Raw genomic sequence first — 115,033 nt, 5'->3', positions numbered from 1 at the left:
CAGCTGCCTGACAGCATTATGTTACAGAAAACAGTCCTTCAAGAAGTGACACATCCTATAACAACGAAAGTAGTGGACCCTCCAAATCCCTCTACCCTCTCCTTCGTATATCTTTCCTGTTCCCTACCCTGCCAATTTCCATTTTTCATCTGAATCTCAGACTGGTTTCTGCCTCTTTACATCATTTTTTTATATTTGCCAGAGTTGAAAGCAAAAATGTTTAATATTTGCAGTGATTATGTGAGTGTGTGGTTTGTATTACTTTTTCAGGAAGTGCAAGTAAGGGGGGAGAGGATATTCTGCAAAACTCCTGCGTCTGCCTCCCTATCTCCCTGATCAAATCCAGGATTTTTGCCTCTGCACTGACGGCTGTACACATGGAGGTCATTTTCAGGTGCAGTTTGGTCCCAATTTCTGGAGTAGAAAACACAACTGGGGATTCAGGGTGCCTTAACTTTGAACTACCAGGCTTTCCGATAAGAGAGGGGAATGTGAATCTAACTTTGAAGAATCTAACTTTGAAATATCCTTTTTCCATTTTTTTTTATCTTCTAAAAAAAGCCTTCTGACATCCTTTGAGTGTTGTATAACTTGGGAAAGCTCTTGCTTTCCTGGGGACTTGACCGAGAGCTTCTGGTAGCTGCTGGAAACCTGAAATTTAACTGTATGCCTACAGTACTTTAATGAGATTTGGAGGACAACTTAACACGAGCAAATTATGTTAATGTAGTTATATGTTGTTGCTTAATGACTATCTCACGCTAGTAGCTATGTTGCTGTATAGTCCAATGTGGATGATATAGTTACGCTGGTCGAAGGATATCTTTGGGGAGCGAATTAAAATGAAATTATGCATACTTGGACTCCTTTGCACAGGAGTAATTGCGTTCATGTGGTGCATTTTATTTACCAGCACTTAAAGTGGGTTTGCTATTCCCTGTTACAGAGAGGATATAATGAAAGGGATTTTTAAATTACTATTTTTTTATTTTTATTTTGCACAGGCCGGTGCTGCTCAACTCTTGCCCACGAACACTTGCTCACATGTGGCTGGCTGACTTCGTTGCAGGTAAGTAGGACTACACCACATCTTTTTCATGTAAACACTGATATAAATTTATATAGAATTGAAGCCCTTAAGTGCACCTATGACCACTGAAAGCCCTTGAGGATGCTGTGCGGAACGTGGTAAAAATTATAAGATGTCACGTGTTTTACTGTTCATAAATGTTTATTATCAATAGGCAGCTGGAAATGTTACATCTGAAAAGGTAGAAACACCTTGAATTTCAATAGGCTTACATTTTTGGGAAAAAAATTAAATGCTTTATTTTTTTCAGTTTACAGTTAAGCTAAAAATACACATAAAATAAATATTTTTATTTATTTATATACATTTCATTTTTACATGTTATGCGAGGGAATGACGTGGAATCTGCACTACAGACAGAAAAGATGCAAGTAGAAAAGTACATAAAACTAAGCGTTTGTTTTTGCTTTTTGCTCTTCCCCCTTTTCGTCCTCCCCTTCCTCTAGGGGTGGCTACTACTGCTCAATGGGCAAATGCTGAGGTCCCCACTCTGTCTTTACATAAGCAAAATTCTCCAAACATCTGAAAGCTCTGTTGCCTGTAAAAGGCCATTAAGTTTTTGACGAAAAATAAAAGAAAGAGGAAAAAAGCCTCACTTTTTTTTTATCCCATGAAATGGTGTTTTAGAACATGATCAGGTGTGAAGCTGTTTCTGTGATAGCTTTTTTATGAAGATTTACTTTGATATTAAAACTGGATTGCTAAAAAAAAGCCTGTTTGCAGTGTAAGCCCAATTCTCTAGGGCTTGCCATATAGAAAATAGAGTACTTAAGCATCTGCTACCATCCTTTTGCTTCTCAAAGATCCCTAGCCCTCTAGTTCCCAGACCCACCTTATAAACACATTCAGTAGTTTTTAAATAAAACTGTACAATACCCCAAAAAATAGCTACACCAAAAAGTGCCCCCCTTGCTCAAAAACAACTATTTATACTCAAAAGGCATTTCATTCTGTTGGCTAAAGGTATCACAGTGTTCTGTTAAGCTCGTGTGCCGAAAGGCCAGCTCCTGGATTGATCACCTCTCGGTCTAAGCACATCGTTTCTTCTGGTTTAGGAGTTACTGCTGATGGAAATGCTGTAAATGGGAGGGGAAGGAAATCCCCGAAAGAAACAAAAGAAACCATGCTGAAGGAGGACATGCTGGCCAGCAGGAATGGGCAGTGCTGTCTTCCATGGTTGGTGAGCCACCGACTGAGTAGGGTCTGTGTATGAAGAAAGAATTGCACGATCAACTTGGCTTTCAAAATTGCGGGTGGTTTGAGCTAGGTTGGGAGTTAGTGTTGACTTTTTTTTTTTGCACACCTTAAAAAAGCAGAGCAAGTAAAAGCGTTTCCCTGAAACATAACACACTATCAAACATTTGGAAGTTAAGGATCAAATGCTTTTGCCTTTTACATGTACTTTTTTTTTTTAGATAAAGCATATTCTTCTTTTTAAGCATCATTCTTGATCATCAACTTACTCTAGAGCAGTAGTTAGTTTGGGTGGAGGGAATTATGTAAAAATTGTATAAATGACTTGTTTGTACAAGTGTAATGGTCTGAAACAGGGAAAGTGGTAGTGTGAAAACTCAATTCAGTTGAATTTGAAAATACACTTAGGTGGCCAGCCCAGACTGCCCCACCGCACCCCCAAAAAATCCAGTGAGGGATTGATTTTATACTTGTTGGGCTTCAAATTACACATTCGCTGAAAACTGCAGATTATTTTGGTAACAGTTTATTTCAGATGCTACTCCAGCAAGTTGATTTGTTATTCACTGCAGTCTCACCGATTCCAATTAATTTTGTCTTTGTGTGAATGGAAGTTGCTGCTGCTGCTGGCTGCAGCCACCTGTGCTGCCAGGAGAGGAAGGGGCCCTTGGGGTGCACCCACCCCAAAGACAGCCCCAGAGAGCTTTTAGTAAGGTGATAGCTTTCCTTAATTCTAGGCAGCCTTCGTGATTTCGGTGGCTTTGCTTTTTTTCCTTCTCCATTCTGTTTTTTGTGGAGTTGTAACGGAGGTGGGAGGGCGATGCTGTTCCTTTGGAAAGGGGCCTCTGAGGCTGCATGCAGCTTTCTCGTGGACATCTCTGTGTTAGCACGCAGCAGACAGACTGGTTAAGGGAGAACTCAGCCGAAAACTAAACCAAAATTGAACCTCTTCCTGGTAAACTTAAGTGTGTGAGATTTTGGCCTTTGGGAAAGGAAAATGGAAACTTCAAAGCAAGGCCGAGAAGTCCCAATGGAAGTGGGACCTGCAGTTACTGGCACAGAGCAGCTGGTGCTCCTGTAGCTTTCTGACTCTGCAGGATAGCCCAGGAGTAAGTCAGGTCTCTGCTTACAGTACTTGTACTTCTCCAAATGTCTGCTGGAGATACCCTGCCACTGCTTCTGTTCCTGTAAGAGAGCTCAAAATGCAGGTCGTGCCCTCACCATGCAAGTCTTAGAGCTCCTCTAACTCAAAGGAAAGACTCTTATCTAAGCAAGCACTAAAGAAAAAGCAACCATACCCAAGGAGAAATGAGGGTGAAGCCCTCACAGAGGCACAAGAGCCTCCTGGCTGCCCAGGGAGGCTTCTTGGGTGCCCGGGTGAGTGTCTGGGAGCTGCCTTATCCCGTGCCACAGGGTGAAGTGGGCAGGCGCTGGTTGCACCCCAGCTATGGCCTCCCTCACCCTGCGTGTCACACACCTTCCTGTGACACCTCGTCACCTGCGTGACTTGCTGCCATTGCCAGCGACGGGATGAGATGCAAACACTAAAGAAAGAATGAAATTTTCCTATAGCCCAACTCTGGTATCCTTTTGTGTGTGTCAGTGCTGGGCTGGCTGTGGAACCTCCCCATGCTTAGAAGTTTGCTGGGTTAACCAATCTTAGCCTACTCAAAAGGTAAGGTTTTACATTTATATATGAACGTATTTATTTAAATAATACTTACAGTGACTGTTTCTGTTAAAAATTTACACGTGCCATTAGAAAAAGGATGAAACACAAATGCAGTAAGGTGAGATGAGACACAAATCACACAAGCGAGGATGTCAGAGTTTAGGCTTACAAAGTATGCTGCTCCTGCTCTCTGTCTACTGCAGAAGTCCCCAAAATTCCCCTCGTGGGAAATCATGCTAGTTTTCTATATGGAAAACTATCGTAACGTACATAGCTAAATCCTAACCTGAATTAGTCATAAGAAAACAAAAGTACATACCACTGCTACAAGTATTAACTACTGACTGTATATAGCGCCTTTAAATTGAAGATCTGAAAGTGCTTATAAATAATGAACTAACCCCCCGGCGAGGTAGGTAAGTATTATTGTCCCTATTTTACAGATGGGGAAACTGAGGCATTAGAGAGGCTAAGTGACTTGCCCAAGGTCACAGGTGAGGCAGTGGCAGAGCTGGGAACAGACCTCAGAAGTCCTCTTTTCTGATCCTGCGCTCTAACCACTGCGCATGCTGCTTCTGTAGGGACCACTATACAAATAGCTGAGTATTTACATATACACTAGTATGTGATTAATATACAATTACCCAAATAATCTGCAGAGAGATGTCGCTTGATTCCTTACTTCTGAAATAACTTCGATCTCTGACCTGAGTACAAACACCTAGCTCTGTGTGGTGCTCTGTACCTGGATGTTGGTCTTAACTTTCTACTGGTGATGGTTTTTAGGTGTGATGCTTCAAAAAAAACAGGTGAAAACGACACCAGGGATGGGAGGTGAGAAATAAAGCTACTTCAAGAGTGGGAAACCTAAAGATAGGACAAGTGATCAAACCTGGTATGATCCCAAATTCCTAGCATGTGTATAATGACTATCCTTGAAGCTTATCAAATGTATTTTCACAAAATATTTCAATTTCCTTCACATGAATCTTCTGCTTAAGAGTAGTAATAACAACAACAATAATTGACTAGTTGCTGTAAAGTCTATTGCTACCAAAGGGGGTGCATAGGTGCAGTCAAACAGACTTGGCTTTTTGGGGATCAGTCTGACAGTTTTGGATACTCCTGGACACATGCATAAATCACTTACTAACACAAATATTTGCGTTAAATCCAAAAGTCAGCTGAGGCTGGCTCATAGCTGGGAGCTAGGAAGCATCTGAATCATGAAACAAATCCTGCAGGAGCCCCAGCCAAGCAGCCCCATGATGTACCTCTCGCGTTCAACATAACATTATCAAGGAATTATTGCAGACTGCTTGATTCATTGTGCCATTACAATGTGGCAGTTCCTACCCCTGCCCTTTCTGGGCACGGCAGGGGAACGTGACTCACGCAGTTTGTACAGAAGGGATTTGCATTGCCCAGTGTAATTTTTACATTTTTGGGGGGCACTGCTGCAGAGTTAATTGCATTTCATTTTGAGATTTGTACCCGTTACCATAGGGCTGCAGTTGAATGGCACAATTTAGTCATAGCCAGTAGCAGCGTGCTTGCTCTCATGGAAAAATTAAAAGCCCTTCCACCATCCAAGGATATGAACCCTGCTTCTACGCCTGCTTTAAACCCTGCTGATGTAATCTGCATAACCATACTGGAGTTGTTTTCACTCCTATGTGCTAGAAGGTAACAAAGATGTGCTGCCCCGTGTCAAGCAGACTTCCTGAACTGCAATGTGCTTAGGTGAGGCATAAAATAATTCAAACCCTTCCCTTCATCCCCCTGTAGCAGCTCTTGCTAATGTTCGTGTTCCCAGAAATGTACAGAGGCTGGTTTATTAAACTGCAGGCTTTTATTGTGGGCTGCTTTGAGAATTGCCTTCAGTTGGTTCTAACTGCAGCTCTCACATATGGATGGATTTGCATCGTAAAAGAGAGGGTTGCTGGATTTCTTCTTGAAAGATCAGCAAATTGCTTCTGACCCTACGATTCTGCAAGACTCTCTGTGTAGTGCCAAAGTCAGTTTGCTCAGCCTTACTTACAGGAAGAGGAGATGCAATTTTCAAAGGCTGCTCTAACCCTGCAATTAGTATCAAAGCCTGAAATCTGTTGATACAAGAATGCTTTTCACTCTGTCTTAACTAGCATGTCTAGGGGCTTAAATATTTTGGGCTTTGTACTGCATGCTGGTAACAGGGCTGGCGTCGTTCATGAGCAAGGAGAACAGAAACACGTTTGAGTCTCTGCTCCTAGTTGCTCTTTTTCCTTGACACTGTGGCTGGCCGTAGCCTCCATCTCGAGCTCTGCGTTCAGAGCTTCTCATGAGCCAGGGGTGTTGGTGTAGATTTTCCAGCCTTCATAAATGCTTTTTTCAAATGCAGTTCCCAGTGTACTGCGCACAAGAGGTGATTTTTTGGCACCTGCCCCTGGGCTATGCTCCAGCTTGTGTGACCTGTCCTGGGAACAGAGCCTTTAGCCTGGCTGCACGGACTTGTAAGGAAGCTTTGGGGTAAGGTAGGGCCATCTCTGAGCTCAGGACTTGCTTCTTCCAAGAAAGCTGACTGCTAACAGCTCTGAAGCAGCATCAGGTGCCAGTCATCTGCATTTCTTAGCAACAACACTGAAGAAAGTTCAGGTGTCATGTTGTTAAAAAGCAGTGTCAACCATTTTGCCCTTATTGTCTTCTCCCCTGTCTCATGCTCCTTAGGACAAAAATGCAGGGACATGGGTAATATCTGGAGAGGGCCTAGCACAAATGTTGTAGGGGTGAAAAAAACATAAGATACAGAAGGGTAACATCTGCTGCACTGCTTTTTGGTGCACCTTAGAAAAGGAACTGCAGCAACTTTCCAGGGTGCCAGCTGCAGTCTGAGCTGCTACTGCTGAGCTTGCTTTTCAGAAATGCAGCTCACAGACCCAGGGAAGTGACTGCTGTACACCAGGAGGACGATTTTCTACCTAACAGCATGATATTGACCAGAGAGGCAGCGAAAAAGGAATGCAGCAGTGGAAATAAAACCAGGGATTTCAAAACCCAAATGCAGCTCAGGGGGGTCGGTATAAGGGGAAGGTTTAGGGCTGGGTTTTGGTGCACCCTGTTAGTGATAGGAGAACCACTCTGAGGTTTCTCTTTCAAGCAGCCACAGCTGGCTTTGTGTCCATTCATCTATGTAGAAGTTGGTAGCAAGGCCAGGTGCTAGCTTCCACTGCCAACTGAAGTGGGAGGTCATTCTGCTCCCTACGAGGGGAATTTCTTAATAGCAATTAAGTAAATAAGCAAATCATCACATGTTCTAGCTGGATGATCAAAGGTGTCTCTTATTCAGTAACAGTTTACAATATGGATATAATGACCTGAAAAAAACACACAGCTGAAAGAATCAGAGGTGGTATTGCTTAAAGAAAATGAAAAGCCAGTTATAACCTGAAACACTTTCTAAAAAGATTGCAAATATGATTCTCAGCCTCCTGCTAAGCCACTGCTCACCAGCTGGTTGTGATGCTGCGGGGTTTGAGCAGGATGCGGAACTGATGGCATTGGATAGCAGCGATGATAACCCAGCGGTGCTGGGATGATGATGAGTGCACTGGAGAAATCCTCTACTCCGCCACCAGCGTGTCTGAATTATGTGGGATTTAAAGACTAAGCCTGCATCCGAAGGAGTCCCGTAGTTTACAGTGACCTTATAAATAGTGAAACCTTCAGTTCAGTATTTGTGAGTGTAAAAAAGTAAATTAAAAAAGGTGCAGATGGCTATAAAATAGGTTAACATAAGTAGTTTTACATTTTTTTCTCCTGTGGACAGAAAGGAATTCATAATGCTGAATCAGGTGAGAGCAAACAATTACAAATAATTAGCTAAGTTTTCTAGCAGGTGTTAAGGTAGCCTTACTTATAGCCGAGTTGTTACATGATCCTCCTGCCCGTCTTTCCACTGGTTTATAAACAAGTCACAAGCCTCTCCCCATGAATCAAACACATCCTCTGATGAGTCTAAAAGTTTGGAGTTAGAGGAACAAATACTGGAAGCACAGTGAAGGGAGCTGGTACAAACCACAGGGCACTCCTTGCTCTGTCCTGTAAGTCTCGTGTTCCCACTGTAGTCCACCTCATTGAGGTTAATTTCACTTTTGGAACAATTCTCTTCTCTATCTTTATCAATCTGAGAATATTTAATGTCTTTCCACATATAGTGTGGCTGAATAATTCCATCTGAAATAGTGTACATGGGCTCTGAATTTGCTTCAGGGACGTGCCCGTTCATTTTGGAGAACAGCAGGCCCAGTCTCTTAAAGGACTCCTTCTTGGAGCTGGAAAGCCTCTGAACTCTATTTCCATTTCGGATGAAGGAGCGCTTACTGATCCCATTGCTTTTTGGCTTCTCTTCCACCATATCAATCCCAGACATGGTTTTAATTAGAGCAGATACATTGAAGTCCTTCTTTTTGTTGGCTACATTGAAAGACACACTCTTGGCTTTGGATTTTTCCCCAGCACTGTCCTCGTTTGTTTCATCCTTTTGGGACACCTCTGTGCTGCTGGTAGAGTAACTTCTCCTCTGGGGCTTCCTGTTTCCCAGGAGATCAAGGACTTCGTAGCGAAAACTTGAGATGTCCTGTTTTAATTCCTAGGGCAAGAGGGAAAATGAGTGCCACTCAGCAGCATTATCTGTGATGTGAAAGAATGATCATGTTTTCTTGGGAGAATTGTTAAGAGTTATGCAAATGGCTGACACCAAATCACACTTACAAGAATGCTATGTAAATCTTTATGATTTGGTGACATGAAAGAATGTATTGGTAAGCCTGAGAGTCGGAGAGCTTACAAGATCTTCGTCTTCAAGGGCTGTGGGACCAGCCTTTGTGACCACCCCTTATCCCCTCTTCTTCCTGCTTGGGGTTGGGGGAAGCCTAAATAAGACATTTATAGAAGTGAAACTGTTGGAATTTAGAAATGTTGCAGGAATCTTTCAGTTGATAGGCCCAAATTTAAGCATTCTCTGTATCCATTAACCTAGACTCGGCTTAGGATTAGGAATGCAATGCTGACTCAAAGCAGATACTTCATTCTTACCGTTTTTCAAAGCCATTGTCTACGTAAAATATTGTGCATTAAGACACGTTGAGACATGAGAAGACACCCGTATAAGGAATGTTCTTTGCTCAAAAGAAGACTGCATGTACATCACATACCTTCCCAGCTCCAGTAACAGTCATATTTCCACTGTTGGTCACAAAATATATTCCTAAATTAGCGGGAACTCTGCAAGTGGCTACTGGAATTAGTGTAACACGATTGTTAAAGAGTAGGAAGTTACCTTGAAATTTTCTTCAGTTAAACCTTCATTGGTTTTGGAAGTTCTGATCATTGCTGCAACGTATCTTTTCACAAGATTTCTGATCACTTCCTGAAATATGAAACAACAGAAGTGATTCAGCTGCTGGCTCAGACCAAATTCTGTTCTTGCTGTACTTTATTGAGTTCTTACTGATGGCTCTCCTGACTCTGCTCTCTTAAAAAAAAAAAAAAAAAAAAAATCACTGTTAGAAACAGAACTTTCTTTCAAATAGAACAAACCTTTGCAGAGGCTTATTTACGTTTCGTCTTGAAAGCTCAGCTATTAAGTGTAGTGAGCTGATTTGTTGTACTTGCTTTGCATATGTAAAAGTTGTCCAGAAAAAAAATCTAGATTATCTTAAATGTCTTCAAGCCATTTAAACCTCTTCATGCATTTTTTTAATCTCAGATGCTGAAAGTCCTTCAAGATTACCAGTCTCACCTGTGTATGCTGTATCTTGATGGGCTAAGCTTGTCACTTTAAGATTTTTTCTTTAAATATTGGAAAGTCCATGATGGTGTGTTATCAACAAATAACCTGAAGAACAAACAGCCAGGACTCTACAGGGCAATGCACGTTCATGTTAGCCCACATCTGCCAGCTGCCTGGGTGCCCTATAATGGGAGGTTAAAAACTCCTTACAGAGCTGCTGCAGCATCTGTGGACAGCGCTGGAAGTATAGAGTCACACCTTTGGTGACTGTTCCCCAGCATTACCTGGGCTGTTTGTTACAACTTAGATGAGATCCATTTTGCTCCGCATTTGTGTACCTCCTTGCTGGCTTTGCATAAGCAGGCTTGGACTGTTATCTGACACACAGAGGTTGACCTCTATATACAGAAAAGACTACCCCAAATCTTCCCTGCGTTTTCCCCCATAAATGGAGACAAGAAGTCTGAATAACCCAAAGCTTTAACCTGTGCTCCTCACCAAGGTTTTACTGGGAGGTGCTTTGAGATCCCACTCTCGGTACCTGTGAGCTGTGCTGTAAAGTCAGAAGGTACCAAATGTCTGTTATCAAAAGTGACTAAGTATGTTAAGTGTCAACTCCACGTACAAAGACTCTTCAGAAAACAGGAGATGTCCTACGTAAGACAAATTATTTATGGCTTTTGACAGTATTGTCTGACGTACCACCTAACATTCAGGAGATATTTTTTTGTCCTTCCAGCATGCTGGCATAATCACATTGAATTCAAATACTGAAGCTGGTGTTTTTAATACCGCTTCATCCTTTTGTAGGTTGAATTTAATGAACACTTGATGACAAGCAAGCTGAGAATGAACAGAAACAGCAAAATTCAACAAAGGAACAATTCCTCCTTCCTGAGCTGTCCAAAACTGAACGAAATCTCAACTGCTGTTTGAGTTAGGATTAGGGATGTCTTGCAGAAAAAAAGCAGTAGAGGAGCAATTTGAGAGTATGTAAAAATGCTGCAAAAACGGTTTTAATCAGAACAACATGACAGTCTGATCCCTCTGAAGTCAATGGTGATGTTGCCTTGACTTCAGCAACCGGAGAGATACCTGGCAAGTTTGCTGTTTTCAGAGCAGGTGAAAGGCTAGGAGTGATTTACTAAACCACCCCACCTCTATCGAGGAAATGTTTTAATCCATGACAAGCAAGATCCTCTTGGAGCTCCTACACTTGTATATGTATTCTATAAGAAAGCAAGAAGTGAGATAGTAGAAAATAAGCAGGAAGAAGAAACTGTAAGTAAAAACTTGATCTGCAGGAGCGTTTACCTGGTAATGTTGATTCTGAATGAGGTTGTCAGCATGCCTTTCCTGCAAAGAGAAAGGCAGAGGCATGTTACCCAACATGTAATCCTGTCTTTAGAGTAGTGATGGCTCTTGGCGAGTCCCAATCCAGCAGCAACCTTCTACTGCACCAGCACAGTAGCATCCCTTGTGAACATGCACAAGCACCCCCAAAAAAATAAGTTTAAAACCATGCAGCTCCTTACTGTGAATGTTTTGAGGTTTTCATGCCTCTTCTGTTCATTGTCAGAGTCATTGCCTGGGCACAGCTGATTGTGAATCCACTTGCAAAGGTACCAGAAAGACTTGGGACTTGGGATGATGTTAAAAGGAGGGGGCAGAGTGGCACCTTCATCAAAGTAACTCATCCAGAGCTTTGTCCGTGCAAACTTCCACTCTATGTCTGCATGGTCCTGTGAGAGGAGGAAAGAGAATATCAACAGCTTTAGGCAGGCTTTACTGAAGCAAATGTCAGCGACTAAGGAGGTGACGTGAGCAAGAAAGCATTTCTCTGGCTGCAGGCAAAGCAGTGTCAATTCTTCCATCTCCCTCACTGGGGGTGTACTTAAAAAATCAGTGTGAAATGTAGCTGAGTATAAAAATACCAACCTCTGAGAAATGTAATGATAGCAAAAAGAAATTTCACATGCTTCATCATTTAGAGATCGTGCACATTAGTTCACCCGTAAAAGAAGCAGGAAAACTTTTTTTTTTTCTTTTTGCTACTGCTTTTATATTATCACAGACCCTTGTTTTTCATGTCAAAATCCAATGAATTCTCACACTCGTCCCTGAAAAAAATCTCTCCTGGTCTTTGTTGATTTGTTTTATAGCATCTATTCATTCAGCTCTTGTTTATAAACAAGTGATAAATTTTACTGGGTGCTACATTTTAAATCTCGCCTCTGCATTATCATTACACAAAATGGAGACATTTTAATGTTATTTATTTATTTATTTATTTATATTATCGCTGCAACACCATGCTAGCTCTAGTATTCTTCATCCTAACAAAGTAAAGGTGGAAAGTTATTAGCATCACTTCACAGCTACGCAGACGTGCAGCATGTCCATAGCATCACCAAGAAATACTGAGTTTGTGCAAGACACTGATCTTACAGACTGCAAAATGGAGCTCCCCAAATTGAGGTATTTGCAGTCTAGTCTGTGGAGCCAACGTGCCATGCTGTCTGTTAACAAACTGCGTGCTCCCTTCAGCATCAGGGCAAAGAGATCAACCTACAGCCTGGATTCAGAGAGCTGATGCAGCTCTCTCTGCATATGAAGTCCATATGAATACGAAATCCATATTCAGAATGGATGTCATGCTGCTTTGTGCTGGTTTTGAAGTTTAAAAAATGCCCCTATTTCATGTTTTGCAGGAATTCTGACACTGGGCAGAAAAGGAAGAAAACTGAGTCCTTCAAGCAGCGCTGAACGTAGTCTGCAATAGCACCCCGAATTTAAGTGGAAGGATGTGTGCTCTTACCTTCGTGGAATTTAGTGATGATAGTTATGGTGTTTTAGCTGTTTAGTGTTTTTGTTTGCGGTATCTGACATGAGAGTTAACCAAAAACATGGTGATGATTTTAAGTTTCTGAGTAAATTTAAATGAGGCTGGAAGGAGCAGCCCTCCTGGACAAGGGGTGCTGGGCTGCAGGCAGCAGCCCTCAGACCCACGCAGTGAAGTGTAGGACAGGAAGTTTAATAAAATACGGCTGAACGTCATGCCCAAGAAATTATTACACTGGCATTCTGGCTACGCTCCAGTGCTCTGACATGGTTAAAATATGCTCACATTTTGACAGAGAAGTGCAGCTCAGCTCCATTTTAATGGCGTTTTCAAATTACGTGCAGCTCTCAGTTTAACACAACTGCCTCGGTGGCCCGGGAGCACATCCTGGTGGTCTGAATAGCCCCAAAATACCAGGGCCTGAGCTGCAGCTCCCCATGGACATGCTCACTACTAGCCCAAGGGGAAAGTCCAGCAGTGGCTGCATCTCTGAAGGCTGCAGACCTGCAGCTGCTGGATCAAGCAGCTGCAGGGGAATATCCACGTTAAGTGTGGCAGCGTGAGGGTGGTGCTGAGTTACTCAGCCCTGCTGCAAGGCTTTCTCAGAGTGTGCAGGAACTGCAGACACCTGGAAACACTGAGTTTAGGGTAAAACAGTAGCTGAGGGAGAGTGCAAGACTGTTATTTTGGATGGAAATGTGTATTTTTATTTTTTTTTGTCTTGGGGGAGGAGGTGATTTAGCAGTGGATGTTGTTTGTAGGGAAGGATAAGGCAAATCTCTAGCTCAGGGATTGCAAATTAGCTTGAGGGAAATGAAAGAAAAAGGATGATGAACTTCCTGTAGAGAGTACTTTTTGCTATTTTACTTTAAAATAAGGTATTTAATGGTACTATATGGGCTTGAATAGGGGCTGATTGCAGACGTAGGGCAGCACCATGAAACCTGGTGGTAGTTTCTCAGTGAGGAAGTTTTGTGGTTGGTCTGAACAAATCCCTGTTGATGTAAATACACCTGCAGGTGAGGCTGGTGGAGGCCAGCTTCAGCCTCACTGGTACTTCTTCTTGTGCAGTCTTAGTCCAGGAATGCGATATAACCTTCTTTAAAAGACAGACCCCCTGTACACTGCCCAAAGTATCTCCTTTTTTTTTTCCTCTCTCTTCTGCTGCTGTGAATTCCCCAGGGTTTACAAACTGAGCCTGTCTCAATTATTCACCTTGATGTTTTGAGAACCTGAGCAAATCTGATCAGAACTCCTGGCACCAGTTCTGTGTTGGAATCATGCAGCAAGGAGCGATTTTGATTTTACTGGGGATGTTTTTGTGTGCCAGGAAACCACCATTTTCTTGGTTAGAGCTCTCTTTAGTGCTGTAAGCAGTGAGATCTGCACACAAAACAGCTTTCTGAACTCGCTTGGGCTGAGTACAGGGAGTACCATGCTTCAGCAATCATTTCATACCCAATCATTCAAACCTGAAGCATTTGCTGGTACAGCCAGACGCTGCGTTGGCTGTGAGTGTGGCCTGGTAGCCTACCAGATGTGCTCCAGCTTTTTGGTGTATCTCCCCAGCAGGCCACAAAGCAGGACTCACGTTTCTGAGAGCTGCCCGAGCCTCAGCCTGCTTTGTGTCTAAGCTGTTGAAGACTGCATGGGAGTGAACGCTCACCATGAGCTCCTGAATACAGCAAAAACCCAACCCAAGCTGGCCGTTCCCTTGCTCGGCCTGGGCCTGGCCACCACAAGCGAAGCCGTGCAGTGATGGTCAAACCTGGAGCTCCTGCAGCAGCTGCTGAGATGGGTCACGGGAGATGCTGTCCTCACAGCTCCTCACCCAGTCCTCCAAGACCTGCGCTGTCTCATATAATGTTAGGTGCCAACTTTTTTGTACAGTTTATAGTAAGCTGAAAACCATATCCACTAGCTCTGCAAGCGTGACCTTGCTGCTTTAGGACTTTAAATCCAAGTTTGGATTTCGCTGTCCTCTCTTCAAGCTGCTGTTGCTCTTGCCCTTGTTCTTGTCACCACCTTCCTTCAAGCACTGCTCATCTTTTCAGCTATAAAACACTACTTCTGAGGGCCGAGCCCTCAAGCTCAAAGAACACGTGAACTCAAAGAAAGCACCACTCGGCTCTTCTGTGAGAACAAAAAACCTGGATCACTTACTGTCACAATGCGAATGTGTCATACTGGCCACCTAATCCTCTTGCAAATCTCTGCCATTTGAAGCGAGAATTAATCTCCCATAAAGATTTCCCTGTGGGACTGCTGGAGCCATCTTACTGTAGCAGTTGTGAGGATTTTCTAATTCAGTCAAAGTGATGTATTCACAGATGTGCCAGATTTTAAATAATTACCTGCTACACTAATTATCCAGGATAATTCAAGCATTAATCTCCATCTTTATCTTTGTGCAGAAAAATCTGTTGTTTACATTTTGTAAAATGCTTTTTATAAAGACTTCCATCACCATCTCCTTGCTGGGCCATATGGTTTAGATCACACTTTGCCAAAAAAACATCCAGCTTCTCAGCTGGTCCTGGCCCAGCCAGCACAGCCCCATCAATGGAAGACTTTCATCTCTCTGTATTAGGTGACTACCTCTGCATCTAGGTTCCTCTCAACCTGTTCGTGGATTTAGTATCTCAGCTCCCTGTCGGCTGAAAAGCTGGTGGAGGAAAAAGCTGTTACTTTTACCTTAGCCCCCAGGAGCTGGAGCACAAGCCTGGGGCACATCAGGGCACAGGAGACTAATCTTGTGCCTCTTGAATTGGCATCCCTGAAAGCACAGGGATGAGGCTGAGGGTCCTGAGCGTACGTTAGCTCAGGGCTGATGGGCTCCGAGGGCTTACGGCAGCTCCCTGCTGCTGCAGGCTGGTGCAGAGCCACGTTGCGAACCCTCAGCGAGAACAGCACAGAGCTGATGATGAAGCTCAGCAGCCAGGCACTCTGATACCTCCAAACTTACCCACAATAAGACAATCACAGGATAATCAGCTACTTCAGCTCCTTTATGCTACAAGGAGGTGCACGAGAGCTTCTCCCCTTGAACGAGAGGAAACAAGTGTGTCCCTAGGATACAAATCCTCCCTGCGCCCCTTTGTGCAGAATAATGTATAAAGATGTCTAGCATCTTTCAAGCTGGCACAAAAAGGGCTGCGTGTGCCTTTCTTGTATTTTATTATACAACAGTCAGTGGGCTAAGCTGGAAATCAGGCTGCTGCCTGTCAGATGCAGATATAGAGGGCTGTGACAATGCCCTGGGGAGCAGGCTGTCTGGCTGTGGCTGAGTGCCTCGGAAGGAGGCGCAGGCAGCTCCTGGTGTGCAGGGAGCACTGGCAGTAGCCAGCGTGATTTCTGCAAGGACTGCTCTTTGCTGCTGTCGCGGGAGGTGCCAGCAGCAGCCCCACAGGTTAAGAAGTGCCCAAGCTGTTGGACTTTCCTCCAGGGAGGAAGGAGGAGGCACATCATCCACCTTTAAGAGGTTCTCGTAGACATACCTTGTTTGCAGCACAAGTTGGGTAAGGGGGGGGGGCATTCCCTGAGAGGCACAGGAACGTCAGAGGTGCTTTTTTGTCATATAATTAGCTGAGCTGCTAAGTGCAGGAGAAAGTCATTAAACTATGTTTAGTATATTTCTATCTCGTGTGCCTCTTTATTGCTCTTTGCAGGCTAAACCCAGAGCAGGTAACAGCACAGGAAATATATCAGTAATGGCTTTCAAGCAGGCTAGCACAAAAAAATATGCCCTTGTGTGTCTTGAACAGAAAGCAGTGCAGAAAGAGAGCCAGGAGAACGTTAATCTTTGCAGAACCCAACACAGACAACTTTTCTGCAGTTTCAAGACTGTTAATTTTGTAATATGTGTTGTGCAAGCTGGTAATAACATCGGCAGAGCTTGGGGGCTTAATGGCAAGCTCAGAGAAGCAAGCAGCAAAAACCCAAACAGGCTATTTGAGGTAAATGGCGCTGAATATTTTTCAAATAAGAATATTTCATACAGAGAAAAAAAATCATCTGTGAGTGAAATCTGGGACCTACAAAGGCAATTAATGCCCAGGTAATTCAGCTGCAGCTGACAACAAATGACTTTGCTTTCAAAGCTGGGGATGCCATACTGAAGGATAAGAACTTAATGGGATCAATCTCAAAAATAATACAAGAAAAATTGCTAAAGGAGGACTATCTAGCATTAGAAAAAGCAATTAGAACAGGGAATGAGACAGCCAATGAAGAGATGAAACTACTCTCTAGTGCGAAATCACAGTGCACCAGGCAGAACAGCAGGGTCCTGAGCAGCCACAGGACATTTGCAATGGGGGAACGGGTCTGTGGCTGACACAGCCCAGCACCTAAGGCGTGAAAGACCTCTGGGGTGGGGAGCTGCGTGGCCAGGGAGTTGTTGAGCAAACCACAGCAAGCAGGAAAGCACAGGGTGCTCGGTGTGGGAGGGAGCTGGGTCTGCTGCGCACGTCCTGGCACCAGCACAGGAAAGGAAAAGCACGTTCATGAAACGTGTGCAGGTCTCGAAGAAATGCACATAAATACTGACTCTGGGGTACAAGAAAAATGAAGTCTTGGGCCAGGATACAGGTAAAGGCTTAGTTTCAGAAAAGACCAAGCCTTATCTGGTAAAATGCAGGAGGCAGCGAGGCCCTTGGGTGGGGAAATCAAACACAGCACACGGGAGGAAAAAATAAATAAATTCTGACATAGCAGACAAGCCATCAATGGGACTGCGAGCCTTTAAAACTTGCAAGCTAGATGAGGAGCCCAGTCATGGTACAGTCCATAGAACAAGATGCTAACAAGAGAAACTGGGGAAAGATTTAGTTTTGCAGTGCCCAAGCTCGAGACACCTTAGTGAGCACAGCACAAAGCCAACAGGCAGCACTCATCGGAAGCAGGTAGGGCAGCCATGCACTGAAGGGCAGCAAAATGCCATCTGTGTCCAAGCACACCAGTTGCTCTGGCCAGATCTTACAAAAAAGTGGCATCAAACCCAAAATAACGTCCCCCAGCCTCCTGGGTCCAGCTGTCAAGGTCAGATAGAAGCAGGACAGCACATGTTGCGGCTGCAGCGCATCGTGGCAGCTCCATCTCAGGAGGAAGCCTGGAAGCCCCAGGTTCACAGAAATGGTAGTCCTAATGTTTTAAATTGCTGTTAAGGAACATCAAATGTAAGCTATCTTCACATCTCCTGCTTTAGGGGCTATTAAATTTTCTGCCAAGGATTTAGCATATAAATCTTACCGCCCCGTAGTATTAGCTACTTGCTTTCCGCAGGCACATGTTACTTCCCAGCAAGGTAACTGTCACTCTGCGAAGTTTCATGGGTCCCAGTTACAGATGTTTATGGGAAGTCCTCTTGGGAACTTTCCCTTTGTGCTTGGGAATTGCCCCAGAAACGCTCTGGAGCTGTTAGAAAAGGCCCAGCAACGTTGCTGATGCGCTGACCACGACTTCCTCTGACGTCCCTCCATGCTGCAGTGTGGCTGGTTTGCCCAGCTCCAGGGAATCAGTTTGCTTGTACCTGGAAAATGCATGCCTTAGCAGCTCTGCTCTTTATATCGGCTGGGTGCAGAAGCTACTCGTAATTAACATTGTTATTACAGCTTGCAGTGCACACCATTCCACCACGTATGTAGGTTATATATATCAATTACCTTTAATCTCCCACCAGCACATTGGATGGAAACAGCGATGGCTAATGAGAAGGCCAGGGAATATTATATCTGAGGAAACGCAGAGAGCTGTGCGTTGTGCTGGTTTTAGTGTAGTTAAATTATTTGAATTGACTCCTTTTTGTTCTTCAGTCATATTCCAGCAAAGTTCAGTTTTTATTTTAACAGTCAAATAAATCAGAGCTGTATGAAGGTCGTGTAGACAAATAGTGCTCTAAAAAAAACTCAGCAAGAAGAAACAATGAGAGAGATATCACCAAGGCTTTGTTCTTCCTGCCATCCATTCTCTCTTCCTTATCTCCAGCTGATAAGAGCCTCTTTTCAAGCTGGCAGTCAGAGAGATAAGGCGGATATCTGTGCTGATAATGTTAACGACCTCCAGCCAGGTCACAATCAAGTAATTTGCACATGCCCATGGAGAAATGGGGGGGCTGAAAAAGGATGTCTAACCCCAAGTGTTTGAGCACTGGTGACTTTTAGTACTGTGGCAAATTAGAAAGCCTGATTTCTACTCGTGCTATTTCCAAAATATCACAGCTTATTTTTTCTGCATAGCAGAGCAACCTGGGATTAGAGTCTTCCAAGGATGAAGAAATGTCTTGAATTTTATTCCTAGACTGGTTAAGAGCCAGATATCAAGGAGAATCACATACTTCTCTGTAGCTGTCTTCATTAGTTTTTTTGTTTCTTTTCCTTTTTTTTTTTTTCTTTTTAAGAGAAAGTAGTCCCAAGAAGCAAAATCCCAGTTAGGGTCCACCTGTGAGTTTCAGATCTCAGGATCCAGCCTGCGCCATTAAGAGGGTGTGATTTCAACCGGGAAACGCGATGTCAGTTATTCCCAAAGGTATTTACAGCTCTAGCAGTTTATTTAACGTATTATTTAGATAAGGCCACTTGTAACTTTCAGATCTGAGCTCTGATTATGAATATTCACAAAGTACATTTTATGTTCTTTGCTACTGGCTTCTATGCTATACAAATGTGTACCAGGATATCTGGCCACATCCAGCTGGCCAGAAATGTAGCAACAACAGTAAATTCATCACTGGTCTGACCTTGGGAGCTGTTTTCATGTTCTGCAGGAATTGCCCTGAATCAGGCAGGCCTCGGGGATCAAGGCTCGGTATCTTGTTAGACTTTACAACCTCTTTATATAAATATATATATATATAGCCTTTATAATCCTTCCTTAAGTAACATGAAGAATAAAATAATAATTCCCAAACTTTTATAGTTAATCAGTGAAACCACGCACAGCTGTTCAGGTATTTTTTGCTTTTATCATTGGTTGTGAACTGCCCACCCTCAGCAGAGGAGTGGAGATGGACTGTGTCTGTTCTTGAGTCTGTAAAGGTCACAGCACCGGTGGGAGAAGCCGGTGTCTGACGCCTCCAGACAGCAGCCTGCTTGCACAGTCACTTAAATGCAGCGCATGAGCTGAGCTGCCAAAACTTGAAAAATTGCTCAAAAATGAAAAATTGTAGCTAAATATTCTGGTTGTTTAAACATATCCTTGAGGCAAAAGAAAGGAAACCATTATGAAGGTATGAGATCGCTCAAGTCCCATAACTGAATCTCGAGCCATGCACAGAGCACTGATTTAAGAGATCCCTATTTCTCCCCCAGATTCTGGAGCTGGGTGTGCAGCTGAGGAGCTGTGGGGAACTGTACCAGACGACACTGTGACTCCACAAGTACAGAACTGCAACTGAGGACCTGCAGCACAGCACCCAGGTTCTTAAAAATCTTTCTGTTTAATTGGATGGAGTTGTATGTATCCTGTTTCACCTATATAATTAGCGTGAACTTACTTGCTATATTGCAGTGTGCTGAAGAGGAAATCCATGAAGCACTAACATCACGCTTCGTTGGGTTAGAAACTGGCTGGCTAGCTGGGCCCAAAGAGTTGTGGTGAATGGAGTCAAATCCAGTTGGAGGCCGGTCACTAGCGGAGTCTCCCAGGGCTCAGTACTGGGGCCAGTCCTCTTTAGTATCTTTATCGATTATCTGGATGAGGGGATTGAGTGCACCCTCAGTAAGTTTGCAGATGACACCAAGTTAAGTGCGTGTGTCGATCTGCTCGAGGGTAGGAAGGCTCTGCAGGAGGATCTGGATAGGCTGGACCGATGGGCTGAGGCCAACTGTATGAAGTTGAACAAGGCCAAGTGCCGGGTCCCGCACCTGGGGCACAACAACCCCAAGCAGCGCTACAGGCTGGGAGATGAGCGGTTGGAAAGCTGCCTGGCAGAGAAGGACCAGGGAGTACTGGTTGATAGTCGGCTGAATATGAGCCAGCAGTGTGCTCAGGTGGCCAAGAAGGCCAACAGCATCCTGGCTTGTATAAGAAGCAGTGTGGCCAGCAGGTCTAGGGAGGTGATTGTCCCCCTGTACTCGGCTCTGGTGAGGCTGCACCTCGAGTACTGTGTTCAGTTTTGGGCCCCTCGCTACAAGAAGGACATGGAGGTGCTCGAGAGAGTCCAGAGAAGGGCAACGAAGCTGGTGAGGGGTCTGGAGAACAAGTCTTACGAGGAGCGGCTGAGGGAGCTGGGGTTGTTCAGCCTGGAGAAGAGGAGGCTCAGGGGCGACCTTATTGCACTCTACAGGTACCTCAAAGGAAGCTGTAGCAAGCTGGGGGTTGGTCTATTCTCCCACGTGCCTGGTGACAGGACGAGGGGGAATGGGCTGAAGTTGCGCCAGGGGAGGTTTAGGTTGGATATTAGGAAGAACTTCTTTACCGAAAGGGTTGTTGGGCATTGGAATGGGCTGCCCAGGGAAGTGGTTGAGTCACCATCCCTGGAGGTCTTTTAAAGACGTTTAGATGTAGCCCTTAGTGATATGGTTTAGTGGAGGACTTGTTAGTGTTAGGTCAGAGGATGGACTCAGTGATCTTGGAGGTCTCTTCCGACCTAGATGATTCTGTGATTCTGTGACTAGAATCTAAAAAGTCATATTTCAGGGGAGTCTTAATATAGCTGTTCCCATTGCTTACCATCAGGTGACAGTTCTCCACAGACAAATCCCTTTTCTTTTTTGACTGCTTTTTCCTCAAAAACATTTTCCTTTATCTTCCACTTCTTCCCTTTTCCTCCGCCGTCTTAACAGAAGTCCCCTTCGTGCAGAAGCACGAGATAATGCTAATTGAGCTTGTCAGGTCTAAATAAAAGATGGGCTAATGCAGGGAGCTGCAACCTGTGTGGGTCCATCTGGATACTTCGGCTTCTGTCATGTAGCAGGAGCAAACCTCGCTGCGGTGCTTCGATGTAATGGGCAGAGAGTTATTGACCTGTCATGTGGGGCACTGGCGTGGTAAGTACATCAGGGGAAACAAAACCCAGCCACGCCAGGGCCAGCAAATTCTCTATAATATCGTAAATCACCCTGGGGTCACCCCAAAACTTGAAGATCTTGGTCTTTACTTAAATGTCATGTTTACACTCCTCTGAATAACGCCCAGGTGATTTGGCCCTGGCGGCACACGGGGTCAGATAAATACCTTTTTTTAAAAAAAAAAAAAGATTAAAAACACCAGAAAGCTTTACCTTTTTGATCCTGCTGACAACACTTACATGAGCAAGGGCTTGCAAGGATCGGGCCCTAGGATGGCAAATTAGCTTTGTCTGCTCTAACAACAGAAGAAAGATGCAGAATATGAAGTCAGAGCATAGAGAGTGCTCCCATTTAGAGGCTCTGCAAACACCAGATGAATATTAACAACTTGATTCAAGTCCATGGGTTATATGTAATTAGGCCAAAGCCAGCAAAAAGACAAACAGTTCTACACCTTCAAATGAATACTTTAGCTTGCTAACAAAAAGCAATTAAGCTGCCTGCCAGTCTACAGCAAGGCTCCGGGGCTAATTCCACACACTGGCCTCTCGCTGTATGGCGGTATCGCAGCACATCATCACTGAGATCTATTTCCCTTCTTTTCAAACAGAATTCTACTGGGAGTCCTCTGCACCCCGTCATCAGTTCCAGAGAGAGCACCCAGCCTTGGGCATCAATCCCACCCCTCAAAAGCCATATGAGCTCCCAAGGAGGGAACTGGAGAGCGATGGAAATCTGCCTGTCCAGAGGTTGCAGAAGGCACTGAGGCAGTTCAATAGGATTTGTGATTTAATTAATTGTTACTGATGAGATGGGTGAATTTTGAGAGTGCGGTAACTGAGATTTGGATGACTACAATTACACCAGATTGAAGGAAGGGCTTGAGCATACTGCCTGCACCCAGGACATGGGGTCTGTACGTGAACAGTGACAGCAGCATGTGTGCAGCAGCCAGCTGGAGCACCTGAGGACCATAAAACCGGGGAACAAACGCCGATACTTCATTCAGCTGGCAAACCAAAGGAGAGTCATTTAACTCCCGTTCTAGAGCCTAGTTGCTTTGTTACTCCGTAAAAAGCTTCAAGATGAATTATTAATCCCAGCTCATATTGACAACAAGCACATAATTTCATTTCCTGCTGTATGACAGAGTTCAAAACCAAACACATCTCAATTTCTCTTAAGAAATTCGAATTAATGGTTCTTGAATGGCTCTTGTGAGACTAACACTTCCTGATGCTTTAGCAGAGCTTGGATATTAGTCTGGGCTTTGGAGCTGGCCTCACCTCTACAGGGGGACAATCCACCATCCCAAACCTTGCCATGTGCAGGGACTGTCCAGCTCTACATCTGAATTAAATTTTGTGATTTGTAAAATTCTTCCTTAGCAGAAACACCAAGTAGTAATTGTGCAGTTCACGTCAGCAGAGGAGGTACAATAGTTTTGGACAGCCCGAAGGATCACAGCTCACTGTGAGGAAGGGAATTTCTGCAGCTGTCATGAAGTAAACTGGCTACCAGTTACTGCTATGGTGGTGAAGGACTTCAGCTGGTATAGAGAACCAGAGGAATTTATTTTTCATTGTAGATCAAGAGACGTTCGGTACTCCCTCCTGGGGAAAATCCAAAGTCATGCTGGAAACAATGGCACAGGGAACTGGATTTTTTTTTATACTCTTCTGTGTTTTCATTTCTAAGCTCTCTACTCTGAAAAAAAATGAAGAAAATTCCATGTACAGCACCCCTACACTGAAAGTCGATTTCCTAAAAGTGATTGCTTATTTTTAGCTGTACATACCAACTGTTTCTGTTTACTATACAGCTTTTGTTTTGCTATACACCATATTTATCTTTTTCATTCTTCTTCTCCACAACATGTGCTAATTCACTCTGTTTCATTCTATCATTTAAACCTGCACTCCTCGCTTGGTGTCCAAAGTGCTCATTTCTCCAATATCAACACTGGTAGCTCTCAGTTTGGTCACACGCTACCTTCAGAGATGCACTGGAAAAAATTAAGCATGCAGAAGTAACACCTTCACTTTCCTGCATGGTAGCAGTAGTTAAGGGCAATTTTTCCCAGACTTGCTTTGGTGTGGTGCTATTCCTGAGGCATTAAGCATCTTTGTTCTTCTCTAAAACTTCTGGAAACTGCAAGGGCTTACAGCTCTCCCTAATGTCAGTGGGATGCCTGGTGCTGCAGTGCTGTTGTGTGTCACTTGTCGCTCTAACCCACCTGGAATCCAAATCACAGCCCTACGGTTTCCCTCCTGAAGGAGTCTTAGTTCCTGTTCTTCCATCGATCTTGCTTCCCCTTGCTCCTGCAGCTGCATAGTCAAAACTGTTTGTACGGTCCCAGTGAGTAATTCTTGTGTGGCTTTCCAGACTCTGGTGGATGTGTCCATGAGGAACATGCTTTCAGAAAATACATATCGATTGCTGGTTTCCTGCAAAATGCACTTGCATCACAGAACACCAAAAATGCACCTGCACCTTCAGGCCCTAGAAGACATGCGTGCGTGGGTGTCACAATACCCACTGTCACAGTGTTTTGAAAAAACAGCACATTTAAAAAAAAAGAAGACTGGCAGGAGGATTGTATAACTTCAGACACAGCCAAGTGGCAGCCCTATAAGAAACAGCCTATCACATAAAATGTGCTCATTACCCACTCTGTTACTTTATGCTACTTGTGAGTGATGGAGACACCTGGCTACTCTCAGATAAGTCCCATTGTCCTTCCTCTTGTCATCACGACACATTCCTCTTGCATTCATCGGGGATGGTATTTCTGTCACGTCTGGGAAGGTATTTAGATGAGAGACCCAGCAGTGCATAACATCCAATTGCATTCTGTGCTGCTTGTATAGAACATTCTGATCTTCCCAAATTGAAACAGCCCACAATGCGTGGACATTTCATTGTGCCTTTGGATTTTGTTTGCATTTTCAGTAAAACATAGTGTCTCCCATAATCCGCTACTGACAACGGTCTGGCATGAAAAAAAAAATCAGTATCAAAATGGCTTCAGGGTACCCCTATAAAATATGTGTATTGAAGTCTGAAATAGCTTAGCGACAAAAAATACCAACTAAACAAAAACCACACAACAAAATTATTTCAGAAAAATTCTTCTGTGAGTCAGGAATCCCTCAAAGCTCTGTGCATGTTTTACTCTTTGCTTGCCTTGCTCTGCCTTCCACAGATACGCAGTGGTTTCACCCATGTGTCTGTGGTACTTAACGAACTAGCGAGCCCAAATCCCATACCAGGGAGACATGACCAAGGGCAGGAACAGCTTTGCCTTCTCCTTCCTCTGACTTCACAGCAGAAATTCATGTGTATATGAGACAATAGAGAACAGCAAGCCTGAAGGCTTTGTGTTGGTGACAAAACGGCTATGAAGTGAGAGATGGAAGAAAGGAGGGGAGAAAGAATGCTTGCATTGCAGCAGTGCCACTGGCTCATTAGCAAGTTGAATTAATTGAGATGTTCTTACCACTCAGCTGCTGGGAAATCAACAAGCAATGGTATGCTGTTATTCCTGATGTTTAGCTCATTTTATTTCTCTGTAGTCCTGCACAGAGCAAAAGATTTTCTACTGCTGTATTTGGGAAGAAGACCCCACTCCAAGGGTGTCTTGCCCTTTCTCCTCCTCCCTCCCTGGTGGGATGCTGTCATTCAATGTGTACTCGATGTAATATAAACATCAGGAGGAGGAAATGCCCTGTTAGCAACCTGTCTACTGTGATTCAGAAGGGGGAGAGCTGATTACAGGAGGTTAAAAAAATGACCCACAGTTGTAAAGCTCAACATTTATTAATGAGCTATTTTCTTCAGGGAAGAAATTAATTGATGTTTGCCCTTAGAAGACACATGAAGAAAACCTGTCCCTGGGAGAATGTTATGAGCATGCAGAAATGTTAGCTTCAAAAAACAAAGCAGCACGCAGTGCCCCAGCCGAGGCTGGAAGTGACTGTCTCTTGTCTTCCCAAGAAATGTCACTGCTCTCTGTAGCAACTGCAATATGACAGCTTAAGTGACAAAGAAGTATCCCAGAGCATTTTCATTGTTGTTACTCTGAGCAGGGGCCTCACGCTGCACGCTGAGTTGCTTGTTATGCCTAGGCTATGCCTGGTGATTCCAGCCCTTTACCTCCAGGTCTCTCATAAGCCGTACTTTCTGATGAAGGAATTCACTATTCCCAAATGCTGTGTATACAAAAACTTCCAAAAAAACAGACTTCCATGCTCTGGACCTGTCACTTCAGTTAATTGTTATGATGGGTCTCTCTAAGACGTGGGATTGTTTCTAATGTGTCATTGCAGCACTCAAATTATTCTGAGAAAAGAAGGATGAGTGGTTTATATCCCAGTGAATAACAAATACTTCCATTCTTCAGCTAGTCTTAAGTTTGGGCTTTGTGTCAGTGACAAGCCTGTTTGATGACAATAAAGCAAGGGGAATGAGAGAAAATGTCTAAAGAGAACATCTTTGTTTTCTGCCCCTCATTCCAGTCTCCCTGGAATGTGAGGAGTAGCAGTGAACAAAGAGAAAGCACTTAAAGCATTGAAACAGACTGATAAAGGATGCCTTTGTGATAAGCTGCTTTCCTGCTCCTTTGGAAGGTCAATGGTCCAGTTTTTCTCATACTTTTTAACATGATAAAGATCAGATGTTCTAAAGTATCACCGATTTGGCTGGGTTTCTGCTCAGTTTGACTAGATAACTGAATTTAGGAGCCGCTTGAATCAGCAGGTAATCAACAGCAGTTGTGGAAACCATTCAAGCAGACAACTCAACAGTCTTCTCTGTGTGCTTCAGTCAGCGAAAGAGTTCACCCATAGGTTTCCCCAGGAAGTTGGGAATAGAAGCAGTAGCAAAGCTGGTGCAGATTCTTTTTCTCTGTTTTGAGAAAAAGATGGATGTCTCCTCCACCTTAGTCTAGAGTAAATCCAGCAGTCATACAATGCAAAGGAAAGTCTCTCCTCTGCCTGTACTTCTGAGTGACCAACTGAGGACACAAATGACTTTGTAACTCCTGTTTCTGTTCATAGTTGATGTCACTTTTTATCAGCTCTTCTTTAGAAAGTGCCCACTGGTTTACCTTAAGTGCTCCGCACACAGAATTGAGCTTTGTTCCGTACTGTTTCTGAGTAGTTTACCTAAAGACCCTTAAAATGCAGAGCCATGCTGCTTTAGTTTTCAATCTGTTGACAAATGTGATTATAAATGTACAGATTGGCTTTTAGGCACATGGAATGAGATTACAGTAGAGAGACCAGTTTTGAACATTTGTATGAAGATAAAGTTAAGTCTGAAACTGGCTCTACAGCCAACTGGCAGCCTGGAGCTGCCTCAGCTCAGATTCATCCTGTGCTGAGGCTACCCAGGAATCTCAGATTACAGGTTTAGGGAGTCAGCTGCCAGGAGACTAGTCGCAGTTCCAGATGGAAATGATCTAATTTCAGTGGGAAGAGTATGGAATAAGAAATTGCAGATTGGGTGCCCGATACACACAGTTTCAAATGAGAAAGCAGTAATAGGAGAGGAGGGGAAAAATATACAAATAAAAAAAAAAGCAAGTTAAAAACAAATGGGCTAAAATGCAGCGGAAAGGCTTCCTTTTATATGCCCTCTCTGCTACACAGCAAATCAGCTGCTAATGACAAAGTGATCAGTAAGGTTAGTCTACAGGAGAAGACAAGGGCAATTCAGAGGTAATAAGCTTTTTCCAGATATGAAACATTACAACAGAGCAAAACCTCCTCCACAAGCATGATTCAAGCTATTGAGTAGAAATCCCAACTATCTGCTGTCAAAGAGTGGGGGCAGCAGTCTCCAGTGTCCCAGAAGACACACACTTGCTACAAGGCAAACAGATGAGGCAGTGGGGAAAAACGAACACGAAAAGATAGAGAATAAGATAACTTACAGCAATGAGCTGGTAGGAGTTGTTCATCATGGCTATGAGCATGTTCAGCAGCACGACAAGAGAGATGACGTTGTAGGTTCCAAACATAGTGGCTCCAACGAATTCTGTGAACTCATGTCTGGCTTTCACATTGGTGACATAGAGATTCAGCAGACCGAACACAGACCAGAAGAGCGACTGGAGGGTCTCGAAAAGTCTGAAGGAAAAATAAACACAGATTTTTACTTGGCTCTGGGAGATGGAAATCAATGCCTTTAGGAGTTCTGGATGTGCTGAGGTTGGGTGTCACCCCATGTGAGAGCTCTGTTGGTGGCACTGGAAGCACTCCAGCACTGGGAGCACTCAGGTGGGAATGGATCAACATCGGGAGCGTGGGATGCCACGGAGCAGCTGCTCAGCACAGCCATTTACTCTCCCCGGGAGGCAGTCTGCACTCCAGCTACAGTGACCCGTTGGAAGAGTTGCATCACATCAACAACATCCACTACCTGGCTGAGAATCACATCCTTGTGAGATGCAACGAGCCTAACTGCTGTGAAAAAAAATGACAAATCCCTTTCCCAATGTTGACACATGCAAAAAGAACCCCAGTATATTCCCTCTAATTAAAACTGGCATGGAGTGACACTGCTGTTACACAGAGATATAACCTCTCCTGTTTAACCAGTGCCTGCATCATTAACATGTCTGCAAACTAAATGCTCACGGAGCCCATGCTCAAGTACAGCATGACCAAATTGCATGTCACAACAAAGCATCACGAGGGAGGAGATGCAAGAAGTCACAGCCTCTTGAACCTTCTGCACTGATGTAGGCTAACAGCTTGCAATTACTCGGACTGCAAGTGAGCCAGGCCAGCTTGCTAGCACCCTGCCTGACAGCACTGCACGTGGCTGAAAATGCTGCTCTTGTTTGTGCAGCAGCTCCCACCCACCGCAGAGCAGTGCCCTCAGTATCATGCTGCAACAATTGATCAGTAATGACTCAGATGAAAGGGAGTCATCGCATTAATTCAGCTTGAGAGGTTTTCTTCTTTTGAAGTCTTCCATCCAGAGATGAACTAGACCTGACCCCCCTGTGCTTTACAGCTGATGAGATCATCCCAGGTCTCAGTTTGCTTCAGCCAGAGACAAGTGACCTTTTGCAATCACGTCAAATACATAATCAGCAATCTAAATAATTGCTCTATTTGGGCTTCTTTGTTTTGGCTTTCCAAAATATGGCATTTATATCATCAAAAAATGACATTTATATGCCTGTTTAAGAGTTTCCATTTTGGCCTGGGGTCAGTAGATACTTTCAAATGCTCTTACTAGAAAAATCAATAAAAATAAATTCGGATACTTTACTTAACATACCAGGAATCTGTTCTCCTGGCTTCTCCAGGCATCTGTTCCACACATAGCCCCATGCTTTATATGGGGATTTAGTTTCTTTGTGCTTTGTGGACATCGTTTTTCACTGGCCAAAATTACAAAGACTCTAAAGCAAAAATCCTTTCTCCTAGAAGTCAGGCTGTTAGGGTTATTAAATAAGTGAGGTAATGGTAAAATAAGTATTAAGCAAAGAATGCTAAGCATTTTGCTATTAAAAATAGCGGAGTGCTTGCTATCTTTTAACTTATTTTAACTATTGATGGTGAAAGTACTGATTAGGGTGTAGGCTCAGGAGAAATGGAGGTCCTTGTCATGCTTACATGAAACTGAAATCAGTGTCAGAAATACTTAGTGCATTGCCTTGAACGCCCAGTTTTACAACCAGGAGTGTAACTGTGCCCAGATTAAGGCCAATATATTAACATGTGGGCATGTAGTCACAGTTGAGAAATACAGCAAATGGTTTCTGCAGCTTTGCACAGAAGTAAGACTTAAGACTTTCCTCCTTGTTTAATGACAGGCAAGAACTACAATCTTTTTTCACTGTTCAGGTGGGGCTCAGCCCAGCTGCCAGCCCAACTCTCCCGTGAGCTCTCTGCAGACAGCAAGGTGCAAGTGGTTTCTTCCTCCCCTTCCTCCTCTTCCTCTCTCTCTTCTCCCTTCTGCAGTTGCCAGAAGCACAGTGCTAAACATACTTTCAAACTGCCTGCCTAAGCAGGAGACACGCTGCTTTCTCAGGGATGCTTAAGCCACACCATAAAAACTTAAATTATTCATGTCTTCACCTCATTGCTGTCACGAAGGAATATTACTTTTCCGTGATCTGTGTTTGCGATGCAGAAAATTTCCTCACCAAAAAAATATGAAACCCTTCCTTTGGGAGTAATAGGAAATAATGCACCAGTAAATAGTCGTCACATTTTAAACAAGCTGCACAAACACGAACAGTGTCCTGCTTTTCCTTCCCTTACAAAATTAGATCTTATTGTGTGTCTGCCTAGAAATGCTGGTAGGAATCAAAGGGGACTGATTGAAAGCTTTTCACATTTATTCTTCCATTAGGGATGAACTACGAGCAAAGTTGAGGTAACACCAGCTCTGATTTGAATTCACTGTAGTCATGCTTGCTCTCCCCAGCCCAACGATGTAATTTTCTGTTTTGCAGGTTGCTCGTTCTTAGCCATTCACCCATGCTGTGCGTCTGCTCAAGGGCCAAATGTCAGCTTGTACTGGGGGTGTTAATAACGACTATTTAAACTTTTAAGAACATGTTAAATAAATTTCTTAAGAAAGGCTCAAACAAAAAAGTAACTGCAGAGCATTCTGTCCCCTGCCAGGAGACCTCAGTCCTAATGGATCCCCTCCCACTGCGATTTTGTTTTAAACAAACCTCTGTCATAAAGGCTGAGCCCCCTCAATTTCCTTCCTGTGCTACATTCTCCTTGGCAGGGGGGCTCAAACTGCATGTTAGGGTGGGAGAAATTGTGGTTTGTATTTAAGCTGATCCACACACTTTCTGTTAAGTGGTTCTGTATCATTTCTAGTTCTCAAGATGTTGTACGTTCTTACTTACTTGAGAATCTTTTTGTTGTTGTTGTTGGGGTTTTTTTTTCTTCCTGCTCATCTTTTTCTTTAGTCAAATCTTGTTTTTGCTTGCTCCACTAATCTGCCAACAGTGAAGTCTGTAAAACAACTGGTTTGCAGTGGAGACAGGTCCAAACCAGAATGTAGAACTGGAATACATCTGTTCAGTGTAGCTCCAGGGAAAGGCACACTCCAGTCCTGAGCTTTGTGGTTTTGACCCTTCCCGAGCTAGAAGTTGCCACTTAACAAACATTGTGCTTGCCAAACATTTCTCCCTCTGGCTGCTCCATCAATATGGATGTAGATCAAGGAATAGCATTTGTTATTTAATTCCTTCGCAAGGGCAGCACAACACATTTCTGGGGCATACCGAACAATTAAAACAGAAAAAAGACTGGAGTCTTTAATTCTGTTTTTCATTAGCACAGTGCAGGTCCATTCACTTCCTCCAGATATAGATGGGTTTAATGAGAAAATTAATCAAGCCTATGGTGTTCCTGCTCTGCAGTGGAAACGGCAGCACATATGGTCTACCAGGACTCTCTGGTTATGAGGCTCTTGTAAGGTTGGACTTTATCCCAGGAAAATCTCCCCCTTCTTGTAAGGAGGGCCAATGACAGAGACAATGTTGGAATCTTCCCTCTTCCAATGTGGCGTCAGCCATCATTTGCTTTTGATAACAGTGCAAAAATGACACGAATCCTTTTTTAACCTCCAGCCTTCAGCTGAAGAAGGGTGGAGAATTATTGGGCATTATGCTAAGTTGTATTTAATTTTGCCTGACGTGGTGGACAACAGTTTTGTTTTGCTTGCTTGCAGGGCGTAGGCCCTTTTCTAGACGGTGCTTTATTTATTTCTCTTCCCTTTGTGTTTTAAGTACTGTGCAACCAGCAAGAACAATCGGATGGGGGCTGATTATTATAATTATTTCCACTATTAGTAATTAAAACAAATAGATCAGAAAGACAATTCATGTTATTTTTCAGCATGTGCTTTGTCTTTCAGCCCTGCCAGCTGTCAGCACAGTGATTTCCATGCCAACCTCTCAGTAAAGTACCAGCATTTCCAGCAAAATGGATTTTGATGTGATTTTAGTCTCACCCCACTGCAAGAGAATCAGAGAAGCCTGTAACCTCCTGTGTATAAAAATGGCCTAGGTGAGACTGTTGTTGCTCTGTCATGTTATTTATTAATACGTTTTTTTTCATATGTTTATCCCTTGTTTTCTACATTTTGTTTAGCTTTCCCCCCTTTCCTCCAGAATAAGACAAAACAACTACTACAACAGGATACCTGCTTTCTCAGATATCCTGAAATTGTACGTAGCCATCATAAAATTTCAGTTGCAGGATCACGTAGAAAGACTTTTTGGTCCAGAACTAAAATGATCGTCTCTCACTTCCAGACCTAAAAGCCCTTCTGTGACAGCAAAGCTCAGCAGAATTCTCTGCCCCAGTTAACTCACACTTTTCCTGCACAGTTGAGCAGCTCACCTGATATTTGCAAATGAATAAATAAAGACACTTTCGGCACAATGATAGACAACACGCAAAGGCAGGTAAGAGAGGAGACAGTGTAAGTCACCCTTAAAATCATAAAGGAAAGAACATCTTACGTGGAGAAGGCATTGTTCTGTTTCTCACATCGGATCCCCTTGCAGTTGTTGGGTTCCTCCGAGGCACTGGTCTCATAATAAAAATAAAGCTGGTTCAGTCCATTGGCGAAAGCCAGAAGCACCAGACAGTAGATAAAAAGGAATTTAAGGATGTCTAGCAGCATGCGTCCCAGAGAAATCTGCAAGGGTCCCAGGTGTGAATTTGCTGTAAACAGGGATATGAGACGCAAGGAACTTAAAATATTGGATATTGCAAAGAGGGCTTCTGCGATGAGAGTCGGGTGCCACATTTCCCATTCCTCCCTTGGACGAGAACCGTTATACTGAAAGAAATAACAAGGGTATAAAAGTGAATTATGTTGTCATGATTTTGAGATAACTCGAACACTCACACCTGCTAATACTAATGCTTTACATGTAAATAAATACTAACCAGGTACTTGTGACACAAGAAGTGCTTTTCAACTCCCAAGTGTCAGTTCAGGAGTCACTGAATTCAGGAATCAGGACCGAAGCTGAGTTGATCAGGGCAGAGATTTAGGTTTAATGAAGCCTTCTTATGAACTTCCTACAGATTTAGACCCCCCAATACGAATAGCTTAGTGGGACCAGCTTTTTTCTAGGGGTTTCTGGTATGTGGACTGTACTTAGCCTAAATTTAGATAACAGGCCTTCTGAATTTCAAATTCACTGTGGGTAATGCAGGTCCTTGGGTTCACGTGTGATCTTCTTCTCTTTAAACGCTTAAAAGGGTTTGGACTGCCCCATAGCAGGTTCAGGTCATTTCCAATTATCTTTTTTTTCTTTTTCCCCCTAAATATTACTGCACCTTCAAAACACTGCTAATTCCAGGAAGAATGAGAATGAAAGAAGGGAATAAGGAAAGCAATGAATGATGGAACACCAGAAGTGGATGCTTTCCCTCCAATGTAATCTCAAAAAGGTGCCAACAGCCCAGAACCAAAATGCTGTCTTTGTATTAATTTCCTTATTAGTTAATTTGTCATGGCAATTTTCGGAAAGTACCTAAAGCAGAAGTCCTAATTACAGCCAAAATAATGGATACATTTGAGCACCTCAATTATAAAATTAACTTGGTTTGTAATGTAACTGTAAAAGCAGAAGCATTATCTGAGCCAGGTACAGCCAGATGCAAATAGGTAACATGAAAGAGCTGGTTATACAAATGTAACTTCTCTGGCTTAGCTACACTGCCACAGCAGAATGGAGTCAAAGACATTTTAACATCAAGGAATAATTTATCCTTTTAGCATTTGCTTCTGCTCATTTAACATGTATAAAAAGGCAAAAAATGCACTTAGAATTATATCGCTAATAGTATCGCTAAGTGTGTTTAGGACTCTTAATATCTTTTTTTGTATGTTTCAAAAGGAAATGGTATCAATATCACATTGGCAATGAGTTTGTAGGGACTTTACATATAAATCTGAAGGTCCAATAAATTAATCCACGTTTTTTTCAAGGACGCAGCTAAAACAAGTAGATGTTTCCAACTATTCCTCCGTATGAAGGAGCTGAGACACAATACAAAGGTATTTCAATGCGACCTCTGATTGCTTCTGACATTTCCGAACCGTTGCCTATTCCACGAACATCAGGCCTGACTTTGTTAACTTGATTTGAAGACGGGTCTTAAAATGTTTACAAACAAGCAGACGTTTAAAACTTTTTGCCGATAACCAACAGTAGGGGTGGGTGGTTGTGAACAGCAAGCCTCCCCACCTAGGGAGCAGATTTGCACATTTGTTCGCGATTCTCTTCTGCGTGCTGGCTGGACACAGCAGCCCTGGGGCTCTCTGCCAGGGTAGGGAGCACGTGAAGGAATGTGAAAAGCTCTTCTTCATCTCACATCTATTTTTAAAGCAACTTGTTAGGGTCATATTTTGGCCCTTTATAAAGTGATGGTATATCCTTGCTTGGAAAACCGTAGTCACTTTTGAACAGCTCAGCACCACAGGTAACAGAAAAATCGGAGATTTCAGCGGTATCTAATGAAGCTGAAAAGGCTGGAGTTGCTCAGGTTAGGCATCAGAAGATGAAAAAGAGCAGAAATGTATACAGAGTAGCACAAATAAGTTACAACAGACAGTCACATTTACCCTTCCTCATTACATAATTCAATGCAGCAAATGAAAACTGATTAAGAAAGTATTTTTGCCCTATAATTAGGCTGAAGATTTCATTGTTACTAGATAATATTGAGGCCAGGTCTTCGAACCAGTCAAATCGGGGGAAAAAAAGTCTCCAGGTAAAAACAAGGATGGAAAACATTAGTGTCAGTATGCAATTTATTTTTCTGATATTTGGCAGAAAGCTAAATGTCCATGTAATCTTTTGAAGTTCCAAGAAACATTAGACTATGGTATACTGGCATATATACCAGCCTTTTCCAGCCCTGGGCTGTTCTATAAATAACAAAAACCTTTCTAAGTCATGTTGCAAAAGATTTTGAAACCATTATGTTTTAAATCCTCATATTTCAGAGTGTACTGCAACCTTTAAGCAACATAGGTCAGAAGGGAACTTCAGGGGGCATGCTGTTTCAGAGCTACTGCTATATAAGATTTTCTGCACTTCTTGGAATGGTCTGACATTGGTCTGTGGCAGGACCAGACCTTAGATTAGCCAGGTTTAATCCAAATGGGTTTGATCTGTACTCAAATGAATATATTCCTGTAAGCATTCTTTTTTGTGCTGGCATATAGGTCTCTGTAGTTAGCCTGTGTGTTTCTGTAGTTCTTGCAAAGTATACAAACAAAGCTGTACTTCCTTTTTATGTGTAGTTTGGCTCTGAGCTTAAATCTCAGTGTGTGACCATATAAATCTGTGGATGCATGGCTCTTTTAGTAATTTGTGTGTGAGAGAAAGAGAAAGAGATTGTTAACATTTTAGGATTTGTTCACGAATGTTACAATTTCCAGTATTTTCTGTATTGCTCACAGTTTAAAGACCAACCTTTCAAGTCTCTAATTTCCTCACTGGTTCTGAATGTTAGGAGAAAAAAGACGTAATCTGTTTCTGCTTTGATGCTGTCACAGAGCTGCCTGTTCAGGGAATAGCAACCGTCTTGAAGCTTTTTCCTTTGAAAACCCAACTCCCCATTATGCAGCCTTCTGGATTTTAAAAAGGCTCCGTAGCAGGACTGCTTGCAGAAGGGTTTATGTAAGAGCATTCCCATTTTGGAGTCAGTGAGCTCTGTGAAATTTTGAACTCTTTTCCCCTCTGCCTGCATACAAGCTTCAGGGGGGGACTACACAGGGTTGCTTTTGGGGATGTGCTTATCCTGGTTTCTAGGAGTGGGCTACAAGAAGTAGTTCCCTTCTGCCTGGGCAAGACCTACACAGTAGCACAGCAGAACTACGAAGTGCATAAGGCTAAGGAGTAGACTACAGTTACTTGATTTACACCTGTGTAATTGCACTAACTGCAGTGAATTTATAGCTGATTCACATCAAGAAAAGAATCAGGCTCAGGAGATGGATGCCATCCAAGCACGCAGCTCCAACTGAAGTCAAAGACAGCCACTGCATAAGGAGCTTTGCAGGAGGCCCTTTGTGTGTTGTCTGTGTCTTTGAAAAACAGAGACAGAGAGAAAGCGCTTCAGGCCATCCTCTGGCTTCAAAACTTGTGCATATGCTAACTTGGAGCATCAGAAATTTATAGATGTGGAAGGTGCTTTTGAGGATGAACTCTGATGTGCACTCTCACCACAAATGTAACATGACAGTGAGGAATCTGTAGTTCTAAAGCTCCAGCGTGCCCCTTTGTCATCTCCTTGCCTACAGTTTAAACCTATATATTCAAGAAGAGAAGTTGACTCCTTTACATCAGATGGAAGCCCCCTACCAGCAGGTGTGCTTTTCTTGGTAGGCTTTTCACAGACTCCTGATAAGTAATCTACAGATCTGTTGGGGCTCACAGACTACAGATTATAAATCTTGACGGGAGATGTTTTCAGATAACCCTATTCTTGTTGTTCCTTACTGTTTTATTTAAAAATCATGCTTTCGTGAAGTTTAGCATTGTTGAAAGATGTCAACATGGAAAACAAAACATATCTTTGGCAACTGAGTAGCTACAAAATGCACAGAAGTCTGGAAACTTCTACCCAATGCCCACACAATCTGTGTCAGTATTAACCAAAGAGTAGAGATGGGAAGGAAGATCATTCTCCACACAAGTTAATAAGCTTTCCAGGTGAATTTTCAAAACTGGATTGCTTGAAAAGTAGCTATTCTCTTTGATCTGTAATTTTGTGTCTGATAGCTTCTATCCTATATACTGCAGTTCTCAGAAACAAGTTACAAATTCTCTTGCCCAGGTTACTGTACCTTGACATAGGCAACAATTTTAAGGGAGATAGTTGCAAGGTAGAGGGAGTTCATTGCAAAGTCCATCAGATTCCACCAGTCATGTACGTACTCATTGAATCCACCATCCCACATTTCCTTGATTTCTCCCCAGATAAAACCTGCAGAAAGAAAGTGAGTTCACTGTCATGAGAAGGTATTATTTGCCGTTAAACTACTGTGTGTATGTGATGTGAAAAGACAATTATAAATTAACAGTTTGGAAAAAATGCCTCATCCCTCCTGTCTTGTACAAGTAAAATCATGCTGATTACGAGGCATTTTACAACGCCATTAGGAATGCAGTCTAGAGAGATCCGAGAAAGACCTAGGCTTCCTATGCAGGGCTCCAGATACAAAGACAAGGAGGCTGCCTGAAACATATGTTAATTGTAACCAGTATGAGTGGATTGGCTCAGACGAAATTTGTTTTATATGAATAAACTATTTAAGTAACTGTATTTGTTATGTTTTCCCGTAGATTGTCTGCTCCCACAGTAATTCATTGCTCAGTTGGACAGTACTGATTTTTTTTCTTTCTCTGCAGAACATGCAACACTGGTACCAGCTTCTGCATACCAGTATATTTCCTCCCTGACCTGGAAATATCACACCAGAGAAGGAAGAAGTGAATTTGTTCTCTATGCTCAGTTACTGCATTTATGCATCTTGCTGCACTGAAAGCCCATTGGGAGTATTCGGGAAAAAAAAAAAGGTACGACTCAGCATGGAAAAGGGCACTGCAGCCTGACATCACATCTCTCAGCAATGACTCACCTAATGTCAAATATGGCTGTGGGTTTTGCGAGGTGAAAATTTGTTCTCAAGGATATGGCCAGAGCCCATCATCTCAACTCTGAAATGCCTTCTGGTAATAATTTGTGGCACTTGCTAACCTTCACTATTCCTCCCTGCTGCTAGAGGGGTAAGGGTGAGCTTCTGTAGTTCATTACCTGGCATAAAATTTTCATTTTAAGCAACTCGTATGTCCTTTACTTAAGACTTGTTTAAGTACTTTTGAGAGCCTAAGCCCAATTAAAAAGCAAATGGCAGCTAGGCTCCTACATCACTATTCTTCTGAGCATGTCCTCAGAGTCCCCTGGTATTTTGAACTAGCCAGTTTACAATATCCTTGCATTGAAGACCTGAAACATGTGTGAAAAGAAAAAAAATATATACCTCAAAGTATATTACTGCTACAGTTACCCAAATTGCTGCCCATACCCAACCACAGGATACCACAGTGGTCACTGAAATGCCACTTGCAGCTCAATTTTAGGACCTGAAAGTTCAACCTGAAGAGCAGATAATGTTGAAATGAACTGCTGCAAACATCCAGATATCAATCTTAGCTCTTCAGCTGCCAGCTAGCAGGTCAATGGTCAGGCAAGCATAATGTCAAGGCCAATAAGGTAATTTTCTAACAGCTGCCAAATCTTTGCATGCACACAAAAACACGAAATAAATCAATGGAGTGGAGCCTGTTGAAGAACTCATACGCTGTATTTATAGTGAGTTATCATTGCTGGTTACTATAGTTACAGCAATGCTGTGTGTGCCTGTTCTCTCTCTCCTTTTATAGTGGAAGATATTTCATAAATAATAACCTTTAATCTCCTGAAACTGCTCTAATTTCTCCCATTTAATCAACAATCCCCAAACATCCCTACGTATCTGAAACAAAGGAACTAAAAAATAAGAAGAGAGAACGGTGACAGGCTATTTTGAAAGTTCTTTTTTTATGGATTATCCTTTCATCTGCACATCAATTTTGCTGAAGTGCCCACCATTTCCTTCAATTTAAACTGTGAAGTGAAGGATAAAGTGCAGAGATCACCTAAGCTCAGAAAAGACATTTAACCTTCTCAGCTTAAGTTTCTACCAACACGTACACCTCAGTGCCATAATCCAGGCTAGGAAGGTAATGAGGCTTGAGTTACCATTTGGAAGTTGTGATGGAGCTACACAAAGAGCAAAATGCCCTGGGTTGGGATGGAAAGTGATTTGTAAGCATGTTTGCAACTCTAATTTTCTTTCTGCATTTTCCATCAGCAATTTTAGTTTTGGCACACAGAGCAGCTAGGCGTGCTTGGCACAGAACCAGCCTGATCCTGAGCCACCACAGAAAGGAGGAGCCGGGTACTGGTGTTACCCCAGGAGAGGAGCCAGCAGGCACGGGGACGCAGAGGTGGACCCATGAGGAGCAGTGAGGAGCCCCAGGGAGAGCTCTGGAGATTGAGGTTTGCTGAGAGAGGTGTCCCTTCTTCTTCAGTGGCTCTATCCACTTCCTCCCATCCCACCTCACCACCTCACCTGTACCTCCTGCCCTTGGGGGACCCGGACACCCCTGTTCTTCAGTTATGCTTGCCCAAGCCAGACCAGAATAACAGCCTCAGCTTTAACCTGCTCATCATACACAGCCCCTCCTTCTTCTGCTTATATTAGGGCAAATCAATATTGATTTGATCAGTGTTTATCAGCACATGGGCATAAGGCAGCATGAGATTTATCTTCCCTTTTCTGCTTTCCTGCAGGCTATTTGGGAGCCCAGGTACCTGCATGCTGAGTCCCGGTGCAGATCAGCGAGAAGGCAAAAGCAAAGGCAGGTCCTCAGCTCTGCCTCCTGCCACGTACCAGCAGAAGGAAGCCAGCATTCAAGTGACGCTATTTGTCACTAGCATGACCCAGAAGCTAATTCCTATACCCGCTTCTTGCACAGTGCATGTGGGAAGCAGGGAGGGAGCTCTGCCTGCTGAGGTTTACTCAGGGTCATCTCTAAAGGCATGTCAGATGGCACCACGAACAGCAGAAGAGCCCTAGGCCAACAGGATCTGTTGTTCCAGAAGGAGCCCAGCTGTTTCCTGCAGTGACTGAAGTTGGCTGCCAAATCTCTTTACACGCTGCTGGTGCTGAGCTCAGGAATGAGTCTCCACACAGTTGCCATGGGCGCGAGTCAGGCGACTGTGGCTCAGGATTTTTTTGGGGTTTCTCATTTACCTAGAACCCAGGGCAGGATCAGCCACTCCACAATGGTGGGAGGCGGGCCCTGCATGTGAAGGTCGGTCCTGACGATGTGCTGCGATGCCAGCAGGAGCATGAAGAGGAAGGTTAGGTACGAGCCAGTGTGGCAGATAAACTTGATAAATGGCTTTTTAATGAACAGTCCCAGCCTGCTCTTCGGTGCAATCAGGTATGCCACAGATAGCACAGGGAACAGCAGTCCGATGGTGACACAGGTCAAGAGTTTTACTGCCCAGTGTTTCCGCCTCCATCCTGGAAAACCGTCGTACCAAAGCGTTGCTAGTAGCTGCTGGCAGTTTGGCTGAGCAACAAACTGAGGAAGAGAAGAGAAAGATTATTACAGGCTGGTACTTCATGCGTGCTGCCCCTTGTGTTATGTGTCAGGGCCCACACAGACCCTCAGATACAACCTGGGGCTTGTATGGGGCGGGAGAACATATTTTAGGGACAGACAGACGAAAGGAGGGAGACTTCCCTCTGCTTTTCTTCACAGGATTTCAGATTTCTTCTGTGAGGTCTTTTCCATTTGAAACATCCTATCAGTCACCCACCACACGTAAAGCCTCGTGCAAAGGTGCTACAACTAAAATTCTTATTATCTTTTTCTCTTCCCCTGCTTTTTCAGCACATTTCAGCACATTTCAGGTTTCAACTGTGTCAAACAAATCACTGTCAGCATCTTAAGAAGTGACTACAAGACAAGGCAGGAGGGAAAAGATGTAAAGCTGTGTGTGTGTGTGTGTCAGAGAGAGGGAGAAAGGATGTCTCCAGAAGCGTGTGGGGTGCTGCACATGATTTGTGTAAGGACGCCCGCATATGTGCATGTGGGCTGGGCTGGGCATGAGACAGCATGCAGTAATGTAAAGTTCAGCCAGGTGACATCTGCTGGGGAGCAGGACAGCACGTTTGTAAACGTGCCTCGTTATTAAGAGAGCGCTTGTAGAAGGTAAGAGATTAAGCAGAGGCAAAAAGAAACCTTTGATCACACTGGCAAAAAAAAAAAGATGCTTGAAATTTGACTTTCACTCTGTGAGAACCAGCTTTATGATAGTGATTTATTGCATCTCAGGGACTCCATACCAAAAATGCTCAGGTTGCAACTACTTCTGACAATTTTAATACCTAACAGCCTTTGGAATTGGAAACTCAAGCCAAGATATTTCTGGCCTGTGCCAGAAGACTTCATGTTCTTGATTATACCTGGGCAGCCCCATGATTTTCAGAACTTTTCAGACCCAGAGCTAATTAGAGATGTCTGCAAGATCAAGACAACTGTGTTTGTGTATTTGATTTCTAACCCATCGTAAGGAAGTTGAGCGCTGGCAGAGGCTGCCCAGAGAGGCTGTGAGGCTGTGGAGTCTCCTCCTTGGAGATCTTCAGAAGGGTCTGGACGTGGTCCTGGGCACCCTGCTCGGGGTGGCCCTGCTGGAGCAGGGGCTGGACCAGATGGGCCCAGAGGTCCCTGCCAGTCTCCAGCAGCCTGTGAAGTTACCCCTCCTGATCTGCTGAACTCAGGTTTGTCACTGGGCTCTGCGAGTTCCAAAGTGAACCTCAACTAAGACGACACTGCTGTTCATTACACTTGGCTCATCTCTATGTAACAGGGAGCTCTGGGAGGGATGGCGTGCTAAAGTGCTATCTTCGTGTAGTGCTCTCTTCTTCCCCCGTCAGGGAAGCTAGATTTTATCAGGCAAAGCACTCTTTTCCCACTATAACTTAAAACAGCTCTTGGAAAAAAGATGCCATGGTGGCGGCAAAGGGACTGGCTTATGAATGCAAGGGTTTCCTTCTGCATGTTCAGCCCCAGCAGAAACTCCTGTGCAGACACTAGTCCACCCAGTGCAGATGCAGCCAGGGCTAAGAACACATCAGCCACCTCATGTGCATTTATGAGACACTTAAAAGGCTCTCCTCATCACATCTAAAACGTTTGTACCTAGAATTTGCCACCAGGAGATCACATCTGGTGTGAAAGAGACGATTTCTTAATGCAAGTTTCAGCACACACCTGTATCTTTTTAACACCCAAGCCCTGCCAGAACTGCCCAAAGTTATTTAGTGTACACAAGGACTTTTCACGTGCAATTCTCAGAGTGCTCTACACAAGCAGAGCACGACCCTGCCATGTTCAAAACAGCCAAACCAACGCGAAATAAAAGGGAGCAATGAGCTAGCAGTAGCAGACGAGCGAAGGCAGCGGGAGGAGGCGATGCTGGGGTCTCCTCAGTCCCTGATCCCACAGCACGAGGCAGCGGTGGCATCGCAAGCCCCCATTCTGATGGCAAGTGGTATTTGGAAACACCCTGCAGAGCTCCCACAGTGCCAGAAGACCAGGAACAACGTACAGCAAGAGGGAAAAAAATCAAATAACAATCTCCACTTCTTTCTCTCCAGCTCTTACATCTTACCTAGTTTCTTCTGAATATGGATTTTTGGTGTGAACGGTGTTGTAGAAAGCAAAGTAACATGTCACTGAAGTTAAGCAAGGTCATTTCTGCAGTTGTTTTTGAGTTTTGTGAATGTATTTTCTATTTTGTAACTGGTTGGCTATATCAGAATCAGACTGGTTTTGGACTGGGCAATTCAAAGACATGGACTGACCGAAATTAGTACTGAAACTAAAATCTCCAAGAGGCGCAGCAGGCAGTTATGAAGCTGGATGTTTACGTGTTATTACTGCAGTAAACACGACTGCTGCATCTGACATACGAGTGACACAGCAGTCCAGAGGGTATCAGAAAAGAAAATCAGAAGCACCTTTGATTTGGAACTAACTTCACAAGCACACACAGCAGGAACTGGACAACAGTTGATATGGCAATGATCTCCAGAAAAAGCAAAGACCTGTTGCCCATAACTACCAGAAAATGGTATTGTAAAATCCCAAATCTGGGGACAGAGATGAAAGAAACGATTCTCCAGAAACTGAAAAAACCACCAAGCATTGATTTTTGCTTGGTTCATTGGTTTTTAATCTGTTGTTTCAGAAGGGTCAACGTGTTATGTTTAAAAGCTAGAAGACAGGGAGGGTTATGCTGCTGGATTTTTTCATTTAAGATCACAAAGAGGAGCTGTGACCGGACATGTTCTGCAGTAATTTACATGGTAATAGACACTGCTATTTCTCAGAGATGAGGTACAACTTTTTTTTTGAGGGGGAAAATGTATAAACACATTTTCTTTTTATCACATACGATAGAAAGCTTTAAGGGGAGAACAAATCTGTTTTTCCCTTGAGTCAAAGTCAGAGTCATTTGAGAAATCAAATGACTATATGTTCCTCTGGTTGCTGTGCAACTTGCGAGCATCTCAGAAGTGCCTCCTCTCTGCCTAATAGCTCATTTATAAAATCTGCTTTCCATGCTGTCTCTGATGCTCGTTCTTCAAATGGAGAGAAATTCACACATCATGAAAGGCCAGCTTTAAAGATCAGCTTAGCAAAAAGGAACAGAAACGGAAAAAGCCATTAAATTTTCCAATCAAGTCTATCCCAACCTCACTAAAAATGGCCTGAGGGAAATTTTAAGCACACCACACACACAGGAAAACCTCCCTAATGTCAAACAAACCGTCAAATGCTGCTTTTCTTAAAAAGAAAATACCAATGCACATAACCAATGCAGGTTTCTGCTAACTCATCTTAGCCCAACTCATTAATCACAGATTTAAAATTAGTAGCTACTACAGCTTAGATCTTAGGTGGTGCAAAGACTATGGCTGGCTGAAATGCAGTTTTTCTGGTGTGCATAAACACTGGAAATCTGAATTATAATGAAAAAGTCAAAGAAGCTTTTGGTTTGCTGACTAGAGAACCAATTGTCAGTAATTTCACGTTAACTTGGGAGAATATGGCTAACAGCTACTTCCCTAGGTAGTGCTGTGAATGGCAGTCTCATCTTTGTTTCTAGGCGTTGTCACCAGAACTCGCTGACTAAACCATCAAATGCTCAACTCATTAAAGATCATCTAGGGCTAAATCAATACACATGAAATACCAAACCAGGAAAAAGCTCAGCTTTAGCCCTTTTGAGGTGTGAAGTAACCCGAAACTGTAACAGCGTTGTGGAACTTTTCATCCATAATTTGCAATTTCTTTACAAAGTTAAGGAAACGATCTTATTTCTACTTTGTGAATAGGCAAAACTGAGAGCTGGAAAAGCAAATTGACTTTTCCAACATCAGTTATGCAAAGGCCTTTCCTGAGCACAAGTTCCATTTCCATGTAGGTAGGGTCCCAAAGACATTTTTCATCTTTTTTTTCAAAGCCTTTCCATTTGCTGCAGTTAGAAATAGTGCGTGTGTATATCACAGCCTTTTATCATTTCACATGAACATACTGTATGCGACAGGATTTGGTACCAGTTAAAGTTTCTGCACCGTGAGAAGCCGAGAGCTCGATCATTTCAAAAACTGCATATTGTCCCAGTTTTGTAGGTGGCCCAGAATCAGTGGCAGATGTACTGTAGCGGGCGCCGTGTTTGGGAAGATGAGCATATGACTCGCAGCGTGCTTCTCCAGTACGGAATGGGCACCGTATCGATACTGCTGCATTGTAGGAGCCTCCCATCTCTGTTACAGGTGTCATCATCCCAGAGACATGATGGACAACGTTCTGACAGCTGTGTTAACGAAAAGAAAGGCTTCTAAAAGGTGGCATTTATATGCAATTCAGCTAATGCATGAAATAAACATTCTGTGCTACAATGCCTGTGGCATAACGTTGCCTGGGCTTGTGACTTCCTGTAGACGAAGCCACTGATGCATTTCTCTGGGAGGAAATCTGAAGAGCAAGCTCCTTCTGCATTATCTGTGAGCAGAACCTGTCCCTAGCTGATGGTGAGATTCACTTCATGACTAGTAAGATGCAACTCAGGGTACTTTCTTCTGAGGTCAGCACCATTGTGCCAGCAGAAGGCAAGACGCTTCATTTGGCCTCTGAAAACGGGGATAAGTGTCTTCACCTTTCCAAGAAGTGAGATCAGCAACTTCAGACATGGCTGGGAACCGCTTTGAGGGCAGAAACTACTGCTACACCAAGTCTTTTATGTTTTCTCTTTCTTCTTTCAGTCTTGCCAGGGTGTTTGTGTAACATTTGGCTTGCAGCTGGTTTGTGCTATTAGAGAATTTCATTCTCGATGCTCATCATACTCATTGTCACCTGATCCCCTATCAAGGGGAATGTTTTTAAGGGAAGACAGCAGCTGCTGGATGGAGTGTCTTTTTCTTAATATCTAATCTTTACTGATATTTTTATATCACCTAGATTCTATTTCTTGGGAATTAAATGCTTTCTGCATGCTGTGCCATTAATATAAATATCAAACACAAAAATTATATTCCACCCCTCCTCCCCTTATCTATGGGGAAATCCCTTATCTCTCACAGTCATAAGTAATTTAGGATCAGACACAGATGGGCTGAGATGTGAATGCCTCAGGGAGCAACTGAAATAGCTCCCTGATAGACATCACAGGGGCTGAGCACAGTATCTCTCTGCGTTTATTCTGATTATCGTGACGGCTGCCAACAGGCTCTTCTGTTTGGAGTTTGTTGGAGTTCTTTTCTGTACCTTTGCTGCAGACAGTGATAGTGAATGCTCTTCATAGACGAATAAGCACTAATTTATAACTACAGAGCCCTGTGTTAATAAGCCGGACTGCCTTCTTCTGTTAGTCAGCTACAGCAGCTCCCAGGGAGGTTACCACTGAGAGCCAAATGTGGCATGGGAGCCATGAAATTAAGTTTGCTTTCCCTGTCTGGCACTCATTTTGACAGCTTAGACCTCACCAACAGCTCCATATCCCACAGCAGCTATCTGAAACCTGGTAGCTGAATGCAGCACTTTCTGCAGTGTTACTGCATTTGGGGTTATTATTATTTTATATGCTATATATTACTTATGATAAGCACTATATTACATTAAATTACACTATATTATAATATTATATAACAACTATATTCCATAGCAATTATCCAAAACATAGCAGTTGAATAGCTGCAAGGTTACTGCGTTTGGGGGCATGATTATTTGTTGCTGCCCTTTACAATTAAAGCTATTCTGGCTTTATTTCGGATTTCCAGGCGAACTGAGCTCCGTTTTGCAGTCTGTGTGACAGTCAGGTAGCTGCAGTGTCTGATGCAGTAGCGTAAGTATGTATTTCAGCTAGTGCTGTAAGCAACGAAGGTTTCCTGTGAATCCAATCCTGCCATGAGAAGGATAGATACCATTGCCATTCTCCACTCACTGTGCATCCTGCCGGGTTACTCCCTGCACTCTCTCCCTGGCAGTCCCCAGGTTGAAGGGAGATGTCTCTGAGGACACCCAAGCCCCCAAGTGCTGGTGAGTGTGGTGTGGCCAGGCAGGGCTGGGAGCAGCAGCTCTGTGCCCCTCTCACCCCACGCACATCGATACAGCTCTGCAGGTGGGCTGTGGGAGCTCAGCCTTCCAAACTCGAACTTCCAGCATCAATTGATTAGAATTTCTTTCCTCCCGTGAAGACACAGAAGCTCCTTACTCTAACTTGGACTTCAGAAACATGAACTGGTGTACAAAACCCACACACTTTTAAAATAGCCTTTTTCCTGCACTCCCAAATCCTCCAGATGTGCCTGCTCAGAACCAAGGAGCACAAGGCACTTCCAGCGCGAGAGAAAAACCATTCTGCCTCCGTTTTGTAACCAAGGACAAGAAAGGAAATGAGATTGTTTTATCCGTTTGAATGCTCTTAACGGAAATTCCAGTGGGCAATACTCAAAGAACTACATCTCTAAATTAGCCCAGAAACAGAAGAAAGTAACTATCTGTGGCCTAATTTGATGTCTGCTGCAGAGAGCCAGTAAGCCCTATGAGATCAGATATTCTACATAAGAAATAGCAGCCTCCTCAAGTTTGCAGTGTTGCAAACAGTGAGATGAATAAGAAAATCCCTTTTGTAGCACATTTCTTTTTTAAGTTCAACCTTGTTAATGACTGCAAAGTTATTTACATTCTGCTGCTGAAGCATGAACTGCAGAGGGTAAACACCTAATGGCTGTTCATCCTGTTAATTAAGTACTTTCTGCAACAGGGAGTGAAGGGAAGAAATGAAACGAAGTTGGAGGAGAGGCTGGGTAACTCAGAGAAAAGAGACTACAGCTCAACATTCTTCATCAGGCATTTCCAAGAGATAATCTATTTTCTTTTTTTTTTTTCTTTTCTTTTTTTTCTTCAGGGAAGTACAGGATGAATATCCTACCGAAAACACAGCTGCTACTCACATGTATGTTACTCCTCACAGCAAAGCACTGATGCACATCCAAATGGCAGTCGTTCCTGCCATTAAGATCACTAGCTCAGCTGGAAGAGTCCTTCAGGAAAACCTGGTGCTACCCAAATTGCTCAGATCCTCTACTGGTGGATAAAACAAACTCCAGATCCTCCACAGATGAACATATGGCCTTAAATTACACATAATTTTGTCTAATCTGTTCTTAAAATATTTTAAGTGGTGATGACACATTAATCTCAACTATAGGTCTCCTATCCCTAACACATTTCTTGACGGTAGCAGACATGAACTCAGTTTAAGTTGTAGCAACTGGAAAGTCACTAGTGATGTGAATGCTGGCAAAAAGCAAGATCGAATAACTGCTAAAATCCTGCCACAGTTCCATCAAGAGTCACAGTTTTCATGAATTTACGCTGGATTGGTTTAAATATTTAAATAAAAGAGGTCCCGCATGTTCTAGGACAAAGGTAGAAGCTTGTAAATCTTGAGTGCCTACTCATGGAAGAAGCAATTAACAAAGTATTTAAGCTTGAAATTACCTCCACCTCTATTCAGAGCGTTTAAATGTGTGTTTAGCTATAGATTTGTATTTATGGCCCATGTCAGCGGGATGTAAACGTGGGCGTAAATCCTGCCCTGAATAAAGGCAAGCTGCCGAATGGTGCTCGTGGAGGCCACCCTGCTAGCCAACAGCTCACAGCCCAGCTCTGCTGGGTCAGAGCCTGAGCGAGAGGCCAGGTAAAAGAAAGGAGCCTTGCAGCAGGAGAAGCAAAAATTTAGAGCATGCATTTTAGCAGAGAGCAGAACAGAGTTGATAAATTCCTGCAGAACCGATTCCAGCAAATATTCCAGTTCTGTTACAAAGATTACCTAGGCACAGATTCAGTTCCCAAAGGTGCAGCACAAGGAGGTGCTGAGCCCAAGCGATGAGGGTCAGTTAATCCACACGGCACTAAGCGATTTCCAAGAGCCAAGCAGAGGCTATCAGACACATCGCACAGAAGCACCGAAAAACCACTCAGGCTAAAAATCACTTAGAGACAAACCTTGCAAACTTTCCTAAGTCCTCTTGCAGACAGCACTTCAAGAGTTACAGGTCTTGCAAGTGAGTACTGGGAGCTCTCTCAGGCTTCAGAGGAAGTGGAGCAGGTATTGACTTTTAAAAGGCTGGGTTTATTCTCCCGAGTGAATTTTTAACATTTACATTAAATAAGTGATAAGTAAAGCAAACATGAGAATTTTAAAAGTCATTCACAAGTATCTTTAAATACATACTTACTTTACCCTATTAGTGTTAATAAAAACTTCTAAAACATTTCTCATTTGTTTCCTTTCTACGCCTGAGAAATGTCTATTTTGAAACTATTTAATTTTGGTTCCCTTTTTCCTTCTACCTTACCTTCTCTTGAGTAAATTTTCTCCAATATCCAGAAAAGAACAGACCAGCATGCTGCAAACACTTCTCACATCCCTGGGAACCTCTGACGGCTACCTCTGAGTAATATCGCTGTTGTAGGGTGAGGAGGACATATTCCTCGCTGCAGGATGTTTGCTCAACTGGCCAGGGGTTGTAGAGAAAGAATAAGGACACAAAAGCTGTAGTCCCAGCTTTTAAATGCCATTCTGCACAAGATCTCAGCTGGGGGGGATGATGAATAACCCATCTATCCGTCTCACTTGTCTCGGAGAGAAGAAGTGCGACGTAACCATGTTTTCAATCATGAGGCATCTACATGGCTCGTCTGGATGATGATGGATCTGAAGTATGCGCGAGAGGAGGAAGGGGAGTGGAATCTCAGTTCCTTTGTCTATGGCATTTTGTAACACTCTTCACTAAGAGACAAAAATGAAGCTGAAATTCACAGAAATCAGATAATTAATAATGATAATTTCTATATCCAAAAGGGAGAGTACACAGCAATATTCTTCCCAGAGTTCATTATTTCGGGGTATCATTCAAAGCAAAGTATGAAATAATACGATATACTCTTCTAGACTGATGTAAAGTTGATTCTGAAAGATACTCTAGACCTTCAGACAAGATAAGACTGAACACTGCTCACACAACATCCAAGGTGTCACTTCTCCTTTCCAGTTTCTGTTGTCTGTGGAAAGCCAATCAATCATGTCCCGCTTTTGGCTTCCCTCCTCTCCTGCTAGCAACAAGACTGATGGGATAGATGAAGTTAAGGGAACTGACAAACTCACTAAATCACTCTTAAAACTGTTACAATCCCTTTAGCTTTCAACATATTTCCCGTCTTTGTGCAAGAGACCATTTAAGTCAGAAGCACCAGCACCAAAAATGACTTAAAGAATGATCCAGGCATTTACTGTCTGATACATGTTAGCCTAATTCAAGCAGAGTCCTTGTCCTTGACTGACATAACAGTCTTATGTTGTTTTTTCAAATCTGTGCATGGCAAGATTAGTCAGAGATGATTTTGCTGTCAAAAGAGAGTCTTCTGCAGTTCTGTTCTGCGACAGCTGCAATATGTGCCTAACCTTCATCAAGTTAGAACATTTTGGTGTTACGTGAATAATATACCAAATAATACCATTTCCTCAAATAAACATTCAAGTCCACTTTGTCAAACTGATGAACCATCAGTCCTCTGAATATTTCTTCTTCTTCTTTCCAGTCTGGGGAGACGTTACACTAAGATGCCACTTCTCTTAGTTTCTGTAACACAATGCAGCTGTTGGGGTTAGATTTCCACGCTCATTTCCAGAACTGAATGAATAAATCTGGCAATGGCACAACCCTTACAGGAGGGGTACGCACCACTCACCCCACTGCCCCGGCAGCAATCAGCAGGAAAAAAACCCTGTGTTAGGAGTGCAAATGCGGATAAGTGTCCCCACCTGTCACCCCAAAGTCCTGACACTGCTGGTAACAGCCCCATTGGTGCCACGTGCATGGAAGATTTTGCAATGCAGTCTGCCTGCTGGGACGGACTCTGAGACAGAACAGCTTCCTTTAGCACAGGCCGCTGTTCACACATCAGATGGCAACTTTGCTGCGTACGATACCAAACAAATGCCGATGGAAAATGAAAGGTGACAGTCGGGCACTGCGTTAGAAATCCCTCACCTTATGTCCAGGTTTGCAGTGCAGGATGGACCGGGAAGTGGTGTAACCACACCATCTCCACTACCTAATACCCTGGGGGATAAGGATGTGCCAGGTCACGAGAAAAGGAAAAAGCTCCCACAAGCAGCAGCTCTGCCTCCCCCCATCTAGTCCTAATAAAGATCTTTTCATGACACGGAATGATTTCCTTCTAGAAACCTGAAAGCACAACCCTGTTTATTAATCTGAGCTGTGCAAGTGCACTGAAGAGCTAGCTTTTTATTGTGCCTTTAAGGAGCACAATACAAATACTCAACCTTGTATCATTATACCTCCAGGCAGTGTGGCAAGAAAACAGACAAAACCAGGGGAGAACAACTTAGCCCTGGCTGCAAGCAAAGAAGGATCTGCGACTATCCATCAAAATACCTGAGTGGCTTTCAAAACAGGTAAACAAGGTGCAGTAGATGAGCTCTGATTTTCACAGACCTCGCACTTCATTTTTCATGCACTTCTGATATTTTTAAAAGCTCTTGTTATACACTAACTGAAGGGCCCTTAGAAATTCACCAAGTTTATGCACGCTCCCCGGGGAAGGATGCTGTGCTTCTAACCGCAGCCACGCAGTTGACGGAGTCAAGACACAGCTGAAAAATATGTGGCATGGCAGGAATGATTATTCATTCACTCCGGTACTGTATCTCAGGAGGTACTTGTCTATGTAAATGACTTGGAAAAATGAACTGGAACTTTTGAAGCTGCATCCTGAAGAGCAAACAGCAAAGAGCACCATTTCTGAATTAGAAAAGTAAACAATTCCATTTCTCTCCTTCCCTGTCATTGATTTAGAGTACAGTGAGTAAGAGAGACTAAGGTTACAGGTTCTGAAAGGGAATTTCATGCAGCCCTTTGATCTAACTCAGTGAAAGTGCTAAGCAAAACAGTCTTAGATAAAATACACCTTTTCTGAGCGCTTTGCATTTTGTGTGTTTCTTCCAGACATCTCAATTGAACCTGCACAGCCATCTGCAACTACCAGCACAGGAAAAATACAAAGTATTAAAAACCCACTACTGTGATGTTCTACTTCATTTTGAAGACGTGAATGACCTGTGATGGAGAGCAGGACAGCTGGAATGGGCTGACTGTATATTGGTACTATGGGTACTGCAGCTTAGCAGAATGTTGTATCTGCTTTGCAGAACTTCAAATTACTCTGCAAGGAGTCACCTGCTCTTTTAGACCTGATTAGCTGCTACAGTACGGTTGCTTTACATTATTTTAGCAATGTAAAAACATTAAAGGACGCAGAAATTATATCTGAATTCAGCCTATGTTCTTATTCTTTAATACAGTGACGGTACACTGTACATACAACCGTGTGTAAGTGCCTGTCGAGATCCTAAGAGATGACTTTTCCCCATCTTTTCTTAGAAATACAAACAAATTAACAAATGCAGAGCTAACTTGGTGCCAGAAACAGCACAGTGAAGATTGATCCCCAACAGCTGAGCTGTGCCTTTTTGTGTTAAGTCTTCAGCACCTTTCTTCTTCCAAATTAGTCATGAATAAAAGAATATGGAAAGCAGTAATACGAAGATAAATGCCATATACTACAGAGCATTTATAGGAAAGCCTACTTGTCTCTAAGCACATGAATTCCCACGATCCTACAAAGATTATTTCTTCTGAAAGTGGACCCAGAGAAGACTGATGTGTCAGTGCTGGATCTAGCTCATCATGTTTCACGGTGTACTACAGATGCCCTCATTTTTTTTTCCTAATATTTTGTGACTGCCATGCAAACAGCAATCACAAATATTAAATCTTTCCTATCTTCCAAAGAAACTATCAGGGCTCCTCTGTAATCTGACCCTGACGACACAACCATTCCACACTTGAGATGAGGTGGAGAGGGAGCCTGGGAACATTGCACAGCATGTACAATGCTGTACTAAGATCAAATATATGCAGTGTTGTACGTTAATATATATTGTGTATATGCAACGTATACAAAGTTACATGAAGGCACACTTTAATCTTTCCTGTATAACTGAATTTTTTTCCTTCTGTGTGAACAGTAATTTACCTTCTAGGATCTAGGGGCTTATTGAAAACAAACACGAAAAACAGGATTTTTTTTTCCCAATTTTTGGTCCTCTCCCAAAGGAAAAGGGTTTCCTTCCTTGTAAGCAACATCTTTGTCAGTTTATAAAACACTTAGCACATGTAACATTCGGGGGAATCCAAGTTTGTACCTTTTTTGTTGAAAAAAACTGGGAGAATTGTCTACCCTTGTGAAGATGAAACCCGTACCTGTGCCACGAGGCATACATGCACCTGCAGCCTGGATGATGAGTGATTCAGGTCTTCACAGCCTGCCCTGGGCCGTGCTTACAGGGCAGAGGGATTTACCTGGGGATACAGGCTGAGATGGACCCGTTGTGATGATGCCAGGATCTCTCAGAAGGTAAGGCCGAAGGAGCTGATGTGGTTCCACTCGCTCATCAGCCCTCCTTCAGGCTGCTCACTGCGAAGACTGAGGGGCTCATGCCAGATCTAAAGATGAAGTTGCATATACCCTGACAATGTTTACTGGATTCAGTCCAGGGAACAGGGAGTTGTGTTCATGGTGGGGCAGATTGCTAATTGTTTGCTAAAATTAACATACAAGACCAGATTTTTCTCCAGTAGTTAGGAGAAACTGCCAAAACATGCCGATAATTTAGCAGTGGAGTTTCAAAATGCGTCAGCAGGATAAGTGTCTGATCTCCAACAGGATTTAGGCACTTAACCAAATTATACTCTGTTTAAAATCTTATTGCCTGCTTACCTGCATATTTAGCAGCCTAACTAGCTTTGAAAACCTTTCTTCCAAGGGTTCAGAGCCCTTTCCTCCAGGGCTCTTTGGAGCACAAACTGTCCATTGCTGTCCAGGTTTTCCCATCAGGATTTTTTCCAGTCCTGTATGTTCACTGCCAGAAATCATCAACCTGCACTAGGAACTTGAATGCTGTTATTTTTCTGCATCTAGAGCAAAACCAGCACCTACTCTTCAGTAGCAGAGTGCAATGGAAAATAAAAAAAAAGCACAGTGGGTTCATATGAAATGCCTTGGAGAAAAAACACTGAAAAACATGTCTGGTAAAAGAGTACTCTGGATTTCCAGCCTCCTTGTGTTGGTACAAAGCAAGAGCAACTCTAAGATCTGTTCCCTACCAAAAACACACAGCAAAGAACCTCTGTCCAAAAGCAATGATCTTTTTACCAACTCCCTCTAAACAACTTCTTTAGAAAGAATCTAGAAGTTGAACATAACTGCCTGATTAAGCTGAAATAAAATCAATTCATATTTGGGGGGAATTTTTGAGGTCTACTTCACTCAAAAAGAAGCTGAAGGAAATTTTCTCTAGCAATTAGTCTAAAATCAACGTGAGATTACACATTCCTTACTCTGAATATAAAGAATTACCAACTGCAGTAATAATTTACAGCCCCAGAAAAAAGCTAACATCCACTCTGTATTTTCATCTTATGCTACTGGAGATCTGACTTGTAAGTTTGTCAAAGCTATGACATAAAATGTTTCAGCGGAACAAGATGATCTACTTTTAAAAAGTTTGCTGCTCCTCTCTGCAGAACTGTCTTTCATGAAACTGAACTTGCTTCTATTTTCCTTCTTGTCCCCCACAGTTTATTTTTTTCAGTCTGATACTTTTCAATCATGATTAAAAGGCATTTTTCAGTGTCTCCCACCAAATGCTCCTACTCATTTTTTTCAGAAGCTGGCAATGACATTTGTATCTTGCTTGGTGTTTTGTATTGGACTAATTATCATGATTAAAGAACTACTGCTACATGCAAACACCATGCCACCAGCTGCATCGTGTGTTTGTGAATAACCAGGTAGGACGATCTGGTTCAGTAGTGCTGGCTTCCCCAACTCATTCGTTCTGTCCCTACCCACCAGTATTCCACCTTGAAACAGCGCTGACATTAGCTGGCAACACGGAGCTTGTGCTAATTCACTATCATTTCTGTGCTGGAACTGTCATTAATATGCCACAAAACATGGAACTTGCCCATATGTTCGGACTTCAGGAAAAGATGCCCTCCCTCCCCCCAAAAAAAGATCTGAAAGCTGTCAAGCAAGCAAGTAAAGATTAAAAATTTGTTATTTGAAAATAAAAGAGCTTCGGGACTGTTCGGCACTGCATTTCAAATGTAGGAAACCTCTTCAGACTTAGGGTCTCCTAATATGAACACAAGACAAGGGGAAGTCACAGATTGGTGCTCGGGTGTCACGCGTGAGCCTGAGCAGTGACAAGACACCAAGCTCTGCAGTGATCGCCAGGCAGCAGCGCTGGGGGTGCCCTGGCTGCAGAAGGGTGCGTGCAGGGGCAATGTCTGCAGCTATCAGGACTGCAGAAAAAGGAAGCAGAGTTTCTGGACCTTTTCAGATTCAAGGAACATCTGAACTGTTAAACTGTATTACACTTCTCTAGATTAATTCTTCACTACTTGTTCATGCCCCTAACGAATCTATGGTGTTACACAGCACTGTCAGCTAGAGTTAAGAAACAAAATTGACACGGAGGCCAGTGAGCCTTGCTGATTCTTCACTGGAGCAGCACAGCAAGAACACTAAGTTGACCACGTGCTAAATCCCAGAAAGCTTGAGGCTTCAGCTCCAGCTTGTTGCAGCAAGAGGTTGGTGTTCAGGAGGCAAAAGAGAGCAAAGGGAAGAAAGGCAAATCTGCATCTTTCCCTTCTTGACTGTTTTAGCTCAGGTGACAAGAGCAGCCTTTATGGGAGGTGGAATGTTATCTTATCAGGCTGTCCACATCTGGGTCAATGCATAAAACAAAGTAAGGAAGACAGTGAAAAGAATAATGTGGTGAGCTTTTCCACCATTCCTGTCACCCTCTGGATATAGAAAAATGTAATATACATTGAAATTAAGTCCCTCAACCAAGCAAAGTAAATTCCTCTTTCAGATAACCTGAGAACATCACTGGCCAACAGCAATATATCATCTACGAAACTCTGTCCAGGTTTGGAAAGAGAAGGCAAATCCAGAGCCAACTAATGAAATTGTTGTCAGCATTCTCCTTGGGTTCATGGCCTTTATTGAATCAACTTATAAATCTCTGGATCTGCAGGGCTTTTGAAAGGCTCTGTGCCCTTCACCTGAATTATGTCTTTCCTTTCTGGTAATGCGGGCAGAAGTTTGAAGTTCTGGGAATTGCTTCTGAGTCCCTAAAACATGGATAAATGAAGAAGTAAGAATCAACCGGAGGTGCTTCAGTTGAGAAGTATTTGCATGACCGGGATCCACTTCCTAGCATCACACAAGCATTTTCACTTAAGAAAATTGCTGGTAATGTGAAAACCTGGGATGCTGAGCATGCCCTTGTTCTCTTCTGCTCTCTTGTGCTGCTGTAGTTTCTGTGGCTCTTACGAGTTAGTGCCGAATGGGTGCCAGGGAGCGTCTTGTGGCTGGAGGAAAGTAGGATGATATTGTATTATTTCCTGCAGTCAAGAACTCCATGAGCCAGACAATACCCTCTAGCCTTTGTTTCACGTATAAAGGCAGTTAGTGGGAAAAGCTTTCAGAGCTAACAAACCTGGAAATCTCCGAAGGCTGTTCTTTGTAAGGGGCTGGGTTACAATGAAATGGGATTCGAATATCTTTGAAACAGAAAATGTCGGTGCCATAGAACCCACAACCCGCCACAGCAGTCCTGGTCCTGTTGCCCTTGATTGTCAGCAGCCTCACGCCGTCACTGCGGCATGCTGAACCTCCTGGGCCATGACAAACCCATGTGCACATGGTTCTTCACTCAATCCAACTCAGCTCTCCCAAACAAACCCATGGAAACTAGAGAAATGTGTCATTTTATCCACCACCCACACCCTTCACACACTTTTGTATTTGGGTGATTCTTACCTCTTTCTGGTGATACTTTATTGCTACCTTTAGCTTTGCCAAATCATGACATTTTTGGGGGTCCAACTCTTCGCTCTGATCATCTCTGTGATTGAGAATGATCTCCAGTTCTCGGGAACTCCGTGCTTGGTCCAAAAGGTCCTTAGCAAAACGCTTGCACTGCTGGGAAAGCTCTTCATATTCGGCCTTGAACTCATTTTCCACTTTGCTGAGCTCCTTCAGCTCCCAGCCCAGTCGGAAAGCCGTCAGGATCGGGTCCTCGCTCGATAAGGCAATCAGCGAAGGGCTGGCTAAGGCTTTGTAGATGTTCAGCCTTGACCTGGAATGCCTCAGGCTGTCCACCTCCGAACTGGAGACACACTCCACGCAGTTGCATCTGATCTGGTGTGGGCGTGGAATCGTTACCCGTCTTTGGACAAGCAGTTTGATGATTTCATAGTTGTTGGTGTGAGCCGCCAGCATTATTGGGGTGATATCTGGAGTGAATTCTGAAAACTGGGTGTCCATCATCAAGGTTGGAACCTATAGAAAGGGATAAAGCACAGTCATGTTTCATGTGGGACAGCAGAAAGCAGATGCTTCTCCTTCAGACTTTCAAAGTGACCTCATAATAAAACAAAGTAATAACACCCTATGTCCCTTAAATCCTATTGTGTCCATGTATATGTACATGTTTCTGTTCTGGCAAAACCATTTTCATGACTCTGCCTCCAGAGCAGGATCGGTTTGGTGGAAAATCAGTTAAGATCCCATTTGAATGCTCTATACATGAACTTGTTCTGAAATGGCTACTGGTTCACATACCGAAAAGTGGACTTTTGTAAGAAAAAGGAAGACAAAAGGCATAGGTAATTACACAGAAAGAAAGAAAAAAAGTGTACACTGAATAGATTTCCATAACTATAATTATTTCCATTACATATGTGCATTAGCAGGCCAAGGACCTACTCGTAGAAGGCCCTGTACAAGCCGAACCGAACACAGTTGAACAAAGCTCTTCCCCACCTTTTCCCTACTGTTTTTATTTGAAATTACTTTTCAGTGGAAGGATACATTACATAACTGCCCTCAGAATAGATTTGTTTTTATTTTAATGGATTTGAAAAAATTTAAATGTAAAATTAATGAGCCATAGTCCACTACAAATAAGACACTCCAGGGTGTGCATTATTCAGCTACTGTTGCACTTCTCAAAAGATGAGCTTAATGCACACCCTGTTGTGTCTTATTACTATATGCAGAGTGCAAAATTAGACCGAAATGCTCTTACATCCCAAGCACGCAGTGTGCTTCCATTTGCAGCGCAGGCAGCTCTCTTTGTTGTGCGTTAATCATTACTCAGGCATACTGTACGGAGTGTGCCCACCGCTCCTGCCCTGGCAGCTGGCATCCTGCTGCTCGGGGAGCGATTGCTGGTTTTGGTGAACAGTAGGCCTGCTTCCCCTCGCAAATGTCAAAGGCGTTTCAGAGAAACGACTGTCAAAGAGTTCTAATGACAGGAAACATTACTCAGTCTGCAAAGAAGCAAAAGTAAAGCGACAACAAACTAGTACGAGGCAACCAGCTAGAAATCCCTCAGTAGGCTAGATGCAAGACTGGTGGTGAGACAGTGAAGCTCGAAGCACCGAACCCATTTCCCTAGGAGCTAAGTGCCCCTGTAGCACCAAGGGGATGAAGACTCCTGGGCTGATAAACCCCTTTGCAAACCAGCTGTGAAATCTGTGAAATGAGGAGTGAAATCGCCAGCAGCCCACTGCCACACAGGTGTACAGAGCCTCTGCTAGCAGGGTTGGTCCCTGCAGGGTCAGGAGGGAGCCCGTAAATACACCTGCTGGGGGAAAGCAGAGACTGGCAGAGAGGATTTGCTGAGGGTCATGCAGGGCTTGGTGTCTCTGTGCAAGGTTGGACAAAGGTATTTTAAGATCTGTGGTAACAAACAGCTGAGAGCAGCTCTCTTTGTAAGGTCTTTGACTTTCTTTTCCTTTGCTTAGCTGGGTTAGGTAGTTTGTTAAATGTCAAGAGAAAGGTGCAGATTCCTCTCTTCTTTCTCTCTTAGAAGCGCTTTTTTTTAAGCCCTGGTGCTTGTATAACTCCATTTATCTTTCCTCCCCACCTTTTTCAGTCGGTTGCTGGCTGCTGGATTCAGAGCCCCTGCCTCCAAGGAAGAACGTTTTCCCCCCTATCCCTCACTGTCAAGTTTAACGTTGTTTTCCTACATGGAAGTTACTGTACCCACAGCTGTAGAAAGGAATTTCAGCTTTACACAGAAGTTTCCTTGCTGCTCACAACAGGGAACAGGCCTGTGCAGACAAGGTTATGTTACAGGTGGGGATGGAGCTGGTCTTGTCTGCTGCTGTCCTGCTCCTGACGCTTTCTATGTCTGGACCTAGGCCTCACAAAATAATTGTCTCAAGGCCTGGGATTAGACTGGGGGTATGTCAAGTGATTTCTCACCCCTTATTCTGGTTCCTATCACAAGCCCTCCCCCCAGGAGCTCTGCTTTGTTAGGAGATGAGGCAGCCGCTCTGTGGAAGATGTGTTTTCCTGGGCAGCTTGCAGCGCTTTAATTAAAAGGACACGAAGGGCAATGGCAGTGCAGAGAAACAAGGGCTCTCTGGGGTCTGGAAGCAGATCGCTCTAATGCCTCGAATCACAGGAACTGAAGCTTATTGCTGATTACAGCTGAGCAGCAAAACAAATCAGCAGAACGCAAATAGGAGCAGTGCAAAGGATGGCTGCTGTGCCTCTTCCTCGTGCCCAGCTGATCCAAAGAGTAGGCACTGGCTCAAAATTACGTGGCTTGCAGTGGTTATTTTTGTTCCTGTCTTGCGCGGTGCTTTGATAAGTTGCATCTTACTGAACAAGCTGTCTTGTTTTAAAGATGGGGCTATGCAAAGCCTTTGCTCTTAAGGCTACGTGCTGCCTGTTACCACTGGAGGGGCAGCAGATACTACAACCATGCCTTGTGTTGCTGATGTTCCTACCGCAATAGCTCTGACAGGTTGAGTTCATGTTTAGATCAGCTTTTTCTCTGTCTTGGGTTAACTTGCAGTGATAGAAGCAGAAGAGGAATAAATTATTTTACCCCAAGGTCCCTGCTAAGCTCTCCCAAGGTTATTCTCATTAAGTGACCTGAATAACAAATTCCTTTCCATTAACCTCATCACCTGACACAAGCTGTTAAGCTGAGTCCTTCAGAACCTTATTGCCAGCACTTGCACAGGAGTGTGTGCCTTGTTTGCATTTTATCTTGGTAATGTTCGCTTAAGATATTGATGCTACCACTAACAGCGAGTGATCGAATGCTTGGTACCATCTTTCTTGAATTAAGCCTCATAAATGGAGGCCGCTCACCACTGTACCACCGCTTCTCTGAATGATGCTGCAGTGAGTGAAAAATCACCTTTATTTAAAATGGAGGGTGTGTGTGAAACCAGCTTAGCTCCTTGGAGAAGAAAATGGAGGAATAGCTGACATAAAAGCACCATTTGGTATAGCTAAGCTCTCCTCTGAGCAGGAAAACAGAAGTTTTCTAGTAAACAGCATGCTGCTGGAAAGAATCTGTGGATAGGAAGAACAGGAATCTCTGCTCATGTTAGTAACTAGTGTGGTGTAAAAGGAGCAGAAATATAAAGTGAAGGGAAAAAAAAAAAAACTAGCACTGAAGACCTGATGGCTGTGTTATAGGTCTTCTGGGGGTGTGGGTTTGGAGTTGATCTACTCTGAGTGTCCCCAGAGCATGTAGTCTGGGTTGGTGGTGGACAGCAATCCAGCCTGAGTCTCCAAGACTGCTGGGTGATGTGAACCAAAGCATGGTAAACGGAGAGAATGAGGAGTAGAAGAGAAGTAAATACCCAGGTTTAAACACTGAAAGGCTTCCAAGCAAGCTACAATGTTTATACGGCATCTGCCATCCATCTCTGCAAATAAATGAAGACAACTAGATGAAAAGGCTGTTCTGCAGGAGAGAAATTGCTGGTCAGGTTCAAAATCTTATCTTTGAAGGAGCCTGGCTCTGTCTGCTATTTGGGGATGGTTTTCCGTTTTGCTTAATACTTTGTGCCCCTCTGTATTGACAGTCCTCCTGATAATGGTCTGGTAAGGCTACCAGACAGTCACCCGTCACGTTCAGGGCTCCTTGGCGTTCCTAGTGCTCACAGCTGCCACCTCCCCAGAGAAAACCTTGGTGCTCCAAGGTTTGAAGTGAACAGAGTGTATTCAGAAAGCAAAGCCTAAGCATGAAACCCCTTCCTCCCAGCTTGTTTTGTTCCTCTAACAGTAAGCTTCTCGGGCCAGAGGCTGTTTAAATACACATCTTGTTCTGAGATACATTGAAAATGTTCATTAGGAACACCATCAGCTTTGCTTGAAAATAGCTAATAACACTTTCACTTGTTCCAGATGGAATCGCCACATTTTCAGGCCATCTCCATTCCCTAAACTAGCACTTCACCTGGACTAGCATAATAAACTGCATGTATAACCATGACAAACTGTAAATATACTGTCATTATTTTCAGCTAGTATAACCTTTTGATTGAGCTATATATTGAAGATTTTCTAATTGCCAAACAATGTTCTATTAAAAACAGACTCAGGCAATTTCATGGAAGACTTTAAATAAAATGCTAGCAGAAAATGGAAGCTTGGTTAATTTACTGAGCAAGGATTTCCTATTTCTAGGTTGTTTTTCTACATGCAGCTCTATGGGGGAAGTGCGTGTGCCATCCAAAAGCATTGTAACAGGCACGGCCAATTTTTATCATAAAAAAAGATTTTGTACCCTGTCAATTCAGCGTGAGGCTCCGTGGTCAGCAGGAGCTTTAGCAGGGGCTGATTTTGTTTAGGATCACAGTCTTGTGGTGCTTGGAGATGCAGCTCCGCAAAGAGAGGAGAGACAGAGTCAGGGTAGCCAGACTGTGGATCAGCTGTGTTACTAGCAACAGGGTCTTGAAAAAAATGCATGGTGTGGCCGGTGTGGCCATCTGAATCCTGCTCCTTGCCTAAACCCATCAACAACTGATTTCACTGGTAGGACCCCACAGGCATTTCTTTCATTGTACGGGACTCTGGGGAAAATGTTACATGCTCCTACAAATGTAAGCTTTCATTTTAGGTGATGCAGCGGTGCTGATTTCAATAACTGAATGTCTTAATCAGGCATGCCTTGGGAGACATCTTGTATTTCTGAGAGTGACGACAGCATCTATATTAAAAAGGAGGTTATTTTTTAACTAAAGAGCAATTCATTGAATGAAATGTCATTTAGTTAATGAAGAATAATGAACGTCACCAACTGATAACAAAGTAATGTACTTTAAGGGCTTTTGTATTGGTTGTGAACAAGTTCTTAATGCCGGCATAAAGCGTGCTCGGTTGTAGACATAATTTTGGACAAGCTCTGTTGTTACTGGACTCTTCTGGTAATTTCAAAAAAAAGTACATCCACTTGAAGAAAAGGCTCCTCCTGGAGCAGGTTCTAAAGCCTGCTCAGTGACTGGTATGTCTGGAAAGCCAAGTCAAGTCTCTGCCCCTCAGACTGACAGAGCAAAATCGAGAATTTACATAGGTACCTTTTGGGCACCTTGTAGCAAGCCAAACACTGATCCAAGGTTACTCGATGATGCATATTAACATTGAAATATGTATCATTGAATAAAAAATCACTAGATATAATGCATGATTATTGAAATAATGCAAAAAATAAATTAATTTGATTCTTATGTAACTGAACTTTCTTCTCTGCAACCAGTAAACAAAGTACATTAATCCAGACATATTTGCTCTGGATACTTCAAGTTGTAATTTGGCTTCTCATCCACGTGCTAGAAAATGGAGGTAGACGCAAGGGTTTGGTTATCAGAGCTAAACCCCAGTGTTTGGCTGTGGCAGAGCTGCACCCGAGCTCGCTGTGTTCAGCCACGTGTTTGGGAAATGCAGCGCAGAGACTGTCAAAAGATGTCCCCGCTTATGGCTGATGCTACGTAATTTCTCTTTTTATTTGCGGATTAAAAAAGAGGAAGGCAGAGAGAAGCCTTCAGAAGGAAAGGATTTTGCAAATATGCATTTAAATGGCCTATGGCAACTCATCCCAGACAGAGCACTCTCTCCTCTGAGCCACTCTCCCCTCCTGATGGGGTGGAGGAAATGAGATAAGGTGGCTGATGACTAAATGAAGAGTGCACAGTGTGGACTTTATTCTCCAGACCACAGGGATGCTGCTGAAGAGTTGGACAGTTTGTGCTTGAACCTCTTGTATTTAAGTGCAGTCTTGAGGTCTGCTTGGCCCCGAATTCCTGTGTCTTGCTCCAGCTAAGAACCGAATCCAGTCTTGGCTCGTGTCTAAAGTGCTTGATCTTGCTTAGAGGAGGACAACCAGTGTTGTGCCACGAGCAATTGCACCCTCTTCTGGCTGTCACTTCCTCATCAGTGTAAGAATGGCTGAGAAGTTGACTGTAGTCCCAATTTACATATTATGTCACATTATCTCTGAGACGACCAACTATCAAATGAGTCTTGGTTTTCTACTATGCTCAGGTAGCCTGGGGCTAGCTGAATAAAGACACTTGCCCACTTAAAACAAAAAGAGACAGAAGTTCTGGAGTATCACAAATCCAGACCTTAATGAAGCTGCTAGAGAAAATATGGCATAACAGAAATCAGAACCTGGCTCACAGACTGCTATGGCTCTATTAAAACCTTCTCAAAATGCAGAAGTTCCCAGCTCCTTGCCAGATCTTTTTCCTGAGATCCTCTGATACGAACTCAGATGTGAGTTTAATATTGCTGATGTGGGTAAATTGAGTTCTCTCCCGAAGTTCAGACAGCCAGACTAGATAGTATGCCTGAAGCTGTTTTTTCTCCATTTGAAAACATAAAACTGTTTATGCATTTTTCACTTTTCTTTGTTACCGTTTAAAGGGTTACTCTGTGACAAGAGCTGCTGTTTGGGGTTAAAAAAAAGAAAAGACAACCCTGATGATTTTTAATTTTGATTTTACATTTGGAAGTTTGTTTTGCTAAAGAGTTACTTAATCCAGTCCTGCTAATTTCTTGACTACATTAAAGGCCTTGCAATGTCCCTGCCCCTTACATTATTTTATTTTATTTTATGGGTAAGTTCTTGCCTGACCTCAAACATGCTGAAATAAAGACAGTCCACGGTGAGCAGGAAATTTGCAGCCTGTGCCTTCAAAGTCATCTTTGCTTTATTATGGCTATTTTTCAAATATTTTCCAGGGTTTACTTTGGGAGGGAAGAGTTGTCCAGCTTTTTAATTTTATCTCATCTCTGTATTTTCTATTCTGACTTAGTGGTAACAAGGACAAGATGTACTAAAAAAGTCCAATAATCATATTGTCTATAACCTTCCATGTCATCATCTTTGTACACAAATGTCCCTATTTCCAATAATTTATTACTGTGTGCAGAGAGAGATGTTTCACTGGGTTTAGGTGAGGTAATATGTTGCTAACAGGGCTTGGAAAGGGAAAGCTTTTTGTCTGGGGAAGGGGGCTATGTTCCTTTTTGATCGTATACCTTAAAAAATAAAAAAAATATCAGCTTTCATCACAAGACAACATCACAAAGCGCAGTGAGTGAGCGCACCTGGTGCCAGCCCAGTGCTGTCTGACATTGCACAAAACACATCTCGATGCTCACAAAGCAGGTGGCTGTGTTTCTTCCCGTTTTGACTATTAGGTTCTGCTTTTTGGCATTGTTTTTCTGCTCACTAAGACTGTATGGATTCTGAAAAGACCCCGGAGTTTGTGCTAGCGAAGAAATGGCAACCCAGAGAGGTGGCATGGTCTCGCACAAGAATTAACTCCGTGGTTGTATCTTTCTCTATTACCACTGGGGCACTGAGTTCCTTTATTTCTAACCCTAAGCAGTTGAAAACACCCAGCGAATATACCCCTCGCTGCAGAGACTGGGTCTAACTCATCATCGATCTGCCTGAAGAGTATTTAAGTGGAGCACGTGAGTCCTCCCTCTTCCACAAACTAAGCACCAGCAAAGCAGGGCTGATCAGGGAGAATGCTCTTGTGCTCAGCTGATGCTTTTTTGGTTTTCCCCACTCCTGGAGCCACCAGAAGGCTCTGCCCATCGCACTCTGATCACTGCCCCATCACGGGAATGAACAAGCTATAAAGGTGCTGTTCTAATCTGCAAATGCACACAGCTATATTCAACAGCCTGATCGGAGCTAGGGGGCTCCTCCTAAATCCCAGAGCTCCATTTCAGGGCAGCCTGTAATGTAAGCTCAATTTCCCCCTACAAACAAGCTTCCCTTTGACCATGTGTCACAACTATTTCAGCAGGCAGACTTGCCAGCATCTTCCCATTTAGACAGCCATGTCAAGTGCCCTTTCTGGGTGTCAGAAGTCACAAACCAGAGGCAAAAATCCTGTTACCTGATGTTGTGGGGCTGATCTAAGGGAGCAGCTAATGCTGTAATCGGGGCTCATGAGTGAACTAGGCCCATTCATGGATGCTGGGTAGGTGAGCAAATATGTTTTATCAAATTTAACACCTTAATGGGCAGATCTATAGAGAGACCAAAAGCTTACTTGTGTAGGAACACGAACAGGACTTTTTTCCTACAACTAGTTTGCTACAGGCTGTCCATGCAGCTGAGACCCTTATCACTGCTGGCCCCAAACGCGCCCTGTTGGGTGTGCAGAATGCTTCCTGCTGCTCACAGGAGCTCAGACCTCCAGTAGCCACTCCATCATGCTGCATTTCAGCTTTCCTGAGCCGTGCTGTTAGCAGCTGACGCAGGCAAGCGCTCAGATCACTCCCACATATGAATGAAGAAAATTCCCTGGGAAGCATCTCCTCTAACAGCATGTCCCTGTCTTTCCTACCTGTCCACATGCTAGCTCACAAGCGTGACATGTTTGTGCATGCTGCGATGTGGTTCTTACCCTGACCCACCAGCCCTCCTAGGAAGTAACAACAGCCTTGCTGTTGGCCCTGGAGAAGGAGCCAGTGACGTATTTGCCACCGTCAGGGGCTGGAAGCCGGCACTGCAGCCTGCGAGCCTCAGCCCCGCTGCTGCTCATTAGCTCCGTGATAAGTTGCCGAGTTCCTGGTTTTGCCTCGCACCTTCTCGTGGATTTAAGATCACCTGGGGAGGAAGGCGGTGGGGAGGGAGGAAAGTCTCCCAGTTAGATGTAATCATTAACTGAAGTGATCTTTGATTTTGCTGTTTAATTAGATGGCATTCATTCTGAAGGCAGCCGCCAATGTCAAAGGCACGTTAACTATAGCTGTGAATTATTACTGCATCAATAAAAATAATGAAAAGCCTAGATGCTGGCAGAGCCATTAGGCTTTGGAGCAGTAACAGCTAGTTTGCTGTTTTCAGACACAATCTTTCTTCCTTATTGTGCCTTTCAAATATTTTCATACTGAGAACCCGTGGCTGTTTTTTCTCTACTGCTTCAGCTCTGGCTCCGAGTGCACCCAGCCAGGTCCAGCCTCCCCTTTTCATTTTGGACCTCTTGTATCAACATGGAAACAGCTGGTTTGAGTCACACCAAAGGGCACGGTATCTGTACTGAGTCATACCAACCAGCCTGCTAGCCCCTCTGCTGCTGAGTTCTTGCAGTGGAGCACTGTAAGACCAGGTCAGACCTACAGACTTCTGTGACACGGGTGCCCAGGTTTCAGCAACCCAACGTCTCAGGCCTCTGTGATTAGCTGAACTGCTTTTTAAACTGATGTAAGAACACAAATACTGCTTGCAAACTATGGCTAGCGCTGCAGAAGGGCACTCTGGGCTTTGATCCCGTTGCAGTCCTTCATGCCTCTGTAATATCTCATAGCTGTTAGCATCCACCTAGTCCATGATGTCCCAGAAGCAGTGTGAGCACCCAAAATATGTTACCGCTGCAGAAGGAAGGCATCTTTATCTGTATCTGTATCTGAACGCTCTCCCTGCATCCATCCTCAGCTCATGGGTTGGGGGTTGGTGCTACAAGGCTCAGCAATTTTAGCTGGGAAGTCCACAAGTCTCTCCTTTGCCTTTAACCTTACTAAATATCAAGGAAACAAACCTTTTACTGAAGGAGATGGGGTAACATTTCTCGCAGCTACAAAACCCAGGTCCTGTGGTCCAACCCCAGGCACCTCTGCAAGTGACACAGATCCATAGTAACTGCTCAGCCAGGACATGAGGAATACCAGCAATTTCTAGAACTCTTGATTGTCTGTAGAATCCAACTTTTATGCCATGAGATACCTGAGAACCGACCTGCTCCTGTCAGTGACTGCATCGGTCTGACAATGCTAGCAATGAGTCTGTCCATCCAGAAAGTATCAAGGGCTGTTGGAAATAAGAACGCAGCTTTGCACTGGACTGTGCATAGAGGAAGAAGAACCCTAAGTGAGTAGGAAAAATCAGTTAAATCACGCTGTATCAAGAAAGTTACTGGATTTGGGCAAGGATAAAATGGTTTAATGCACCATATAATTTCTGGTTCACAAACAATTGTTTCTTGGCTGCTGATCTATGATATTTACACTGATGACAACGGATTTTTCACTCATCAGTTCATTTAAAAGAGGATTTTTGAGGTCAAATGTTAAGTTTGCAAATACTATCAAGTGTAGCAACCTTCCACCAGCAGGTATCTGAGGATTAGCAGCTAAGACTTAAAAGCTTGCCTTTTTTTCTCCATAGTTTCCTCTCCGCAACCACATTCTTCCAGGGCTTTATTTTTTGTTCAGATTCTTCCTTTGGAAGACATATGGATAGGTATCTGTTGAGATCTCATTGACTCATAAGGCCTTTAGACCGTCGAAACAAATTGAATCACGGTCATAAATACTGAGATCCCTTTTCTTTTTATTCTCATTATTGAGGAATTGCATTTGTAGTCCCATCTGTGAACCAGATTAATTCGGAGCCATCTGCCATGAACAAATTGCTAATTTTGGCAGATACCAGAGAGATGCTAGTATCATCCTTATGTAAACATTTGATGTCAGCTCTGATTGTTGTGAAGAAAACAGCTACCCGTAAAGGTGCTCACGGCTATACCATGAACGTGTAGTAATTCAGCTGGCTGCTTGCAGCTTCTTAAAGAATGCAAGTGGCTCGGCAGCCAGCACAGCCTGCGCCTGTTGCACTGCCAACATCCACCGTAACAAGGCAAAAAACAATGCGAGATGTGTGCAAGCTGCGAGCTGTGATGCATGCTTAACAGAGAGCTGGAGCTGCCTGGCAGAACTCACACGAGAGGCTATTAAAAAATACCTCGATGTTCCTAAGACCTCATCTGAAGTCACAGGGAAGATTTGTACTGATTTCGGCAGGATTCAAAATTTATGGAAATACAACCACTACTAACGATAAATTGAAAATGATTTGGATATGTGGGAAAATGTGGATTTTCAGACTTGTATTTCCTCTTGTTTGTCAGTGCAGGTTAGCTGCAGACTCCAGCCTGGCTGAAAACGTAACCCACTGTATCGATGTCTGTATGGCAAAAACGTTTCTAAAATGACTTCTGGGGGAAAACAAATACAGCAACAACAAAAAAACAACCAAACAAACACACACCCGAAACCACCTAAATCTCAAGATCAAACAGGTGTGGAGGCAGAAGACTTTACTGGGAAGGAGAAATTGTTCAATAGGATTCAAAAGCATTCTCTTGCTCCTATGGTAGTGCTGAACTCAAACTTGAAAGTCGCTTCGAGTTCCTGTTAACTCCAATGACACACATCAGCATGTCTGCATGGTCTTCCCAAGGTAGCAGAAGAAAGATGCTTGCACTCTGATGGCTCTCTCACTGAACCCCAAATCTCCAGAGGTGCCAGCATCTTTCACAACAGCAATAACTTGCTTACGTTAGCCGCAGAGCTACCGTAGTAGCAATAGTTCTGGCTGTAGCTGGTGAAGTCTCCCCAACTTTATTGAGAGACTCTCAGCACAGTCCGAAGTTGTCAGGACCAGGCAGAACGGGTTCAAGGAGAAATGTTAAGTTCTTAAAATAGCCCACGAACCTCGCTTGGAGGTAAACCTAAAAAGAAATAGGTCTATTTGAACGCATCACCGTTCAGCACACTCATTTATCGTGCGCTTTGTAGTGGCCTTTAGAGAGGGTTGGTTTGTGCTCCTGGCTCCCGTACGCTCCGCATGCACACAGAGTCACCTCTTCCCCCCCGAGACACCCCATCCACATGGCCACAGTGCGGGAGATTTGTGTTGTTACAGTTACTGGCTATGACTTACCCCTGCCACTGGCACGGTATTCTCAGTAAATGGCACTTAAACAGGAGCCTAGCAAAGGTTTGCAGAATAATGACTGCCCGTGGTCACTTAATAACAGGACACGAGCAGCTCTGCCGCCTGCTCTTTTCAGCCATTTCCACCTGGCCCTTCCATCCTGAATGAGACCCTGGATCTCTTACATGAGGCACACAACAAACGTCACTCCTTATATTTGATTTTTATTTTGTTTTCTGCTCCCTGGAAAGGTCAGCACACGGGGAAGAGCTCTGCTCTCAAGGAACGGGTAGGCAGTGCCCAGGACACATCACCCTTCACAGGCTCTGTGGCTGGGGAGCAAAACCGCTTTGCAGGGCATGTCTGAATGGGAACGTGGTGTCTTCCACCCCTTGCCCTTCCTCATTTGGGTGCCTCTGTTGCTATCTAGATACAGTCGCTGTAACCCCACAAAAGGCTGGCATCATGCAGCCTGTGATGTTTTTGGTTGGGGCAGCGGTACAGGGATAAGGGGGTACGAATGAGCAAAATCCATGCCTGTAAAACGGCTTGTGGTGAGTGTGATGCTGCTGAGCGATGCTTTTGAGATGCAGAGAACAATTACCAGAACTGACACAAACAGGAACAGCTCTTCATGCCTGGCAAGGCTTTGATACAGCATCCAGCAACCTCCTCTTGGGGGCAGAGGGCCAGAAATGGGAACTAGCAGGATTTCACAGACCCCAGACTCTGTTGGGTGAAGGTGGTGCGCGAAGCATTTAAGACAGCAATCACAAGATGCTTTTCCTCCACTTCTGCCTCGAGTGCAGCAAAGACAAACAGACAGCCCCGAAGTGGAAACAGGCTGCTACGCCTGAGTCAAGGAGCTGCCTTCCCACACATCTGTTCGGGGAAACTGGACCTTGTGTACAATTCAGGAACAGATTAAGCTAAACCTGACATACAAAAGCGATGTAAGCTTACAAATTTCTCGTCAAGACAGAAACCATTCCATGAGGTGTGAGCTTGGGTAACTACACAACCAAAACAGCAGATTTTCGGTAGGTTTTTTGAACATATATTTAATTAATTAGGACAAAGCAAGTGCTTTTTGTGAATTAATTAAGTATTGGATTCCCAAAGGACCTTCTGAGAAAGGGTCCAGTGAAGATAATTACTGAACGTACGTCAATACCACTCTCGAATCAGACTCAGGAACTCGTGTTCAAAAAGCCCTCCTATATTAGCTTTGTGATTTGACAAGCTAACCTGTGTGTCTCGACTTTGCTTAACTAAGCAGGTCTTTCCATTTACCGTAATATCACTGTACATGAAATAAATGTTAATTACCGTCACCGCATGAGCAATCAGTGAAACCACAGAAGGGGAAGGCCAGTCCTGCAGCCCTCTACTGGCAAACACTTCCTGCAGTTCACAGAAGAGCCTGAACCACAAACCAGGGGAGTTATCCCCGATTTCTGCATAGGATCTTGCATCAAGCCAGCACTAGATTAGAACATACCAATGAAATCTGGTCTTGTAACAACCTTGTAAATAAAGCTGAAACTGGCACTTTTCTCCCCCACACATTCCCCTTCAAGTTGTAAACTTTGCAGCAGATACAAGCCTAGCTACAGAATGATGGCTGCACACCAGCAGAGAGAAAGAAAAATGAAACAGGCCTAGTATGAAATGTATCACTGCCTAGAGATGTTGGAGTTGAGTTTCAGCTGTAATAAATCCTTCTTATTTCATGGACCTCTGTCCAGTTAAGCCATCAGGGCTTTGAATTTGAGTGGCCAAGTTTCGGTAATCAAGAGATCTTACGGAAGTACACATCAACCCCATCACTTGCTTTTCAAGATATTTTAGAAGAAATATGTCATTAATCTGCAATAATTATTAGCAGTTCCTCGCGCTACTTAAGAAAACTTTTAGTAATGTGATCTATCCTTTCCTTCTATTCTACTTTCAGTTATGTTGGGCATAGGATGGTCCAACTTTCTTGGAAAAAAATGGCTCATTCTCTACTTATGGCTCTTATTTTGCTACTTACGTTTTGACACATTAAAACTACGAATAACATCCCAACTTTCCGGTCTGATAGCAGAGATTTTCCATCTCTCTAGCACTTAAACCACACGTTAGAACCGCATTGCTGTGGTATGCAGAGTGTTGCTGTTTCTGAGCACTAAGCTGAGCATTCTTGATCGTTGACCCGGAGTGTTTCCTTATTGTTTGCTTTGACTACATAAAATTACTATTTAAAAACTATGTACTAAGGCCCTACCTATCGAAAAAGCTTTCTTTTCTGGTTGACTGATATTAACCTTTTTCTTCTTTCACACACAAAGGGCTGTCCAAGCAGATTTCAAAAGAAAACCTGAGAAATAAGGATCATCAGGTTTGCAAGTTCCTTTCTAAGCACTGATCTTGTGAAAATTGGCAGTGGTCAGTAATGCATACAAACTGTCCCAGTTACCAGCACTAACGCTTGTAGATGAAAAAAAAAAAAAGCTAGGGACAGTGTGATATGTGACACTTGAAATGACAGGATTCAGATTTGGTGGTTTTCCACGAAGATCCTTATGTAACTGATAGCTTTGCAGCTAAGGATCCTTCCTGCAGGTCATAGCTGTTCATCGCTCAGATATATAGCACCTCAGTTCGTGCTGTAATGTTGTGTACTGCCTCAGCGTTTCTGAACTAGGGCTCTCCAGAGATGGAGACCAAGATGCCTCTACAATGGCTAAGTACTGAAAGCTAGCAGACTGCTTCCTTGCTTACAGTAATTTATAAGCTTGGGTGTTTTCAAGATTTACTTATGAAAAGCAATTCCACTTATTAATATCAGTGCAACAGCATGGCAATAGTTCATATTTATATATTATAATATAACTTCAGACAGCCCCAAATTCCTTTACAAAGCGTGTGTCTGTAAATCAACCTATAAATCAGTATGTCCACAAACCCTGTAAGACTGAAAAGAACACCAAGTGAAATTGAGAATGCTGAGTTAAGTCAGGCTGAGCGTGTCTGCTCAGACTGGAAAGTTATCATCCAAGCAGAGCTGCCCGCGTCCACTGTGGGCATTTAGAGCAACGGCTCTGCATTAAAGACTCTGGTTTATGACTCTTGAACAGCCCCTTCTCTGTGGAGCACCACTTTCCTAACACAGGATTTTATTAAGGTAACAGCTGAACGGGAACACTTGACTAACCTGCTTTTCTCCACTTGGCTTCCTGTAATTCAGCAGCAGCTCCACAGCTCCCACCACCTCTTTCCGTATCGCGTACAGCAGAGCGTCTCCCACGTACACGCTGTGGCTCAGAAGTAACTCCATGATCTCCAGATTTTCGTTCTCTATGGCTATTAAAAGGGCACTGCGACCGAGAGGATCCATACAGTTAATGTTGATGTTGTAGTAGATCTCCGCCTCTTGTAAGGCATGTTTCACACTGGCATAGTCCCCCTTCTCCACGGCGCTGAGGTAGGCCTTCTCTTCCACCGAGAGCTCTGCCTCTGCTCGCACGATCTGCAGTGGGATCCGATCTCTGTACGGTGAATAGTTTACCTTTTTGTAGTATAGCTGGGCCATTGTTCATAGTGACCAGGCAACCTGTCGGGGAAAAATAAGCAGATGTAAGTGATAAAATGGACAACCAACCCCTATCTGTTCCTCCTGGGGACAAATTTCCAAAGATCCACTGCAGTAAAAGCTTCCGATTCCTTTTCTAAATCTTTCATTCTCTGTACAACCTCAACACTCCCTGACCAACCCCACATTAAACGACTACCTAAAAAAATTAAGGTTCCACTACTGCTCAAAAGATGTATACATGACAGGCATTTGGTATACTTTTAAATCCAATTTAAACACTGGTTTCTTTTGTCTGGAAAGAAGCGTGATCGGGTTGTTTCTGGATAATCTATCATGTACAATGAGGTGGATTTCTCACCTTTCTTTTTTTCCCCTGCTTAATGTCTTTTTTCTTCCCTCCTTTTTCATCACTGAGCCAGGTCCTCAGCACCTGAACTGCCAGTGATCGGAGGATTTACACCCTCCTATTTACAGTTAAAAATCTCTTGATTCCTCTCCATTTCCATCTCTTAAAATAGGTTTTTATTTTTCTCTAATGTTTACTCTTTGACTAGGTCACAGTTTTATTTTTAAAGCTTCCAAGTTTTTAACATAATTTCTCACTCTCCTTGTTTATAAATAGGACCCAGACAGGCTGATGAAGAAAGCCACCACCCCTGCTCTCCAGAGGCAGTGATGTTGTTTATGATCTAGGAAAATGAGAAGTAAAGCCTGCCCTGGAACAAGTGTAGCAAACTGAAGGAATTACTGCTCCTTCACACGGCTCAAAGAGCCTAGCAGGTGACTGAACTCAGGAAATACGGGCTGGAAAGGTTTTCACGCCAAAGGAAAAAGGGAGCTATGGTTATCTACCTCTGCTTGGCATCAATAAACCACACCAAATCAGGACCAGGGGATGCCAGCAGCAATAACTAATTGGATGGCTTTTTCCATCTCCTTGCCCAAAACTCAATGGCTTATGCAGAAAATTAGCCGGAGTTTTGTTCCATTTCAGTCCGCTACCCAGGGGAATGAGGAGTTTTGATAAAGAGGTAATGAGAGGCAGGATCTCATGGTTCAGGTGCTGAACCAGGAATGAGATGCTCCGGGTTCTGCTTCCAGCACCCCCCTGCACCGTGCCATAAGGCAGCCGTGCTCAGCACAGCCCATCTGCATTTTGCCTTCAGCTCTAGCGTAGCGGGCCCAGTGCGGCGGGAGTGGGTGGATCTGAGCTCCAGCCCAGCTGACACTGCAAAATAGTGGGTGGGTGTAGCACACAGCAAAGTTACATCTGCGAATTTCCTGGGGTGCCAGAGATCTGTAACAACGGGTTTGGCATACCAAAAATGTGCGCTCTCGGTGTCCTGGTTTCCTGCAAGCAGGAGAAAAGTTTTTGTTTGTTGAGTTTCAAGAATTACAGCTCCATGCTGTAATCTGAAGGCACACACAAAGGCGTCAGAGGCAAAAGGACCTACGATCTGCATACAAACAATCGTAAATGTATTGGACAACTTTTCCTATTTTTTGACTTCCAAACCAGCAGCTTACGGGGGTCTTTGTTTAATGCATCGACTGGGGGATTTGTGTTCTGCGAGAATGTGATTTAATCAGGGAAATCAGTGTTCTAGGAGGATTCCCAGCACAGAAAGCCACTTCCCTGCTTGGTCACAGCAATCTTTGGGAAAGTGAGGATGAGCCCCAAGAAGGGAAATCTCTTGTGACAACCTGGCTCCCAGGGAACAGGGACAGGTGGGACAGCAGCCACGGCGTGGAGGTCTCCAGCAGGGATCTGTTGGTTCCCAAGGAACCCGAGGGATTCTGACGCCAAGTGCAGCTGCTGCAGTGGAGCTGGGTATTTTTCACTGCTCTTGAGTTTAATTGAATGTTTTGTAGATGGTGAGTAACATTTGCAGTGAGTTATAACAAATGTCACCTTCTGAAACATCGTGCCAGAATTGGATCCCTTTCCTTTCCAACCGCTTTGTAGAAAGGGGAAAAAAAAAAACCTTCAGATATCTTAACTTCTCAGTGAGATCCCATCTCCCAGTATAACCTCAGTCCAACAGAGCATTTCTTTAATACTTCAGGCACATAAGAAGCTGCAATAAAGCCAAACAGGAAAGGCTCTGATGAATGATTTGCCCTGAATTCTTCTCATGCAATCATCTGTATAGCCCAACTAACACAGGCTGTCGACCAGGTTTGGAAATGATATCACACGAGTGTCAAAACTCATATATTTCTGCCTGGATTATATGGACAACTTCAGCAAAATGTTTAGCTGCTGAGCAGCCACACGGGTGAGATCCAGCAAAATTACAGGCTCACCTTCCAAACTTGATGGCTTTCTCTTCCAAAACCAGAGAAAAGAGCATCAGCCAAACACGTGCACATGCTCTGACATGGAACAAACGACTCCAAGGATTGCTGCTCTCTAGCAGCCACTTCCCCATACCATGGGCCTCCTGGAAGCAGCATCACTTGGGGGAAAAACAGCCAACACTAGTACATTCTGCACTGCGTGTTTGTTCCAGAGTGGTACTGTCACCTACTTAACGGTTGAGAAATGACAGAAATGTTGATGAAGTCCAGGTAAGAAAAGGGGGTTGCAATTCTGAGGTGCCTAGAGAAAAGAAACGATGACATACTGGTAAGGTAGCAAAAATAGAAACGTAGTCACATTAAAATTTTGGAATCCACGCAAGAAAGCCTGAAAGCACACATATTCCATGACTTCTCTTTACAGAGAGGCATTTTCTGCTACCTGAGTTAATATTTGGGGCAAGGAAAGGTGTTTTTTTTTTCTAGTTTACGCCTGACTACAGATGCAGCAGACAATATCCAAAGACTGGCTATTGCAGTGGTGCTATGTGCAGCACAAACAGGAGCAGAAAACCAAGAACACCACAAAGCAAGCTATACAAGATAAGCAGATGTCTTATCACTCAGTTTAGACTATCATCTCTCTGCAGTTGGGTCTCTCTTCACCCTGAACTATTAGTCCAAATCTTGAAGCCGTTTCAGTCTGACACCACTTGTATGTTGCCTGGCAGAGAAATGAGAGCTTTAGCCACTTGAAAAGCTGCCATACCTGGCAAAACACCTCGTCTGGTTTGGAGAAGGAAGGTTTCCAGCCGTTTTTGTCTAATAACACAAAATGGGTTTCCTGTCCCTGCAAAAATTGCTCTGCATTGTCAAAGACTCAGGTCAGACGCAGCTATACCCTGTATCAACGGGGACATGTTTCTCTCTTGGAAGAGAGAAATGGCATCAGGGCTGCAGCACTGGAGCTTGAGGGATTGCCTGCCACCTGCTTTTGGACCGCACCCTCAGAATGGTCACGTTATGATCACAAGGGAACTGTTTTACCGCAGTCAAGGGCTGAAAACAGTGGCTTTTGCTGAAAACTAAAAGCAGCTTCACATGTCACCATCTATACAAAACCTTTGGTCAACACTGCGCTGTCCTCCACGTCCCCGCATGCCTCCTGCCCCAGATCACAACTCAACACCAACCGATCAATTTAATTCATCAAATGGATGTGTCCTGCCCAGGTGAACCAGAGATCACATTGGCACCAAGGGGGAAGGCACTGAAAGGAACAAAAATTGCTTTTCCTCTCTGATATTTCTTGTAGGAGAGCACATCATGAAAATTGCATACGGTTTGGAGTGATGCGTGGCAGCACAGGGAAGAGCAGCCTGAGCACTGTGTGAGAAGCAGGGGGAAAGAAAATCTGGGGTGCAGCACCGAACAGTAGCCATTAGTTAGAGAGACGTGCTTAATGAGGACAGACAGGCAAAGGTCTCTCAGCAGCACTGCCTTTTGCCACTGAAAATTTCATGAGGTTTCGGTATGATTTTTTTTTTTTTTTTTTAGGACCTGTCAGGAGCCCTCCTTTCTTCCCCACTTGACACAAAACACACCCACATGCCTCCCGGTCTCGCAGCGATGGGGATGACCTGTATGAAACGGGAGGAGAAGAACTGAAATGGTGGGAGCCAATGCCCCACGAGTTAATGGCAGTGTAGCCATAAAATAGGTCCTTCCTGGCTTTTATTTGCTTTTATCATTTGACTTTTCACGATGCTGATTAAAGAAGTGGAAAAGTGCCACCGCTCCTGATTGCTGAGCCCCCAGCAGCGATTTGTCGGGGCGCTGAATTTAGATGCAGGAGCTCATCGCTCCCAGCTGATACGAGCAAATCAAACAGTGGATCGTGAACGCGGGATCGATAGAAGAGAGCTACCTTTCCCACTTGATGGGGCTCAGTGTGAGCAGCCAGCTCACATCACACATTACAGCAGACAACAAAACACCCCATCTGCCAAGTTGCAAATAGAGCGGTTGGTTGTTCCCTCCCACTGGAGATTCGCTCTGACACATGTTGGCAAACCTGTGTGTGTGGCTTTAAATGTCACTACAGCTTCTGTCTCAGATTTGCAGAAGGGTTTTTGTGCGCTGGAAAGCCTGCCTCTATGTTCTAGCTGCATGAGCCCAATTAAAGAGCTGATCTCTTGCAACACATCTCACCTCGCTGCTTCTCTCCATCCTTCTCTCCGAGGCTATATCTTCTTTTTACTATTTCTAGGAGAGTATTTTCCTCATTTTGTATTTCTCATCTGGACCTTCAGCTCTGGAAATCATGGACCATAGCTGCTAAAATGGCCTGACTCTTCCATCATGCTCAGGGGACTGTGCACTCAGTAATATTGATCTTTTTTAAAAAAGGTTATAAACCTAAGTTATGAAATAGTCCAGAAGGGCCACTTAGGTAAATAATATTACATTTAGTTAATGGACCAATTGAATTTGTGATCGAATCCTTCTTTTAAGTGCTCTAGATCTTATTTACTAACAATGCCTGACTGAACTTATACCTCCCACAGTCTGAGGAAATAAAACTTACTTTATAGCATTCTGCAATTCCTTTTCTTCTGCAAAGATACCCTCTTCTCCCAGAAAATTAGCTTTTTCCATGGAGTTCAGTGGGGACCAGATTGCAGGTCTAAATCTCGCTGCCTCTCATGGCATCTCTGTATCACATCACCACCCCTCCGGTCAGAAGCAAGGAATTTTTCCTGATGCTGCTAAATGCAAAAAGAGCCACTGCTGAACACATAATGCACAACTTCAGAAGATTTTGAAAATTATAAAAATGCAATGACCTTCTGGTGAATACAGTAGCGTAAGTTTCCCTCAGCAAAAGCTCTATGATCTCAGAAAGTTTATATTCAGCTCATAAGTTACATAAGATATATCATTCTCCTGGAATAAGTGCTTTCCAAATCTTGCAGCATTGCAGTACAACATGAAAATGAGAAACTGACAGCTAATAAAATTCAAGATGAGTAATCTAGTTTCACTGCCCAAGCTGAGTGAAAGGGAGAGCACTAATAGAGTAAGTGATAAAAATGCAAGACTGCAGTTGTTCATGATTCACATTGGTGGCTATGTCCTTAGAAGATGAGTAGAAAAATCCTTCGTAGAACATTTTTCGCTCATCATCACTTAAGGCGTAGTTAAGAATAAATTCAGTCACTGAGGTACTGCATGTAACCTTCTAATCTGAGAAGCATTTGTAGAAGACGACAACCTCAAACTTCAGATTATAGACTTACAGAAGCCAAAAGAAAATTCTTTGCCAGTAACTCAAAATGTCGTAATTTGACTCAAGTCCCAGCTGCGATTCTGATCTTCCTGGGGAGGGCGACAATTATTGAAGATATATATGTTTGATTTGGAAAGGCCAACCTCTTGGTATAATTCTCTTCTGCTGCATAATCAATCAATGAGTCACGACCAACCGCATATGGGTATGTGTAGATATATGTATATATATATATATATATATGTATGCATAAAAATATCAGCACAAAACATACCGTGCACGTAGTACGCTTGGAGATACCGTTGGACTCATGAAAGCACCTGCTCTTCTTTAAGCAGTCAGTGGTCTTAACTAAAACTTAAGAATCAAACTCAGTTCTCAATCTTCTGGCAATAGGGTGCTAAATCAGGTCAATCCAGGACTTCTACAAGGCTACCTCCTGCTGGAGGATGGGAATCTTGGCACGGCTGAATTCTCTACCGGATGAAAAGCTCTCCCTGCCGTACACAGCCTTCCTGAGAGCCAGCACAACCCTTCAAGACAAACTAGCCCAGAAAGTAAGGAGCACTGCTAAATCTTCCATGTGCAAAGCACTTGGTTTGACTTTGCCTTCTCAAGCAGAGGAGCACAGCTCTATATATGTATTTCAAAGGAAAATAACAAATCAAGACACTCTACCACACGCGCTTAAACCGTAAGTCCTAAACCCTGTAACAGGGTGGAGAAGGAAGATTTAATTTTTGAGAGAAGGAAGAGTGCCATTACTATACACGTCTGCAGAAGTACATATGGAAAATGTGTAGGAAAAGACTTGCATTTGTTCTGTCTAACTGCTGTGGCTGGAAACAAAACCGACAGGTTTGCCAGCGTGATAGCTCTTTTTCACATCTGAATTCACCTGACCACAGAGAAGAAGTTCATGACAAACCCGCACATTTGGAAAGCCGAAGATTCTAATTCTCCTTGCCTTTCCCTTCAAGGCAATTGCACATATTGCTGTTCTTGCTGGGCTCCTCTGCTGAACCTACTGCTTCAGTACTTCATAATGCTGGGGACAAGAAAATAAAGCTTTTTTCTGGGGTGCTGCAGCAGGCCACGACTGACTCACTGCTAGCGATGATCACATGCAGCAACCCAGAAGAGCTGCTCTTCTCCCTCTGGCCCCAAAGGTTCTCCGTTCTCCACGCTGCCCGCTGAGCTGGATGTTCTCTTCAGCACAACCCTGTTTCAAAGCAGCATCACTCAGAGACTTAAGTTTTGTACCTCGGTGACTTAAAAAAAGCTTGTATTTTCTCAACGGGAAGCTTCTTAAATGTGTATTTCAGTGTATTTTAACTGCATTTTAAACTACATGGAGTAACAGCGATTCAGAACATACACACTCCCTACATTTTGTGGGCAGGCTGCTTAATTCATCCAAATGAGTAACGCCCTGAGTTTTAACAGTGCCTGGGAAAAACACTTCTCTCTGCTTTGCCATGGAGGAAAATGCTTTGCACTTGCCTGGCTGAGCTCAGCGTATTTCTGTTCCTACTCCTCTGTTTGCGCAGGACTCTCAAGGCCTCTCACCTGAGCAGGAGATACTGGTGTCATTTAAGGGTGAAAGTCACCAGAGAAATGCTATTGGGAAGCCCCCAGTTTGTGTTACAGCCTCCAGTAGCTACATTAGTGCCCGCATTCATGCCTGTTTCAGTCTAGTTGCACCCAGTTGTTGCAGCATTTCACATTAGCCTGGACAAGCCCTAGGTATGTTGGCTTGACCAGGATCCATCACAGCATGGGAGCAAGCCACTTTCAGTGGTCTCAGGACAATAATAAACAGGACATCTACTCCTTGCCCAGTTGGTCAGCACATAGCCTAAGTAGCTATGTAGAACAAGGAGCAGCAGTCATCCCCAGGCTCAGGACAAGCAGCATCCTACCCACCTCCAGCTCCGCCAACACGATCTTTGCAGGGTCTTGGTAGCCCAGACTTGGTTACATCTGTCCTGAAAGCAAGACACAGCTTCCAGCACAGTGTAATGGAAAGGATGATGGAACAACCCTTGTGTGAAGCCCAGCTGCAAAGCTCCTATCTGTGAGGCAGAGGAAGTGGGAGAGTGCTGACCCATCCCTGCAGTATTTCAGTGTTTCCTAAACAAAAATCAGTCTGGGCTACTAAAATGACATTCTGGGGATGGAATGGCTGCTGTACGTGCTTTCAGCTACGATTGCAATGAAGTACTTACAATTTGTAGTTCTCCCACTTCTTTCCACACAGCCACGACACAGGTGCGAATACATACACGTGTACTGTGAGGCACTACAAAACAAATGTCCTGGAATATATTCATAGTGTGTATCTTTGCAAATGCAGACAAAATGCAAAGCTTAATTTTGCCTGACGTCACTGCTCTCTCCCCTACTCTTTTGAGATCGGCCATCTTCCACCATCTAAAAACAGAAAAGAGATGTCAAGTGAACTGAGAAATACTGTCAAGCAAGCCGCCCTGTTGTCTTATCTGCTAATGCAGCACTAATGTGGCATGGCATCATTATCATCTCCATGCTCTGTGTCCACCGTTTCTGCGCCTGCTGCTTGTAATCTCTAGCTGCTGCAGCTATTGAGGAAGAGATTTTCCCCCCCCCATTCACACTCTTGCTCAATGAGCACTGTAATCATTTCTTCAATCAACAAGATAATCTCTAAGCATCGTCTCTAGGAGAGCTGATGGCAGCATGGACTGTTAGACCTGCCTCAGCCTAGCTGAAAGTGCAAGTAAACCACCCACTCGCTGAAGGAAAATACAAGATTATGGCACAGTTGTCGGGACAAGGAAAGGGCAGTTGCAGCAAGCTATAAACAACTAACAGTGACAGCTGGGTAGGCTCTGTTTCTCGTCTCAATAATAGGTGGATTTATTAGCAGTTATCAGCTACCATTTCTGAAGAAGCCCTGCTGGAAGCGTTTGCATTGGCACCGATGTAAAAATTCAGCCAGCACCCAGTGCGTACAGCAGCCGTCCCCTGCAGCCCCCTCTGCTGACAGTCTCCTGCCTTACTGGGCAGTGGTACCTGGCTCTGGTTCTGGTTTAGTTTTGTTCCTAATTTTGTTGTTCAATGCAGACCGGAGCTTCTCGGAAGGAAGAGGCTTCCACAGAAGGATCATGCGCTCCTTTCTCACATCAGTGTTGCCCAGTTCCAAGGAAAGGAAAATGGAGAAATGTTGTTCTCAAGAGAATCAAGCATGAGAATTTAAAAGACGCAAATAAATGCTGCACAGATGTAAACCAGCATGGAAGAGGAGTAACACTGCTATACTACTTGTAAGTAAAGAAATGCATAGGACATGGAGATTTGCTTCTATTAATGCCCTAATAAAGTTCCTGAATAACATCTCCAGCATAAAACTTGCCTATTCAACCGCCAGACCATTCTCATAAAGTCAGAGATTTGGGTCAGAGATTTGCAGGAGTAACCACATTATTTCTTAATCTTTGCATACTTACACTGTGCCCTTCGGCTACCAATAATAACAACACCCAGTTCTTACATGGCTTTTCAGGCACAGATCTGAAAGTACTTTCTGACGGATAGAAAGAACTCATCCTTTCATTATATGGATGAGAAATCTGCAGAAAAATGAAATCAAGGGACTTGCATCATCCATGAAAACAAGATACAATTGGCCAGAACTGCCCAGAAATACACAAACACACGCGTACACGTGTAGCTTTAGATGTGCAACAGATCCTTCAGCATCTACCGAGACACAGCACAATGTCAGAGCAATCTGGAGTCTGAATGCCTCCAGGAGAGCTGAGTCACCGATCCCCTTTAGAGGGATGTGAAATGCTCTCCCCGTGCCCTGTTGTTGCCCTCTGCCCACACCTGCTCCTCACCTTACAGGCAGAGGCTCTGCTTAACAGGAATAGTGCAGTCTCCCTTCCTTGGGCACCAGCCTGAGGTGCAGATGACTCCTGACCCATGATCTTGCTGTTGGAAGGCTTCTCGCAGCCTTTTCCAGTCTCTGTCCAGTCACTCAGAAGCCCGATGGCAGGGACTTCTCAATCCCGTGGCTCATGCCCTCCTGGGGACAGTTCTGTCCCCCTGAAAGGCTGCACAAGAGGCGATGATAGAAACTGGAAACGTCTCACCTTGCTGGAGAAATACCCTATTTTAAATATTCCACAGGGCGGCTGTGTCACATGCTGCAAAATCTGTAGGGCATTAGCTTGGAAATCAGCCTCTGGTCTTCCTAAGGGGAACTTCTCATACGGGCGAAGGATGTCTTTTGCTTCCTCCCCAGGTTCTCGTCTGCAGTGTAACTTAAGGCTGCTGCTGCTTCTTTTGTATTTTCTTTCTTTGAGATACTATTCTAAAATTTTCTCCCATTTCTTTTGGATTTCATTTTGCAGTTTGTTTCCCTTTTCAGTTAAGTGTTCATCCAAGATATCTCGGCTTTCAAAAGACATCTGAGGTGAGGCTCGTCAGTTTTTCTTCAGAAGAGATTTATTTTGTATGCTCTCAGTTTTAGGCTCAGCTACAGTATAACTGCAGGGGGTTCATGTTTAAATTGAGCTGTATTCCTCTGGCTGCAGGAGTGGGGCTATGCAAAGGAAATGCACAAATCCATAAATAAGGCTTGGCACGATTTCACTGCTCTACTTAATGCCGACATTTGCAAGCTCAGTTTTCCCAAACCTCTTGCTTCCAAATCCCTGCACCTGCTAATTTGTTAATTCTGTTTTCAGTGAGTTTAGGCTTGTGTATTCTTAATTATGCAAATGAAGAATAAAGTATTTAAAATATTAATGTTTTGCAAACTTAAAAAAGAAAACAGTGAACAAATACCTTGCCCCTGGGTCTGTCTTCACTGTTGGATTTACAGACTGGTCCAGGGTGTTACTTTTTTTTCTCCCAGGCTCTCGAGAGGATGTCCTGTCCTCTTTCTTCTTCCCCCTCCCTCCTGCATCCCATCTGACATGGCTTCACTTCCCCCTTTTCTGTCTGATCTCTGCTGAGAGGAAGATCTTGGAGGTTAATGAAAATCATCCCTGAAGTGGTAATTACCACAACTGCCTCTACCAGTTTTCTTTTCCTCTCTCGATATTGATCTCCTCTCCCCTCCAAGGCTCTGTAAAGGCTCCTTGCTTCCACTCTCTTCCAGCTAGTGCTTGTAACTGGCGTCCGGAACCTGCTGGGAGTTACCGGGGTACCACAGTCCTCTGTCCCCTTCCCATCCTTTGGGCACCTACCTCTCAGATCACTCTGCCAGGTCATACTGGCAAAGAGAGTTCTACTTCTGGAGAATAAACACTGCATGGGCCCTACGAGGCAGTAGCTGCGGTCTCTCCTCCCCATGCACCTACGATTTCGATGCACTGCTCCTCTACTTTCTCTGAACACTGCTTTGCAGAACCGTTTTATGTTTTCCTGGCTTCCACATAAAATGTAGGTCAGAGTCATGGTAGACATACATCAAAATTGTGATTTACTGTACATGAAAGGAACAGCGAGCACTGAACCTGCAAAGAAGAAAGGTGACTAACTGCTTAATTCACCCAAGCGACATCTGGTTGCAGAATACCTTTGTGGCTTCTTGGTTTATCTTCCTATATGTGCATTCCTGATGCACCTTTTACTGTGCTTTTCATGTGCCTGCCTTTCCTGGATGTCTACACAGAGCTGCTAAATCACAGACATACAACACGTAGGCTATCGTTCTCACCATCTCCCTGACAAGATAGTATTGTTTCTTACAGTACAGATGGCTTTCAAGATACTGATCTCTGCCAATGGAGCAGCAATGCACTTTCTGTAAACTGACTCTGAAAGGAAGTGTTTTGGCATTAAGATGGAGATTGAGGATAAACCAGAGCATGCAGTCAGGGCCAAGCAGGCCTCGAGAAGGCCACGTAAACAGTATCACTCCTACCAGCGTATCAAGGAGTTATTTCACCCTAAGAGAGCAGGTTTCCCCAGGGTTGTGTGATCTTCCTGACTGTTCGCAGTCTACACGACTAGACTACGCTAGATTACAGTCATGCCATGCTTGTCACTTCCTTGGGAGTCTAGCCACATTTTCTGGGGTTTATTTTCAGCCCTGAGCTTTGGGAGTTCACTAATTACAAGAGAATGTCGTCTTTAAAAAAAAAAAAAAAAAAAAGTTTCTAGCTTCTAGGGTGTGAAGTAAAGAGTGTGAGTCACTGAGTGAACTTCATTGATGCAGAAACCAGACAGAAAGTGTCCCAAATTCCAGGTTTAAAAATCTCATTACCATTAGATCTGAGGTGTGGGGCAGAGAGGGGAGACCTGGGGCTTTGGAGCCCACAGGCTGCTTGATTTGGGCAAGCCAGACCTCCTCTGCAGGCCATGGCACCACCTTTTCTGTAAGCCCTTTCCTAGCTGGAAGCAAACAGCACGGCCTGTGCAGCAAGGGACGTCTTTGTGCTCTGCTGTGGCACCAGGCAGGCCAGGGCAGCGGTGGCGTTCTGCACGCTGGCTCACACCCCCACACTTTAGGGATTGCCTGCTCTGCTATTTATAAACCTAACAGGGTGTTATCAGTCAACAGAGCGCAGAAGCAATTACTGGGTGCTCTCCACGAAAACGGCTTTGTAAGTCCATCAAATCGTGCCGGCTAGATCCCATATACCCTTGTTCACATGTAGCCTGAGAGGATCCCTTTGACTGGAGCAGATAAAACAACCCCAATTTAACACCACTTCTGGCAGAGGAGATAGGCATTTCCATACATGCCCACTTAGAGCCAAGGCCTGCTGAAGCTTCTCTACCTCAAGACACCTCTCTTAGTGCCACTTGGAGCTGAAAATCAGCTGGAAAAGTGTGTTACACCCTAGACAACTTTATTTAAGCACAGCCATAACTTCAGCTACAGACAGAAATGCAAACAGTACCTATATTAGCAGCCAGCACTGTTTTCAAATTTTTTTCCCTTTTTCTTTACAGCCCTCAGCGTAAGGGCCCTCATCCTGCAAATCCTCGCTTACTCGCAGTTCTGGCTGGGGCTCCCTGCAAAACAGAAATTATCATCACCCCCATTTTCTAAGCAAAGAAAGGCCAGGAGATGCTACCGACTTTCAACAGCAAGCCTGGGGCCAGCGAAGAACCTCAGTTCAGGCTCACCTTAACCACTGACTGACAGCTGAAATGCATGAGGAAGACTGCAGAGCAGAGGAAGGCTCCAGGGTAGCACAGCTGTTTTCCCTGCTGATGTTTTCACTAGAACAACGCACTGGAGCAGCAGATATACGGTGACGATGCTCTGCTAGTCCCTTCTGACAGGCATTGTTCTCTCGAGTCCTCACTTTCTTTTGGCTTCCACTTGCTTTTTTCCTTTCTTGATTTCTTATCTGAAAGCTTCCATCTATGATGCTTGTGAAGGCACCCAGAAAATGCGGGTGTCTCATGCTTAGACAGCTACATGAGTTAGCAGAGCGCCTGGGAGAGGAACAAAGGGCTCAGAGAGGCCCCACTGAATTCAGCGAGGAGTTAATTCTGGGGCACAGCCATCAAGGTATCAACGCTGATTGTAATTTCTCTCCTTATACAAGAGACAGGACGGAAAGGCCCAGCTTTTCATTATTTGCCCTTTCTATTTCTGTGCTAGGGTGGTGTTTGAAGACACCCTCACGTATTTTGCCCCACCGAGATGAGGCTGCAAGACCGAGCCTTGGGCATACGTGAACCATACAGAAAAGGCACCAGGCCCAAGGTGCTCACTGAAACAGAGAAAACCCACACCCAGAGAATGCAAATAACACTGCAAACTGCTGGAGATGCACACGCTGCAGCTGTCAGGTGTCACTCAGATGCCATTTCATGTAACGTGTTAGTTTTATGAACAGAGACTGGTGAGGCACTTCCACCTTCTGCTTGCTCAGCCTGACCCCAGTTCAGGACACCGAACTACCTCCTGCTGTGAAACCAGCGTTCAAAATGTAATCCTCACCTCGGAGAGCTATTTCCAGAGGAGCCGCTCTTCTGACACTCACTGGAGAGTGAGCATCAGGCTGAGATCCCCACTGCCTCGCTACCTGCGCCCTGGCGTTCTGCAAACCTTCAAAGCTGTCAGGAGGGCTGGGGACGACCTCTGGGATCTGCAGCATCAGCACAACCACGCCAGCCGAGTTTCTCACTGATCATCAGGTCTAAGGCAAAACAAGCAGAATTAACGTGTGGGAAATGAGATTAGTCCCTGGCTCTGCTCCGACTTTTACTTCTCCTGTCAGTTATGCGAAGGGTCTGGCAGTTTCCACCACAACCAGGTCTGTCACAAAGCCTACTCCATCGAGTGCGGCAACAAAAGGGACAGGTAAAATCCTTGAGGTGACAGCTTCTCAGGGCTGAAACAAAATCAGGATTCTAGCAGGGAGTTTTAGCTGCAGAATTTGATCTATCAGACAGCCACATCCCGGTGACATGGGAAGCTGGGGATTTTTCCACTGCCTTGCTGGCACCTTTGGGCAAATAATTTTTCAGATCTGCGCTTCTGCCTGCTTCTCTCATTTGGTTTTAGAGCAAACGGCGTCACTGGGGGCTACAAACAAGGACACTACGAGGCCCTGGTCTCGCTTGCTGTAACAAGAATGCATTCTGTTTCTAAAATTCATTTTTTCCCCTTCCTCCCACCTTCAGTAACTTTCTCACTGCACTGCTCTCATTTTCAAGATACTGTCAGCACTGTTCTTTCCAGACACACAAAGCAGATAAAGCGTCTGATTAAAAAACAGATCCAAAAGGCTAAACCCAGCTTGTCTAACAAACAACCGGCAAAGATATTAAATGAAGACCTGGGGATTTTTTCACTTGCATTTTCAATGGGCGTGGGCATAATGACCACATACAGGTCTCTAATTTCAAGCTTTATGGTTAGTAACAATCCTATTTTGCACTTTTTTTTTTGTTCATCTACTGGCTGTTAGCATTCTTGAACACCATCCGTTAAATTTTATCACCCACAATCAAATTTTTGTAACAGTAGAGCAAAAATGACCGAAAAAAGGAGTATCTATGCAAGACATGATAGGTTACATGCATCATTCTGGGAAAATTCAGACTTTCCTCAAATTCTGAATTGTTCCTAGATGGACTGCCTGATTGGTATTTTGCTTGATGACAATGACAAAAATCTCAATCTTAATCTACTCTTTAGAATGACTGTGCATCCCTCTTGGCTTCCTTACACACAGAACTTAATACAGCTTCACCAAAAGTATTCAGGTCCACAATTCTCTCGATACCTTTTTCATTATTCAGGTCCACTTTTGTAACTATAATAAAGGGACAATTTTGTGTTTAGGAGCTAGTTTCAGCCAGCGCAAGCATGCAAAAATAAATAAAGTATGAAATTTTTACGCCGATAAACCAATGCCAAATTCCTTGCAACATACCAAGGTTACACGTTTCCTAAGCCCTGTGTCCTGAGATGCCACGATAGGCCAGAATCGTTTTGTTTAACGTTACGGTATGTCTAGCCTGGGCATCCTTCCTCAGCTTCTTCAGTCCCTGTTCCTGAGATTTTTATCCCTTGCCCACCAAATACGTTTGCAAAGCACAGCTCTCGGGTGGGAAGCCAGACTGAGCGCTGATTTTCCTATGCCCTCCAGCACTCCGAGGAGCTCTTGCGTTCTCTTTTTTAGCTGGATTTTGCTGTCAGTGAGGAGTTCTTTCCAATTTTGTCTAAAGTGCTTGAGGCCAGTTACTCGCTATTTGCTTTCTTGTTTGTGTACCTTTGGCCCAGCAGGTCTGGCTCCTTCCTTCCAGGCTTATTTTCCGAGCTCAGAATGAATTCTGCTGAGAACACCGTAGCGTAGACCTTACCACCAGCAAGCAAGCACCTCTGAGAACCGCGGCCAGTGTCTCCAGACAGAACAGATGCCTGCAGAAACCGAGCCAAATGGCCTTTCAAGCACAGAAAACGGTCCCTGTACAGCTCCGAGGGCAAGAACGCTTCTTGGTGAGCTTTTCTCCTCACGAGGGGGATGTTTCAGCTGGAGGGAGAACTGGTGCATCTCTTATACATCTGCTTGATCCCGTCCACCCAGGGATTCTCCTGTCTCCCGAAAGACGTGCTCAGATTCTTCTGGGGTTAACGCACTCCACGTCGGCTCAGTAAGTGTCCCCTCCTATGAAAACAAGCCGTTCTGGGGTTCTTAGAAATGAGCTGCCTGCATACACAGACTGTTTCTTCCCTTCTGGTTGCCCCTGTATTTCCACAGGAAGGACAAAGGAAGGGGTTGTGAGCCCTGGGCTCTACTCGACCATCACGGTGACTGCAGCTCCTCCCTCTGCCCTGTTTGTGCTCCAAAAATAAAATAATTCAAAGCACCGCTCGTTGCTGTCCCCAGCACAAAGCCGCGCTTTGCTCCCTTTGCCCCCACGATCCCTACTCGCCTCCCTGCCCGTACACTCCTGTACCTTTCCCCAAGGCCAGGCCTTGAGACTCCGTTTTTTTTGTTTGTTTGTTTTTTAATGGAGCCTGCAATTTGGAGGGATTCCAAGTTGCAGATGATTTTCTACCCCTTCTTCTTCCTTCTAGTCCGCTGGATTTTCTTTCATCCCCGAGGTGTCACAGAACAGTCCACTCTCACTCAGTCACAAATGACTTATTTTCCTGGGCAAAATCAAATGTTTTACTAAAGGCATATCTGGGCCTTGACGTCGTGTTTTTTTTGTTGTTGTTTTCTGTGAGGATTATTGCCCAGCTTCCCTTTACCTGTGCTTTGAGTTGCTAGTGCAACACCCTCTGAAGCCACCAAACCTGCCCCAAGTGTCCTGCTAACACTCACCCCAGCCCCAATCCCTGCTGATTTTACCCAGATACCTTGCACTGCCATCAGGAGGAGCGACAGCAGCGAGTGGTCTGGGTGGAAGAAGCTGGATTCCTCCGGAAATTCCCCTGCATCTCAGGCAGGCTAAGCTGCTGAGTCTCCTCATAGATCCTTAGCAGGATGGCCCAGGCTACCCAGTGCCTATCGCTGGCTGTACCGCTTCCAAAAACGCTGCTTGGCTGACATTTCAGGTTGAAAAAGTCAATTGCTATCCATATGTTTCTCCACTTGCGCTCTGGACTTCAACTTTCTCTAAAAGAAAAGGCAGGGCGATGACAGCCCTAGGGATGCTGCCTCCCTGTTGGGGATGCTACAGTTCAAGCTGCCCCAAAACAAGCTCCAACGCTGCACCAGGTAACGCCACACGCAGGCAGTGAGTTGAAAACTGGCACGAAACGTTCAGCATACTGCAAATACGCCCTCCTTAAAGCCTGAAAAAGGTGAAAGCACTCCAACAAACAAACACCATCTCCCCCTAGGGAAAAAGCCAAGATCACACACTCCGGTTTATGTAGTATTTGACACAAGCTATGCTCCCAAACCCACTGCACCAGCAGCAAGCCAGGCAGCCTCCTAAATCCATTACTGACAAGGAAGCTGTTTGTTTGTCATCTCGAGGCTGAACAGCAATGACATTTCTGTTGCAGTGCAGTAAAAGGTTAGCACTTGCATAAGCTGACAAATGCGAAGTCAAGGTGACTCTACTTTATGTATTACATTAGCATAGGACTGCAAATCCTTAGGGTGCACGGGGAAGTCTAAGTAAGCAATATAAGCAACTGCAACACTGCGACCGAAAACGTCCCAGCGAAAATACTCCCCTTGGGAAAAATCACACATAAAATGCGGGACAAAACCTCATGGCCTGCCAGCAGCCTGCTAGCATCAGTGCAAAGACAACAAACCAGTGTTAAGGTACAGCAGATGAATATAGATTATTAATACCATAGAAATGGTATCTCCTCCGTTATTACTTTTCATTAAGTTGAACAAAAAGACCCAAGTTCTGGAAGCAGCGTCGCATTGTAGCTGCTGCGTGACTGGCTGAATAAATGTGGTTTAACGGAATGCCTTTTTGATATTGGGCTATAACAAAGTACTGCAAGAAAGTGAGAAGCTGATAGCTGGCTTTGAGATTTCAAGTAACCTTCTCCTAATTAACAGTCTGTGTATACATATATATATCATCCTAGAGCAGCGAAACACTTAGAGCTCTCCCGTCTTTTAACTTCCCTTTCTTTTCCCCTTTCTGGTGTTAGTTATTCATTTACTATGCTCTTTCTTCACATTACTTCAGCCAACGCAGGGCTAAATTGTTTCAAATGCCTCTTACGCACTCTGGATCTCATTCTGCTTATGCAGATTCACTTGCCTTGCTGATTTCAGTGACATAATTCCTAATCGCACAAGTAAAACCGAGAAGAAAAGCCACTGTTCTGGACTCCTTCCTGCTCCGTTACACTGGGCCGATGCCATTGACTAGACTCACCAAATTAAAGCTCTCCTCTAACTCAGCAGGGAAGGTGCTGCAAAGCTTTGGTAGCACATCAAAGTATCTCCACACTTTGCTTCTTGTTTCATGTACCACCGGCGTCGTCTGTCACATGCTGTTATATAACTTCTTCAGCTCCCAGCCCCAAAGCCTGCTACGTTTTGAGTCAGTCTATTGTCACTCTCACTTCTGGGCTCAGCAACCCCCGAAAAAAAAGCAAGAGAAGAGAACAAGCGCCAGCTGAGGAGTACGTCTCTACGCATATGTCACCGGCACCCTGCTGGGCTTGGATGTGTGCAGCTTTAGGACCACAAAAGGCACAAGTCTGCAGCACAGTCTCCTGGCACGTTACATACGTGTGTCCAGAAATAGGGTGTGTTGGTGACAGGAAGCGTTGGAGGGTGCTCTGCCAACACTGACCCTACCCAGGAGGGTGAAGAAGGCTGTTCAGGCCATGCTGTATATCCCTGGGCTGTAATAAATACAAACAGGATTCTGTAAGCAACCTAATGGCATCAAGTTCTAGCATCTCCTACAGGCTAAGTCTATGCTGTTCTGTCTCATAAGGTTTGAGCAGCTGCCCAGACATGAAAGGCACTGCAAGCAGTGCTACAAATACACACTGGGCTGGTGTAACATGAACAGATGACGGGGTTCCCACCAGAACAGTCCCTTTCTTTGTAGAACTCACCACTTCCCACAGACTCATGCAAAGTGCAGTCTTTCTCCAGACATTTGTGAGAACGGAGATGGTCAAATTAAAAATCTTTTGGTTTTCAAACCCCTCCCGGTGCCTCCAGCATCCCCGGTGCACAGAGGCAGCCCGTGCAGGCAGGAAGCACTCTGCAGCCTGCGGAGGCTGTTTCCAGGGTTCATTTTTCAGGCACAAGAGGTTCTGCTTAGGCCCCACCTGATGCTCTTGCTAATGATAATTGATCCATATGGATTCAGCAGGAGTGTTGGATGAAGAACAGTAGATGAGGCCTCTGGATCCAAACCAAGATAAAAAATGAATGAATTTAAATGAGAAAAGAGTAGGTCTACTTATGTGTTGGTTGATTTGGAAACAAACCAGTACTTTCGAATATCATCAGTTTCCCATGATATTTATAAAAGATCTTTCCTATAAAAGGCTTTACTTCCACTGAAGAGAAGACCTGCTGATATTATTTTCGCTTTCCATACTTACAGATTAGAATTCAGAGCCATTTACCCCTGCTTTGGGCTGACCTTAGCAGCAATAAGACTATAATAAGACTAATCTATGTAACGGAGAAAAAAGCCTGGCCCCCAGCTTGATCCATTCCACACCAGTCAGCAAGACAAAGGTGGAGAGCTTCTTCTCCAAACTCTCTTGCTCGAATTCTCCATCTAAGAGGGCTTTGTAACCACCTCGTTAACATCCTACTGCGTGTTCCTACCTTCCCAGCTGCCAGTCCCGTTTCAGCTCTGGACACACGTTGAATATTGAGTTTAAGCTGTTCATACCACCACGATGCAGGCACAAACAACTGCATGGCTGCCGAGGGTCTTTGTGGGAAGCGGGCTGAGCTTTGTGCTTCCCCTCTGAAGTTGGCATTCTTTACGACTTGAGTCCCCGCTCAGCACTCAAAGGCGTGCTGTATATGTTGGGGCTATAAAAGATGATTAAAACGGGAATCCATCCATTACAAAATCTATGCAGCGTGTTGGTTTTTCCCTCGTGTAACCACACTAGTGGTAGCAAACTGTGCTTTTGCTTCTGAATTAATAAACCGAGCTCAGTGACAGCTTTGTGTGGCGCAGCATCAAGAAACCAAAAAGATGCAGCTTCTGGATCTTGCATGACCATGGGTGCTGCTGAGCTTCAGTTTCTGTGGCTGTGGCGACACTGCTGCTGATCTCCCCTAACCCTGTGCCAAGAGCCTCAACCCATAAAGCAGATTTAGATTTAAACAGCAACTGTGATACGGGCACAGTGTTAACTCAATTTAACACGCTTTAGGTTTTAAAGGAACGAACACAAACTAAAAGCCTAATTTCATTTCCATTGAACTCTGCATTCCCTTCATAACTCTTCAACATTTAAGCACAGGAGCATGCTACAGCCCAGCCCGCATGGCTCTGTACCAGCACACCGTACGCCTCGGCGTGTACCCACTCACACCCGGCTTCCACCCAAAAAGGGAGGAACGCCACGCTCCCTTTGCAGCACTACTGCCGGGTGTTTGAGCCCCACGATGTGGCTGTTGTGATCTGCAGCTGGATCAAGAACAGCCACATCCTGGGGCTGCCCAAATTTTTCCTCCAGGCACCCACAGAAAGCAAGAGACCAGTCTGCAAGCCACTGCTGCTAAAAATGTGCGTGGGGGCCAGGAACACAGGACCCATTTGTGGAGACGGGATCAGATTCTGAACTATCCATAAAAGACAACCACAAAATCCATCTAATAATGTACTTGCCGTGAACCACCTGATGGCAGCGGAGATCTGAGAGGTGTCTGTGGTCTTATCCTGGTTCAAATGTAGGAACCATCAGGCTCAGGATCCTCTGACAGCACCACAGCCCTGCAGCTTTGAGGGCTAAAGGACTTCAGCCGAGCAGAATAACCAGACGAAGGACTCTAAAGGAGCACTGCCACGAAAGGGGCAATGTCGCAGGACTGCAGGAATCACACGGCTGTGACAATGTCTGGAGGAACAACTCGGATCCCTCCGCGCCGGCCTGTCGCAGTGCAAAGCCAAGCTTTTACCCAGCCACCTGCAGCTCCATATCCCCTGAGGGCAGAGCCAGGGACCAGCCTGGACCCTCGTGCTGTGTCACCCCCTGTCTGGGAGGGACAGAAGATACTCTGAAGAGGTCACCTTCTCCGGCTGCCGGCCACGCTGGTGAAGGCAGATGTCCCTGCTCCGTGTACGCGCCTCCGGTCATGGAGGGGAAGCTCTGAATTCAAAAGCAAGGACAAAAAGAAATGCTCTGATCCCGAAAAAGCAAAGAGAACAGCCCCAAACTGGCCCACCCTGCACAGGTCAGTGTCACAGGGGAAGGAGCTTTGTTTCCAGGTGATTTTTGTAAGAGGAAAAGATGAATCCGAGCGTGGACGGGAAGGTCACAGCAGCCCTACTGCTGCTTTACATCCCAAATACTTCACACTGAACTCTGGCGCCATCAGCTATCTTAAAAAAGAACGAAAACAAGCCGTTCAGAGGACATCTGAAATAAAACATTGTCTGAGCGGGGACCAAACAGAGTTAATAGCTCTGACAAATCCCCCCTTTCTGTCATATACGACCTAGCAGACTTCAGGCCAGGCCCACCCTTGTCTCAGTGGCCTGAATCCCAGCCTCTCCTTTTCTTTCCCCAGCTCTCTGATGAGGGATTTAAATACCAGGGTCTTGGCTTCTCTACACGTTCAGTTCTATGCAGATAATTACATACTTTCCAGGCTTGATGTCTGTTACGTTTGCAGGCTGAACAGGAGTGAGATTTTTGGAATCTGTAAGGTTTTAGAAGGAAGAAACCCCCCATTTTGTTCCATTCGCAAGCACATGCAAACCTCTGGCAGCATCAGAAGATAACCCAAAAAGATCTGCCAGTACACCTACTACCTGACCCACTCCACGGAGCTCTGGTCAGTGCAGATGAACTATTTTTGGCTGGAGATCGGGCACAAAGCCTTGCAAGGAGAGCTGGAAGACTTTCTAAAACACATCTTCCTCTCCCACCTTGTAGCACCCTACCTACATGACTTTCAGCCAAGCCACTCTTCGGCTTCTCTCTCTTCCAAAACTATCTGAGACGCCCAGGGGTTCATGTGGCTTCTGTGGACAGCAACGGGTTTATTTTTAGGAGGGGTGCCCACCCTCCCTCCTTCCATTTTGTGCCAATAGCTGCTGTGATGGCTTGTTGACTGCTGATATTCATACCCATGTCTCTGACAGGCAAGGCGCCCACTCACCAGCTGCTCAGCCTGTTTGATTAGGTTACCGACAGGGTGCAGGGAAAACTGCAGGAGATGCTGTGGAAGCGAAGCCATTTTGGGCATGCAAAACCACAACACCTCGCTCCTGCCATCGAGCCTTCGGGTGACCTTAGTAGCACGCACACTGGCATCGGTCCCTGCCCACGGTGGAGAAATAAGGAGAGCTGGAGAGTCATCACCTCAAACTTGCCTTCAGGATCGATCCCACAGACGAAACCCACAGACGAGTGTCAGAACATTTGCCCTAACACTATAAACACACAGCTCCAGGCTGGAATTCCACTCTGCCTTTCAACAAAGATGTGCACTTGAAGGCAAACACTTGTTTCAGACCTCGAGGCGGAGCAGCCTGAAGCCCTTTTCCCAGCCATCCAGCAATCCTCTGCTCCGGGCCCGTGCTGTGCCCCGGTATCTCCAGCACAGAGCAGGGACTCGGTGTCTGTCAGGACAGTGACGTGGCCGCGTTGTGTCCATCTCCCGTTGTGCATCTGGCTGAGAGCAGGAGCTGGCAGTGGGCTGGGGCCTCACGGGAGCTGCTCTCCCCACCGAGGAACCCGCTGGGGAATGGGGCAGCCCTGTTCTCTCTTGCAGAGCAGCTGGGCATGGCGAGCTCCCAGTTTGGCCCTCGGGACTATCCCAAAAGGGAGGTGAGTCTTTGCCTTCTTGCTGAAGAAAAAGGGTATTGCAGGAGAAGCAGACTTGGGAAGATTTTTAGGATTCTCCAGAGTCTCTATATACTTTTCACAAACGAGGATTCCCTGATGGTCTCACACAGGAAAGAAAGATCTGGGTAAAGGATTTTCACCATAGCCCTAAATACACTGCAGGGACTTAGCACCTTGTGCTCACAGATTCTCTGTGCTCTCCTGCCCTCTTCCTCCTCCCCAGATCAGGCCCTACTTTCCTCACCAATGTACTCGTTCCTCTCCTGTTAAAAAACCCCTCTGATGCAGCAGATGCTTCTCGTTGAAGCAGCCTGTGCCATGGGGACCTGCCTCACAGCCCCATTTGTGCAGTGCCCACATCCCTGCAGCTGACCTGATCTTCTAGGGGAACGGCGTGAAGGGTCCGCGAGGAGGAGCTGATGTCCTGGGAATCTTTATTCCTCTCGTTCCCAATACGAATAATGATTTTAGGGCATTAGGGAAATTTTACAAACCTGGAGGTCTCCCCACCTGGAAACTTTCAAGTACTCCAGTACACATTACAGATACTTCCATTAACTGCAGCTCCAGGCTAAGGAAGAGATCAGCACCTCCATTTCACAGCACAGAACAAGCCAGACTGAGCAGGACACAAAGACTGAATGAGAAAATAGAATTATTTCATACTCTCGTCCCAAACAGAGCCCTGAGCCCCAAGCGGCTTTGTACTCTGCCAGTACGGCTTCACAATGAAATTCTAGCAGCTTCCTACGTTAATCCATTAATACCTGTGAGAGCAAGCTGAAATCTCCACTCTGGCCATCCTTCTGGTACCAAAATGCCCAATAAACACTATTTCATCAGCTCTGCTTCCTCCCTGTTTTATTGAGAAGAAAGTGCATTGCTGTGTTTTAGCGAGCTACGTGTGTCAGTGCCAGGAGAACAGGGGCACACATCAGCCCCGTGGTCCTTTCATCCTTGGATGCTCTCTCTGGTGGTGGAAAGCAGTTTGTGCCCGCTGCGTCCTCCGTAGCTCTTCCCTCCGTGCCTCCGACGAGTCGCAGTGCAGGCAGCCAGAGGTTACCCCCAGCCTGCCGTGCCTCCTCCGTCCACCCCCTGCTCCTTGTGAACTTGTCTCATCTTTTTCAACCTGCTTACGCTTTCGCCCTCCGCAGCATCCTGTGGTAATGCACGCTACAATTTAATTAGTGGGCATGATGGGAAACATAACCCATCCTGTTCGGGTGCTGAAGTCAGTGTTTCCCAAACAGTGGGTCAGCTTTCTTGCTACGGGTGCAAACGGGCTGCAGGACACATGAAAGGGGCCAGGAAATGGCTTCAGTTCTGGCTGGAACACGTTCACTGCGCATGAAGAGAGGGAGAGACTGAGTGGAGGGAGAAGGGAATCAGGACAAAATAGCTTCCTGGCTTGAATCCAGAGACTGCGCCGAGAATAAATAATAACACACGTCCAACTATCTAACAGAAACACCCATAATTCCTACCAGCAAAAATTTGATCTGGGAGCCTTGTCACTCGGTCCTGCTGCCTAAAGTCAAGTTTCCCATTGTGGCCGCTGTGACCAGTGCCATGTAAAACCAGATGTACTCTAAAGAAAAAAAGAAGATGGAGAAAGGAGGACTGAGGTCTGCTACGCAGACACAGAAATACACCTTGTCCCTCCAGCTCCTCCCCTTCACAGCCATCATCTTTCAGAAAACACTGCAAGAGATGCCATTCCTCCAGCTACGCTTCACCCTGAAGACTCCTCACTGCTCTCTGAGGCAGGCCTGTACCTCGGGAAGAGCACAGGTTTTACCTGGAACAACCGCACACGGCAACACAGCATCCTCTCTGTGAGATGATGGCAGAAGTGCCCAAAGCAGGAGGCAGAGCTCTGGAGCACTGATCCTCAAGCAGAAGGGGACCAGCCCCGGTTCTCCTCATTTCACCCCTGGATGCCAGCACATTTCGCGCTTCCCCACGAGCATTAACCTGACTTACCCTGAAAACACACTGAAGCGTAACAGCTCAGGCAGCTGAGAGGGATAAAAATCCTACCCCAGCTTTCCAGTGCCTACAGTCTTCTCCCCCAGCGGCAGCTCCCTCTGCCCACAACTCCTACCTGCGGTACCACTCTCCCCTGGGCATTCAGAGGAGGACCTGGCTGGCAAGATGCTCTGTCGAACTGATTTGTGCCTGCGGGTCATCTCCCTCGGCAGGGAAGACAAACGAGAATAGCCTTTGCCGTGCTCCGATTTTGTTCTGGGGACTCACCTAGTTACAAAGAAACCTAAAGTTGATTTAAAGCTGGTACTTCTTAATCTGAACCACAAGCTGCGTCTGGATCCTTCTGTGGTTACCCACAACATTATTACCCAGCCTTTGGGGTTCAGAAACTTCCAGGAACCACTCGTTTGCTTGTGTTTTTCCCAAACTGGATGTTGTGGAGTCTGCCAATCTGTGTGTGGTGGCATCCTCCCCCTCTGAGAGGCAGTGTTTGTGGCTCCCTGCTCTCGTGAAGGCCATGTAAGTGTGCCCATTGCTCAGCTTTGTGCCAGACTTATCAGCCCAACCAAACAGCTGGTAACCTCTGCGTGGCTCTAACAGTTGCACTCACTTCCTACAGGTTCCTCTCATTACCGAAGGTCAAAAAAAATAAATAAAAAGACTGCTGCACATCCAGTCCTGAATTTTTGACAGCTGAATCCTGCTGAACTTGGTGGTCCTTGCTGAGCGCGTCTCGATAAATGTCTCATCCTTGAGGCTGGCTTTTCTCTGCTCTTCCATGTTTCCCTTTCTCTCTCTCTCTAGCCAGAAATGATTTACATGTTTGTTTACTCCGAGCTACATTCATCTGAGTCATTCAGGAACCCTCTCCCCACAATCGTATTACAGCAAATTTTGAATTGGAGGCTCTATAAGAGAACATTACACTGCTCCAAATACGAGAACAGGGAGCTAAATCCTGGGTCATGTTCTGCCACCAGGCTTCAGGAAGAACTCACCTTTGTGACAAACACTTAAAAAGTCAACAGATTACAATCCCCTGTGTTCTACGTTACTTTATAAAAAAGGAGAAACTCCAGGCGAAGATATTACTCTATATTTACACCAGTGGAACAATTAGTAGAATTTGGCTCATTTCGTATAAATTATACTACTGTACTTGTAGGAATAATCTTTTCTGTTTCAAACTAATTTTAGCCACCCTTAAGTGGTGATTATCAAGCTCTTCCATCTGTTGTAGGAAAAAATTATTTGCACATAGCTTTTGCGATTTTTTTTCCTCTGAGGTATGTTTTCAAGAACGACATCCCTCAAAAAAACAGACTAATCATATTATTAGGAAGACTCATAACTCAGCTGACAGTGCCTTGTCTATTAAAACCACAACATGAAAAGACCTCAGAATCGACATTCTAAGAATTTTTTAAGGTTGCCTGAAAATAAATCTTTGCAAAAAGCAAACTAGTCAAAGAATTTTGCATTACCTCAAACGCAATTCTGATTAGAAGCTACTCAGGGACCCTACAAAAATGGAAGGTGATTAAGAAAAATAAGAATGCCTTTTAAAAAACATGTTACAAAAACAATGAGATTTCAGCATGCTCAAGCGAAAGCAATGCACCTCAAATGATACGGAATTCTCTCAAAATCCCAGTAACAAGAAATTCTGTTAATGTTCTATATGCTTGCAAGACAAATTAAAACTGATCAGAGATCAGCTTTAAACTCAAGTCCTTTTCCATCTAGTTTCTTTTCACAGCTTAAAAAAAAAAAAGCCAGTACCTGGCCTTTTTTTCTTTCGTTTTGTTTTGTTTAAATGCTAGAAATGTGCCCTGTAGTAGACCCTGAGACACAGTTCTTGCCTCGGAAGACTTGCCCTTAGCTGACAGTGTAGAGATCATTGCAATCTCTCAGGATAAAAGTACAGCCAAATGCAAGAGCAATGCCCCACCACGGAGACCAGAGGCTCACGCTGGGCCAGCTGATGTCGTGGTCAGGGTGAGCTCTTTCATGTCTTGCAGCTTCAGCAGTCTAAAACTGAAGCATTTCTTCAGCTGATAATGACCACCAAGTTACATGCAGAGAAACCGGGGGGGCAAATATTCACGGCCCAAACAAAGAGTGACGCCTCTGGTGACACCCAAGGGTGATATCTTTAATTTTTTTTCTTGAGAAAGGATACTAGATTTCTTTACAGGGGATTAATACTTCAGTCTGCTTTGGAGCTGTCTGAAAATGTATTTGGCCACATAGGTTCAATAAACTGCCTAAGGATCCTGCTCTAACTTCTGAAAAGCGTTTTTGAAATAGTAATGCTGTAGTAATTTGCATTTACACAGTACCTCCTGGCTGAAAAGTGTTTCCATGGGCTTCCGAGCAGCTTCGCAGCCCTGAGAAGCAGCAACAGAGGACAGGCCGTTATTTTACGGAGAAAGCAAGCAACACCAAGAAGCTTCGGAGACTTGCCCAGGATCAGCCAGGATGCCCACAGAACAAGAAAACAACACTCCTCGGGTTTACAGGCACAGGCAGGCACTGTCACCACCTGACCACCCTCCTTCCCCAAACCTTCCCTTCATCTCTCTGCACCGGGCGCCGCGTTGCATAAGCCTGCTTGCAAGGAGGTGCACCTCACACCAAACTTAGGGTTCGCCTCTGCCCAGCCAGCTGCCGGGCAAAGCATTTTTACTGTACCACAGGAAAGTTGCGAGGAGGAGATCTGCTGGAAGTTGCCGGCTAGGAAACGCGAGGCTTCATACGTGCCCGTTCAACCATGTTACTTAAAGGACGTGGAGTTTAATGGCAGCCTGGCGTATTACCATATTCATAACCATGACTAACAAACCCGTTGTCAGAGCCACCAAAAATATCACACCAGCAGAATGTTTTTATACCAAAGAGACCACTGAAGTCACAGCTCCGTAGTAAACAAATGAACTTAGGAGGAGTCTGAAAATCAGCACTGTTTTTTTCTTTAAGGATAGGGAATTTAATATCAACTATACCAGACACCTGACGGGCTGCAGACTGAGGGGATAGCAAACGAGGTACATATTTTATGGCAGCACGGCAGCAGGTGACAAGACACCTCACGACCCCCGAGGTTTCAGGCCGGCAGGTCAGCCCGATGTCTCGCAATTAAGATGGAGGACACCCCAATTAATGAATTAATTTAATTAATCAATAAACTCGCAGGGTCCCTGCTGTGCCGGCTGCTGCAGGGTGGCCAAAACCCCAGGGGGGGGACCCGGACAGGTGGCTCCGTGGCCGCAAGTTCGGGCGGAGCAGCCCCCGGAGGGGGCACCCAGCCACCCACCCTCACCTCCTCCTACCGCACCCCGGGGTGCCGCTCACCTCCGCGCCGCTCCGTCAGGCTCTACATGCCGGGACGCCCTTGGGCCGCCCCGAGCCGCTCGTTCGTAATCCGCTCGGCGCCGAGAGCCGCGGGGGCGGCAGCCCCCATGGCCGCCCCCCTGCCCAGCCGGGCTCGCTACGCCGCTGGCCGCGGCGCGGAGCCGCGGGGCCGCCGGCAGGCAGGGCACGGAGGGCGCGGCATCGCCCCGGCGGCGGGGAGGAGGGAGGCGCCGGGCAGGGCTCCGACCCTCCTCCCCGAAATGAAAGCCCCGGGTGCCCGCGGTGCTCCCCGCCGCCCCTCGGCGGGCCGGAGCGGGAGCAGGAGCGAGCGCGGGCACACGCAGCGCCCCTCGCACTCGCCGGCGGGCACACACCGCCCCTCGCACGCCGAGACACCCGCCCCTCACACACGCACACGCGGGCACACCCGTCCGCCGCCATCCCCTCGCGGCCGGCTCCTCAGGCGCCCCTCGCAGGGAGATGGTGGAGGCTGGAGCCCCGACCCGGCCCAGCAACCGTCCTTGTCCCTCCGGAATCAGGCCCGATCACCCCTGGCACAGATAAACGTGGTCGTCCGGCCCGGCCTCATCCAGCCAAAGCACAGAGTGGCTTGGGTTGGAAGGGACCTCAAGGATCACCTAGTTCCACGCCCGTGCCATGAGGGGAGGGGGGGTTGCCAAATGTTCTGTCACACTGCGGTGCACCATCATATTATAGAATTATTAAGGCTGGAAAAGCCCTCCAAGATCATCTGGTCCAACCGTGTCCCTACCACCAATGTCACACACTAAACCATGTCCCTAAGCACCACGTCCAACCTTTCCTTGAATGCCCCCGGGAACAGTGACGCCACCACTTCCCTGGGCAACCCATTCCAATGCTTGGCTGCTCTTTCTGAGGAGAAATGTCTCCTCATTTCCCACCTAAACCTCCCCTGGTGCAACTTGAGGCCATTCCCTCTAGTCCAATCACTGTGAAAAGAGGCCAACCCCCAGCTTCCCAACAGCTTCCTTTCAGGTAGTTGTAGAGAGCAATAAGGTCTCCATCGAGCCTCCTCTTCTCCAACCTCGGTTCCCTCAGCCGCTCCTCACAGGACTTGTGTTCCAGGCCCCTCACCAGCATGACACCCAGTTATCACCATCTCTCAGCTTGAACTTCCCAGCCATCCCAGGGCTGGGGGTACATACCTCCTCCTTGTTTCCCAGATATTGTGACATACAAGTGTCTAATTCTACCAGACAATGGGGAAAATCTTACTGCTCACTGACTGACAGACTGAGTCCAGTGAAATCCCGTTTTCACCATTTCCATGTCCAGAAACGCTTTCCTCATGTCATCCTGGCGGTATGCATATGGGAGCATGTTGATGTTATTCCACTGATCTCTGACACAAATCCACCACAGTTCTGTCACAGGCACAAGATCCTGGCTTTTGCTTGTTTTTCCTCTGTAATCACAGTCATGGTTATGAGGAGCCTTTTTTACCTCATGCTTGAAACCAAGGCTTGACGCTCAAGAGGAGTTTTTAATTGGCCTTATAGGCCTGTCAAGCCCACATCCTGTGCCTTTCAGCGATCACAGTTATTGCCATACTCCTCTAAACTTTGCCATGGCATTATTAAAAGATAAATAATGCACACTAACACTCTGACTCAATGCTTTTTCACAGGAAAGCACTTTGCCAGCAGCAGCCTGTGCAGAGGGACCACTTTGTCTGTCAGAGGCACCCACCTGTGAGTTGAGGTGCAGCAACAGCACTGAGGACGCAGCCACGCCACCAGGCAGCACCAGGCTCCTGAGCCTGCCAGCAGCCATGCCAAGGGCATGCAGGCTATGTTACCGAGGGCATCGGCCTCATACTGCTTCCCCTGCAAAGCAGTATTAGCGTCGATTCAATATTTTATCACAGAAAATGTTTAGGAACCATTCTTGTCCTTTGAGGTACCGAGTAGCGCTGAGTAAATGATTCAGAGCAAATCATTTATTCAAAACTTCAGCCTACATTTTCTGTCAGTCCAAGAACACAAAATGATTTTCTTCCTGCTCGGATTCAGTCAGCCCGTGCTTAAGAGTTTGGTTTTAAATCCCAGGCCTCGGACGTGCAATGCGTTGCTGAACGGGTTTCGCTGTACCGTATATGTGTGTATGTGCTAACTGAGTGGGTGCACGGGCTTTGTAAATAACATCGGTGTGTCTCTTCTAACGGGATGAACTGAATTCACTGCCAGGGAATGGCCCTGAGCCCAAGGAGAGAGGCCCTCTGGCCGCCAAGATTAGGTTCCAAGATTATGGACAGAGGATAGCTTAGTGTGAAAGGAAAAAATATAGTTGTAATTATGAAGCAAAAGCCTCAGGCCACTGTATAGTGGCAGTAAGGGCTCTTCTAGCCATACCTTCTGATTTGTTTAATTAATTCCCCTTTGTATATGATCCTTAGGATTTTTTTGGCCTGCATCTCACAGCAGCCCCTGGCCCTGGGTCCTGCCCAGTCAGGGCCCACTACAAGGCAAGCAGTGCCTGGAGGGAGGAAGGGTTAATCTGTGCATGGTAGAAAGGGTGTGATGCTGCCTGGGAGACGATAGGAGAACCTGATGGAGCTCTGCATGCTCCAGACACTGGCAACTGAGGTCACTGGCAAGGAGGACAAGGCTGCAGCTGGTGCCCTGCTGGGCGGAGGGCAGCTTCACTTGAAACAGTAGTGCAATACAGCCCCCAAAATCCCAGTGTCCCAGATGTTGGGGAGGTTTGTTGGCTTTTTCATGCCTTTCGGGTAGTCTGTTCATCAAGAGAGCTTTCTCCAGCAACATTTGGACTGTGTATCATAAATAAATGTGGGTGACTAAAAAGCAGTGTAATTTTTGAAAAGTGATACTAACCCAAAATTAATTAAAAAGCTGTAACTATATTCTGCTTGGGAAGTCATTCCTCTGGAGGCACCTGAACCAAGTTAAAGCACACAGAGCCAGGTGTCAACGTATGCCCAACTCCAGCATTCTCCTCTGGCAGCGTGCAGTGGTACTGGTGTCAGTTAGAGTCAGGCCTGGTCACTCATTTACAACCAATTTTCTGTCTCACAAAAGCTGTCTGGTGCCAGTAATCTCGAGGCCAAAAACAAGGAAAGTGGGTGAGCTTGTTTGTTTATTTCCCATTTTTCTCCTATAAATTGAAATGGGACAAGTGGCCGAGCACTCAAAACAAAGAGGGAAGCAGTTATTCTTAAAAATAGAGTCTCTAGAAATTGCCTTTTATCTTGCTGGAAAAAAAAAAAAGCATATTCCTTCATCATGCAGAAAGGGAGATTTTGCATATTTTAATTAGATCAGTTGAAAGGTTGGGAAAAGAGAGAACCTGCTTAGCTGTCAAGCTTCTTAGTGAAGAAAAGTTCTCAAAGTTCAGGAACCTGGAGAGAGCTTTAAATCTCCACAGCTAAAAATAATTTGCCCCTTAAGAAAATGCCGTGGATTTTTTTTCCCTTTTTTTTTTTTTTAATATCACTGCCTTAGATGACTTCAGGTCATCAGAACATGGAAATCAAACTAGGATACTGGAAACCTTTTTCTTTTTAACTTTCTGCACTTCAAAATCTTTTTGCTGTTAACTGGGCACTGAGTAATCCCTGCGGGGCTGCCATTTTACTTGTGTTCACAAGAAGTGATGAAATACAGATTGGCATGATGCTGAGGGCTATAGCTGGTGATACAGATGTGAGCAGGAGATTTCTCTGCCTCCACTCCAGCACTTTTAGTTTTTCTCTGGATTACCTTTATTATTTTTATTATTTTGGAGTCCACCTTTTTCATTCCAGTGAATGCACGCGGAGGAAGAACTCCAGGCTGGTGTGCGGCGGGGACAGCTTGGTTCATTTTATCAGCAGAGCAGTGATTCACGTCAGGGGAAGATCATACCCCAGGATGTACACCTGCTGCCCCCACCAATCTGCACGGAAACACAAGTTTACATCCTGTTGTTGCAATATTGCTTCCATCCTGCAGTGGATGTGTTCGCCCAAGGGCACTTCATCTGAAAGCACTTGTAAAACTCATGGCTCTTTCTTCCCTTTTCCTAATACATTTTTATATACTTCACATTTTTTAAACATAAGAATATGCATTTTGGTTTGCTGCTTGCACACAGACACACCACACTGTTTGGCTGTTCCCGTCAGAACGGTTATTTGCTGGCAATGCTGACACTGAGCTGTACAGCGGGTGAAATGACCAAAATTACTCCTTAGAAAGCCAGCCTTTAAAAGAAGTCATTTCTGCTTTAACTTTTTCTCCAACCCTTCAGGACAAGCCATGCCAGCTTTGATTCCATTACACCCGTCCCCTTGTATAGCTGCACAAGTGCTGCTTGCTGCAGGAGCCAGCAGGAGCCAGATGACCACGAGCCGCAGACACACCGCCGTTTCACAGATCGCTGCTCATTAGCTTAATTTGCTCCTTGCGTGTGTGTTTGTTTTTGCCACAAGCATAGGGTGCAAGGTGTTTGCTGAGCTCTCCTGCCCCTCGCCATGCACACACAGCTCTGCGGGGCATGCCGGCTCTGGCACAGCTTCCCTGCACTCCCTGGCAGATTTTGCACCCCTCTGATATTAGCCTTTAGGATGAAAATCTGCCTGTATGCTCTCTTGCTCTGGTCTGGATATCTGCCTTTGAACCTGCTCCTTTCCTTAGTATGTCATTCTTAATTTTTTAGAAAGAAAGTTTTAAAAATTAATGATTACTCCTAAGTCAGTCACAGTTTACTTTGGATTAAGTGACTGGAACTATTTTACATTCCCACACTGCCTCGCATTATTATCATTACGTTTTGTCCTTGGCTCACAAGCTTCCTTTCTCCAGCCGCCCCGAGCAACCCTGCATTTCAAGAAAGACACTGAATCTCTAGATAGAATTGGAAACTAATTGGCAAAGTCATTTTTTTCATCCCATGCCAGCTGGGCAAAAGAGAGCACTGTCAAATGTCTGATTGAGAGGGCAGCGGGAAGGTTTGCCGGCAGCTCGACCTGCAGCTCCCTGTCCACAGCCTCAGGGAGAGCCCCGGGGGGACCCCAGAGGTGAGAAAAGAGCCAGGATTTGGGATGAGATATGAAGCTGGAAGGTGACCCATTCGGCACTGGACACTTTATGTGCATCGCTTTAGAAATAGAGGGCCCATTTGCAAAATCCACGCTTGGCTCCGGTTCAGACGCTCGGCATGTCACAGCAGAGAGTTTGTGAAGGGGATCAGCTACGGGTGGTGGCTGCCAGCTGATGTGGATTTAAGGGTTCAGCCAGCTCGCATCTTCCCAGACAATACCTCAAAATGCTGCTGAACTGCATAGCTGTGTACTGTGCCTGTCCCTATATAAATCAATCTCCGGGGAGCCTACCAGCAAATTGATGCAGCATATCCCTGTCCGTGTTTAATTAGGAATTGCATACTGGGGACACCGAATCCAGTGCCCTCTCCTTGTCAGCGCTCTGCTCGAGCTGAGTTAGAGAAAAAGGCAGGAAGCCACATTGTGGATGCAAATGGAATAAACAGCCTGGAGAGGAGGCATCTTCCAGTCTCTGCTTGCAATCGGCTTCTGTGCTGAAGCACGAGGGATTATACCCCCCAGAAAAATACAGACAGCGTCTACCTGATACAGTGGAGAAAACTCTCACTTAACAGATAAATCTCACTGTGTGCCATCTTCAGGGCTATCTATCTGCTGTGATCTCAGACCAGTTACGGACAGTGGTTTTCTTTGCCTGCCTTTGGCTGTCTTAAGGGCAGCGTCTTGCAGTTTTGATCATTGTGCTTTGTGTTCAGTTAAATCGCAAAATCAGGAAAAGCTGCAAATACAGAACATGAAGTACACGGCTCATGAATATCTATGCCTCTTCCTATCTCTTGGTCTGCGTGTTTCTCACCCAAACTGAACCCTCCCTATCCTTCCCCTCTCCCTGTCCCAGCAAGGACATGTGTTTTAATTCAGGACATTTTCTTTCCAAATCTTCAAACCTTCAGCCTTTTGAGCTGAAGCAAGACAGTGGTGGCCAAGGGCCCACCAGTACCCCAGGGCTTGATCACCTGCAGCCAGACTCTAATTTCATTTACATGCAGGCTGAGCTTAAGCAAAATACTGATTTCATTGGTGCTTCTCGAGATTTTCATTTGTGTAACAAAATTGCATGTGCTACAAATATCCAATCTTTCATCTCTTGTTTAATGGAAATAGGGCTCTTCAAGTGAGAGTAATTTTGTTCTGCTGCTAAAACTAGCTGCACTGGGGACAGTACAAGAGAGCAGAAAATATACAGTGAGAGGGAATTTACCAAATAAGAAAAAAAATCCCAATTTTCATACTTCAGACTACAAATTACTCCTTGGGAATAGGAACCTCTCATACTTCTTTTGTGAGCTTTTATGGAAGGGGTCTGTTATGCCATCTTTCCATACCTTGCACACTTATTAATGAGCTCAGAGATGGAGCCACAATGGAGGGGTAATAAATTGATGATCTCTTATGACAGTTTTATCACAAACCTGCCAATGTCATAGGATTTAGTACGGCACTGAGGACAAAAGGAACCGCTTGTTTCGTGTATCAGCTTGTAGTTGCAATTTCAAGCCATGACATCAAAATAGATCCTTTCGTAGGGGCCTTTAAAATAAATTCCTTTGCTTGTGCAAAGCCTGTCCTACTTCCCCTTAGCATTTCTACCCATTATCTTTTACTGCCTTCTTTTCTTTTTATGACCCCATTTTTATTTACAGTACAGCCCTTAATTTAGTAGTGCTGACACAGTTACATTAGCAGTAATAGCTTAATTACCATATATTCATGAATACGGCGGTTAGGGATAGTAGCTACGAACATGACAGATTCATTTGCATTATTGTCATTAGCATGCTGCACAAATGAGTTTTTGTTTGTGAAGTAAGTGTTTAATGGGGCTATATTGCTTCCACGAGAACCCAAGTCTGGAGGAGAACTGCGAGCTGCTGCCGACGCTGTGCTGGTCTGAAACTTCTGCAAATTGCACTGTGATCAGGCTGACAGATGGCATGCAATGCCTTTTTCCAACTCAGCAGAAACGGGAAAAATATAATAAAGAGACTACGGAGATTACAGTCTTTATCAATGGGACTTGAAATCTAGTGTGCCATATGCTTAGTATAAAAAGAAACATCCATCTGAAAAAAATAAAGCGGAGCATAGACAGAATTTATCTGTTATTCTTTGCAGACTTCGTGGATAGGTTTTAATCTGTAATTAAATCCGTAATTTTGAGCATAAACATGTTTGCAGTGAGTTGCAGTCCTTCCCCCCGTGATGCTGGTGGGTGGCAGACCTGATCCGAGGTGTCTCAGCCAGCACCCTTCCAACCTTTGGCAAGGGCCCAGGGAGGCACCTCCAAGCAGTTGTCATCAGCGCCCGTGCTTCTGCAAGAATCATTCGTGCTGCTTTTTATTAAATGCTGCTTGGTGGCAATGGATGAGGTGTTAAAAAGCCTTGGAGTACCTCGCATATTTGTGCAGCACTTGAGATCTAGGTTTACAAATTCTGCTGCCAAATATATTCCTTTCAGGTAGTGTGCAGAGATAGCTGAAGATGCTGATCACTAATTCAAAGCTTTGTTAGCAGCACGTGTTTCATTGCCCTGCATGTGTTTGCTTCAGAACGAGAAAAGTGCAGACCTTGAGGTGCGTGCCTGATCCTCAGCACACGGAAAGTCCCGCTGGAGTCACCTCACTTGCAGACAACTGGGTATTTACCAAAGCGCATCCCCTAACTTAGATCAGATTTAAGGTCTGCGGAAACAGTGAAGCCAAAATGTTGCTGTGATTCCCCCGTGCAGACATGCCTCCTCTTTACTTAGCCATGAGATGAGTGGTTGGGATGAGTAATGACACAGACAGCAGTGTAATCCAGCGATGATTCTGCTCCCGTTGGGGTTAGAGGGAGATTTGCCAGCCCCTTTTATGCACTGGCAATATACAAAGCCAGCAATTTGAAAATGACAGTTTGTAATCATTTTTGCTCACTTCCCCTTGCTCTACCTGTTAAGCAGTTCCTTGGGAGCCTGAACAAGAGCTCCTTTCAACCACGCTTACCTGAGAAAACAGCAATTTGTTTGGAATAGGTAGAAAGGCAATTCAGCTCATTTCCATTCCCTCCTGACACTCCAGGACGAGATAAGAGAAAAGGAGAGATGTGTTCCATCTTCTTTTTCATCCAGATGAGACTGCTGAGGCAGCAAGACTATTAACAATAAAATTGTACCTGGCTGAGACTTAGGAAAGCTTCATCACAGAGAATAAATAAAAAAAAAACCACCTACAGTACAGCTCACATGAAAAACTCTGGGGAAAGATGGGCTTGGTAAAAGCTGGGCTTGTCCTGTGTTAAACACTGAAGTTCTGGGGCCAAGGTTTTCAGATGAGAGAGATGCTTTCTCTTTCAGCTACCGCTATGATTTTTTCTTTCTTTAATTTCTGCTGCTTCCTTTTGAACTCTTCTAGCACCCACAGCATCCTCGGGCAAGGTGTTCCACTGCCAATTCAGATATTCTCTGGGAAAAATTAAAAAAAAGCACACAACAACCTTTTTTTTTTTTTTTTTGAACTGACCATCTACTTGCTATCCATTCCTAGTTCATTGGTTGACTCCCCCATAGGAAATCCTATGGCCCTGGTTGTTCATGGACTTAGGATGTGCCAGCAGGATGCAGCTGGCAGAGTTACAGAAGTGTTTCAGTGGGATAAGACTTGGTCTCTGTGTTCCCAAGCAGCAAAACCCAGTATATTACTCAGCAGTATATTTATGCTATAAATACACTTTTTTTTCCACATTAATTCATCCTTATTTACCACAGCAGATAACAGAACTCCAGGCTCAGATTCATGCAGAAAAAAAAAAGAAATTTCTGCCAGATTATAAAGATTTGTCATGTTGTCACTATGTTTATTTTCTCCATCTATTTCTTTCCTTTCGGTGCATTGCTTTATGCTCTGCAGGGCCCTCAGGGAAGGAAAAGAGGGTATTGTTTTGAAAAATATAAGTTTTTTTTTATTAAAGGATACAAAATTAATTTGCTCCACACAGCCTAGAAGCATATTATTTGACAACTGTACTCTGCTGAGCAAACAGAGCACACATGGCCAAATTTATCATGTTGCTCACCAGACCCTGATCTTGCGCTCCATACGCTGCAGTCTCTTGTAATTAGAGGACGTGGATTTGGCAGCACACATCTAACCACAAGGTGCTGGTTTTTCACTTACTCAAGGATAAAGCAAGGGTGTAGGGTATAGCTACAGATCTCACTGAGCTGGGAAGAGCAAAGGAGCAAAGTGTTGACCACACCATAGATATAAAGCACTGCATGGAGCAGAGCTGGAGGCTGAACCACTAGTAGCAGTAAACTCGTGGATAAGCTTAGTAGCTTATAAGGACTTAACCCCAAAAGCAGAGAAATCAGAGCTCAGAAGAGCTGTAGTTGGTGAGAGGCTTGGTTTTCTCCAAAAAGCTGTGTGGTACTAGAAGGTCTTCCCATCAAAGGACCTGGGAGTCACATTTTCAGTATCGATGCTCTCAACATAGGATACTGCCAGTCCTTTGGGCAGATTCCATTATCCTGCTGGCATGAAAAGCAGAAGAGCATTATTTCCTTGGGGTATTTTATACACCAGAAAGCAGGGAGCAGAAATCTGTGTGGTTGCACTGCCCCAGGAAGGTGTCTGCACGGTGTGGTCCCCTATGGATGGAGCTGTCGGTCCCAGCTGGGCCATCTGCATGATGCACGCTAGTAACGTTGCGTGTTTTTTTCTCCTTTTTGCTCCGTGTTTTCGAGTGTGACAAGGAAGAGCCCAAAATTACTCATATAGGCAGAAATGTCACTATGGAAACAAGGAGACAGTTTAGTATAGTTTGACCAGTATTGACACAGCCGCTCCGATAACCCGGGAGATGGAGCAACCCTGTGTGTCTGCCGGAGAGCTCCCCGAGGAGCAAACTCAGCTGAGCACACCCCGGGGCACCAAGCTGGGAGAAAACAAACAGCACAGCACCTTCAGAAACCTCAGGTATCTGTGCCATGAAAACCAAACCCTTACGGCCTCATACATTGGGGCTAAAAGTCATTATTCCTGTTTCACAGTGCCCGCCTGCAGCTGAAGGGCTTTGGGATGGCAGAGGCGGGATGAGCCCTTAGCAAGCTGGACCTTTGCAAGGCACCACGTTGTGCCTGTCCTGGCATTTTTAATGGATCAGATGTGTGTTGCTTATAGCATGTATTTAGAACACACTATGCCTGTATGCACACAGTAGCTGGGCTCTCTTTTCTGCAGTCTCAGGTGGGATGGAGAAGTGTCCCTGCACCGGTGAGCATGCAGCTCTGCTGTAGGACCCGCAGCGACACGCACCAGCTGGACACACAGCCCCAGCAAACACATCTCGTGTGTACAGCACAACCAGTTCCACCAACCCAAGTGAAAATAATGTTATACAAAACAAAAAACAAACAAACAAAAAAAACCAGCTGTGCAGGGAGCAGTCGAAATCCTGCTGCTGGTGAGCCTCGGGGATAGCCCACCTCCCCATCTCCCTTCTCCCTGTGACTTATTTCCCTCTGTTTGCCTCAATCCGTGCAGAAAGCTTTCATAAAGCTGCCGCTGTAGCCATTTTCTCTGAAGATGTATTCTCTGTGGGGTCTGACTCTGCAGTCACCAGACTGAAAGATGAGCATGAGGGATGTATGATGATGAGACTTTTCCTGCGGAGTAGCACCAGCCTTCCCTACCAGCACAGACTCTCATACCTCATGTGGTACAAAACCGATTTAAGCTGAAAATACAATTAGAGGCAGCCAGGGCTTTAAACACTTCCCAGACTCCTCCGTGCCAGGGTAGAGGCTCAGCGTTGTGCCCAAGCAGAGGACAGCATGGCGATGCTCCCTGAAGGCTGGGTGGGAATAGGCCCTCCAGGACCCTTTGGGAAATTTTGGGTTGTTTTCCTGCCCAACAGGGGGAACACGTGCAGGGCTCTCACCACGTCCCAGACAACCACAGCTTCAGCCAATTTGCCCACGGCAGACAAAGTAATTAGACTGGTTGTTGGTGAGTTTTTTCCTTCCTTTTTTTTTTTCCCCTTCTGTTTTTGTTGTTTTCTGGAGCTAGTTCTGGGGAAGAAGCAGAAGACAGCTTTAACCATCTTGTGTAGATCCAAGCTCCTCTCTCTCAGAGCACCAAAAGCACTTGATGGCCTCCGGATCTCTGCAGTGGTCCGGGACACAGCTGCTGCTCAAGGAGCATTTTCAGCACCCTTGAGAGTCACAGTGCAGAGGTCCATGGGAGGTGATTTGCCTTAATCCTCAAGCACTGAACTTGTTGTGACACAGAAATTGCTCCAGTGCTGTCAATCCACCATGCTTGAACAGCTAGCAAAAGCAAAAGCCTGCTCTGTTTCTCAAAGCCTGAAAGTAGCTGCAAAGACCTCTCCTGGCCCAAATCGAGGTTACCATTTAGAGACGATTTTTCTCACTCAACCACTACACACAATTCTCTGGCGTGTTTCCCACCTCTTAGATGTTACTATTCAGGGAGCCCTGGAAAGGCATGTATTCCTCATGCCAATAAATTAGTTATTAACGATAATTAACCAATCCATTTGAGCTTCCAGCTTTGCTTTTCCTTCGGCATGTCTCACTCTCGTGACACTTCCAGCGGTAAAGCAGGGGGTGAGCGGGCACAGCGAGGGCTGCGAGCAGCACGCGGGAACCCGCCAGGCTCCTCCACGTCAGGAGAGGCGAGCACTTTGTGTCAGGCTGCTCTAGTAAACAGAATTTATAATACGTTCCCTCAGAGCAAAAGATGAAATAAGCTCCTGTATATAATATAATTTCTGCGGGAGGAAGTTGTCTGTGTCGTTAGTTATCCTGAACATGTTTCGTTTTCTTGCATTGTGCTCTGCTTTCAAGTCTTAAATCTCAGAAAGTTTCCCCTTGGAGGACATTGAAATTAAAGGCTGAATCAAGAATGAATTCATTCCGTTTGCTAATTGCAGTGCTCCTGTTACAGGGTCCAGGGCAGCAATGGGGAAGCAGCTGCAGCTCTGCCCTTCTGAGGCTGCTTCAGCCAGGGAGGAGCTCAGTGTCTGCTCGCAGTGCTTCTTGCAGTTCTCGGTGCCTCAGCAAACGTCTGCTGAAACCAAGTGGTCCCTGTCCTGGGATAAGCCTGGGCAAACTGCAGGGTCCTGCCGACCCCTGCCAAGAGCGTTTACCCTCCCTGTGTCGGCCCTGCTGCAGAGCCACTTAAACTGAGCCAGGAACACACTGGTGAATAATTCCCCAGCCTGGAATTTTCCTAGTCTCAGACCAGGCAGAAGGTTTCTCTGCAGCTCAGGGGTGGAGAAGGAGAAAACAAGCCTGAAGTTCGGATGCTGCTGGCAAAGAAGTGCTGTCTCATGCCCACAGGTCAAGTTCTCTTTTTCCAAGGTGCAGCTCTTCTTTCAGTGGCACGTTAAAGGCTTTCAACCCTCGAGGAAAATATTCTGCCCATTGACTTTAAGACACATTGGAAAATAATCCATAATGGATATACGTTGCTAACAATTCTCAGAGATCAGTTTGAGGAAATGTTTCGTGTGGATGTGAAGTCAAAAGACAAGCAGACACACAGAGCCCAATCTTTTCATAGGAGCGCACTGAAGATGAATGCCATCCATATATTTTTTAGCTTTTAAGAGAAGTTTCACCTCTTTTTGAAAGTAAGTTCACTTTGACATATAACTGTATGATGGTTCATCACGTGTTTGACTCCGCATTAGCTGCTGGAATTCTGGACACCCCCTGTTTCTCTTTTTTTCAGTGTCTCTTAATAGCAACAATCAGTTAAAAAAAAATCTTAATTTCTTTCTCCTATGCCTGTGTAAACTGACAGTGAGCTTCAGAACTGCCTCATGATCCAAAAACTCTCAATGATTTATTATAAGCTCTACAATATATTGCTGCCACGTTGCATTTACCAGCAGGTGCTATAGAAGAATAAGAAATATGTTGCCTTAGCCCCTGGGGAGGTGGGTGAGCAACGTCCCAGAGCTGGGCATGGGGCAGGAGTGGGGAGAGGAGGAGAGGAGAAGGAAACTCCCAGTGATACAGGAGTCATCAGTCCCTCACCTCGTTAATAGGGATGTAAATGAATCATTATCATATTAGTGCCATTCCTGGTTTCCCGTGTTACGATGGCAATGAAGACATTTTGACAGTCAGATCAGTGATTTTTGCTATGGTTTGGAGGATGATTTCCTATGTAGCAGAAAGAAACAAGAAAAATTGCAAACTGACATCCTATCTCTGAGCAGTACTCCCAGGATTTCTCCAGGCCTGGCACATTCCCAAGGCACTGGGCAGCGCAGCGCAGAGGGTGCTGCTATTACACACATCTCCTAAGCGTAGGATCCCTCATCTGCAATTTCATGTCAAATGTCCTGCATGATAAAAAAATTCTTCGTTGCTCTGTGTGCATACTTATAAATATATGTGCATATATATATTTATATATATACACACATTCATCCTGTAATTGTTGCTCTTCCCTACTACGAGACTAGAGAACAATGTGTCTCTAGCCCATATTTAGAGCAAAACACACGGTTTTGCATCTTGGCAGTCTTTGCCATCCCTGGTGTACCCACAGAAACAGTGTTTGTGCCGTTAGGAATCTACTGCTGCACCTCAGCTCTCATTTGTATGGTGTAGGTAATACAGGCTGCAGCTGAGAGTACTCTGTGGGATTAGAAGTATCAAGACAGTGGACTGTGGAGGTGTAAAGTGAAGGAAAAAGTTGGTTTACTGGTGAAAAGAAAGGATTGATTTCTGATTTCATTCATTTTAAATTCTGGATGATGTTGATGAAGGTAAAATGTAAACGATACCAGGAAGACCAGATGTGTGCATTATTTTGAGCAATCAAGAGAGGATGCACACTCACGAGGCTGTCGGAAGAAGAGGGATGAGGCTTACAGTGTTTTGAGACCTGGCTCAGGATGTGGCAGTGGCAAGCTTCTCTGGTGGGAATCCAACCTCTTGTGCACGGTTTGCAGTAACAAAAAAAAAGGAGGCTGTGGTGGAGAAAAATGATGTCACCAGCTGTTTCTGGCTTCTTCCTTCCCTCTGCTTGGAGACTGCTGGCTTCCTTGTACAGGAATTGGGAAGCATCCCTCTGAGAGCTCCAGAAGGTCTCTGGGGTGTCTGTGGTAAAAAACCACCCATCTCCAATGTCAGAGCACTGCATGTATGTGTATATATATACATACTAGTGTGTGTATATATATATGTACATATGCTTAGGTCTATGTAGAGATAAAACACTGTCACAGAGCTGTATCTTTGTGGTGTTCTTATAGTCTCAATGTTGTACAGAGAACAAGAACAGAAACAGGGAAGGGAACAGCTATTTTGCTCCAGGAAAATAGCTGCAGCTCTTGAAATGTATTTAACTGGGAAAAGGCAGAATGGTTTTAAGAGAATAATAACACAGAAAAGCAAAAGCCCATTTTTCAAATTAATTAAACTCATATAACAGGCCAACGTCTTGGTAGACAACCTTTGAAGCGCACAGAGCTATCACCCTTGCCCAAAAACTGAATAGAAAGCACATCCTTTATCTGTACTCTCCCAGACCACCTGCTCTATGTGGATGAGCCCAGCTGCAGCCCAAGGAATTGCAGGAAAACAGTGCAGGGGAAGAAGGTGGAGAGAAGAGATGGCTCCACGGTTTTGCATCCAAGGATCTCCAGGCAGAAGGCAAGAGGACAGGACACATCTGCAGTGGTGTCCTCTGAAAGCCCCAAAAATCTGGAACAAAAGCGACCCTTGCACTTGGCCAGTGTGGGCAAAATGTCTTAATGAGGGACAAAATAGCACTTTTGCTATCACTTACAAAAGCAATCCAGTTACTACAATCTGCTTCATCCGAGGCTTTCCAGCTGCTCCTGCTGCGCATTAATCCTCACCAGAACATCCTGAGGATAACAGAAGAGCTGGGGCGGACAACTAGAAAGCGTCTGCCACGCAGCTTCATGCAGCCATGTGGCAATTTTTAATGAGCTGGTGGCTTCAGATGGACAGGCCTGTCTAAGGGAACAGCGGCAGCCCTGGGGCATGGTTACTAGAAGGTGTTAGAGCTCCTGGGTGCTGCAGACCAGCACTTGCAGCAGCAGATAATGCTGTGGTGTTCCTGTCACTTTGTTAACAAGGCCAGGGGCTTTCTGGCTCAGCAAATGTGTATCCCTGGCCTGTAGAGTATTTGTAGGGGGGAATATTGGCTTGATGGTGCTTTATGTGCATTCTGGCAGCAGATATCTTTAATAGGGTCACTACCCGGAAAAGGCTGTAATGATACATCGTATATTCTGAAAGTGCCATTTATTGGAATTTTCACATTTATGGAGAAATCGATAACATTTTAAAAATGCTTTTAATGTTTTACACCACATGTACAGCTAAAGGAAAATAATGGACTTTATTCTCATTTACCAGGAATGACATGTTCCTATTGAAAACCAAAGTTTTAGAAGAGTAATTTCT

At 44.7% G+C, this 115,033-nt stretch overlaps 1 protein-coding gene and 1 long non-coding RNA gene across 4 annotated transcripts; one reads left to right on the top strand and one right to left on the bottom strand.

Moving 5' to 3' along the window:
• Positions 1–1,232: 1,232 nt before the first annotated feature.
• On the bottom strand, positions 1,233–99,614 carry TRPC5 (transient receptor potential cation channel subfamily C member 5). Of its 3 annotated transcripts, none has more exons than XM_040572301.1 (11): positions 99,474–99,614; positions 71,206–71,604; positions 55,769–56,290; positions 39,454–39,790; positions 36,439–36,578; positions 32,087–32,409; positions 27,512–27,707; positions 11,262–11,468; positions 11,041–11,082; positions 9,274–9,363; positions 1,233–8,583 (listed from the first exon to the last, which is right to left on the bottom strand). In XM_040572301.1, the coding sequence occupies exons 2-11, from the start codon at positions 71,581–71,583 to the stop codon at positions 7,849–7,851; spliced, it is 2,970 nt and encodes a 989-aa protein (XP_040428235.1). In that variant the 5' UTR covers positions 71,584–71,604; positions 99,474–99,614; the 3' UTR covers positions 1,233–7,848. The 3 variants fall into 3 exon arrangements, with proteins under 3 accessions (XP_040428235.1, XP_040428236.1, XP_040428237.1); XM_040572302.1 differs by lacking the exon at positions 99,474–99,614 and adding an exon at positions 76,475–76,652; XM_040572303.1 differs by lacking the exons at positions 71,206–71,604; positions 99,474–99,614 and adding an exon at positions 65,830–66,255.
• On the top strand, positions 18,899–24,915 carry LOC121077252. Its single transcript, XR_005823968.1, has 3 exons — positions 18,899–19,093; positions 19,876–19,983; positions 22,187–24,915. It is a non-coding gene; the product is annotated as an uncharacterized LOC121077252 (long non-coding RNA).
• Positions 99,615–115,033: the final 15,419 nt, after the last annotated feature.

The sequence above is a fragment of the Cygnus olor genome, chromosome 13, assembly GCF_009769625.2.
Source record: "Cygnus olor isolate bCygOlo1 chromosome 13, bCygOlo1.pri.v2, whole genome shotgun sequence".
NCBI classification, from domain to species: Eukaryota; Metazoa; Chordata; class Aves; order Anseriformes; family Anatidae; genus Cygnus; species Cygnus olor.
The sequence above is the reverse complement of the archived record's forward strand: the minus strand, read 5'-3'. Positions and strand labels throughout refer to the sequence as shown.

Coding starts and splice junctions, on each gene's coding strand:
- TRPC5 (XM_040572301.1), bottom strand. CDS start 71,583: ATGGCCCAGCTATACTACAAAAAGGTAAACTATTCACCGTACAGAGAT. Junction 56,291..71,205: donor AGCCAAGTGGAGAAAAGCAG/GTTAGTCAAGTG, acceptor CCCTTTCTATAG/GTTCCAACCTTGATGATGGA. Junction 27,708..32,086: donor CAGAACAATGCCTTCTCCAC/GTAAGATGTTCT, acceptor TTTTTCCTTCAG/ACTTTTCGAGACCCTCCAGT.